The sequence below is a fragment of the Microtus oregoni genome, unplaced genomic scaffold, assembly GCF_018167655.1.
Source record: "Microtus oregoni isolate MIOR12 unplaced genomic scaffold, Mior012 000055F_ref0000237, whole genome shotgun sequence".
Classification (NCBI taxonomy): Eukaryota; Metazoa; Chordata; class Mammalia; order Rodentia; family Cricetidae; genus Microtus; species Microtus oregoni.
The window spans coordinates 882,945-1,024,490 of record NW_024543831.1 but is presented as its reverse complement, the minus strand read 5'-3'; the positions used below and the strand labels follow the sequence as shown (position 1 = coordinate 1,024,490).

Genomic DNA, 141,546 nt, shown 5'->3' with positions numbered 1-141,546 from the left:
GTTCTAAACTCCAGATCATTCCATGTCTTTGCTTGCAGGGCCTTTATCCGTCACCATGGAAACTCAGCAGACAGTGTTCCCCCACCAGGGAGGCATGGACAGCTGTTCAAGAGCATCTCAGCTACTGGTAAAGAAGGGGTGTGGACAGGAGAGGGCCTGGAAGGAGGGGGAGGATGAGAAAGGCCAGAGGATCTATTATTGTCATCTACTGGTGACCCCTCCCTCCCTCCCTGTCTTCTTCCCTCCTGTCGTCTGTGCTTCACTGGGCCTGTGCACATGGGCCATACACAAAGCACTTACAGAGACATCCTCTCCCTACCTTCAGCCAATCTCCGGTCCTGTAGCCAGGTTAAGACTATACAAAGAGAAAGTCAGGAAGCCAGTCAGCCCAGGCTCTGCGTAATTTATTCAGAGGCTCCCTATTTTCTGTCATGAGGCTTCTAAACCTTCCGAGTAATCTATTGGTTAAGGGAGTTCTGTGTGCCCATACGAAAATGGGTTCCTGTATCCCTGAGCTCTGTTTTGACTCCCTAACCTGACCTACAAGCACCCTGGCTTGCCCGAAGAACTAGCATCTTCAGTCGCTTGTTTTGACCCATACCCTTTGCTTTCTCATCCAGAAGCCATCCAAAGGCATCGCCGGAACCTCATGGAGTGGTTTAGCCGGTTGCCCAGAGAGGAGCGTCAGTTTGGACCGACCTTTGCTCTAGATACGGTCCATGTTGACCCTGTGATCCGCGAGAGCACCCCAGACGAGCTGCTTCGCCCATCCGCAGAGCTGGCCACAGGGCATCAACGAACCCAGGCTGGGCAGCCCCCACTGGTCCTGTCTCAGCTCTTTGACCCAGACGCCTGTGGGCGCCGCGTGCAGACAGTGGTGCTGTACGGGACCGTAGGTACCGGCAAGAGCACATTGGTACGCAAGATGGTCCTGGACTGGTGTTATGGAAGGCTGCCTGCCTTTGAGCTGCTCATCCCCTTTTCCTGTGAGGACTTGTCATCCCTGGGCTCCACCCCAGCTTCCTTGTGCCAACTTGTGACCCAGCGTTACACACCCCTGAAGGAGGTACTGCCCCTGATGACCGCTGCCGGATCCCGCCTGCTCTTTGTGCTCCATGGCCTGGAGCGTCTCAACCTTGACTTCCGGCTGGCAGGCACAGGGCTTTGTAATGACCCAGAGCAACCCGGGGCACCAGCTGCCATCATGGTCAACTTGCTCCGCAAATACATGCTTCCTGAGGTGGGTTGCCCTTTGCCACACTCTGCCACTGCTGCCCTTTAACCTGCTCCATAGGGAATTTTATGTTCTTGGTTTGCTGTGCAGGACAGTACTTAGGTTAGTTCACCCTTGGCCCCTCCACTTCCTAACTGTGTGAGCCTGAGCACATCATTTACCTTCCCAAACGTCTGTCCTTTCCTTGTTCTGTATGGGTTACGTGGGATACCATATATTAAGAGCTTAGCCCAGTGCCTGGGGCCATAGTAGATAATCAGTAATTAATATTGATACTTTTTCTGGAAAGGTTCTCATTGTGTAATTCTGGCTGGCCTGGCACTCACTGTCTATACTAGGCTGACCTTTGACTCACAGAGATCCACCTGTCTCTGCCTACTGAGTGCTGGGATGAAAGACATGTCACTGTGTACAGAGCTGTGAGTTATAATGTTGATAATTATGGTCCCCTTCATTATTGGACGGTCCATCTTTAGGGGCTTGAGCTATCAGGAAGTTTCTCTCATAACCTTTAACCCTATCCTTCTCAGGCCAGCATCCTGGTAACCACCCGGCCCTCGGCCATTGGCCGTATCCCTAGCAAGTATGTGGGCCGCTATGGTGAGATCTGTGGCTTCTCCGATACCAACCTGCAGAAGCTCTACTTCCAGCTTCGCCTTAACCAGCCCGATTGTGGATACGGTGCAGGGGGTGCAGGTGTCTCAGCCACACCAGCTCAGCGGGACAACCTGATTCAGATGCTATCCCGAAACCTGGAGGGGCACCACCAGATTGCCGCTGCCTGCTTCCTGCCCTCCTATTGCTGGCTTGTGTGTGCAACCTTGCACTTCCTGCATGCTCCTACACCTGCTGGCCAGACCCTCACAAGCATTTATACCAGCTTCCTGCGTCTGAACTTCAGTGGGGAAACACTGGACAGCACCCACCCCTCCAATTTATCCCTGATGGCCTATGCAGCCCGAACTATGGGAAAGTTGGCCTATGAGGGAGTGTCATGCCGGAAGACCTACTTCTCTGAAGAGGATGTCCGTGGTTGCCTGGAAGCTGGCATCAAGACAGAGGAAGAATTCCAGCTGCTGCAGATCTTCCGACGAGATGCCCTGAGGTTTTTTCTAGCCCCGTGTGTGGAACCAGGACACCTGGGTGCCTTTGTATTCACTGTGCCCGCCATGCAGGAATACCTGGCTGCCCTCTACATTGTACTGGGCTTACGCAAGACGGCCCTGCAGCGAGTGGGCAAAGAAGTGGTTGAGTTTGCGGGCCGTGTTGGGGAGGATGTCAGCCTGGTACTGGGCATCGTGGCCAAGCTGCTGCCCCTGCGGATTCTGCCTCTGCTATTCAACTTGCTCAAGGTAAAGATCCTTGCCCACAAAACACACACCAACACACACACATACACATCAACACAAACCCAACACACATCCAATACCACCCAATACACACCTACCAACACACACACACACACACACACACACACACTCCTTGCTCTTTCCTCCCAGGATTCCAGACTGCCTCATGATCTTCTGTATGTACTTCTTGCTCTTCTCCCAGTGGGGAGGGGCTGCCTCTTGTATACATGGGAATCTTCTGGAAATTTGATTTTTAGTGGAATTGAGGTCTAAGGAATGGGGAGAAAAAAGCCACAGTAAGGCTTGGGGAATAAGAGGGAAATTGAGGTTACAGGGACTTTTGAAACAATCCCATATGGATTCCTAACAAGGGTTTCTTTTCTCTTCCCTTCCTTCCTTCCTTCCTTCCTTCCTTCCTTCCTTTCTTCCTGCGGCTGGGAGGTCATGGCAGTCCAGTTTGCAGGCCCAGAAATGTCTTGTTTTTCTTTTCTTTCAGTGGTGCTGGAGATTGAACCCAGGGCCTTACAAGTGCTAGGCAGCATTTCCACCACTCAGCTACATCCTCAGTAACCCCAGGCCCAGAAACTCAATTGTGTCCCCTCCTTCAGAGGCGATTAAGCCCCAGGAGCAATGACTCATCCTAACTCAATCACGGAGACAGGTTTATAGAGCAGATGCCATTTATTCATCTGTACCAGGAGGATGAATGACATCGGTAATTGGTTTAGGACCGTCCACCCTGGCTGCCGGTTCACTCCAGAAACCAGCCAATAGGCCTGAGAGCGATGCCACAAGCCGGGCGGATATGGGATGTTCCTGGGGGGGATGGTGGGAGCCGGTCTTGCTGACGTCTGCCAGATGCTTCACTGCTTCTTCCTTTGTTTGCAAATCAGCCCTAGAGGTCTGGAGAGGAGACACTGCTCCAATCTCTGTCTATCTTGAAGACACTGGGCTGGAGAGATGGCTCAATGATGAAAATGCTCGCAGTGCGAGCATGAGGATTCAGTTTGGATCTCCAGAACCCATGCAAGTGCTGAATGGTTGTGGTGGACCGCACAGAATTCCACCTCCGAAGGCTGAGATACAGGGATCCCTAGAGCAAGCTGGACAGTGAGCACTCAGTCTGATTGAGAGACCCTGCCCCCCAAAACAAGGTGAAAGGGTGATTGAGGATGATTCCTGGGGTTAGTCTTGGGCTTCTTCATACACACCATGCAGTCTCACGCTCCTCTACACACACACACACACACACACACACACACAGCCTCACACTCCTCTACACACACACACACACACACACACACAGTCTCACCCTCCTCTACACACACACACACACACACAGTCTCACACTCTACACACACACACACACACACACAGTCTCACCCTCCTCTACACACACACACACACACACACACACACACAGAGTCTCACACTCTACACACACACACACACACAGCCTCACACTCCTCTACACACACACACACACACACAGTCTCACACTCTACACACACACACACACACACACAGTCTCACCCTCCTCTACACACACACACACACACAGAGTCTCACACTCTACACACACACACACACACACACACAGTCTCATCCTCCTCTACACACACACACACACACACAGTCTCACACTCTACACACACACACACACACACACACACAGTCTCACCCTCCTCTACACACACACACACAGAGTCTCACACTCTACACACACACACACACACACACACACACAGTCTCATCCTCCTCTACACACACACACACACACACACACACACACACACACACAGAGTTTCACACCCCTCCTCTTCTGAGCTGGGGGTTGGGCCCAGGACTCTCCACACCCCTGGCAATGCTCTATCACTGAACTGCATCCTCAGTCCTCTTCATGATGGTCCTATTGATTCATCTTCACACAATGATATTCTCTGGTCTTGTTCCCGGATCAAGATTGAGTACTGTCACTTCTGTGGCAAGAATCTCACATTTGGAAAATGAACAATAAACTGGGCAGTGGCACCACACACCTTTAATCCCAGCACTTGGGAGGCAGAGGTAGGCGGATCTCTGAGTTTGAGACCAGCATGGTCTATAGAGTGAGTTCCTGGACAGCCAGAGCTACACAGAGAAACCCTGTCTTGAAAAACCCCCACAAAGCAAAAAATAAAAAGAAAGAAAGAAAGAAAAGAAGAAGGAAGGAAGGAGGAAGGAAAATGATGAACAATAGTGGAGACTACCAAACAGCCTCATGTTTCTTTGCCAGCATGGGAGGTGATATAGCAACCCTCCCCACATGTCATTCATTTCTCTCCCAAATATTTCAGTACTTGCTGTGCACTGGGCAATGTGTTAGGTTTGTTGGAGAAATCAATTAATGACTTTGCAGGTTCCTGCCTTTTCTGATTTTTATAGACAAAACACAAAAGTCAACATGCCTACATAATGAAAGATGATAAATGCCTGTAAGAAAAGTTCTGATGGTCTAAGAGAGATTAACGGACCTGGTTTGAGCAGTCAGAAAAACCTTCTGGAAGAGCATTTAAACCGATTTCTGTAGGATTAGTCGAGAGGACAATTGGGGTGGGAGGAACTCTAGCAAGCAGCGTTATGGAGATGCTGAAAAAGGGGGAGCCTCCGCACTGTGGGGAGCCTCGGCACCAGCACCACACCGTGGGAGAGGGAGCAGGAGTGGAGGCTCAGGATGACAGCACTGAGGTTGGCAGGGACGATCACACAGGACCATGAATCAGCAGCAGCCACATCAATCATGGTTGCTGGGATGATCCGGATGATGACAGTGTTGATATATTCATAACACCCAGCCTACTCTCCAACAGCGTGGCTTAACATTCAGCCCCTTGCATCTGCTGTCTGTGTATGCATTCTGTTGCAGATTGCAAGTGTTTGAACGAGATATAGTGGCATGTGTTTGTGATCCTAGAACTTGGGAGGTGGAGGCAGGAGGATCAGTAATTCAAAGGCATCTTCAGCTATATAGAGATTCCAGGTCTAGCCTGGGACACAAGATCCCATCTCAAGAAGACAAGAAGAAGATGGGGAGGAGGAAGAGGAGGAAGAACAGGAGCAGGAGCAAGAAAATATTTGACTATCAGGGCCTAGTAGCACCTGCCTCTACTCCCAGTACCCTGGAAGCTAAATGAGGAGGACCTGGAGGTCAGGGCTAGTGTGGACTCCAACAGTAAGAGCCTGTCTTTGTTTTTTTGTTTGTTTTTTTTTAAATTAAGACTGTATTTCTCTGTGCAACCTTGGCATTGGAACTTGCTCTGTAGACCAGGCTGGCCTTGAATTCAGAGGCCCACCTGCCTTTGTCTTCTGAGTGCTGGGAGTAAAAGTGTGTGCCACCACCACCGGGCAAGAGCATGTCTTAAAAAAAAAAAAAAAGGCAGAAGAAACATTTGAAAAAAGATTGTAGAGCATTGGCGAGATGGCTCAGCCCTGGAGAGGACCTGAGTTCAGTTCCCAGAATCCATATAACTCCAGGTCTGGGAAGGCCAAGCCTCCTCTGGTCTCTTCAGGCATCTGCATTCATGTGCACGTACCTACGTGCATATATATAATTAAAAATAAAATGAATCCTTTAAAAAAATGCAAGGGATGGGTCGAGGCAGATGACTCCCTGGTTAAGAGTACTTGTTCTTGCAGAGGACCTGGGATCCATTTCCAGCTTGCAACCATCCATAATTGCAGTTCCAGAGGATCCAATGTCCTCTTCTGGCCTCCACAGGCAGTAGACATACACGTGGTGCAAAACAGACCTGCAGGCAAAACACTCATGCACATAAAATAAAAAATAAAACAATTTTAAAATGCAGCTGGGGACTGTGGCTCCACAATCAAGCATGTGCTTAACATGTGTGAAGCCCTGGCTCAATCCTCTGCCCGCACAAGAAGTACCTGTATTAAACATATATAGGTCTTTTTCAACACAATATAGTGCTGTTTATTTAGCATAAATAATTACCACATAATCATGCTATATTTAGCGTTTACAATGTGTTAAGTGTTATAAATAATCCAGAGATTATTTGATATAGTTAGGTGTGCATAGACTATATATAAATACTAGTTTTACATAAGGGGCTTGGGTATCCTGACACATCTAATATCCACGAGCTATCCAGAACTGACCCCCTGTGGAGGTACAACTGCAAGTATTCCTTCTTCCCCACCACCTCCTGGACTGGGAATTGAATGGGTGCTTGGGGAAAAGAAGAAGGTCCCTAATTTCTGGAGTGCATGAAACATGTGTTTGAGAGATGTCCCTAGAAAAGTCCATTTGGGGCCACATTATGAAAAGTTTCCTATTCCAGACTAAATGTTTGGAGTTTGCCTCCCAACCAGTAGGGAGCCATAGAGGGTGTCAGAGAAGGAGGAGTAGTGAGTTTGAGGGACGATCCCAAGGTTAGAACAGCTGGAGGGAGCTGATCGGATGTGTGGAATCCGTGGTTAACCCACACCCCCTCCCATGCTTCTTTTCCAGGTGTTTCCACGAGTGTTTGGGCGCATGGTGAGTAAGAGTCGGGAGGCGGTGGCGCAGGCCATGGTGCTGGAGATGTTCCGGGAGGAGGATTACTACAATGATGATGTGCTGGACCAGATGGGTGCCAGCATCCTGGGTGTGGAGGGCCCCCGGCGTCACCCAGACGAGCCCCCTGAGGATGAAGTCTTTGAGCTCTTTCCCATGTTCATGGGGGGACTTCTCTCGGCCCACAATCGGGCGGTGCTGGCTCAGCTTGGCTGCCCCATCAAGAACCTGGATGCCCTGGAGAACGCCCAGGCCATCAAGAAGAAACTGGGGAAGATGGGTAGGCAGGTACTGCCCCCCTCCGAGCTTCTGGACCATCTCTTCTTTCACTATGAGTTCCAGAACCAGCGCTTCTCAGCTGAGGTGCTCGGCTCCCTGCGCCAGCTCAATTTAGCAGGTGTGCGCATGACGCCGCTCAAGTGCACAGTGGTGGCCGCAGTACTGGGAAGTGGAAAGCATCTGCTGGATGAGGTGAACTTGGCTTCCTGCCAGCTCGATCCTGCTGGCCTACAGACTCTCATGCCTGTCTTCCTGCGGGCCAGGAAACTGGGGTGAGGACTAATCCTTAGGTGCATGAAGGGAAGAAGGGGTTGGATAAGTAGCTGGGCAGAGAAGGTGCTAGGGAGCCCAAAGGAATGAAGAAAGGCCAGGGGACGTGTATGAGTTTGCTTTCTGTTGCTATCACAACACCTAAGGCTAGGCCTAATCCCAGCATTTAAAAGACTGAGGCAGGAGGAGTACTGTGAGTTTGAGTTCAGCTTGAGCTACAATGGCTGGAGAGATAGTTCACTGACTGCTCTTCCAGAGGTCCTGAGTTCAATTGCCAGCAACCACATGGTGGCTCACAACCATCTGTAGTGGTATCTGATACCCTCGTCTGGAGAAGAGGTGTACATGCAGATAGAACACTCAGGCATACATAAAATAAATACATAAGTCTTAACAAAAGACTTTGTCTCAAGGAGGAGAGAGGAGTTTATAGTTTTGGAGGCTGAAAGGTTCATCTTCTCATGAAGACCCCCGAGGCTGCGTTTCAACATGGCAGAAGAACAGAGAAGGAAACAGCTGTGTGTGGAGAAGGCCAGGCACACGAAGGAGGCTTGCTGGACAACCACCCACCCTGGGTGGGAACCAGTGCCCTCCAAGTTCAGCCAATCTGCTCCACAAGCAGATCAACTACTTGATCCTCAAACCAGGCTCTGTCTCTCAAGGCCCTACCTTCCTGCAGTACTACCATAAACCTCCACTCATGGCCCTCGACAGAGCTGACTACAGCAGAGTGGGATGGAGAAGGTGTGGGCAGAGCGACAGGAGCAGCGTGAGGGAAGAAAGGTGTTGATGGCAGGAAGCAGGCTGGTGAGGGAGAGGCATGGTCCATAGGAGGACTCTGTGCTGAACGGCTTTTCCTGTCTCTCGCCTCCCCTCTGGCCACCTTCCCTTCCAGGTTGCAGCTCAATGGCCTGGGCCCCGAGGCCTGCAGGGACCTCCGAGACCTGCTGCTTCACAGCCAATGCCAGATCACCACTCTGCGGTGAGTGTCCTAATGGGGGCCTGGTGGGAGGCCTCGGACATGGTGAGCACCCTGCCCTGGCTCTAGAAAAGAGGTTGTCTGGGCCCTGGTTAGCTTCCTGCCCAGGTCCATTACAAGCAACAAAAAGGAGCAAGGTGGTAGCACATGCCTTTAACCCCAGCTCTCGGGAGGCAGAGACAGGCAGATCTCTGAGTTCAAAGCCAGCCTGTTCAACAGAACAAGTTCTTGCAGGGTCTACAGGACAGTCAGGACTCTGTCCCTCAAAAAGAAAGAGTAATATAAAGAAAGGAGCAAGGAAGACACCAGGAGTGGGTGTTGAGAAAGCCTTTCTCCTGGCTAATATTAGCCTCGGGGACAGGAAAGCTGCAGTAATTCCTGGGCCAGTTGCCTGGCAACAGAGTCACTGTTCCCTGCAGACTCACCATCCCGCTGGATACTCTCTAGTTGCTTCCAAGTTGTTGGCTGATTTCCTAGGAGCCCAGATGCCTGGGGGTCCTGGTTCCTGATTAGAATCAGGAGAGGTGGGCAAGGAAGAAGAAAGGCTGGCTGAAGGGGACCCCTGGTGAGCTGGCTCAGAGGGTAGAAGTGGCTGCTGCCAAGCCTGACAAACTGAGTTTAATTCCCAGGACCCACAAGTTGCTTGGAAGGAAAGAACCAGTTCTTGCAAGCTGTTCTCTGGCCTCCATAGCCTCCTCCCTCACTTCACCCTCACACAGGCAAACATGCACCATTAAATGTGGTTTTTAATGGGGGGGGGGGACAGAAAGATGATGGAATTAGATACATGGAAGACCAAAGGCTGGGGAGGCAGTAAAGGAAGGTGTAAGAAGGGCACTAATAAGGAAAGAAGAGGGGAGGAAGTCAGGAAGCAAGAGAAATAGAAAGGAGGGGGAAGGGAAGCCTGCTTCCCCTCACTCCCCCTCCTGGGTAGGGGCCATTCCTCATTTCACCGCCCCTTCTTCAGGGCCCCATTTCTGCGTCTCCAACCCACATGTGCCCCCCTTTGGCCAAAGTCCTAACACCCACCTTGAGTATCTACAATGCTTTACCCCCACCCTTGCCTTGCTTGTGGCCGTAGGCTGTCCAACAACCCACTGACAGCAGCAGGGGTTGCCTTACTGATGGAGGGGCTAGCGGGAAACACCTCGCTGACACACCTGTCCCTGCTACACACGGACCTCAGAGATGAGGGGCTGGAGCTGCTGGCTGCCCAACTGGACCGCAACAGGCAACTGCAGGAACTGAACGTGGCCTACAACGGTGCTGGGGACGCAGCAGCTCTGGCCTTGGCAAAGGCCGCTAGGGAGCACCCATCTCTGGAGCTGCTGCAGTAAGTCTTGGCTGGTCTCCTGCCCCCAGACCCCAACCCCGCTTTCCCTTCTCCTCACTATGTTCTTCCTACCCAGGGAGTGCTCCGAACCCAAGCCTGCCATCTGTGTTACCTTTCTTATCCTGGTTTACCCAGTGCCAAGCCAGTCCTCTGATTCCCTACCACCATTTCTCCCAGGGACTGCTGTCGCTGGTCACACTTAATGTTTCCATCGGTTTCTACCTCTGTCTCTGGCTTACTGAAGATTCTTTTTGTGATGCTAGGGAGTGAACCTAGGGATTTGTGCACACTAAGCACTCTACCACCTAAACTAAGTCCTCAGCTCTTGTTGCAGATGCTTGGCCCCTCCCACTTGCCAGCCTGAAGGGAATTATAAGGCTTCCTGGTTCTGTCTCTATCCACCTTGGGCCTTCTCAAAACCCCGATGAATGACATCCTTCCAACTCTTTCCCACCAGCCTCTACTTCAATGAGCTGAGTTCAGAGGGTCGCCAGGTCCTGCGGGACTTGGGGGGCTCGGGCGAAGGTGGTGCCCGGGTTGTGGCCTCGCTGACAGAAGGAGCGGCGGTGTCTGAGTACTGGTCAGTGATCCTTAGTGAAGTTCAGCGCAACCTCAACAGCTGGGACCCGGCCCGAGTCCAGAGCCATCTCAAGCTATTGCTTCGGGATCTGGAAGACAGTCGGGGCGCCACCCTTAATCCTTGGCGCAAGGCTCAGCTGCTTCGAGTGGAAGGCGAGGTCAAGACCCTTCTGGAGCAGCTGGGAGACTCTGGATGCTGAAACAGTGACAGCTGTGACCTAGCTGTGGGACCACTGGACCCAAACCCTTCCCTCTGTGGCTTCCTGGCATGCACAACTCCTTCCAGAAAGATCTGCAGTTAAAGCAATAGATACAACTGTGCTGCCCCAACTCACAGATCCAGCCAGGACCCCAAGCTAGACTTCCCATGGTCAAAGGTCAAATGTGGTGAACTGATGCTTGGTCTTGGATATCGAGCATGTCACTTTTTTTTTTTTTAACAGAGTTTCTCTGTGTAAAGTCCTGGCTATCCAGAACTGCTTGGTAGACCAGGCTGGCCTCGAACTCACTTAGATCCTCCTGCCTCTGCCTCCCAAGCGCTGGGATTAAAGGTGTGCGCCACCACCGACCAGCGTCACTGCTTCTTTTTTCTAGAAGGACTAAGAAGAATATGACACACGAGTGGCCAAATTGCCCTGTGTCCCCACCATCGATCTTGTCTCTCCTTCCTCTGATTGTGTTACCAAGAGGCACACCTCTCATGTTTGCTATGCTGGGGGATCCCAGCTGTACTAGAAGACTTCCCATTCCTGCCTTATGCTCACTTCTGGACACAAAATGCCCTCACACTGGTGCTTTTTCCAGCCTTGTGTCCCCTGAACAACATAGGTATCGACGGCTCCAAGTCCACTAGGGATAAGTGTGCTCACCTTGCTGCTATTAAAAAACTGTGTGTCTTCCACTCCCTGTGATCCCCTGTTCCTTGCCAAGAAAAGGTTAGTCTGGTTTACCTTCTATTAAGTTCCTGGCCTCTAGACTCAGAGGCAGTAGTATTGATGGAGTTTAAGTACTGATGCCTGGGCTCTGGCAGCCCTAACAAGCTGAGCTCTGCCACTAATCTTCAATAAACTATTTAAAAAGAGAATACTGAGAAAATAGAGAAAGGCCGGAGAGAAGGTTCAGCAGGTTGAGAACTCTTGCTGCCCCTCGAGAGGGCAGGAGTTGCATTCCCAGCCACCACATGGTGGGGGAGCTCACAACCGCTTGTAACTCCAGCTGCAGAGAATCCAACACCCTCTCCTGGCCTCTGGGTGACCCTCTCACTTTCTCTCTCCCTCTCACACCACACACACACACACACACACACACACACACACACACACAAATAATTTTTTTTTTTGAGACAGGGTTTCTTTGTGTATCCCTGGCTGGCTTGGAATTCAACTCCATAGACCAGACTGATCTCAATTAGAGATTTATCTGCCTCTGTCTCCCCAGTGCTGGGATTAAAGGCATGAGCCACTACCTCCTGGCTATAAATACATATATTTAATTTAGAAAAGTGGCCAGGCAGTGGTGGTGCACACCTTTAAACCCAGCACTCAGGAGGCAGAGGCAGGTGGATATCTGTGAGTTCAAGGCTAGCCAGGTCCTCAGAGCTAGTTCCAGCACAGTCACAGCTATTACACAGAGAAACCCTGTCTCAAAAGAACGAAACAAACAAAGAATCTTAGAAAAGTGGAGAAAGGAGATTTCTCTCAGGTGGCCACGTCAGGAAGAGGAACAAATAAAGAGGTCCAAGGGACACCTCCTCCACCCCTTAACTCACCTTTCAGGATCCTGACCTGGAATTTAGGTTCAAATACAGTGAGAATAAGAGGTTTGTGTACAAAACAGTCATGTCAGGCTGTGATCTCCAACCACAATAAACAACTCTACTCCAGTTTGTCCTGCGGGGTGGTTTGACAAATTGTCAGAACTGTGTGATAAGTTCTGGCTGGCATCAGGGAGGGCTTTGTCTTTTTCTCTTTCCTCAGCTTCAGAATCCTGGAGAAATTCCAGTTCTTTGGGATCCACTGTTTGAATAGCCTGATAGCCAAAGGGAGAGGCACCAATACCTTTAGATAATTTTGTTGCTGGAGGGGCTGCGTGTAAGACCCTGGGCCTTAGCATTCCTATCGCCCTTTTTGTTTTTACTGCCCCCAGCTTGGAATTTCAATGACCAGTGAGCTACTATTTTTCTGGGCATAAGAACAGCTGGGTCAGTTAGAGGCTCGGTCGAGAAAGGTAGGGCCCAGGACTGAGGGCAGAAGAAACGTAGACACACACTTTCCAGAGAATAAGTCCCTTTGCTGTTAACCATTACCCCATTGCTTCCTTGCAGTGTCTTCAAGGAGGCGTGACTCAGGAGGGGGCAGGTGGGAGGGTCAGCTGGTTATAATGAACCTTGTCCCTACTCTTAAGTCCTGGGTCACTGATCCAACTATGGAGGCAACTGCAGGTAGGAGGGGAGATACCCTTGAAAGGGGACTCTGGGGCAGCGGCAGAGGGCACAGATTTGGAATCTTTGGGTCTAGGACACACTTGGTATTGGGGTTTGTAGCTCTGAGGCAAACAGACAGAACGAAAGAGGAATGAAGTGAGCGTGTGTGCCTACCTTCCTGGTCCACACCCTGTGCTGATAGGCTTAGATTTATGTGCCAAAGAACTGGGAAGAGAAATAAAGGAGAATCAACAGCCCTGTGTGTGAAGATAGCGGAGCAGAATGAGAGGGTTTGGGGGTTCTCCTAAGCCCTTTCAGGTTCTTGTCATGGAAGTCCCATCCTGGGGAGGAATGTGTCTCTACTCTTACTCCTCTTTGTCCAGCAGATCTTCGAGACACGGCCATGTTAACTCTGTAAGTAGTGTGAGGGTTGAAGAAGAATTGGAGGGGGAGTGTCTCAATTGTCCATCAGCACCTCCAGTAGGACCTGGGACCCCAGTCCAGCTACACACTTCTCTTACGTGCCTCTTCTGCCTCCTTACAGGAAGTTTAAATTTAATCCAAGGCTGGGCATTGACAATCCTGTCCTCTCCCTGGCTGAAGACCAGGCTCAGTCTGGTAACCTCCTCACCCCTGGCAACGATTACCTTTCCCTAGAGACATTACAGTGCCACACAGCCTCCTGTCTCCTTGGTAACCGCTAGCTGACTCCCTCTGATATCAGCAACTGAGCGGAGGTAGAGGGGGCAGCTCTCCCTTGGCTTTAGTCACCTGGCCCATGCAGCGTCCATTCAGCTATAAAGTCCAGGCTTTCCCTGGCTGGAAGCTGCCCAGTCCTGACAGGAGGCAGAGGCTACCAGTCATTTGATGGTCCTGTCCTTGAACTGTGCCCCCCTCCTTTCTGGCTACCTACCCACCTCCTCCTCCAGATCCCTGGAACCTGCAACGGCCTCGCTTCTGTCTGCTGAGCAGAGAGGAGCAGAAGAACTTTGGGTTCCATCTGCTGTACCAACTGGGCAAGACTGACCATGTGGTGTACAGGGTGGATCCAGGCTCCTCTGCCCAGCGCCACGGTCTCCGGGAAGGAGACCGGATCCTAGCGGTGAACAATAACATTGTGGACCATGAGGACTACGCCATGGTGAGGCTGGCCCGGGACTCCTTGTGGAACGAAGGAACATTCCATAGCACTTCTGAGAGGAAGAGGAGTCTGACATTTGCCTGGGCACTCTAATGCATGGGCCAAGCCTCACTCCTAGACCCCATGACTTAGAGGTGCCCAACTAGAAAGATTTGATAAAGGCACCTACAGAGCTGGTTTCTACAGTGAAAATACAAGTTCTAATGGGTCCTGGGATTTCACCAGGGGGCGAACCTCTCTCACTCCCGTGTCCTTTCATAGGTAGTGCGCCACATCCGGGCTAGCGGTCCCCGGGTATTGCTGACAGTCTTGGCACAGCACGTGCATGACGTGGTGCGCGCTCAGCAGGGGAGCGATGCCTTCCTTTGTCCTACCCTAGGATCGGCAGTCAGGCCCCGGTTGTGCCATGTAGTAAAAGATGAAGGTGGCTTTGGCTTCAGCATCACCCATGGTGAGCTTAAAGCCCGAGATGGGACAGTCAGGGATGGGAAACCCAGCCTCTGCATACAGCAGGCTGGAAGTTCCTTTGTCCGCCTTTAGGATGTCGGGGTTCTTTCTGGCTGGTTCTCAGTTCTGGAGGAGCCGCTGAGAGGGCAGGGGTGCCCCCTGGGGCCCGGCTGCTGGAAGTGAATGGGGTCAGTGTGGAGAAGTTCACTTCCAGCCAGCTCAGTAGGAAGGTAGGGCTTCCTGCAATGGCTTTCTATCTGAACCCCACCTCCTGACCTGAGGGTCGGTCTGTCACCCCTCTTTTATTCTCTATAGTTTGTGAGAGGCCCGTCCTCATCCTTGGGTGTGGGAGGGGGTGCTGAGGGGATCTGCCTCTCCATCCCCATGCTGATGGCCAGTGCTTAAACTCTTGCTGGGTCCCCACAGCTTTGGCAGAGTGGCGATCAGGTGACTCTGCTGGTGGCAGCGCCGGAGGTTGAGGAACGGTGTCGTCAACTGGGAATGCCTCTCGCTGCACCCCTGGCAGAGGGCTGGGCACTGCCCGCCAAGCCCCGGTGTCTAAACATAGAGAAAGGGCCTCAAGGCTTTGGCTTTCTGCTGCGTGAGGAGAAGGGCCTGGACGGTTGCCTCGGTGAGTGGCAGCCCCAGGGGTGGGTAGGAACTGGGCCTTAGGATGATCATACATACCCAATTGCACACTTCTCAGTGATCAAGAGAGGTGCCCCAGTCTGAGCCACAGCCCTTGGGCATCCTCTCATGTACTATGGGGTTAGTCCCTGGGAGAGCATGGGGGTGAGTCAGGGAGGAGCAGGGATATGTCCATGTCACATATGTCTAGCATATGTCTATGTCCTAGGGCAGTTCTTATGGGAGGTGGACCCAGGACTGCCAGCTGACAAGGCTGGCATGAAGGCTGGGGACCGCCTGGTGGCTGTGGCTGGGGAAAGCGTGGATGGGCTGTGCCATGAGGAGACAGTGTCCAGGATCCGAGCGCAGGGCTCTCGCATCTCCCTCATTGTCGTCGATCCTGAGGCTGACCGCTTCTTCAACATGGTGCGCAAGTGACAGGGTTAGGGGGCAGGTGGGAATGGAGCAAGGCTCAAGTGCCACAGGTTTGCTCTGTCTGCCCCCCACCCCAGGTACGGCTGTCTCCCCTCCTCTTCTTGGAGAACACAGAGAATGCTGCCTCCCCTCTGGCAGAAACCAAGGACTTCGCAGCTGAAGACACAGTTGAGCCTTCTAGCCCTGTTGGTTCCCGCCAATGCTTCTTGTACCCTGGGCCCGGAGGTGGCTATGGATTTAAGCTCTGCTGTGTGGCCAGTAGGCCTTGTCTCTTCATTTCCCAGGTGACTGATGTCCCATGCGCCTTGGAATCTTTCCATCGTCTATCACCTACCTTCCTCTGCCTGCCTGCATGCCCAGCCTTAGAACACATGACAAATGCTTCCGTGTGTTCCCCCGTACACTGCCAGGTGACCCCAGGAGGCTCAGCTGCCCAAGCAGGGCTGCAAATGGGAGATGCAGTTTTGGAGGTGAATGGATATCCTGTGGGTTCAGACAACGACCCGAATAGGCTTCAGCAACTGACTGAGGCTGAGCCACCCCTCTGCTTGAAGCTGGCAGCTAGGGATCCGCAGGACTTGGAAGCCTGGATCTCCTCAGAGTCCGGAAAGGTGAAATCAAAGAGACAGATGGAACTATGAGAAGGGCAGAGAGGAGGGTTGCTGGGTAGAGCTGAGAGGGGTATGCAAGAGGGAACTGTAGGTCATAGGAGGTGGGACACAAGGATCCTGAAGCAAGTCCCATTCCTGAGCCGTCCGAGCATTTTGGGGTAGGAAAATAAACTCTTCCGGTCCCAGACTGACTCTGTCCTTCCTTTTTGTGTAGGACTGGACCCTGCCTTCAGAGCTGCTATAGGATACCCCTGCTTGGCACAGATTTGCCTAGTGGCTTTCCTACCCTTGCTCTGCACCCTGAGGTGGCAGAAGCCAGGAATGGTCTCTCCAAACAGGAGCTGGAGGATTCAGATACCACGGATCGCAGGACTTCCAGGGTCTTCTTCCATTCTCGTGAGCCTACCTCCAGCGAGGGGTGTAGGCAGAGACCTCAGGCAGGCTCATGAGGGAGCCCAAGTCTCCACAGGATGTTATGGAGAAGTTTTGAGGACCTGTGCTGCAAATATGAATTTCTGCTCAAGAAAGTGATGCTGTGGAGCCTTTTAGCATCAAAGCCACCGAGAACTCAGGCTAGCTATGATTCTAGGGTTATACGGCACGAGGATTTGGAGATCAGCCATATTTTCCTTCTGTGGACACCTTAGAAACTTGGGAGTTGGTTCCTGGCCACTGGAATGTCCTGTTACTGTCTTTCCCAGTGGGCTGGTGAGATGGCTCAGTTGGTAAAGGGGCTTGATGCCAAGCCTGACAACCTGAGTTCGATCCCCAGAACCCCATGGTAGAAGGAGAGAACCATTTCCAGGAAGTTGTCCTCGAGCCTCCAGATGAGCACCTTAGTATGCCACTGTCAAAATAAATAAGTAAATATATATATATGCACACTTATGCAGTCTTTCCATATAAATCTGGCTTTGTGTTTTTGTTGGTGAGGATAAACCAAGGTAGTTTAAAGGAACCAAAAGTGTTCCAAGCCTAAGGGAATGGGATCTAGTTAGTTTCTATAGGAGAGGCTTTAGAACTCTGTCCATTTCTTTTTCTTTCTTTTTTCTTTTGTTCTTTCTTTCTTTCCTTTTTTTTTTTTTTTTGAGACAAGCTTTCTCTGTGAAACAGTCCTGGCTATCCTGGAACTCACTCTGTAGACCAGGCTGGCCTCAAACTCACAGAGACCCACCTGCTTCTTTCTCCCAAGTAGGGATTAAAGGTATGCACCACCACACAGCCTTTTTTTAAAAAAAAATAAAATAAAAGATTTATTTATGTATTTTATGTATATGGATACTTTGTCTGCACGTACATCTGCATACCAGAAGAGGGCATAAGACAGTTGTGAGCTGTTATGTGGGTGCTGGGAATTGAACTCAGGACCTTCAGAAGAGCAGTGAGTGCTCTTAACTACTGAGCCATCTCTTCAGCCTCCTAGAGGATTGTTCATTTTTTATCACTTAGTGTTTAGGGCAGTGGGGCAATGGGTTAACCCAGAACACAGGTGTCCCCACGAGAGTCATTCCTCAATGGTATAGGCCACAATCCAGTTCTGTTGAATTCTACATCAAGTCGCTTTATTTCTAGGCCTCAGAGATTAGAGGCCAATGGCCTCAAAGATCCAGGGGGTTGAGACCAAACTGACGTAGCTGCTCCTTGTGCTTGGTGTGGAGTCTCAGCGCAGCTGCATCCCACTGAGGCTTGACAGCTCTCAGCTTGGCCAAGAGACAGTCCAGGCTGCCCTGTGAACGCCCAGCTTTCATTCCCAGGAAGTGAGGGAAGGGTGAAAGTTGCCTAGCTTGGTAATAGTTCTTTGCCAATGGCTTCCTTTCCCTTCCTCCCTTCCTCCCTTCCTTCCTTTCTTCCTTCTGTAAGATACCCTTGCTTTGTAGACCAGGATGACTTTGAACTCAGAATTATCCTGCCTCAGGTTCCCAAGCACTGGACTGCAAGCATGAACGATCATGCTTAGCTTCCCATTGTTCTCTCTCTCCCACTCTCTCTCTTTTCAACACCCAGGATTGAACCTAAGGCTCAATCCTAGGCAAGTACCCTGTCCACTAAGCTGTCCATCAGTCCCTCTTTTCACTTTTTATTTTGAGATAGAGTCTTACTACACTGCCTAGGCTGACTTTGAACTCAGTACCTAGGTTGGCCTTGAACCTATGATCCTCCTGCCTCAGTCTCCTACACAGTGCCACTCCTTTCCTTCCCTGCTCTTTGTCCCCACTCCTCTTCCTATTTCCCTCCTCCCACCTCTGTGCAGCTATTGAACCCACGGCTGTGCACACCAGTGACCTATACCTGCAGTTCCTGATTATTTTGAGTCTAGGTCTCACTATGTATCAGCAACATAGCACGTTGTAGCTAATGTTGACCTGGAACTCAAAATCTTTCTGTCTTAGCCACCCAAGTACTGGAATTATAAATCACTGGCTCTGTCAATGGTTGTATCTTCTGATTGCCCTTAGAATAGAGCATGGCTCCTTTAGGTTGTGGGTCATCACACTAGTCGGGGCCATAGGATTGGAGGGTTTTGGGATACTGAGAAGATGGCCTCCAGGGAGTGGTACTTACATGCAAAATTTCCTCATACTTGGCCTCCATGTTTGCCACGTGGGCACGAAGCTGAGCCAGGGTTTCACCTTGTTCTCTGAGGGCTTTCTCAGCCTCTTCCCTTGCTGTCTTAGCCTCCCTTTGGCATGTTTCTATGGAGCAGGACAGAAAGATAAAAAAGACAGGATGGTGACACTATACCAAGATCCAAAGGTACCTAAAAGGGTACCTCGACAAAGGTCATTACAGACTTCCGGGATCATCAACCTTCCTGAGGTCACTGTAAGGACTCACTGAGGGAGGGCAGAATGAGTAGAGGTTTTGAGATAGGAGATGGGTCCAAAGTCTGGTGGTTGTCACATATACAGCATGGGACAAGTATCTCTGGGTCTCCATGTCTTAAATGTTTGACTTTGTTTTGTTTAAGACAGACTCTTATGTAGCCCAGGCTGGCCTTAAACTCTCCGTGTAGTCAAGGACAACCTTGAACTCCAGATCTTCTTCCCTCTGTTTCCCAGGGTTGGAATTATAGACTTGTACCAACTAACATGGTTCAGTTTCATTATCTTTATAAATATTTTTATTTATTTTTAATTTTATATTTTGGTTTTAGAAATAATATTATTTTGCCCCCACCCCATGTGTATATGTATGCATGTGCCTGTGGAGGACAGAAGAGGGTATGGGATTGGATCCTCTGAAACTGGAAGTATAATGGTTGTGAGTCACCACGTGGGTTCTGGGAATCAAAGTCAGGCCCTCAGGAAGAGCAGCCAGTGTTCATGACCATTGAGCTCTCTCTCTAGCCCCTTCTTTATCTTTGGAGGGAAAATGATATTTGCTCCTCCTGTTTGCTGTGAACCCTTAAATGTGAAAATGCATGACAAAACACCTAATATAGGAGGTGTTCAATAAATGTTGAATTTTAATTTGAAAAAAAGGCTGGAGTTGGAATTTGTGGCCTGTCTAAGCAGCTCTTGAACATTTACAGTGGCACTGAGATATTTCAGGTGTTATAACTCGCACCTGCAGTCCTTCCTCTCCTGAGACAGAGGCTGGAAGATCACTGTGAGTTCAAGGCCACCTCAGGAGGGGACTGGAACAATGGCTCAACAGTTAAGAGCACTGGCTGCTGCTCTAGCAGAGGTTTCCATTTCCAGCACCCACATGGTGGCTCAGAATCATCTTTAACTCCAGTTCCAGGGGATCTGATGCCCTCTTCTGACCTCTGTTTTCTCATCTGATTGGTAAATTCACTGATTTAACAAGTAGTAATTTAAGGCCTTTTATAAGGTGTTCAGCTTTGAAGACACTGAATTAAATTAAAGCTATTGTTTTCTGTAGTTTGGTTGTAAAAGCCAGCTAAACTATTAAATGCATTTTGCTTAGGACAGAAAAGGCAGTGAAGGGGGGTAGCTGCTGGACCTGGAGAGATTAGACAAAGGGGAGATGGGGTGAGAGTCCTACTTTTCCTTTACCTCTATCTTAGAGAGTTTTTTAAGTTTTTCTCTTTTTTTAGAGTTATTTAATGTGTGTGAGTGCTTTGCCTGCGTGTATACACGTACACCATGAGGGTGCCTGTGAAAGAAAGAAGAGGACATTAGATGCCCTGGGGTTGGGATTACAGATGGTTGTGAGCCCCTGTGAGGGTGCTGGTTCAGGTTCTCTGTAAGAGTGCTCTTAACAGCTGAGTCAACTCTCCTAGAGGCCAAATCCAGCCCCTAACATAGAGGTCTATGTCACCGAACTCTGTTCAGAGGAAAGTTGGGGTGAAGGTGACCCTAGTTAAAATTCAACCAGCAGACTGTAGACCTCCGGAGAAGGACTTTCTAAGTCCACTCTCCCATGCCAGGTCTTGTTAGGGAGCCTAGGAAAGAAAGGGTGAGCGATGTGGACTACCTAGCTGTTTCTGCCGACTTCTCACTTCCTCTTCCAGATGCTTGCTTCGGGTTCTCAACTCCTCTTGCAGGGCCCGACGTTGGCGGTTCATCTCTGAAGAGGAGCCACAGGGATGGAGGTGTGAAGAAGGAAATGAGGTTGCGTATGGAGAAAAGTCTCTGTCAAGGAACAGAACTGAGAAACTTGGGAGACCTTGAAACCAGCTCTCACCCCACACCAGTGTAAGAGGGACCCTGGCTCTTCTTCCCGGTCACTCCCAAAGGTAAAGATAAAGAGCTATGGGCTACATTCTGTTTCACACATTTATCAAGTGTGCGGCATCATTCTAGGGTGTGGTGATCCATGTTCTGCCAGGGACACGTCTTTGGTTCTTAGGACCCTGCCTACACAGGGACTGGAGCTACTAGGTATGGCAGTTAGGATTCCTCTTCATTTCCCTTCCTTAAATTCCCCGACTTTCTTGGTTGTCCTCTTCGATGCCCCTGTTTCCTGCCCCCTGGCCAGTCAAATCATACCTGCATATACAGCCTTCCCTTCGCTTTGGGCCCTTTCCAGTTCAGCTTCCAGCTCTTGCAACCTCTGCTTCAGCCTGTCTTCAGAAGCCTTGGCTCTGCGAGTCTCATCCCTCTGTAGTGCTATGAACAGCAACAGAGCCATGCTCAGGGCTGATTGTGGGTCCCACAGAATCAATCACCATAGCCCCCATGAGCTATGTTTACCTCTGGGAACTTGGTGACAGGTGTTAATTTCTTATTCTCTTTATTAGTTGCATCCCACCAAACCCATAGGGTTTTCATTCCTTAGGAGTCAACATTCCCTCCACGTTCTGGCTACTAAAAGACCATGGCTTCCCTGAGCTGTGGATTAGCTCCATGGTAGAACACTCGCCTATCACGTATGAGGTAGTGGTTCCATTCCCAGTGTGGGGGAAGGGGAGAATAGCTTCTTTCATTGGTCTTCACTGCCTTGCCTTTCCTCACAATCTTTGCCAGCACGTAATGGCTAGCTTGCTTTAGCTCTGCACATAGCTCAAACCGCCAGTTCTCCAAGAACCAAGAAATGCCCCACGTGCCATGTGTTGGGTGGCTAATTTATTGTCAACTTGACATAAGCTAGAGTCATCAAAGAGGGAGCTTCAACTGAGAAAATGCTTCCATTAGATCAGGCTGTAGACAAGCCTTTAGGGCATCTTCTTCTTCTTCTTCTTCTTTCTTTTTTCTTTTTTTTTTTTTTTGATTTTTCGAGACAGGGTTTCTCCATAGCTTTTGGTTCCTGTCCTGGAACTAGCTCTTGTAGACCAGGCTGGCCTCAAACTCACAGAGATCTGCCTGCCTCTGCCTCCCGAGTGCTGGGATTAAAGGCGTGCGCCACCACTGCCCGGTTTAGGGCATCTTCTTAATTAGTGATTAATGGGGGGCTGCCCACTGTGGCTGGTGCCACCCCTAGGCTGGTAGTCCTGGGTTCTATAATTCCTGGGTTCTATACAGCAGGCTGAATAAACCATGTGAAACAAGCTAGTAAGCAGCACCCCTCCATGGTCTCTGCATCACCTCCTGCCTCTAGGATCTTGCCCTGTTTGAGTTCCTATCCTGACTTCCTTCGATATTAAACAGTGGTTTGAAAACTAAGCCAAATAAACTTTTTCCTCCCCAAGTTGGTCTGGTCATGGTGCTTCATCACAGCGATGATAACCCTGACTAGGACATGCTATCTCTGCTGTCTCCTGAGACTTTGAACTTCTTACCTAGGTGATCCTGGAGCAGCTCCTTCTCCAGCAGCACCAGCCTGTGCTTGGCCTCAGCCCCTGCATCTGTCTTGGCAAGATGATAGTCTTAGGTTATCCTGATCCTGGTCCCACCCCATCTTCCTCCCACACCTGAACTTCCTGCGTGATGGAGGAAGGTCGCAGGATGAGGGACGCCCAGTGGCAAAATCTGACAAAGTCACAGCTGACCCTTTGCTCCCGTGTGCATGGCAGGTGCTCAAAACGTGGTGAAGGCAAAGAGCTAGAAGGGGCTTCAGGAGGACTTTGGGAGGAAGGCGTTCTCCAGTTCCTCAGTCCTGTGGAATCTGGACTCGAGGCTCTGAAGAGGAGGGCAAGAAAGCTTCGCCCCAGCCAAGTGAGGTGGCAATGCCTGTAAGCCTGGCATTAAGAACACTGGGCAAAGGATATGTTTGAGGCTGGCCTGGGTCCCATAGTGACCCTGTATCAAAAGGACAACAGACAAAATCAAAACGAAGCCACTTCATCTTGTTGCCCAGAGGACTGGATTCCTCCTGAGGACCTTTGTGTCCTGGACACACACCGTGACTCACCAGGACTTGAGTTTTTTTTCTTCTCCTGTGCCCCAGTTTTTCTTCCCTTTCCTTTGGTTTTAGGCGGCATCATTGCTGTCCTGGGGAAGGGAAGACCTTCTGTGTAGGTCTATATTCAGAGAGGCTCTCCTGACTCCTAGACGGAGGTGGGAGTCTCAGGACAGTCAGAATTCTAGTCTCTCAGCGTATCTTACACTTTCTAGAAGCTTCGGTTCTTGGCCTCCTGGGAACCCCAGGCAGGGCTTGGGAGGGGGAACTGTGGGTGCAGTCAGCTCTTGTAAAGAAGTCTCTCCCCAGCATGCTTACTCTTTCCCTTCCTACCTGCAGGACTGTCTCTTGCTTGTGTGGTGTCTCCATGGGGAATGACACTCCTTGGGGAGGGCAAAGAAAGTCCCTGGGCAGACTGAGCCTAGGGAGGAGCCTGGGTCCTGTGAGCCAATCCAGGGTGAAAAACTTCCCCGAGGGGCAGGACCAAGAACTGGGATGTTGGTTTTCTGGAGACTGCTTGCTGTCTGGGCAACTGGGAAACACTGTGTTCATAGGCAAGTAGGATGGGCTAAATCGGCTCACACAAACACCCTGTACGTAGCTTCTCCTGTTACTCCCAAATCCTAGCCCTAAAAAGAAAAAAGCTTTGGAGCTGAATAGCTATTAGTCATGTCTCACTGCCTGTCATCTGGAGACTTTCCAGTCTAGAATTCGAGAAGCGTCCAGTCTGAGAGGATAGTGCTTTACAGAAGGAGAGAAAAGGCAGGGGGAGGAGCCGTCACAGGAACTGCACATCCCGAGGCCTCATTCAGCCACATGATTTACTTTAGAACTTGAGGTCTACTTCAGAAAGGCTATAGTGTGCGCGAAACACGTGCTAGCACAAGTGGTTGAGAGAGTTTTCCACGTAAGAGAACAGAGAAGAGGTAGAGCCGTGGGCTTCGGGATGCTGTCCCAGAGGAGAGGCCACAGATTAGGCAGTCAGGGGTTGAGCTAGTTAATTTGGCCCAGCCTGAATGCCTTGGTGTATAAGTTTCGTAACTCCTGAAAACCCTAGACTTAGTGGTATGTTTACGAGACTCCTTCCTCTCAGTCAATTATGTCTCACTCTATGAGGTTAATCTGCAGACAGGTGTTTAGAAGCCCCCAATCTTCCCGCAGCACAGAGTTGGTTAGGGCTCCCTCTGGTGGACTCACTTGTCCCGAGTCTTCTAAATTTTGCAGTTTATTATTTCTTGGGCATTATGGGGGGGTGGTCTCTTTGGGGGAATTTCTAAAATCTTGTGTGTGAATAAAAAATTGACTGTGGGCAGAGAGTGTGACTGGTAGCTTGCTATTGCCCCCCTCCAGCCGGGAGGGCTCCATCCTGGAACCGTGCCATCGTTGGGCATCATAATGGCATCATACATAGAATGAAACAGCAAACCTTCCTCCCGGAGGAGTATGGGATCTACAGACTCTTTTTAGGCACCTCTGTCTATCCCAGTCCCTTCAGTTTTGGTCAATTGCATTATTATCAGAAGCGTATCTGCAGAAACAAGTATAAGATGTGGGAGTAAAATGCATATTTATTTAACTTCGTGACACTGTAGAGATCTTAGGAGAGATTTTTAATCTTAATTTTTAGTTATGTTATATGTGTGTGGGTTTGGGCTCGTGAGGCTAGAGGAGCGCAGTGGAGCCCCTGGAGCTGGCGCTACAGGCGGTTGTGAGCAGCCGTCAGTGTGGGGTTGGGAACCAAACTCAGGTGTCTGCATGAGTGGCACTTGCTCTTAACTGCTGATCAGGTCTCCAGCCCTCGCTCTGGACATTTTCCACAGTGAAGACAAGAGTCAGACTGGGCTCTGTGATGCTTACGACTCACGGAACCTGGGGCTGGTGAGCCCTGGGCATATGTCCTGGATGTGGAGAGCATCTCACTTCCCAGCATGTTTTCATCTCTCCTCCCTTTCCTCTGTACCAGGAGCATGTTTGGGGCTGTGTCACAAAGTCCCTGCGCCACTCCTGTGGTCCTTGGGATGCCACATTGAGGAGAGCAGTGAGAGAATCCGAGCCATACCACAGGCCTCGGAGAGCGTTTGTTTTCCAAACAAGCTCTGTCAACGGACTCTCAGGTGCAGAGTCAGGATGTGGTTTGAGGTCAAGGTGGAGGAAAAAAGAGCACCACCTGTCACATGATGAACTGGTCCCAGCGTCACCCACAGCAGGACAGCATTGTGTTCAGTATTTCAACCCCCTTTCTAGAACATAGTCAGAAAACCAAATAAAAATACGTATTTATGAATAAAAGCTGTGAGAAAAAGGTCAGTCCTTTTTCTTTTCATTGACTTCAGTTTAGAATTGATAAGAAGGATCGTTTTAGTAGATCTTTCCCTGATAAAAATTTTTGGGGGGAGCTGAAGAGATAGCTCAGTAGGGCACTTGCTGCTCTTCCAGAAGACCCACCCATGTGCACACACAGAGACAGATTATCAAAATTAATAAACACAAATCTTTAAATTTGTATACATGTAGTGTTTTTTTTTTTTATTTTTGTTTTTGTTTTTCGAGACAGGGTTTCTCTGTGGTTTTGGAGCCTGTCCTGGAACTAGCTCTTGTAGACCAGGCTGGTCTCGAACTCACAGAGATCCGCCTGCCTCTGCCTCCCAAGTGCTGGGATTAAAGGCGTGCGCCACCACCGCCCGGCGACACGTAGTGTTTGTGTGTGTGCACGCGCACGCGCGTGTGCTACAGAGTGCATGTAAAGGTCAGAGGACAGCTTGGGGGAGTTGATTCTCTCCTTCTCCATGCTGATCTTGGGGACTGAACTTGGGTCATGAGCAAGCACCTTTACCCACTACTCAGTCGTCTTGCTGGCTCTCTGTCTGCCTTTGAATAAGATCTACCCAGGAGGGTTTTTGTTTGTTGGATTTTTGAGACACGGTCTTACTGTGTAGCCCTGCTGGTCTGGACTATGTAGATTAGGTTGGCCTCAAACGCCTCTGCTTATGAGGGCTGGGATTAAAGGTGTGCATCTCTACATCCTGATCTAGACAAGAGTTTTGAGGAGATATATAGGACAGAAGGTCACTGTCACTTGCTTTTATTCAAATATGAGATGGGTTATTTATATATTAAAAGAAATATGGCCAATGGCCTTGGCCTAGAGCAGTGGTTCCCAACCTTCCTAATGCTGCAATCCTTTAATACATTTCCTCATGTTGTGGTGACCCCACAACCATAAAATTATTTCGTTGGTACTTCATAACTGTAGTTTTGCTACTGTTATAACTGGTAATACAAATATCTGTGTTTTCTGATGGTCTTAGGAGAGCCTTGTGAAAGGGTTGTTCGGCCCCCAGAAAGGTCTCCAGCACAGGTTGAGAACCACTGGCCTGTAGGAACCATGAGCTGGGCAGAGTGATACACTTGTGTAGTCTCAGCTAATTGGGAGGCCCTTTGACCCTGTATTCAGTGTCAGTCTGGGAAATGAAGCGAGACCTGTCTCCAAAAGGATAAAAAAGGGGTAGGGGAGAAAAAAAAAAGCAATAGTTGCTTAGGATGGAGGGATGATAAACAGTTTCCCCGGTTGCATGTGTCTCTACAGGAAGAATTATCATTAACTAACATGAGAGAAAGTGTTTGGATGTGGCCTATGCATCCTGCAACCATGCATCCACACATTTGACTTTAAGACTGGTGAGGATTAAGCAACTATGTGTGGAACACCAGGCCCTGCTCTGAGGCTTTTTCAATCAGTATGTCTGCAAAGGGCCCTGTCTTCCAGGTGAGTACAGGCAGGCAAAGGCTACTGCAATCCAGGTCAAGGCAGCTAACACCAGGAAGTGGAGAGCCTGCCTATTCTTGAGGCCTGGAAGGGTCCAGAAGGGTGATTGACAAGCCTGAAGATCTTGCTGGCTGATTTGTAGACTAGACCTTTAATCCCAGCACTTGGGAGACAGAGGCAGGTGCATCTCTGTGAATTCCAAGTCAACCTGGTCTACAGTGAGTTTCAGGAGACCCTGTCCCCTCTTAGCCCCTCCCCCCCAACAACAACAACAAAAAGATAAAAGATGATTGATTTGCAAACCAAAGTTGTGAGACTGAATAGCTCTGGAGTTCAGAGACATTTTCCTTTCTTGAAGAAGTACTGGATAAGCTCAAAACCTACCAATCAAGGGCTTGGAGGAAGAGTCAAGAGAGAGATATAGAAAGGAGTTGAGTACTTAACCACAAGTCAGGCTTTGGAGCTAAAAAAAAAAAAAAAAAAAAATTGCCAAATCAAGGCAGGGCACTTCCTTCTTTGGAAAAGAAGTTCCTATTTTCAATGTTCTTCCAACAAAGTCTTAAGATTAGGGAAGTGGAAGCGAATGGGAGCTGAATTTCCCTGTGCAAGAACCCCTCTGGCCAAGGCTCACTGCAGCCTCACAGCTTCTGAGGGCGGGGCTTGGTGCTGGCAGCGCATTCCGCTGAGCAGTGGAATCTTTAAATACATATTCAGTTCCCAGAAACGGAACTACTCTTCAGAAAGAAAAAAGATTAAAAGAAAGTTATGTTTTAAAAAGAGGTTAAAAGGCCTGAAAGAAGAGTTTGAGCCTCGAGTGTCCCAAACCTTAAGCCTTTCTGGGGCTTAATCTGTCTGCAAAAAGCTGCAGCATCCGAATTCCCATTCTCTGCCAGGCGGAGAGTTTTGATTCCAGCACGTGTGAATCTTTGTGAGTTCGAGGCTGCCCTGGTCTACAACGCAAATTCCAGGACAGCCAGAGCTATATGGTAAAACAAGGTGATGGAGTGCTTTGCCCAGGATGTTAGGCGATAGGTTCAATACCAAGCACCACAAAAAAAAAAAAAAAAAAAGAAAGACTAGGGAATGGATAAAGAATTTAGCTTTCTCCATTTTCCCACGATATGAAGCATATAATTTTAAACTCAACCTCCACATTTGTCGGGAGTGGGTAAAGGACTTGATGTTACGGCTCCTTCCATTTCTACCTGTCTTACTCTGAGCAAAGCAATGACTCACTCTTAGAGGCACCAAGCCCAGTCCACAAAGAACATGGACGGCAGGCACGGCTTCTGCCTAGTGCGCAGGTTCTACCTTGGACCCCACCTCTTTCCTTCCACACCGCGCTTATCCAGCAGAGGGCGCAGGCGCGAGTTTCCTCTGGGCCCCGCCCCGGGTGGCCACGCCCCATCCCTGAGGGTCGGGGCGGGAGCTGTGGGCGCGGAAACTTGGTCAAGGCTTTCCGGGAGCGGCCGGGCACGCGGGTGCTCGAGAGCTCGCGCGCGAGTTGGGGGTCGCTGCGGCGTCCGCCGCTTGCGGGTCCGTCTCCGGCGCGCGTCCCCGCGCCGCGCCGCGCCGGCCGCGCTCGCGCTCGCGTAGGGGCGCGCCTCCGGGCGGGCACCTCCCTCTCAGTCCCTGGGCTGCGAGCGCCGGCGGTGGCTGCCGGAGAGGCCCCTCCTTCTCGCCCCGCTCATTTCTCTCGCTCGCGGCCGAGCGGGCTCCCGACCCTCGGCTGGCCATGGCCGGCAACGTGAAGAAGAGCTCGGGCGCCGGCGGCGGCGGCTCGGGGGGCTCAGGCGCGGGCGGCCTGATCGGGCTCATGAAGGACGCCTTCCAGCCTCACCACCACCACCACCACCTCAGCCCGCACCCTCCCGGCACGGTGGACAAGAAGATGGTGGAGAAGTGCTGGAAGCTCATGGACAAGGTGAGCGGCCTGCGGGCGCGCGCCGCGCCGGGTGGGCGTGGGCGGTGGGGAGGGAGGGAGGGCTGCCGTTGGCAGTTGGGAACGTTGAGGTGTGGGGGAGCCAGACAAAGATGGGGTGGGGGCTGGGGGAGGGCCGGTCACCGCGCCACCCGGGCGGAAGTGCGATGGGGGTGCGGAGCTTGGGGATGTGGGTCGCCGAGTGGGCCCTGGGAGGTGGGCCAGAGGGATGTGTGTTGGCTCTGCGAGCTTGGGAGAGGAGTCATCCTGGGTGAGGGACCTGGGGTCAGGGGACCGGACGACCGGACTGACTGCGGTCTGGGTGAGGTTATAGTTTTTTCTCATTAAGATGTAACACGAAGATCAAAGAAAGCGGTGGGTTTAAATGGGGGCAGGAAAGGAACTTACCCCTCACCGCTGAGGATGGCTCAAGTTTTTTGTTGTCTTGCAAAGTGTTGGATGTAATCCATTGCTGGTGCCGAGATAGGCACTGGTTAAACCACAAGTTTTAGTTAGAACCATTATCTTTCGAAAGGTGGACTGACTGAGCGTACTAAATTGCAGTCTGTCTACTTCCTCCCTGCACTCAGTGCTTTAGCTGGGTTGTAGTTGGATTTTTGTAACGGGCCTATCTGCCTATTATTTCGGAACCCGACTTTGAGCTTGTTTCATGAACCCCTTTGATAACCATTTTAAAGTCGGTTGCGGGGTGGGGTTAACACTTAATGTTTAGCTCTTTAAGCCTGTCTGTCATTCGGGAGACTATTACTTCCTTATAGTTGTGTCTGTGTAATATAGTCTTGAAGTTGCCTCAAGTACAAGTGCACACACAATCTTTTAACATTTTGTTCAGATTCAATGCGCTGTTTTTTGATTCTTACCATATTCCTTAATTTTTCAAAATCCCTACTGCAGATAAATGTGTTTAGGAGGATCTGGCGTGTAAGCAAATGGTGTTATTTCCTCCAGGGTAAACTTGGTTTTCTTTGGTTCCTCTCTGGGCCCAGGTTCCTCTTCAGTTAAGTTCTCCATGGGTTGTTTTGGACTAGGAACAGCTAATAAAATTATTATGAAGCACTTGGCAAACGTAACTGCTGTATAAATGCTTAACAAGTCCTGTGTGAGAATTAACACTCTAGCAGTGCATACCAGTGGTTTCAGAGCCACTTTTCCAGAGTTGATTTTCCCTACCTTAAGTAATTTGAATTGTGGGAACTCCCCCAGCCTCTGTCCCAACTGGTGTTGTAATTAATGACATAAGTACTTGTATGGTGATTGTTTTGATGTTGTGAAACTGACTTTATTATTGGAAATTATAAATCTACTATAAAGATGTGCTGACATCCTGTTTGTTTCTTTTTTAAATTTAGTTTTACTATTTTGTGTGTGTGTGTGTGTGGCTGTGCAGCACATGCATGCAGTGCCCTTGAGGCCGGAAAATGTTGGATCCCCTGAACTGGATTTATGGATGGTTGTGAGCCACCATATGGGTGTTGGGGATTGAACCTGGGTCTTCTGTGAACAAGTGCTCTCAACCACTGTACCATCTCTCCAGCCCCAGTAGAACTGTGGCTGTCTGAAGATGCTAGGGAATGAATCTTTATTTGTTTCTCAAGGTAGGGTTTCTCTGTAGCTTTGGAACCTGTCCTGGAACTAGCTCTGTAGACCAGGCTGGCCTCGAACTCACAGAGATCCACCTGCCTCTGGGATTAAAGGCGTGTGCCACCACTGCTTGGTTCCTTGTTTGTTTCTTGAGACAGCTTTCACTATATCTCAGACCAGTCTGGAACCCACAGCAATCCTGCCTCAGCCTGTCAAGTGCTGCCTAGAGCCATGTGTTAACATCTTATAAAAAAAGTATTGAATGTCTTTACAATCTGAAGTTCATAGGTTTACATTTTGGGAGCTTAACTGTTGGGGACTCCTGGTATAGAACAAGTTTTCATTTCTAGTTGGTCTCATATAGAATGTGGGAGTGGATTCATTGTACCAAAGTGATACTGATTATTGACTTCCTTAAAATAGTGAACTTTAAAATGGTGTTTCTGCTAATGAAAGATAGATTATAGCTAGTCATATTCTACATGATAATCCATATAAACCCTCTCTTATTTTATGTCTTATACTTTCATCACTTGAGAGTGTTGATTTCTGAGTTTTTCTAGATACGTTTATTCACTTACGGTCTCAAAGTTTTTTTGTTTTTTGTTTTTTTTTTTTTGGTTTTTCGAGACAGGATTTCTCTGTGGCTTTGGAGCCTGTCCTGGAACTAGCTCTGTAGACCAGGCTGGTCTCGAACTCACAGAGATCCGCCTTCCTCTGCCTCCCGAGTGCTGGGATTAAAAGCCTGCGCCACCATCGCCCGACTGGTCTCAAAGTTTTGAGTGAAACTGCGTTTAGGTTTTGGTAGTTTCAAGTACCGTAGACTTCTAGCTTTTCTGTGTTAGCCTAGGAAGGCAGGATGTTTTATTCTTTACTGATTGTCTCTGGAGATGGTTTCAGCAATTTGCCCATAACACATTACTAATTGTGCTGAAACGAAAGCTCAGTTCTTTCTCATGTTAGGCCTGCAGGCTTGTTCCACTTCTCTGACTTCCAGGTTGTCTTAATACTTCCGTATTATTATTACTTAGTACTTACCTAATACTTGCTGGGTTGCACCATCTCCTTTGCCCTTGGAGTTTTGGGGTTTCTTTTTACTTAATTTTTTAAGGTCTTTGAAAAATATACATTATTTATTTTGTGTGCATATGTGTGGAGGTTAGAGGTCAACTTGTGAGAGTTGGTTCACTCCTTCCATCAAGTGAGTCCCAATGTATCTTTACCATCTTGTCGCCCCCCCCCCAAGTCTTTAAATGGGGCCATTATATCATTTTATGTGTCTGAGTGTTTTCCTTTCATGCATGTATATGTATCCCATGTATGCCTGGTGCCTGTGAGAGGGCCGGAAGAAGGAGTCTGATCCTCTGGAAATGGAATAACAGATTGTTGTGAACGTCCATGCAGGTTTTAGGAATTAAACCCTAGTCTTCAGCAAGAGTAGCAAGTGCTCTTAATCATTGAGCCATCTCTCCAGCTCCTCATTGTATCTTTCTGATATGTGGAATTATGTAGTAAGTTCTGAGTCATCTTTTCATACCTATTTTATTCTTGTAAAAGTTAGGTGTGTGTTATTCCTGCCTGGGACTAGTAAAGTTTACCGAGAGTTAGCCCTGGGTACCAGTGGTCTCCTTCCTTCCCCCCAATATTAGATGTCAGCAACTGGTGTAAATTGTGGGCCTTGCTTAACATAGACCCAGTCAGCTCAGCCATATGGAACTTAAACTTGTTAGAAAAAAATGCTTGTTTTAGAATACCCCTTAAACAAAAATGGACATCATCAACCCCCTGCCCCATCTTACCAGGATATTGTAATATTTGCAGAGTTATTTCTCTGTAAAGAAATTGACTAGTACATTGAAGACTAGGCAGGAAAGAGAGAATGGAAAAAAAGCTCAAATGGCCTTGATGTGTAAATTTTTTTTTGCGGGGCGGGGGAGGGGGAGAGTTGATTGAGACAGGGTTTCTCTGTGTAGCCCTGGCTGTCCTGAAACTCACTCTGTAGACCAGGCTAGCCTCAAATTTAGAGATCCACCTACTTTTGCCTCCCAAGTGCTGAGATTAAAGGTGTGCGCAACCACTGCCCGGCTTCATGTAAATTTTAAATCACCAAGTTATTTAATTTAGTGAGATGTAAAATGCCATTGTAAAGTATAGTAGGGGCAGGCAAGATTTTCTTGTAAAGAGACTGATAGTAAATAAATAGTGTGGTCGGGCTGGGCAGTGTGGTCGGGCTGGGCGGTGGTGGCGCACGCCTCTTTAATCCCAGCACTCAGGAGGCAGAGGCAGATGGATCTCTGTGAGTTCGAGGCCAGCCTGGTCTACAAGAGCTAGTTCCAGGACTGGCACCAAAGCTACAGAGAAACCCTGTCTTGAACCCCCCCTCCCCCAAAAAATAAATAAATAGTGTGGTCTTTCTGGTTACATGCTTAATCCCACATCTTTTGTTGTTGTTCTAACTTTTTAGTTATTTATTTATTTTATTTTATTTTTTTTGGTTTTTCGAGACAGGGATTTGATTTTTCGAGTGCTGGGATTAAAGGCGTGCGCCACCACCGCCCGGCCTTGTTCTAACTTTTTAAAACTGTAAAAATTATTCTTAGCTTTCAGATATTCTGGGGGATATGTAGTCTTTCAGGTCATAGTTTTCTCCTTCTGAAGTGGTAGAGTTGGTAGGATCTTAGGTGTCACTGTAGTTCAGGCTCTATAGAACCTATTGCGTAGCCCCGTTTGGCCTTGAACTAACAACAATCCTCCTGAATCACAAGCAGGCATCACCACATAAGCTTTCAGTTTTTGAGTTTGAAAGAAGTCTTTTCAAGAAAGACTTCTTTGGGGCAGTGAATGGTGTAGCAGGTAAAGATACTTGCTTCCAAGTTAGTCTGATGACCTTAGTTTGAGCCTCAGGACCCATGCAGTAGAAGGAGAGAACCAAGTTCTGCAAGTTGTCCTCTAGACTTGGCACCTGTACAGGCACACGTGTGCACACACACTAAATAAATGAAAAAAGATGTGATATTTCCTTTTTTTAGGTTATCTTTCCTTGGCTGTACCTGTTCCCCACTCCCAAAATAACTTTGGGTAAATAATTGTGTTTTGGAAGTAAAATGTCTCTAGTTGGATTTTAAACTCATATGTTTCATTGGACTTCTTGCCCTTTCCTCCCTTCCTCCTCCCTTCCTTCTTCCCTTTGACTTGTGTGCTGAGTTCCAGGCACATGCTGGGTGTTAAGTTCACACTCTCTAGGATTTGTGATCTGTAATGATAAGTGACTACTGAAGTATGTCCAAAGTGATCTGGGATCTCTTAGGTTTAAACACAAGACATACTTGTTCTGGGTTTATCTTAACCTCTGATGCTTGGGTACCCCCCTTTTTTCTTCTTTAGATGGTATTCATTATGATCTGGAACTTACATAGATCTACCTGTCTCTGTTTGCCAAGTACTGGAATTAAAGATGTACCACCACACCTGGCCTTTTGTTGTTGTTTTTTTTCTCTTGAACCCCACCATGTTTTTTTTGTTTGTTTTTTCGTTTTGTTTGTACACTAGATTGACCTCCAACTTTCTGTGATCCTCCTGCCTCAGCCTCCTGATTGTTGCTGTGTAAGTTACCTGTCTGTTACACTGTTCAGTCAGAGATCTGTACAATAGTAGATAAGTATATAGATGTTTGCTAAATTAAATTGCTTATATGCCCCAAAGGAATTAACTGAAAGGAAAAGTTATGTGGGTGGAAATTAATTAGCTAATTTACTTACTGTTTTTGTTTTGTTGTGGAAGAATTTAATTTAGCCACAATAAATTTGTTTCTTACTGTACTTTTTATTGGTATCATCCTTGTTTTATAGGTGAAAGTAGTTAGGGTCAAAGGTTAAGTAATTTCCTGACTTGGAATTTGGGATTAACCTACTTCTTAAGGCTTCATAAGTTTTTCTTTGTACTTCCTTCTCAGGTGTACAAGAAACTCTCAGTCACAGAAGCTATTTACAGTAGTGTTAAAATGAATATTTGTTAGTCACAGACTACATAGATGATGCTGATCTCATAAGATAATAATGGAGTACTAATTGAACTTCATAGGATAACACACTGCTGTAATATTTGATGGTGCTGGTGTAAACCACTCTGAGGCCAGTCACACAGAATTATGTCTCATGCAATAACTACAGTACTTGGTAATGATGACAAATGACTTACTAGTATATGCATAATGTTTATTAGACTATATTTTTTAATTTTAGTGTATGTGTTTCTTCTAGTGAAAAGTTAACAGTGAAATATGTCATAGTATGAAATATGAATATAGTATGCAGTGTTAAGCTGGAAGCAGCCTTGTAGATGTCATATTTACAGTAACTCTTACTGTAATCAAGAGTGAGCGTCATGACTAGCTATGTCATCCACATTTGTATAAGTACTCTGGTGTTCAAACAGTGATAACAGCCTAAAGATGCATTTCTAAGAGGACCATGATTGTATTTAGAGAGTGGCCTGTGCAGGCTCTCACAGGTGTCTTACCCTCGTTTGTTCGGTGGGATGCCATCATTCTCTCAAGTGGTATTAAGGTAATGTTTAACTAGTACCATTCAATGAAATAAATAATTGTTGGCTACTCCTCCCCAAAACAAGTTCATTCTCTAACTTTGACTGTTATAGAACTCTGGAACTCATTGTAGTTCAGGCTGGCCTTGAACTTTCAATTTTCTTACCTTAGCTTCCCAAGTGTTAGGATTGCAGACATTGTGTTGCCATGTCTGGCATCTAAGTTAGTGGTTCTTCAAATTTTGTATATTGGTTACTTTTTTTTTTACTTAATGGTGTCTATGTTGGCATTTGCCTCTCCCAGGGTAGGAGGAAGAGATGAGACAAGGACTCAATGCTTCCCAGACTGACCCTGAAATCAGAGTGATTTTTTTTTTCCCTCAAACCACCTCCTGCTTGTCTTCAGGCACTAGGATCACAGTACAACCCCACCCAGAACTTTTACCATTTCTACTTTTACTTTTTTGTTGTTGTTATTCATTTTGTTTTTTTGAGACAGAGTTTCTCTGTGTAGCCCTGTCTGTCCTGGAACTTGCTTTCTCTACCAGGGTGGCCTCAAACTCAGAGGTCTGCCTCTGCCTCTTGAGTTCTGGGATTAAAGGTGGGCACCATCACGCCTGAAATAGCACTTTTATTTTTTATTTTTGGCATTTTTGGTTTTTATTGTAGCTCAGATTGGCCTTGAACCTTCTGATCCACTTTTTACCTCCCAAGTACTGGGATTTGGGGTATTTGCCGCCATGTCTGGAAAATGTGTTGTTATGTATCTTTGGACTCCTCCAGAGGATCTAAAATTCGTTATTAACTCTATGTGTGTGAAATTTGAGGCAATCTTTTGTTTGACAGATAGGTAGAAAGGTTAAAAATAGGATTAAGAGCCTAGAGAAATTGTTCAGTTAGACAGGACAAGGGTTGGAATTCCATCACACACATGGCAGCTCATAGCCATCTTTATTTATCTCTAGTTCCAAGGGATCTGATGTCCTCTTCTGGCCATCGTGACACCGAGCATGCACACAGTACACTGGTGAACATGCAGGCAAAACATTTGTACACGCAAAATTAAATATATATTTGGTTTTTCAAGTTAGGGTTTATCTATATAGCCCTGGCTATCCGGGAACTCGATCTGTGTACCAGATTGGCCTTGAATTTAGAACTCAGAGATCCAGCTGCCTCTGCTTCTCAAGTGCTGGGATTAAAGGCAAGTGCCACTACCACCCAGCAATAAAAATATTTTAAAGTAGGATTAAATCAAGGCTAAACTTTTTGATTTCTCTTACTATAGGAAAATTTGTTATGTTAGCTGATAGTATACATATAATAAAATTGATAATCAAATTGGTCCCTGAGTCTTTCCCCTTAGTAGAATTTATGCTGTATTTAAACTTACATGATACTGTGAAAAAGATCATTTCCTTAAGGAACATTCAAAGGAAAGCAGATTAAGTTTTAGTTTGAAAACAGAGCCTAAATTTTAATCGCAGTATCCAAAGAAGTTGTTAATTCGGATGCACATTAGGTTTTATGAGGGGGATTGTGACAAGCAAGTCATTGTGAAGTGTTTTTGTGATTAGCACATTCTGTGCTGGAAGGAAATAGGTGGGAGTAGTCAGCTAGGAGCCCTGGAAGGCAGCCTTGCGCTGTCCCCCACAATGTTCCTTCCTACAACAGCTTCCAAAAGGGGAAAAGGGTCCTAATAATGATACTGGTGACACATGTCCCTGGGGATCCAGCCACTGGTGAGAGAAATGGTGCTACTACCTAGACATAGCCATCAGAAATCAGCAGTGATGGGCTGGGGCTGTAGCGCAGTGGCAGAGTGCTTGCTAGCCTGCAAAAGATTCTGGGGTCCACCAGGGACTGGAGTGGTGGGGTGGGGACAGGACATGACAACACTGATGACACAGGGATTCAGTAGTGACTCTGGATCTTTTTTCTCTGTATCTGGAATGAGTGGTGGGTAAGAAGTGCTTAGTTGAGTCTGCTGCCAGAGTACCTTAACTTACTACTGACTGCTTGCTTGCTACCTTTTCCTCCAGCTTAGATCTGCCATGGAAGCCACGTTAAACAAGGCTAATTCTTTGGTGCTTCATTAGATAGGATGAGGTCCAAATATCTGTAATTTTTTTGTTTTGTTTTGTGGATAGGACCTTTCTATGTAGCCTGTGCTGACGTCACACTTTGAGCAACCCTCCTATTTAGCCTCTCAAATGTTAGGGTCATAGGCATGGATGTACCATTCTCAAGATCCCACCCTTCTTTAGATCTGTTGAACAGCTGTATGGTTCTGTAGCACTTTGTTGAGAAAAAAAAATACAACCGATGAATCATAAAATGTATAGAACAAAATGTCCAAGTCCACATTTACTCTCATACCCTCTTCAGAAGCGTCGAGGGTCCATTCCTCCACCCCATATCCCATTTCCTAAGTGGCTCTAAGATATGTGGTGGAAGCATCATCTTTGAGTCATTGACTGCATTATTGATTAGTGAATTGTTAAGTTTTTAGTATTGGTCTCTTTTCCTTTTCTCCTCCCTCTTCTGGTACTGGAGATGAAACTCGAGGCCTTGAGAATACTGTGTAAATCCTGTCTAGCTGAACATTTGCTCCACACCAACACCAACATCCAAGGATCAGTAAGTAATTAGTCATTTTTTATATCTTAGAGCAGTTTATAATTTCACATCTCTTTATAACTCAAGAAATCTCAAAATACTGTGTTTAATGTTTTAATATACATTAAGAAAATTTTACAAGTTATTCAGCTTCTGTGTGTGCATGTGAGCATGTGCATGCCCTTGCATGTGTGTCATTCCTCTAACAGCTTCCACCTTTTTTTTCTTTCTGGAACTGGCAAGTAGGCTAGGCTAGCTACATTACACACTCCCAACTAGCCCCAGGGATTTGCCTCGTTTTCCCTCCCCAGTGCTGGGATTACACCTATGTGACACCACACCTGTTTTTGTTGTTGGTGATGCTTTTAATGTGATTGGAGGGAGGGGAGGAGTGGGTGTGGGTGGGGAGGGGGTTGCTGAATTCAGGTCTTCATGCTTGCAAGGTGAGCACTTTACCAAGTGAGCTATTTCTCCAACTCCTTCCCCTTTTGTCAAGTTGCTCTTGAACTGGTAGTGAGTTAGTGATCCTCAAAGTTTTCAACATGTTCAGATCACCTGAGAGAAGGCTTGTTAAATGGGAGAAACTGGTAGGTATGGGGTGGGGCCTAGGACTCTACATTCCTGACCATCATCCAGAAGATAGTCCAACTGGTCTAAGGATCACGCTTGATGTAGCAAGGCTCCATACCACAGTTGCTTTTAGTTAGAAGAGCTTAAATTTTCTGTTAAAGAAATGGCTGTGGGGGCTGGAGAGATGGCTCAGTGGTTAAGAGCACTGGCTGCTCTTCCAAAGGTCCTGAGTTCAATTCCCAGCAACCCCATGGTGGCTCACAACCGTCTGTAATGAGATCTGGCGCCCTCCTCTGGCGTGCGGGCATACATGGAGGCAGAATGTTGTATACATAATAAATAAATAAATCTTTAAAAAAAAAGAAATGGCTGTGTGGTATCTAAATTATAAAAGTAATACATGCTTAAAATATACTTTTTTTAAAGTGAGATTTTTTTTTTCTTCCCCAGACAGGGTTTCTCTGTTTAGTCCTACCTGTTTTAGAACTCTCTTCATAGACAGGCTGGCCTCAAACTCACAGAGAACCACCCGCCTCTGTCTCCCAAGTGCTGGGATTAATGCTACCAGTGCCCAGATGAAACGGTGAGAGTTTTAAAGAATTTTAAAAAAATTTGACAGGGCAGTGGTGACACATTCATTTAATCCCAGCACTTGGGAGACAGAGGCAGGTGGATCTCTGTGAGTTTGAGGCCAGCCTGGTCCACAGAGTGAGTTCTAGAACAGCCAGGGCTGCACAGAGAAACCCTGTCTTGAAAAACAAAACAGAAGCAAACAAACAAAAAATTGTTTAATTTCCAAGATTTTCCACGTTAATACTATATAGTTGATGTCCCTATAAAAGGTTTCAAAGGATTGTATACAAGTTTGGTTATTCTCTGCTTCCTGAGTTCTAGGATTAAAGAAGTGTGTCACCACACCTGGCTATTTCTAGGTATTAATATTAGAAACAGTGTTATTGCTGGGTAGTGGTTGCTCATTTTTTAATCCCAGCTGTAGTATGAGGAGGGGGCCGCGTCCCGCCACCCAGCTAGCTTAACCCCCGAAATAACCACACGGAAATTGTATTAAATCACTGCCTGGCCCATTAGCTCTAGCCTCTTATTGGCTAACTCTCACATCTTGATTCAACCCATTTCTAATAATCTGTATGTCACCATAAGACCGTGGCTTACAGGGAAAAATTCAGCATGTCTGGCCTGGCAGCTTCATGGCGGGCAGCTCGCGCGCTCTCTCTCTCTCTCTCTCTCTCTCTCTCTCTCTCTGCCTTCTTTCTCCCAGCATTCTGTTCTGTCTACTCCACCCACCTAAGGGCTGCCCTACCGAAAGACCAAGGCAGTTTCTTTATTCAACCAATGAAATCAGCACAAATGCAGAAGGACCTCCTACACCACCCAGCAACTAGAAGGCAGAGGCAGATGGATCTATTTTTGAGTTCAGGGCCAGCCTGGTCTATAGAGCTATTTCTAGAACAGCTAGGGCCACACAGAGAAACCCTGTGTTTCAAAAAACCAAAACCAAACAAACAAAAAACCCCAGTATTATAGATAGCATACCAAGTTTTTGTTTTGTTTTAACATAGGGTCTCACATTCAGGGATAGCCTTAAAATACTGACTCTTGCTTCCACTTCCAAGGTCCAGTTTCCAAGTGTTTCTTTCTTTTTAACTTTAAAAATTTTTATTTATGCATTAATGTGTGTCAGTGTGAGTACAGGTGTGTGTGCGCGCGTGAGTGCACATGCAGTGCATGCTCTCACACACATACTCATGGGGCCCAGAAGAGAACAATTTGATCTCTTGGAACTGAAGTTATAGATAGTTGTTGGCTGCCTCCCATAGGTGCTGGGAAACATTTTGGGTCTTCTGAAAGAGCAACAAATGTATTAACGGCTAGCATCATGTATCTCTGGCTGGCTTAGAACTCATTATGCAAACCAGGCTGACCTCAAACTCCTACCTCTGCCTCCCAAGAATGGATTAAAAGCACACACCACAATGCCCAGCTTCCAAGTATTTCTTTAGAAATATTCCTAGAAATAAAAATTTTCTGTTAAAGGGATTTTACATTATATCATACAATATAAATTTTGGCTCATGCCTTTCATCCCAGAAGGAAGAGGTGGGCAGATCTCTGTGAGTTTAGAGCCAGTCTGGTCTACATATTGAGTTCCAGGACAGTCAGAGCTGTATAGAAAGACTTAAAAAAAAAAAAAAAACAACAAAAAACCAAAAGCAACAAGGACAATAAAAAAAAAACCGGTAGCAGTGCTGCCCACCTTTAATCCCAGTGCCCAGAGGCCAACCTGGTCTACAGAGGGAGTTCCAGGACAGCCAGGGCTACACAGACCCTGTTTCGAAAAACAAAACAATACATATCTGTGTGTGTGTGCATGTATGTATACATATTCACTGTACGCATATGTGTATATGTATGTAGTGCCACACTGGGGTCCAAAATCTTCACAATCAGTTTTTATTTGAATAACTGTAATAGCCAATTTTTAGTTATTCTAGGTGAAAACTATGTTGACGCCTCTTCACAGTCACAGTTTTAGCAAATAGAAGAAACCACACACCCAAGGCAGGCGCAGAAGGTTGTTCAGTACTCACATTTAACAATCTGAATACTTTGTAAGTATAGAAAGGGCTCTGGGGACTCTCAGAGATTTTGAGCCAGACCACTGCTTAATCCATGAGGAGAACCTGATCAAGCAGGACCTTCATTAATTCCCTAATCTGAAGTTGTATTGGGATGGTATCCAACAGTTTTGCTAATGTTACTTAATCTCTCATTCATGTTAGCATTTGATTTAAAGTTATACTGATTAATTCTGATAGTCATGTTTTTCTCTTTAAGAATAGAGTATGTATGAAAACTTAGCCATAGAGTATGGTTAAGTTGTCAGAAGTGTCATTTTGTATTGAATGTATTTTTTTATTCAGCTGGTATGATAAATGAAAGGAATGAGATTGGTAATGAGTTTTTTTTTTTTACTTTTTAACATTCTTTTTTTTTAAATTATTTATTTATTATGTATACAATATTCTGTCTGCGTGTACACCTGTATGACAGAAGAGGGCACCAGACCTCATTACAGATGGTTGTGAGCCACCATGTGGTTGCTGGGAATTGAACTCAGGACCTCTGGAAGAGCAGGCAATGCTCTTAACCACTGAGCCATCTCTCCAGCCCTGGTAATGAGTTTTAAGTGGCACTGTGTTTGTACTTGCTGTTGGGTAGCATTTGATAAGAATAATGTAATTCAAGAACCTGAATGGAGTTTTGATAAATCAATATTGGAAAATAGTAGTTAGAAGAAAGAGGTTTTTTTTTCCCTTTGGGCCCTAAATTATTTAGTGACAGTAGGTTTCTATGAAAAGTATAGGTTGCAGATTTGTTTCTGGAAAACACTTATCAGTTCTTTTTGTTTAAAAGCTTCCTTATGTCTTTACACTTGTAAAACTGTTAGACCTCTTTGGGTTATGAGATGGTGGAGTTGGGTTTTTGAGACAAGTCCAAAAACACTGTAATCTTCTCTCTACCTCCCTAGTGCTAGGACCACAAGTTGTGCTCCATCATGCCAAACTTGGAGTTTCTATCATTTGAAGTTTCTGTGGGTTTTATTTGTTTTGGTAATAAATATTTATTTTTATTATTTTTAATTACATGTATGTATGTGTGTATGTGAGTAAAGGTGCCCTTGAGAGCTAAAGGTGTGGAATTCCCCTGCAGCTGAAGTTGCAGGTAGTAGTGAGCTACCTGATATGGATGCTGGGGATTGAACTCCTGCCCTACAAGAACAGTAAGCACTCTTCACCACTGAGCCAGCTCCCCAGCCTTTTTTGTTTTGTTTTGTTTTGTTTTGTTTTGTTTTGTTGAGACAGAGTCTCTGGTAGCTTAGGTGTCCTTGAAATCTTTTTTTTTTTCCTGTGCTGGTAAGTCTTTTTTTTTTTAATTTATTTATTTATTAAAGATTTCTGTCTCTTCCCCGCCACCGCTTCCCATTTCCCTCCCCCTCCCCCAATTAAGCCCCCCCCCCCAGCCCGAAAAGCAATCAGGGTTCCCTGTCCAGTGGGAAGTCCAAGGGGATGTTCTACTGGGAACTCACCAAGGCCAGCTGGCCTGGGTCTGGAAAAGCCTGGGATAAAACCGGACTCTCTGAACATAGCGGACAATGAGGACTACTGAGAACTCAAGAACAATGGCAATGGATCAGAAACGCACTGGCTTTGTGGGAGCCTAGGCAGTTTGGATGCTCAACTTAACGTCCTTGAAATCTTGATCTTCTGCTTTTACCTCCCCCAGTGCTGGGATTACAGGCTGAGTGTATGCTACCAAGCCTGGCTAACATTGACATTTTAAGACACTTTAGAAATTGACCTAATGCTTACATTTACAGACAAAAATTAAAGTTCAGAAAGATGAGTAATTGCTCATGCTCATGTATATATAGTTAATGTCCAAATCCACCAGACTAGACGCAGGCCCTGGGACTCTGCTCTTTCCTACTGTGCTCCTGTGCTTGTGAGCAGGATCAGTTGCATCAAACCTGTAGGAAAGTTTTATGTTCTGTTCTAGTTGTAGCTCCACTTTTGTTTGTGCAATGTTTGTTTTTGTAGTATAATAATGTTTCTTTAAAAAGCACGCACGTGTGTGGTTTGAGTGTGTGTGTGTGTGTTTGTGGGTGCAATGCAGGTCATTTTTGGGGGGAGTTGTGTTTGGCTTTCCTCCTTGTTAAGGCAGTCCCTCTCATTTCTGCTGTGCTGTGAACTCCAGAGCAGCTGGCCCTGGAGCCTCAGGCAATTCTCCACCTCCCATTTTGCTATAAGAACACTGGGTTTACAGATGTGCAGCACTAGACCTAGCTTTTCATGTGGGTTCCAGGGATGGAACTCAGGTTGTCAGACCCGGAGGCAAGCTTCTTTCCCAGCTGAGCCATCTTGTTGTCCCCCCAAATGTAGCAGTTTTTAAACATGGTTTTACTTTTCTTCATTGCAAACATAGCAGTTTTCATTCTTGGGTTTTTGTTTTTTGTGTTTTTCTTTTTGTCTATTGACCATTGAGCCTTGGCAGAAGCAAAGGGAGAAGTCAAGCCAGTGGGAAACTATTATGAATGGAACACGTGGCAGCCGTACAAGGACACTGTTGGTTTCCCAGAGCTAAGCACGCGTCTTTTTGACATTGTTCTGAGGGATTATGTAAATATATAGCTAGAAATAAACAAAAGGCAGTCCCTTTTCAAGGATATATAGAATTTGCCAAACTAGAGGATAAGATTAAGTAGAAAAATTTTTTTCCTTTAGGTTTAGTTTTTTTTTTCTTACTATATATCCTTGGTTCACTTAGTACTCACTATGTGTAGCCCAAGCTGGCCTCAAACTTAGCAAAATTCTTCTGCCGCAGCCTCCCCTATTCTGGGTTTACAAGAGTGTGCCATCAACACCAGTGCTTTTGGGAAAAACAATTTTTTTTTATTTCTAAAATTTTTTTTTTTTTTTTTTTTTTGGTTTTTCAAGACAGGGTTTCTCTGTGGCTTTGGAGCCTGTCCTGGAACTAGCTCTTGTAGACCAGGCTGGTCTCGAACTCACAGAGATCTGCCTGCCTCTGCCTCCCGAGTGCTGGGATTAAAGGCGTGCGCCACCACCGCCCGGCTCTAAAAATTTTTTTAATTTATTTTTGAGATAAGGTCTCCCTACGTAGTCCTTACTGTCCTGGAACGCCCTATGTGGACCAGCCTGGCCTCAAACTCACAGAGATCCTCCTGCTTCTGCCTCCTGAGTGCTGGATTAAAGGTGTGGTCCATCACGCTGGACTTGATTTTTTTTTTAAAGCTCAGCAGTATGCATTTGTGCCTGGGAGGTTAACTGGCCACCGTGTAAACTTAGACTGTAAGTCATTATGGCTTTTGACGTGTGCTAATGCTTCACTTGAATTATTCACAGAGGGCCCTTTGGAATGCCTTTTAAAAAGCTACAAATGCTTAAGCCATTTTCTTTCCTTAGGGTATATTAAGAGTACACATACCTCTGTATTTTCTTTATGGGCAATATTAGTGTTCCATAGTCGAGGGCTTGGAGTTCAGTGGGATGGTGCAGTGATTCATCTCAAAAATATTTTAGAAAAAGCATACATTTAATCTGTTTAAACTTTTTTTTTTTTAAAACAAAACAAAACAAAACAAGGTTTCTTTGTGTAGCCCTGCTGCCTGAAACTCTCTTTGTAGACCAGGCTGTCCTTGAACTCACAGAGATCTGCCTGCCTCTGCCTTCTGAGTGCTGAGCTTAAATGTGTGCATCACGTGAGGGCAGATGCCTATGGAGTGTAGAAGAGGGGGTAGAGCCCTTGGAGCTGGAGTTACATGGGGGTTATGAGCCATCTGATGCCAGTACTCTAAACTGAACTCTTGCTATGGAAGAGTGGAAAGTGCTCTTAAGTATTGAGCCATCTCTCTGGTCCTAATGTGAATAATGTGTTGTTAATTTCCAATTCTTTCTTTTTAGGTTCATTCATTTATTCTCTGTATGTGAAGTTTGTGTGTGTATGTGTGTTTTCCTGAATGCATGTATGTGTATCCTGTGCATGCCTGCTGCCTGTAGAGTTTAGAAGAGGGCTTCAGACCCTCTGAGACAGAAGTTATAGATGGGTGTTAACCATAATGTGACTGGGAACTGAACCTGGGTTCTCTCTTGTAAGAGCAGCAATTTCTCTTTACCCCTGAACCATCTTTATCTCTAGTTCTCCTATGTTGCGAATGTTTTATTTAGAAGTTGTACTTGGCTTGGATTTTTTTTTCTTTCTTTTTTCTTTTTGGTTTTTCGAGACAAAGTTTCTCTGTGTAGCCTTGGCTGTTCTGGAACTTGCTGTGTATGTCAGGCTGACCTCAAACTCACAGAGATCTGCCTGCCTCTGGGATTAAAGGCATTACACCAGGCCTGTCTTGGTTCCTGTCTTTGAAGATGTGAATGCTATTGTGGAATTGGTCTTTCTATTCTTGCTTTACCTACTGTGTCTTACCTCTTTCTTGGTTTTTGTAGACTGTGGGACTGGGATGGTTCAGGTGGTAGGAATAATGCTACTGGCTTCTGGGAGTCAGCAAAGGGCAACCGATGTGCCTTTCCTGTTTTTTTATTTTAACGCACAAACTGGTAAACTCCTAAGTACATACAAACTCAGTAATGTGCCCCAAGTCAAGCAGAAGCTAAAAGACAGGTTTTGGTATGCTACTTAAATTGGAATGCAGCAGCATAGAAATGGGTGTGTGTGTGTGTGTGTGTGTGTGTGTGTGTGTGATTTTTGTTGTTGTTTTATTTGAGACAGGATCTAGTTATATAGCCTAAGATGGCCTTGAACGCTTGATCTTAAGTTTAGACATTTCAAGTTGTGTACCACCTCCCCTGACTTGCTGTTGCAGCTTTCTGAGTCACTGGAACTGCATGCAGGTTTATGCCATTGCTCCTAGCTACCATTATGTCTTCCTCTCCATTCTGCTGGTCAAGTCGTATGGAAATGGGAGGAGAATAGATACATTGGTTGCCTCCTTCATTGGCAGTTCAGAGGCCCTTTCACCCACATTTTATGAGATAGATTTTATCTCTTCGTAGGTAAGAAAGAATATTGAAGCTCAGACATTAAGTTTTTTCAAGGTAAATGACTGAGGCTGAATTTGTATGTCTGACTGGTACAGTCTTACAAATATTAAAATATGATTTAATCTTTTAAATGTTAATTGAAAACTTAAGTTTAGTCTTTGTCATAACTCATAAGCAATTTTCTGACTAGCCCATAAATCTCTGAATCACACCTGGTGCCTTGGTGGCTGCACTTCAGTCTAATTGCCCTTCGTATACTTCATAGTCCTCAGGGGATCCCAACTCATTGGACCTTAGGACTGCTGAGGTGGATGCTTTGTTGACCACTCTTCTGCTGATTCTACAAACTGGACTCTTTCTGTGATTCCAGCTCTTAGCATGAGTAACACCTCATAGAAGCTTGTCTGTTGTTTTAAAGCAGTCATCCCGAACTTTGCTATATTACCCTACTTTCTCTGCAGAGACTCATACATACTTCCTTGTTGTTTTCCTCTCTCCCTCCCTCCCCCTCCCTCCCTCCCCCTCTCTTTTTCCTGATAACCCCTGTCAGATTCAGGGACCTTTTCTTTTCACTTCATTTCCCAGCGTATGACATGTATGTTGAGAAAACTAAGCAGGCTTAGTTTAACTACTTCCATATCTACATATTTGTTGCTCTCTAAACCCATCTGATCCCCTTTTTCTCGTTTTAGGAGGTGTCTGTTTAGATGGTGTGATCCTCCTGACCTTCATTTCAGGTTTCATTTCCTATTTTTTTTTTTTTTTTGCCAGGAATTTATTATGGCACTCTTTTTCTCCCTGTTCTCAATGTGAAACATGTTCAGCTCTCTTTGTAATTAAAAACCTGGGCTGGGGAGTGGCTCAGTTAGTAGTACTTGTCTAGTGTGGATCAAGATCCAGGTTCTATCCCCAGCACTACATAAGAAAGTAAACAGAGAATGGTGTTGTAGCGTGAATTCTAATTGGTCGTAATAATAAAAACTTGTGGTCAGATATTAGGAGGTGAAAACTGAAAGATCAGAGAAGCAGAGCAACCAGCCACTAGTTCTTACCTCTACGATATCCTCATTGAATGCCTTGAGAGTCTGTCTCCTCCTGCTTTATAGTCCTCTCTCTACCCAGCCAGATCCCTTCCTGTCTCTCCACCTCCCTAGTGTTGGGATTAAAGACATGTGACTCTCAAGTGCTGGGATTAAAGGTGTGTGCCATCACTGCCTAGCCTCTATGGCTAACTAGTGACTAGCTCTGCCCTCAGATCTTCAGGCAAGCTTTACTTGTTACAGCACAAACAAAATATCACCACATGATGTCACATATCTGTAATAGTGGCCAGCCTGCGATGAGACCTTGTCTTAATAAACAAAAAGTCTTTAATCACAAGGCTTTGTAGTCTTTGTTGAGTCTTTTTCTTGAATTGTCACATTTAAAAAATACATATTTGTAGCATATGCTAAGTTCCTAGTTGCTTAGTGTCAGTCTTCTGTCTACTCAAGATGCACTGTATGCATCTTGCTACCATTTAATAAATTTATTTTTATAAAGTATATTCTGAGTCATAGCATTAAAGTACATTGAGATTTGAATGGGACACAAATTGGGAACTATTTGTTTTACTAATATAAAATTTTATCTATCCAGCTTGAATATAATGGTTTTCTAAAAATAAAATGGTTTTCTTTGTTAAGTTGTTCCTTTCTTAGTACTTCCTAGAATAAGTAGTTTCCTAAAATAATGTTAAATTATGTATGCATAAAGTATTTTTGATGGTATATTTGCTAGACTTACAGAGGGGCTATTTTTTAACAGTGTACCAGAAATGATCTGCTGAGAATAAAAATATAGAGTTTTAAAGCCTATGTATATTGCCTTTTCACTTGAGTCTATAACGATTGTCTATTAAATTGGAATTTTGTAACTTTTTCCTTGTTTGTTTTGCTTTATGGAATCAGAGTCCTCATGTAGCCCTGGCTGGCATGGATATACTTGTTTCTGCCTCTGAATATTGGCATTATATGGGGAGTAGTATAGGTGTGTGCCATCATACTTGGCAGCTGGGATCTAATTTAAGGAAACATGCCTAAGCCTGTGTCTCACCATATGATATTCTTCATGAAGAGACTTGGAAATAATATAATTCAAGTAGGAAGGATAGATAGCCAGGATATATTTGTTGAATGAATAATTTAGACACCACAAAAGAGTTTATAACATGTTTTGGGGACACAGGAAGGTCTATCTGCAAGTGGTCTGCCAGTAATCTTTCATTTTTCTTTTCTTTTTTCTATTTATTTACTTTTAATTTATATGCATTGACATTTTGCCTGCAGGTACATCTATGAGAGAGTGTCAGATCTTGGAGTTGCAGTGTTGAGTTGCATGTGGGAGCTGGGATTTGAACCTGTGTTCTCTGAGGGAAGAGCAGTCAATGCCCATAACCACTGAGCCATCTCTCCACCCAATCTACTAGTAATTTTAAACTATGCCCTTGCCTAGTGCTTTCTTTTCTTCCCTTCTCTTTCATCCCTTATTTCCCCTCTTCCACTTTCCTAGACTGGCCTTGAACTCCTTGAGTTTGAGGTAATCCTGCAACAGACTCCTGAGCTCTGGAATTATGGACGTACTCTACTATATTTATCTTAAGTCTCTGTTTCTAACCAAAGACACTGACAGTTAACAACAAGGTTAGACACAGAGTGTTTATCTAGGCCAGCAGTTCTCAACCAATGGGTCCTGACCCTTTTGGGGTCACACATCAGATATTTACATTATGGTTCATAATAGTAGCAAAATTACAGTTATGAAGTAGCAACAAAATAATTTTATGGTTGGGGGTCACCACAACATGAGTATTAAAGGTTGTCAGCAATAGGGAAGGTTGAGAACCACCGCTCTAGGTAGGCAGTGAGAAATTTTGAGGTCAAGTTCTGAAAGATGAATCAAGCTTTAAGAACTGAGTCTGATGTTTAAGGCAGTTTCAGACTTTAAAATTGCCAGTTTCAGACTTTAGAATTGACAGCCAAGTGTCATTCATAAAAACATAGGAAAGGGGCTCTGGGAAACAGTTGGGTTGGCTCCCACAAGACCTGAGGTTTTGTTTTTTGTTTTTTTTTGTTTTTTCTTTTTGAGATGGGGTTTTACTGTGTAGTTTTGGAGCCTGTCCTGGTACCTGCTCTGTTGACTAGGCTGGCCTTGAACTCACAGAGATCCACCTACTTCTGCCTCCCTAGTGCTGGGATTAAAGGCGTGTGCCACCACTGCCTGGCAAGATCTGAGTTTTAGGCATAAGAATGGAACAGAGATAGGTTGGTTAATAAAGGGAAGGAAGCCCAGCCTTCAATCTGTATTCTGTATTGGATTAAGATGGTCTAGGATTCCTGATGTTGGTAGTCTGGCTATCTGCTAGAAGTAAAAGTAATCCTTTTTGAATAGTGGTATCACAATTAAATTGTTTATAATTTTTATACAGCGACCAACATTTAAAAGAAAACCAAGCCGGGCGGTTGGTGGCGCACGCCTTTAATCCCAGCACTCGGGAGGCAGAGGCAGTCGGATCTCTGTGAGTTCGAGACCAGCCTGGTCTACAAGAGCTAGTTCCAGGACAGGAACCAAAACCACAGAGAAACCCTGTCTCGAAAAACCAAAAAAACAAAACAAAACCCCAAACTAGGTATATTAAAAATGCAACTGAAAGCCAATAGGTGACATGGATTTTAGAAACACAAAGGATATAGAAATTGTCAGTCAAGGACTTAAAATATACCTATTTTTCATCTGTAATGAAAATAAAAACTAAATTGGCAAGTTTTTTGTGTGTATACCTAAACCGTGTACATACTAGACAAATGTTCCACCACTGAACTATGTCCCCAGCACTAAATTGATAATTTTTAAAAAAAAAGCTTAAGATTTATTTATTTATTATATATACAATGTTCTGCCTGCATGTGTCCCTGCAGGCCAGAAGTTGGCACCAAATCTTATTACAGGTGGTTGTGAGTCACCATGTGGTTGCTGGGAATTGAATTCAGGACCATCCCTAGAAGAATAATCAGTGCTCTTAACCGCTGAGCCATCTCTCCAGCCCTAAATTGATAATATTTATAAGAATCGTGAAATGATAAAGAATTCTAGAACTGAAGGAAACTGATTATTAAATGTCACTACTATTACTGGCGACATGGCGCAGTGTAGCTAAAGGCATTGATGTCAAGCCTGATGACTTGAGTTCCAAAGTTTGGATCTCTGAGACCCACATGATGAAAGTTGTCCTCTCGTCTCTGTACACGTGCAGTGACATACATATGCCTCTCAACCACCAATGTGATAAAAAAATTTTAAGACAGCAAGTAGATTTAGGAACATAAATAAGCTAAAGAAATATTTAGTGAGGTAGAATGTAAGAGGAAAATTCCCTACTGAGGTGTTGGGACAAAAAGATGGTCGGTCTGTAGCTGTAAGTATCCATAATTAAATTCTAGAAGAGGTCTGACAAAGAATAATGGCGGAGAAAAGTTTTTAACAAGCTGTTTGAGAAGTCTCCAAACTAATAAAACCCACCAAACTACAAATTAAGGAAACTATCAGCATTAAGCAGAAAAAATACAAAGCCAACACTAGCTACTAAGTTATAATATAACACTGCTGAAAGCTGTTGTGGGATGCTGTTTATTGTTGAGGAAATGTGCACAGACATCTCTTCATCCCAAATAGGGGAATGACAAAAGTCCAACATGGTAAGCCACTGAGTTGGTATGTGTTTAATTTTATGTGTGTGAGTGTTTTGCTCATATGTATGTCTGTGCACCACTTGTGTGTTTAGTGCCCATGGAAGTCAGAAGAGGGCACACACCGGAACTGAAGTTACAATTGTGAGCTGCCATGTGGATGCTAGGAGTCTAAAGGGAGATTCTTTAGAAGAGCAACCAGTGCTCTTAACCATTGAGCCATCTCTCCAGCCCCAAACCAATACATTTTATTGAGGTCATTTATAGGAGTGTGGGTGAAGGATTACTTACAGGAGCAGGAATGACTCAGAAAGTGTCACCAAAGCTCACCCCAGCATGGGTGCTAGCTCACAGAGTCTGGGAACCTGCAGACAGCTCAGCAGATTGGAGAATGTTCTTTCTAAGTGGCTCGATTGGTTGGTCTCCGCTTTATTTGGGCGACTCAATTCATCTGAGTGTCTCTTGACAGTCAGTACAGTTTATATATGATGGGGAGGAGGGACCTAGTATAGCTGGTCAGTTTCAGAGACTTCCTAAAACCTTTGAGTTTATTTCTTGCATTTATTGACTTTTTTGTTGTTCTGGGGTTTTATTGTTTGTTTTTGTTTTTTAGTTAATAACTCAGAAAGGCCTAAATTTGAAATATTCCTGTCTTTGCCATGGGTACTTAGCCTGCCATTCCTTTTAAATGGCAATTAAAATGTTTTAAATTATTATAAAGTACTTAGGAGTTCTGGTTGGGTTTTTACTTATTTATTTACTATTGTTAAAAAAATGAAATAAACACACACACACACAAGGCCTTGTTATGTAATCCTGACTGGCCAAATTTGCCTACGCCTGCAGGGATTAAAGGTGTGCACCACCATGCCTAACCAAGGGTTGCTGTTAATATACCCATCTGTAATCCAGTTTACTGGATTAATATTATTTTTTATATTGTTTATATAGTTTAATACTTTTATTAATTCTTGGAGATTTTTTTTTTCATGGGCAGTTATATATCATCCATAAGATACATTTGCTTTTTCTTTAATTGTTTTTGTTTTCTGTTTTTAGAAATAAGGTTTCTCTATAGCACTGGCTGTCCTGGAACTTGCTCTGTACACCAGGCTGGTCTCAAACTCAGAGATCCACCTGCCTCTGCCTCCTGGGTGCTGGGATTAAAGTGTACTACCATCCCCAGTTCATTGTGTACAAGTTTTTAACCTGACAGTGTCACTGACCTGTTTCCAAGTTGATTGTGTCATTTTAGGTTGTTCTAGGCAGTGTTTGAATGTGCCTTTTGCTCCATTTTCTTGCCATTGGTTGATGTGGTCAATTTGTTATTTGTCTAATTGTGATTGTAGGGTTTTCAGTCTAGAATGAATAATGAGGTTGGGCACCATCTTGTGTCTTTTATTATTGATGCCGTCTTTTGTGAGGATCTGATTAAGTCTTGACAACTTGTGTATTGAATTATCTTTCTTAGTGACTTGTAGGCGTTATTTATGTATCCTGAAAATATTTGTTTGGATATATGCTCTGGATAGATATATGGTACAGGTGTCTCCTGACTCATTAATTTTGCTTTTGACTGTTGTCTTGGTTTTGCTTTTACTTTTTATTTTTTAGATCATGTCTTCCTATGGAGCCCAGACTGCCTTGAGCTCACGAGTCTCCTCCACCAGCTCTAGGTGCTGGATTTACAGACTTGTACTACCATACTCCATCTTTCTATGATACCTTGTTAAAAAGAAGTTATTTCTTGTATCTTTTTCTTTGCCTTGCTCCACTTTTGAAGTAGTAGAATTAAAAAAAAATTACTGTATGGTTTGTGGTTTCCATGGTTCTGTTTAAGGAAAGCCTTTCTTTTTATGAAGTCATGCAGTTAGCGTTTGTGTAATATAAAGCTCTCTAGACGACTTAACCTTCCACATTTAGGTCTGTAATCCACAGAGAATGTATGCATGGGCTCGGTGATGGTTTAGTTCTGATTTTTCTTTTTTATCCCATTATGGATGCTCAGTTATTCTTTTTGTTTGTTTGTTTGTTTTTTGAAACAGGGCTTCTCTGTAGCTTTGGAGCCTGTCCTAAAATTAGCTCTTGTAGACCAGACTGGCTTTGAACTCAGAGAGATCCCTATGTCTCTGCCTTCTGAGTGCTGAGATTAAAGGCTTGTACCACTAGCACCCAGTTTTTGTTTGTTTGTTTTGGAGAAATGCCACTTCCTTGACACAAGGGCAAGATCTGTGTTTGTGTGATCTGTGATCTGTTTCTGGACTTTTTGTCTAGTAGTGTTTTTTCCAGAAACAGGAATTATTGATGTAAATAGCGCAAATTAGACAATAGGAATAAATACAAATTAGTAATTTTTGTAAGAAATAGATGATGAACCATTTAGAAATAAAGATTGTTATATTGGATTCTTGGTCAAGAGTTAAGAGTTGAGTGTGGTGGCACACTCAGATAGATAATCAATTCTGGCATTGATGAAGGTAAGGAGGACAGCCCATAGAAACCTCAAAACAGTGGAAACGGCTGCAGAGATGGCTCAGCCATTAGGGGCAGTTGCTGCTCTGAAGGACCTGGTTCTGAGTCCTAGCACCTGAATATGGACTGTATTCAGTTCCAGTGGATTTGATACCTTCTTCTGGCCTCTGTGAGTACCAGACACACACAGTGTGCACAGATATACACGCAGGCAAAACACCCATGCATATAAAGTAAGGATAAAATGAAAAAACAAAACAAAACAAATCTCACTTAAAATTTTGGTTTTATTTTTTGAGACAGGGTTTCACTGGATAACAGTCCTGGCTGTCCTGGAACTCACTCTGTAGACCAGGCTGGCCTTGAATTCACAGAGAAGCAAGCACTTGTCTCTGCTTCTGTAGTGCTGGGATTAAAGGTGTGTGCCACCACCACCTGGCTGTAATCTCATTTTTAAAAAGGCCTACTTAAAATACAGGAACTCAGGAAATTTGAAAGTAAGAGATGGGGAAAGAACTACCAGCAAGTCCTGAGAATTCTAAATTTACTGATAAAAGATGATAGATGTATGTAAACCAGGGCATTTCCATTTTCTTGGGAAGACGTGGACGTCTCAGTTCACTTTCAAGCATTGCTGGGCACAAGGCCTTTATGCCCTTGTTCTTTAGTGGCTCTTAAAGCTCAAGCCTCTGGGACCAGAGCAGAGATTTGTTTTTCAGGATGGCCTTGTCCTTTCTATCCGCTCCTGGACTCGAGAATTACCTTTTTTCTTGCTTTTTTTTGTTTTTTGAGACAGGGCTTCTCTGTATAACAGCCCCAGGGTGGCCTCAGACTGACAAAGCTCTGCCTCCTCTGCTTCTTCCCAAATCCTGGGATTAAAGGTGTGTGCCACTATGCCTGGCTCTTGCCTTTTTTTTTTTTTTTTTTTTTGTAAAAGACAGTCTTTCATTCTGGACTTGAACTCACAGATATCCATCTGTCTCTGCTTCTCAGTTGCTGGGATTAAAGGCATGTATAACCATGCCCAACTGGAATTTTCTTTGTTGATGGGTCAGTTGTCAGCTATATACATTTGTAAGTTGTTTCCCTCCCTCCCTCCCTCCCTCCCTCCTTTTAAAAAGGGTCTTACTGTGTAGACCAGGCTGGTGTTAAGCTCACAAAGATTTACCTGCCCCTGTCTCCCTAGTGCTGGGATTAAAGTGTATGCCATCATGCCCTGCCTACTATATTTTATTTCATCTGGTATATTTTCAGGCATTTATGGGAGATTCCACCACCATCCCAGGTTGTGTTGTCTGTACTCTCAGTCTTTCAGAGTCTTCTATTGCTCCAGGCTCTGAGGTTGAGTTCACAGTATATGTGTATGGTAGACAGGTGCTCTGCCACTGAGCTATACCCCCCAAGTTGTCTCCCGGCCTTTGAAGAGATGGCTTGGGGCTGGAGAGATGGCTCGAGGTTAAGAGCACATACTGCTCTTGAAGAAGACCTAAGTTTGGTTCCAGCAAGATGACTCACAACTGCCTATTACTCAAGTTCCAGGGGATCTGACTCTTGTGGATTCTGTGGATGCCTGTACTCACATGCATATGCACACTCATACCTGTAACTTAAGTAATTCACAAAAGTGCCCCTCTGTGTAGGAGGGCCACTAGTACAGAATGAGTGCCTATGGTATTGGGTTATGGATAATTTATTATTATCCTCATGTATCTTTCATATTTATGCAAATAGCACATATTTCACAGCTCAAAGCCTAACAAGGAAAGCTGTCCTTAAGGTCCTCTGAGTAATAGCCCTTTTTTTTCCCTTTGCAGGTGGTGCGGTTGTGTCAAAATCCAAAGCTGGCGCTCAAGAACAGCCCACCATATATCTTAGACCTGCTACCTGACACCTACCAGCATCTCCGCACTGTCTTGTCAAGATACGAGGGGAAGATGGAGACACTTGGAGAAAATGAATATTTTAGGGTGTTTATGGAAAATTTGATGAAGAAAACTAAGCAGACTATAAGCCTCTTCAAGGAGGGAAAAGAAAGAATGTATGAGGAGAATTCTCAGCCTAGGTAATGAGGAAATACTACACAAATATTAATTCAGGTCTGTGGCTGTCAGATGGTAATGTTAGAAGTAGTTGAGTTGCTTTGAATTTTATTTCAATGTGATTAGAAAGCTCACATTTGATAGACAGGGTCTTGGTAGGCATTTGGCCATTGTTGGGTCAGATAGATTTATCTATGAAAGAAAGAGTGATCTATATTCATGAAAAAGGTTGCAGGAAGTAGAGCCTTTGGATCCCAGGCGTTTGTGTGTAGATGAGAGTTAAAACAGGGTTGAGGTTAAGGAGAAAAGATGAGATTTTAGTAGAAGCTACAGCAGACTGATATATCACAAGTCAGATAAGAGCAAAGAAGATAGTGCTTGAGATTGCTTTTTGGTTTTTATTTTAATTTTTTTGATATGGGCTGTCTCTGTGTATCGCTGGCTGTCCTGGAACTTACTCTGTAGATCACGAAGGCCTTAAAACTTGGAGATCTGCCTGCCTCTGCCTCCCTAGTACTTGATTAAAGGTGTGCACCTCCATGCCCAGCACTTTTTAACTTTTAAAAATATTTTTTACACAGACATGCGTGTGTGTATGTGTACAGTGTGTAGGTAATGGTTCTTTCTCTCCCTCCACCATGTGGGTTTTGGGTGTTGAACTCAGATCATTTGTTAGCAAGTGCCTTTACTTGCTGAGCCATTCCTTCAACCTGTTTTTTTGTTTCTTGTTTTTTTTTTTTTTTTAAATAAAGCAAATTGAACAGAAATTTTATGTGTAAGAATAATTTTTAACTATAATAAATAGAGGCAAGTGCACACTACCTGCCTTCCTCTGCTGGTGGAGATGGAACCCAGGCCTCATGCAGGCTAGGCAGGTGCCCTAGCACCAAATGCAGTTTAGGCTATGTCACAGGCTAGCTTGGTTGTTATAAATACCTACTGGAAGAAACTAGATCCTGTCAGTTAGAAACAAATATTAACTTATCTGGAGCAGATAATACAAATTCCAGTCATTCTTTTCTGCCCTAAATGCTGAGGGTTGAACCCAGGCCTTGTGAGTACTAGGCAAGTACTGTTCAGCTGAGCTATTTTCCAGCTCTCCACCAGGAGTTTGGTGGTTTGTTTTGTTTTGTTTTTGTTTTTGTTTTATTTGTTTTTTTAATAAAAAGTGACTTTCTCTTCTATCTGCTCTGGTTTTTTTGAGACAGGGTTTTACTGTGTTTCTGAGGCTAGCCTGAAACTCTCCCTTATAGCCTAGGCTGGCCTAGAACTCACTACGATCATTTTGTCTCAGTCCCCTGAGTTACTGGAATTGCAGGTGTCTGCTATCATGCTTTTGCTAGGGTAATTTTTTCTATTTTAAATAGACTCGTAGCCCAGGCTGGCCTATATGTATCCTGAACTGGTTTTGGAAATGTATGCTTTAAAAGAGCATTCCACTGCTGTTCTCCTGGTTCAGTCTCAAGTTCTAGATATAATCACTTCCTCTTGAGGAGTGTCTTAAATTAGGAATATTAATTTTTCACCAGGTTATTGTGCATGATTCCCTTAGTAACCTGTGAATAGTGTCCTTGTAGTTTCCTATTCTTTTGGCTTTGTTGGTTTAGATTTTGGCAATTCCATCTTAGTTAAAAATTTTTGCTTTATCATTTTTGCCTTTACTGTAGCAAATTTTTCAGATATAATATTAGTCGTTTGGTTTTGGAAAGGTTTCTAGTGACTAATTCAGTCTGTAGAAACCTGCCTTACTTTTTGCTTACATACAAATGTGTTTTATTCTACTAAATGTTTAGATTTTTATAGAATTGTTAAAATGAAATCTTAAGGGCCTGGGAGGTTGCCCAGTGAGTAAAAGACTCACTGAAGGTGCTGGAAGGTGATGGATGTAGAGAGAACCCAGGTCTCACAGCCAGTCCAGTTTAAAGTTGGTGAGCTCCAAGTTCAGTGACAGGCCCTGTTTATACACCTGTACACATGCACATTCTCACACACACACACACACACACACACACACACACACACACACGCAGAAGTGAACAGGCCTGAGCACACATGGATATAATGTGTACATATACAAATGAGACTGAGTGGTAGACACTCTCATAGCATGCACAAGGCTTTTATGTTGTTTTTTGTTTGTTTTTCAAGTACTAGGGATTAAAGTACTGCCATGTGCTTTAAAAATCAACTTGTCATTGAACAAAACTTAAAAATGTATTTGTCAGCTATTGTAAACTAGGTTCTGTCTAATTTTAGGAGGTAAAAAGAGATAGTGAAATATGATGTAATGTGTCAAGGATTTAATAGAGATATGTACAGATGGCTATGAGGATGCAGTTTTGCTTATTGGATGGCATCAAAGGTGACACAGGAAATGTTGATCCGAACTAGATTATTAAGGATGAGTAGGAGAATAGTCTAGACCAGTGATTCTCAACCTGTGAGTTGCGACTACGGGTCAAATTACCCCTCACAGCGGTCACATATCAAATATCTTACATATCAGATATTTACTTTATGACTCATAACGGTAGCAAAATTGCAGTTATGGAGTAGTAGTGAGATAGTTTTATGGTTGGAGGTCACCACTGTATTAAAGGTCGCAGCATTAGGAAGGTTAAGATTCACTGTTTTAGGTAGAGAAGTCAGCCTTTAACACAGGAGCAGAAACCTGCAGACTATGTGTTTAAGGATGTGGGAAGTCTGGTTTGGCTGGAATTACTGGAGTTAGATGAGTGGAAGTCCAGATTGGAGTCAGGTCGTAAGGATTGGTTTTGACTCTAGAATGTCTCTTATAGATAATCAGTTGTCTAGAGTAGTTTTTTCTTTTTCATTAAAAAAATATTTTATTATATATATATATAGTGTTCTGCCTGTATGTCTGCCAACAGGCAAGAAGAGAGTACCAGATCTCATTACGGATGGATGTGAGCCACTATATGGTTGCTGGGAATTGAACTCAGGACCCCTGGAAGATTAGCCAGTGTTCTTAACTGCTGAGCCATCTATCTCTTCAGCCCCCTAAAACAGTTTCTTTTTTAAAAGAGCATTAAAGTTTTTTCATATATATATTTGGGCGCTGGTATTGCTTCTGAGGTGGGCTCTTGGTATATTGTTCAATCTGCTCTAAATTCTGGGGTTCAAGTGGTTCTTCTGCTTCCCCTCCCCAAGAAACAGAAAATAGAAGCATGCTATGATACCCACTTAAGTACATTTAGAAATTTTGAAAATTTATTTTTATTTGTGTGTGCAGGTGCACATGCAAGCACACATGGTGGAGACAGACAGTCAGTGTGGGGTATGCATGTGTGTAGATTGGAGAACATTTTGCTGGAGTTGGCTATTTCCTTCCACCATGTGGGTCCCAGGAATTGAACTCAGGTTGTCAGGCAAGACAGCAAGCCATGAAGTTCCCAGGCAAGCGTCTTTTCCCCACTGAGCAGTTTTAGTAGCCCTAAGAACATTTTTGTAGTTAAATGAAAACTGTATTTCCTATCTTCTTAGAGCATTCTGAACAGTATTTAGTGTGCTTCTTTCTTTTAATGACTGAAGGTTTATCACTGAGAACCATTATAGTACCCTGGCTAAGTAGATAAACTCTGAAGCCAACTTGCAGGTTTTAATCTTTTCTTAGCCATTTTTTTTTAAGCTGTGTGATTTCGGTCTTCTCATCCAGAAAATAATGCTTTCATCCTGAGTAGTTGGAAGTTCTGTTTTTGTTTTACATTTTGGAAAAGAGTCTTATATGTCCCAGGCAGGTTTGAACTCACCACATGTTGGAGAATGGCCTCGAAATTCTCTGATGTAGGCAGAGTTTTCCTGTCTTCACCGCCTTTTCCCAAATAAACACACGGAGGCTTATATTAATTATAAATGTTCAACCAATAGCTCAGACTTACTTCTAACTAGCTTTTACAATTTAACCCATTTCTTTTAATCTCTGTGCTGCCCCGAGGCTTGTGACTTTTACCTCTATCCCATTTTGTGTGTCTAGATTGTTCTGAGTCTGTCTGTTGACTCCTGACTCCACCCTTCCTCATCCTGTCATTCTCAGTTTGGCTTTCCCACCTAACTTTATCCTGTTCAACTTTAACCCTGTCTCGAAAAAAACCAAGGCCAAATTGGACTGCTTGGTGAATTCTTGGATAGCCTGGGCTACAGATTGAGACTCTGTTTCCCTCCTTTTCCTCCAGGTCATCTAATTCAAGACCATAAAGATAATGGCTATGGGGGGGGGGGGCGAATAATGGCTGTGGTTTTTTTTGTTTGGTTGGTTTTTATTTGTGTTTTAATTCGTGTATTTAGTTCTTTGTTTGATTATGAGTTCATTTATTTATTGTAGGTTTTCCACTTTGAAATAAAGGTCCAGATTCATTCCTTGGCATATACATATCCCCCGTCAAAATACCATTTGTTTTTTTTTAAAAAAAAACAAAACAAAAAACAAAAAACTGTCCTTTATTTGTTCTTGTCAAAAGAAAATTAACCACAATGTAAGCGTTTATGTGTAGACTTTGAATTCTGTTATTAACCCGCATTACCTGTCCTGATGCTGGTGTTACCGTAGCTTATATTATTGTGCCTTTGTAGAAGTTTGAAATCCTCAAATGTGAGTTGTGGCTGGAAAGATTACTCAGCATCAGATCCACATTGCAGCCCATATTGCTCTTCCAGAGGACCAGAGTTAGGTTCCCAGCACCTATGTTGGGTCATTCACAATTACCCATCCAGATTCAGGGTATCTGACACCCTTTCTGGACTCTGGACACTGTACTCACATGTGTAAACATATGCATATACACATAGTTAAAAATTTATAAACCATTCATTTGAAATGTAAATACCCATTAATAGAATAGATAGGGAGAGAAAAAGGAAGACTATTCAATCAAGGAACATGGACTTCATGTATAATCTAGGGTGAGGCTGTCGGTTTTTTTTTTTTTTTTTTTGGTTTTTCGAGACAGGGTTTCTCTGTGGTTTTGGAGCCTGTCCTGGAACTAGCTCTTGTAGACCAGGCTGGCCTCGAACTCACAGAGATCCGCCTGCCTCTGCCTCCCGAGTGCTAGGATTAAAGGCGTGCGCCACCACCGCCCGGCTGTCGATTTCTTTCTTTCTTTCTTTCTTTCTTTCTTTCTTTCTTTCTTTTTTTTTTTTTTGGCTGCTTGGTCAATAAGTTTATTATCTTTATGAAAAACTCTTCCTAGAAAATTGCTTTAGCTATCAGCAGCCCGCTCCTGAACTCTGAGGAAGCTTGCCTTCTTTTGAGCAACCGGATCTTTCTTCTGGGCAAGAGACATTTTGGTACGGTTCCACCTCTTCTTCTTCACTTCTCTCTTGGGCTTCTTTTCATAGACTGGATTCTCTCATATAGCAGCATGGGCTTTCTTATACATCTCCTCCATCATGTCTGGAGTAATGTTCTTTATGTACTGAGAGAACTGTTTGTTGTAAGCATCTTCATCTTCCTCCATTAGGTAGCACATGTAGTCTGCAACATTCTGACCCATGATGTGCTTACGATGTACCTCTGCGTTGAACTCCTTGCTTTCAGAATCATAACCAGGGAATTGTTTGGTACTATGAGGAACAGACAAGCCTCCATCCACAGCTCCCTTCAGGGCCCCGAAAACTTTATTGCCAGTTGTAGTTCGAGCAAGACCAGCATCCAAATAGCAAGTGAAAGCCCCAGGCTGACCATCGATGCTTTCCACATTGTATTCATCTCTAGTCACCTCCACTTGGCCTTCATAGATCTTGTCCATACCAAACCTACTGAGAAGCCTGTGGGCCAGCAGCAGGCCGGTACAATAGGCGGCAGCATAGTTTGTCAGGCCAACTTTCACTCCGTATTTCGGCAGCTCGTGTGCGCAGCGGCGCGGACTATCATGTCCCCCTCTATACGAGCATAGGCAATCTGGCAGATGATGTCTCTGTTAGTTACACGAACTATCATCCTGTATTTGGGCGTGTTGTACTTATTTTTGTCTTGGATCACTAATCGTTTCTGAGCATAGTAGTCGGTTTTACCCTCTCGCCGCCTTCTAAATCTCACTTGGTATCTCTTGAAGTAGGCCTTGTTCTTGACAACTTTCACAAACCCCATGGTGCGGAGCAGAAACCCGCAATCACGGCTCCATGCAGACGGTTTCTTAATGAAAAGAATATGTAGACATCTGATAGGTGTTACGTTTAATGTGTAGCTCAATTTGTGGGTACTGTACCTTTTTAAATTCTTGTAATTTGTCAACATGAGCCTTCTTTTCCTTTGCATACATTTCTTTCCTTTCTCCATTGATGTTTTATAGTTTTCATAGTTCACATCATATATATATATGATGTATATATATATGATTATATATGATATATATATGGTTCAATTCATGGATGACTCCAGTTTTAGAGTGTTCATTGCTCATTCGTAGAAGTGAAATTAATGTTTATACGTGTTGTGCTCTGCAACTTTGGAGAGCTATCAGTTGTTCAGTGGGTTTTTGGGGCTTTCTTAGAAAAAGAGATCATGCCATGTACAAGCAAATAGTTTTATACTTTTTTTCTTTCTACTGGCAGGATTTGTGCCAGCTGGAGCCTGTGTTGAGTAGAAGTGGCAAGAGTAGATATCCTTGTTCCTGCTGTTCTGAGGCAACTTTGTAATGACACTGGATTCTCGGAGTTGCTTTTTATTGGGTTGGGGAAGTTTTCCTCTGCTTCTGGTTTGTCGAGGTTTTTGTTTGTTTGTTTTTGTGTTGTTTTAACTCTTAAGGGTTTTACAGATTTATATGCCATCCTTCCTTGATTTTCTTTGAGGAATAGGAGAATTCTAGTTAAGTGAAATGCTGTTAAAATTTTTTGATCAAAAAGCTTGTTGATCTTAGGCTCGACCCTCGTTCTCTCTCTCTCTCTCTCTCTCTCTCTCTCTCTCTCACACACACACACACACACACACACACACACACACACACAGGTTTCATTATGTAGCCTGTAGCTGACCTGGAACTCACAGAATTCTGCCTTTTTCCTCCTCTCAAGTATTGGGGTTAAAGGAGTGCACCACCCACACCTGGCTCAAAAGAATATTTCTTATTCCACTCTTGATGTTTTCCTCCAGGGGAACTGTGGTATTTCACAAACTGGACAGTGTTTGTACACCTATTGTCTTTTCCTAGCACCCTTCAGAACAGCGCTAAATGCTGTTGATAGATAATGAACTACAGCTGTCTCTGTGTTTGAGTTTGACCTTGGAGACAATTTCTAGTTAGTGGGGAATGTTTTTCTTGCATTTTGGAAAGGGGGTAGGAACTTGTGCCTGTATCTTTTTACCTTTAGAGAGAGATGATGAAGCCCAGCTTTTAGTGGAAGAGAGTTCAATGCAAAGGTAGCCTACCAGGACTGGTGGACTGGATAGGGTTCTAAGTTAGACAAGTTGATAGGACAGTGGGAAGCCATTGAAAGGTTTTAACCAGGAACAAGACACACGTGACCTGGTTGGTATTTTACAATGATGGTATCAGTTGCTGTCTGTAAAAGAGATAAGGGTTTGTGGTAGTGGCAATAATGGAAGTAGACAGGGGAGGAGGAAGTTGAAAGAAAAATAGGTAAAAAGTGGATTAGAGCTAGGATTAGTAAAGCTTGTTGACACATTAAACAAGTAGAGTATAGAAAAAGATGACAGAGAATTGAAAATGGCTCTAGATTCATTAACTCTGCTAATGCTGTCACATTTATTATAGCAGAGAATTTAGGATATAAATATGGGAAGAAGCAAGAGTTTCATTTGGGATGTGTAAGTTTGATGTTTGTTTTTGAGATAGGGTCACTGTATAGCACTGGCTGGTCTGGAATTCTCAGAGATCCACTTCCCTATGTCTCCCAAAAGCTGGGATTAAAGACATACACTATTACACCTGACCAAATTTGGAATTTTATGAGCCATTTAAAGAGAGGTTAAATAATCAGCTGGCAATCTGATTAGGATTTGGGATTAGGAGGGGGAGACTTAGAATAAGGGAAAAAATGGGTTCAGGAGGGTCTTTAAAGCCCTGGGAATCTGGGACTGGAGAGGTTACTTGGTGGTTAAAAGCACCGATTTGTTTTTCTGATATTCAGATTGAACCCCAGTATCTGTCGCTGGGTTTTTATTATTCATGCTACATTTGTGGCGTCCAACGTTTGGAGTATGAATTCATGAAAAAGCTATTTGCCTGAGGTTTTTAGCCACCAACGCAGGCCAGGGCTCCAGCCCCACCGAGCTAGGCTTCCCCCCCCCCCCAATATTAAAGTATTTATATGAATCTATTTTCAAAGATAATATACACTTGGCCAGTAAGCTCTTGAAAAGATAGATGTTTGTTATAATCAACCATTAGGGAAATGTAAATCAAAACTACAATGAAGTTCCACTTCACATCCATTAGGATATGTATCATCAGAAAAGGAAAGTAGTAAATATTGGTGAGGATGTAGCTAATGGAATCATGCTTTACTAATGGGTGTGGAAAAACTGTAACCATATAGAAAAGTTTGGCATTTCTTGCACAAGTTGAGACGTACACTTCTAAGAACTGAAAGCAGGAACTTGGTCAGGTATTTGCACATTTATGTTCATTGTAGCAGTCTTCATAGCAAGCAAAGGTGGGACACAGTCCAACATTTTATTCATAGATAAATGAACAGATGAAATGCTGTTGTACAGGTTACAGTATTCCTTGGTGTTTGACCAAAGACTTGTGAGGTTTGTCATGTCACAGAGATTCTTGAGCTTAGTGTTCAGTGCAGCATTGTCACAGTAGCAAAGTTATGGAATCAGCCTAGGTGTCCAGCAACAGGGAGTACAGAAAATGTGCCATTTGCATGTGAAACTTTTTCAGCTATAAAGAATGAAATTATGTCATTTCTAGACATGGATGCAACTAGAGACAATCTTAATAAGTGAGTTAAGCTAATCTTAGAAAGCTAGATGTCATTGTTTTCTCTCATCTGTAGTTACTACATTTTCTGTAGTCACACAGTCATGTACATAGACATTAAATTAAAGAAGTGAGGGGCTGGAGAGATGGCTCAGAGGTTAAGAGCATTGCCTGCTCTTCCAAAGGTCCTGAGTTCAATTCCCAGCAACCACATGGTGGCTCACAACCATCTATAATGGGGTCTGGTGCCTTCTTCTGGCCTGCAGGCATACACACAGAATATTGTATACATAATAAATAAATATTTAAAAAAAAATTAAAGAAGTGAGACTATCTAGGGGTGGAGACTAGGAAGTGGGAGGACTGAAAAAAGGAGGGGAGAGAGATATGCTTAACATATTGTATAGAACTGTAAGAAAATTTAAATTTGTTTTACTCTGTGTGTGTGCATACATACACGCACAACTCAGAAGTTGGTTCTTTCCCGTCACCTTGTGGGATCCAGAGATCTGAGATCAAACTCAGGTCTTCTGCACAGGCACCTCTGTCCAAGCCATCTCACTGGCTCAGAAAATTTAAATATTTACCCATAGAAAGGAGTGGAATTCAAATACAAGCTACACACAGGTTAACCATGAAGACATTTTGCTGATGGAAATAAGCCAGATGCAAAAGGATATTTTATGATTTTACTTAAGAGATATTTAGAACATACAAATTTATAGAAACAGGTATAAGCAGTTAAGAGCTCTTCCTGCTCTTCCAAAAGTCCTGATTTTAATTCCCAGCAACCACATGGTGGCTAATAACCACCTGTAATGAGATCTGATGTCCTCTTGAGGAAGAGACCTGGTCAGTCGTCCTCATCAATTTAGACCATGAAACCACCATATACGAGCTGCCCGTGCATACCTAAGCATTGTCAGGGCATAGATTTTATTTCAAATTTCATAATAGAGTTATTGGAAACTAAAAGGAGGGAAAGTAGGTAGTTACTGCTTATTGGTTAAAGAGCTAGGATAGATGAAAAGTTCCGGGATTGGGGGTAGGGCATGGAGGCACATTCCTGAAATTCTAGCACTTAGTGTACTGAAGCAGGAGTATTATTGCAAGTTCAAAGCCAGTGTGTAATGTGAGGCTAATTACAAACAGAATATTATCAGCATGGTAGTACCCACCTGTAGTCTCAACACTCAGGAGATAGAGGCAAGAGGACCAGAGAAATTGAAGGTTATTCTCTGCTAGATAGCAAGTTTTAGGCCAGCCTGGGATACATAATTACATAATGTTCTGTCTCTAAAAAATAAAAAGGATAAAGAGGCCAAATAATATATACATGTATAAAATTATCAAATAATAGGTACTATAAAAGAGGGAGGAAGGGAAAAAATAAATCTGGAAATGGGTAGTGGTGATGGTTATATAAGATTATTGATGTACTGTGCTTCTGTATTGTACACTAGAAGTGGCTTAAATGGTTTTAAGGAAAAAGTGGCTTACGAAAAAAATCTTACATTAATGTTTCCATTGCATAAGTTCTTTTCCTAATGTCAACTATGTTGCAACAAAAGTACTTTCTGTTCTTATTTTGTTACATAGATTTCTTTTTTTTTTCTTTTTTTATTGAGAAAAGGAGAAAAAAAAAAACCAAGTTTCCGCCTCCTCCCAGCCTCCCATTTCCCTCCCCCTAAACCCCCCTACGCCCCCTCCTCCCACCCTTCTCCCCCTCCCCCCACTCCTTTCCCCCTCCCTCTCCAGTCCAAAGAGCAGTCAGGGTTTTCTGCCCTGTGGTAAGACCTAGGACCTCCCACCTCCGTCCATATCTAGGAAGGTGAACATCCAAACTGGCTGGGCTCCCACAAAGCCATCACATTACGTAGGATCAAACCCCCGTGCCATTGTCCTTTGCGTCTCATCAGCCCTCATTGTTCGCCATGTTCAGAGAGTCCAGTTTTATCCCATGCTTTTTCAGTCACAGTCCAGCTGGTCATGGTGAGCTCTCAATAGATCAGCTCCACTGTCTCAGTGGGTGGGTGTATCCCTCGTGGTCCCGACTTCTTTGCTCATGTTCTCCCTCCTTCTGCTCCTCATTGGGACTTTGGGAGCTCAGTCCAGTGCTCCAGTGTGGGTCTCTGTCTCTATCTCCATCCATCACCAGATGAAGGTTCTATGATGATATGCAAGATATTCGTCAGTATTGCTCAAGGATAGGGTCATTTCAGGTTCCCTATTCTCAACTGCCCAAGGAACTAACTGGGGACCTCAGCTTGGGCACCTGGGAGCCCCTCTAGGGTCAGGTCTCTTGCCAACCCTAAAGTGGTTCCCTTAACTAAGAATTGTGGTTCCGTGCTCCCCTGTCCAACCTTCCTTTATCCCAATCCTCCTGCTTTCCCAAGGCCCGACCACCTTCCCTTCTAACTTTTCTCTCCCCATCTCCCCTTACCCCCAACCCACCCCACCCCAAGATCCCAATTTTCTCCCCGGCAATTTTGTCTACTTCCCTTAGCCAAGAGGATAACTATATGTTTTTCCTTGGGTTCCCCTTCTTACTTAGCTTCTTTAGATTCACCTATTGTAGACTCCGTGACCCTTATTTATGGCTAGAAACCAATTATGAGTAAGTACATCCCATGCTCATCTTTTTGGGTCTGGGATACCTCATTCAGGATAGTGTTTTCTATTTCCATCCATTTGCATGCAAAATTCGAGAAGTCATTGTTTTTTACCGCTGAGTAGTACTCTAATGTGTAGATATTCCATACTTTCTTCATCCATTCTTCCATTGAAGGGGATCTAGGTTGTTTCCAGGTTCTGGCTATTACAAATAATACTGCTATGAACATAGTTGAACAAATGCTTTTGTCATATGATAGGGCATCTCTTGGGTATATTCCCAAGAGTGGTATTGCTGGGTCCAGGGGTAGTTTGATCCCGAATTTCCTAAGAAACCGAAACACTGACTTCCATAGTGGTTGCACAAGATTGCATTCCCATTTCTTTTTAAAGTTCTTCACTGTAGATTAATAATAGTGATTATAAGGACTTCAATTTCACTAAGGAAATTTTTAAAAAATTATGTGTGTATATGTGTCAGTGTATTGTGTGTTTTTAATGTGTACATTTGGGTACATATGCTGTGGCTCATGTACCTTTATGTGAGCTCTAGGGTTTGAACTCAGGTTAAAGTTTGAGACAAGTGCTTTTAACCACTGAGCCATTTTGCTATTAAGGGAATTCTTAGTGCAAGCAAGCAATATTTGGTTTAATTGTAAGTCATGGTAAAGAACACAGTTGCTGCCTGCACGTATAGTTTGGTGGTTTTGTCTTGATTCAGTCTCTGGAACTAGCAGTCTTAGTCACTGTTTTCTGGGTGCCATGAATGCGCTATCACTACAGTAGAAAAGGTGAGTCATGTGATGTGTAACTATTATGGAGATAATTTTAATATTTCAGATTGTCTGAAAGGTTATTAAAGTATTATATTCATATACTTCTAAAAGTTAAATTTATTTATTGTATGTATGCACATGCATGTCATGGCACACATATAGGTGAGAGGGGCAGCTTGAAGGAGTCAGTTTTGTCCTTGTAGCATGGGAGTCGGAGGGATCAAACTCAGTTGGATAGGCTTGGTGGCAAGTACTATTGCCCACTGATCTATCTCCTTAGCCCATGAGCATAGATTTTTAATAATGTTGATATTTTGTGGTAGTTGCGTAAAGTGCTGTTGAGATTTCAGATCTTACCACATTTGGGAAAGCTGTTATCTCACTATTTTCTCCAAGTTTTTCTGCCTCTCATTTTTCATTCAGAAAACTGCTTGCCTGTTCTATGTTCTAGAGCCACTGGTACTATGTTTATCCTCTCCCTAGTATTTTATTTTGGATAAATTCTGTTTCCCTCTTCATCTTATTGTTGCTTTTCTTCTGAAGAGGCAGTTCTCAGCCTGTGGGTTTCAACCCTTTCACAAGTTCGCATTTCAGATATTTACATTATGATTCATGACAGCAAAATTACTGTTATGAATAATTTTATGTTTGGGGGTCACCACAACATGAGAAACTGTATTAAAAGGTCTCAGTATTAGGAAGGTTGAGAACTCCTTCTCTAAAGCATCCACTGTTAATCCTGCCCTTTGAAATTTTAATTTCTGGGCTGGAGAGAAGCCTTAGTGATTTAAGAGCACTGGCTGCTCTTAGAGAGGATCTGGATTTGGTTCCCACACATGGTGGCTCATAACTCTCTGTTAACTCTAATTCTGGGGAACCTAATGTATTCTTCTGGCCTCTGAGGGCACGAAGTGTGCATATGGTGCACAGACATACATGCAGTCAAGACATCCACACACATAAAATAATAAATGAATAAAAAGGTTCAGTGGTTAAGAGTACTGGCTGCTTTTCCAGACCACCTGGTTCCAGGTTCAATTCCCAGCACCCATATAGGATCTTACAACTGTTTGTAACTCCAGTCTCAGGATCTGGCACCTTCTGACCTCGGTGGGCATCAGGTATATTATTCGTGGTTCATGTAAGGACATGGAGGCAAAGTACCAATACACATAAAAGTGAATAGTAAATTTTAATGTCTTCTCGTGAAAAATAATAAAAAATTTCAACTCTTGAAGTTGAATTTAGATTTTTTTTTAGGTTTTTATTTATTATTACTGCGCGTGCACAGTATGAAGGGCTTGCTTTGACACTTGTGAGAGGTTAGAGGACAACTTTGTGGAGTCGTTTTTTTCCTTCTGCCTTTACATGAGATTAAATCCAGGTTGCCAGGCTTTCACGGCAAGTTTCTTTACCTGCTGAGCCATTCCTCCAGGCCCTGGATTTAAATCTTTATTTTATGTGCATTTCTGTTTTGCCTGCATGCATGTCTGTGTAAAGTCAGATCCCTTGGAACTGGAGGTAAACAGTTGTGAACTGCTATGTGGGTGCTGGGAATTGGACCTGGATCTTCTGGAAGAGCAGACAGTGCCTTTAACAACTGAACCATCTCTTCAGCCCCATTTTTGTTGTTTATGGTCTTTGATCTTTATTTTTTGAGACAGGGTTTCTCTGAGTAGCCCTGGTTGTCCTGAATCTCACTCTCTAGACCAGGCCAGCTAACTCAGAGATCTGCCTCCCAAGAGCTGGGACTAAAGGTGTGCACCACCACAATCCAGCTTTTTTATTTCACTTTTGACACAGGGTCTTTCTACATAGCCTTGACTATCCTGGAACTTGCTATGTAGACCAGGTTGTCCTGGAACTCACAAGAATCCACTTGTCTCTGCCTTGGAAGAGCCAGGATTAAAGGCGTGCCCACCACACGCCCTGTTTAAAAGTCTTGCCCTGTTTAAAAGGAATATAGTTAGAGTGACTATTTTGATATCTTCATCTGATAATTCTGTCTTCTGTGTCACTTGTGGAATTAAATCTATCTATTTATTTTTATCCTGAATAAGAGTTACATTTTCCTGCTTCATTGTATGCTTGGTAACTTTTTTTGGCGGGGGATAGGGTGACTTTCAAGACACCGTTTCTCTGTGTAACAGCCCTAGCTGCCCTGGAACTCCTGTGTAGACCAGACTGGCCTCGAACTCATGGAAATCAACCTGCCTCTGCCTTCCAAGTGCTGGGCTTAAAGGTGTATGCCTGATAACTTTTGGATGCCAGGTTATTAATTTTGCCTTGTGGGAGGATAGGTACTTGTATATTCTTACATTCTTCATAGTGCTGTTACTTGAGTACTTCGATTCATTTAACCTTTTTTAGGCAGGACCAAAACAACCCTTTAATTTAGGACAGTTCCGCCATGCCTACTGAATTAACAAGATAGCTGGGGGCTGGTATATTCTTTTCAAGTGTGATCCTTCTTCAGCCTCTGGTACTTTCTGTGTCTATCAGTGTGTTTAATCTCCTCTGTAGCTCTCTTACCTGGCTCTATGGTGCAATGGATAATGCATTTGACCTGTATAGAGCTCTGGCCTCTCTGATATTCTACCTTATGAATAACATTCATTTCCTTTGCTCCCTTAGACTCTCGGTTTTTTCCCCCTGTGTCTACAGAGTCTGAGGTTGCCTAGGCTCACCTTCCAGGGCTCAGATCTCGAGCTCTCTGAGCTATTAGAGCATTCATAGACTTCATTCACTTGTCTCTCTTCAGCAGTCTCTTCCTCTGCTTTCCCATGTCAAAAAATTACTGTTCCATATATTTTGTCCATTTCCTAAGTTCTTTATTGAGTGGAGGATAAGTCAAGTCCCTACAGTTACTATGAAAGCAGAAGTTAAATTAAAACTTAATTTGAGACATTTTCAAGTTCAGATGTAATGAATGTTTAGCTTATGCTTGCTTAATGCATGTATCCAGCACACACTCTGATCTCCAGTCTTGGTGCAGCAGTGTCAGACTTTGTCTGGAGCAGCACACTGCGTTCGCTTTACCTGTATGTGATGAAGACAGTTCTTTTCAGATGTAGAAGCTAAGCCAGTTACCCAAGTCTGTAGCTAATTTACGTCAGAACCACTGTATGTTTATTTGGATATCAGGTATTGGTTACTTTATTTAATTCACCTTTCCTTTTTTTTTCCTCTCTCATTTTTTTTGGTGACAGGGTTTCTCTGTATAGCCTGGAACTTGCTATATAGACCAGACCAAACTGCTTTCAGACTCAGAGTTCTGCCTTCCTCTGTCCCATGAGTGCTGGGATGAAAGGCACCTGCCACCTCAGCAAGGCCACATCTTTGAAGCATCTGATTACATACTAAACTAGCCAAACTGAGAAGTTAAAACATGCTTTAATAGACTTTTTAGGCATGTCTATTGAGCATAGGCATATTCAGCAGTGTGATTTACCACAGGAATGTGCAGTCACATAATAGTTCAGTTAATTAGAATATAGGCTTGATAATGCAGGTACAAAGACAGACTGTGAAGACACGATGTTCTGCTTTCCCAAGCACCAATGCTACTTTATAAAACCAGAGTGTTGTAGAGAGAAGCAAGCGGTGAATGTCAGGCCAAATGTGCAAAGACTTCTCTAATCACTCTGCTCTAATAACGCCAGCTAAGAGTTGCTCCAAAACCATAATGCCTGTGAGGTCTACAACCACACTTAAATGTGAGTCTTAAAGAACCAGCTTAGAAACTGGCCACAGAATGCCCTTGCCATCTAGGAGGTATACAGAGCCAGTGAGTGCCAGGGGTGCCTAATAATTGTAGAGAAGTTAGCAACATTGCCTCCTACCTTTTCACTTCTATGTGCTGTGTGCCGAATTTGAAATTTCTTCAGAAAGTTGAAGTCCAATGTATTGAATTGTTAAAGAAATTAAATAAGAGTCAGGTGGCCTTTCAACCCAGCACTCCCAAGGCAGACAGAGGTGGGTGAGTTCAAGGCCAGCCTGGTCTACAAGAGCTAGACTAAAAAGACAGATCTCCTGAGTAAATTGAGAGCACGGGGACCTTGGGGGAGGGGAGAGGTAGGGAGGGGAGCAAAGAAAAATGTAGAGCTCAATAAAAAACAAAAAAAAAACAAAACAAAACAAAAAAAAAGAGCTAGTTCCAGGACAGGCTCCAATGCTACAGAGTAAGTAACCCTGTCTTGAAAAACAAAACAAACAAAAAAGAAATTAGAGAAAAAGCTTTATTGGTATTTTTATTCCTCTTCCTGTAAACTTTGCCCCATTCCTTTTAAATCATCCAGATACATCCTGACAAAATGTATCTGGGTGGTTGAAATTTAAGTATTTAGATTTTATGTTCCTTAACTTGTATCATTGTTATTTTTAATGATATTTTTCTCTATTAGTTGGACAAATAATAATGATGTCATTCTTCTACTCTAAACTTCAGTGAGTGTGACTGAACAGCCCCTTAGGAAAGACAGCTTCCATTGTGGTTTCTGTTAACAAGACCTCAGTTTTCTTGTCATTAACCTTTGGTCTAGATAAGGCCGAGTAATAACTGTTTAATTTTTAGTCACTTCATCAAGAGTTTGTAGATGTAGCTTCTTGGCAGGCCCTATTTCATACACAGTTTCAGTACTTTTTCTCAGTGACACAAGTGACAGGTTACAAATAGGTGAAGGCAGTGTAACATAAGATCAGGGAAGCTAGATGATGGTGGGCTATACCAGGCTAATAATGGACTGACATGAAGACATGGCTGGCACCAAAAGATGATTATAGTTTTCCTGCTGTAGTGTGTTATTACAGCTACAGTGTCCAGCAGGGCTGGGTTATAACTTAGTGGTTGAAATGCTTGTGTAGCATACATAAAGTCCTAGGTTTGATTTGTTGGTTGAAAACAAAAACAAACAAGTATGGAAAGGTACATACCTGATCAGAAGTTCAAGATCATCCTTGGCTACAGAGGGAGTTCCAGGCCACCTTGATCTAGAGATAAATGAAAAACAAACAAATAAGCCAGGCAGTGGTGGCACATACCAGGAGGCAGAAGCAAATGGATCTCTGTGAGTTCGAGGCCAGCCTGGTCTACAGGGCTAGTTCCTGGACAGGCTCCAAAGCTATACAGAGAAACCTTGTCTCGAAAAAACAAAACAAAAAACAAACAAATGAAAAAATATTCTTGCATAAACCCTAGTTTATACATTTAATGTTGATGTGTGTGTATGTGATACACATGTGTGCATTCATACATACTAGAGGGATAGTCAGTAGAGTGCTTGCTATATAAGCAGTGAGGATCAGAGTTTGATTTAGCCACATAAAAAGCCAGGTGTGGTGGATACCAGCCTAGCCAAAATTGACAAGCGTAAGGTCAGTTAAAGACCTTGTCTCAAACACAAGGTGAACAGCTCCTAAAGAACAACACCTGTGATTGATCTCTGGCCTCTATACAAGCACAGTCACACATAAATATTTTACTACTTTACTAGGCCACCACTGCCCAGCATAGATTTGCTAGGGTTTTAGGCAATGTTAGGAATCTAACGTAAGGCCTCACACATGATAGACAACTGCTCTACTTCCAAGCTACCTTCACAGTGCCTATAATCATTTAGAAACTTTTAAAAGTTGTATTTATAGATGAAAATAACATTTTAAAAATGTATTTTATTACCTTTCAAGGAATTGGTTTTCCTTATGCTGTTTAAATATTTTTATGTATATGAGTATCTTTTTTGCATGTATATAAGTGCAACATGTACATACAGTCTCTACAGAGGACAGAGGAGGGATTTGGATCTCCTGGAACTGGAATTACAGACAGTTACGAACCACCATGTAGATACTGGGAATTGAACCCAGGTCCTCTGCAAGAGTAGCTAGTGCTATTAAAAGCCTCTGGAAATAATGTTTTTATTTCATGTACTTTGATTATTCAGGTAATAAAATGAATTATTTTTTATTGGTGAATAAGCTATACAAGATAAAAATAAGCTTGTGGGGACTGGAGAGATGGCTCAACAATTAAGAACGCTGACTGCTCTTCCAGTGGACCTGGTGGTGAACGCCTTTAAACCCAGCACTTGAGAGGCAGAGGGGAATCTCTGAGTTTGAGGCCAACCTAGTCTACAGAGTTCCAAGATAGCCGGAACTATACAGAGAAACCCCGTCTCAAAACAAACAAACAAAAACAGAAACAAAGCAAACAAAATGTCAGTAGTGATGTTTGTGTTTACACACACCACATGTGTGTATAGCTGTGTATGAAGGATGGTAAATGGGTTTTAGTAACTTTATTTAATGATCATTGACTTATTCAGGGTCTTAGAGGCCTTTTACAAGGATGCTAGGGTCCTAAACTCAAGTCTTCATGCTTGCATATCAAGCACTTTATCAACTGAGCCATCCTCCCCAACCCCATACTATCCTTTTCATATATTCTTATCCCAATCCCACCTACTCTGGCATTCCCTCGAGAGGGAGAAACCCCATTTCAGTTTGTCTTGTGCAAGAGAATTAACAGATGGGCTGACCAGACTATTCCTAGCAGTAACAACAATCTTGTACACATCCACAGATTGGTTCTTTCCCTGGTGCCTGATTCCAAGTTTGCATGTGGATTATCGCATGTTAACATCTTTTGAGGTCTTTCACAGTCAGCACTTTTGGATGAAGGGTCTCCTCTGTTTGCACACTAATTCCTATAGGCCTACAATTCCTTCCTTAATTGTGTTAGTGTAATGTGGTGGTAACGATCATAAGCTGTTGAAATTGACTCTTGCCTTGAACGTCTCTCATTTTTTTAAAATCTATGATATGGCAATAAAAATCCAGTATCATTCTCTGGTAACTAATAAGCCCTTAAAACGTATTAGGTTTTAATGCTTCCAGCCCTTCCAGAGGACCTGCGTTCTGTCCCCAGCTCCCTTGTCTGGCTGTTCACAATTACTTTTAACTCCATCTCCAAGAGAAATCCTATTCTGGTCTCTGTGGGTACCTGAACACACGTGTCCTATACTCTCACACACATACACTTAAGTTAAAAGTGAATCTTAGAGGGGCTGGAGAGATGGCTCAGTGGTTAAGAGCGTTGCCTGCTCTTCCAAAGGTCCTGAGTTCAATTCCCAGCAACCACATGGTGGCTCACAGCCATCTGAAATGAGGTATGGTGCCCTCTTCTGGCCTTCAGGCATACACGCAGAAAGAATATTGTATACATAATAAATAAATAAATATTTAAAAAAAATGAATCTTAGAAAAATGAACTTTTGTCTGGGGAGGTAGTTTAGTGGTAGTGTACTTATCTAGCATGCCAAGAGGCTGTGTCTGTGTGCCCTGATGGAAACATGGAGTATTTCTAATTGTTGTTAGGAGTGCCCTCTTTTCAGTTGCACACAGGCTCAATTTTAGCTCCTATCTTGATTTCTGCAGTGTCTTATTTTATAGCTCCCGTTTCTTTTATGATTCAGGATGCCATACCTTTCTTTGTCAGTACTCTTCCAACTCATCTCTCTGCTTTTGTGATCTCTTTATCTTGCATATGGCTGTCATTTACAGCCTTGAAGTGGATCTTACTTCCCAGTTCCACACTGTTAATGATGCCCTACTGCATTTGTAAAATCCCTTACTCTTTTGGTTTTATTATACTGCCATGATTATGCTACACAGCTCTGTCTCTTCTGAAATGTAGCATTTTCTTCATTTCCTATATTGTTTGTAAAAATGCCATCCATTCTTTGAAGTCTAGAAAACTTACCAAGTTATACTAAATTATAAAGTATATGTATGGTCCATTTCTCTAAACTGACGAGATGGCTTTGATGATGAAAATTCTCTGGCTTTGATTCATTTTACCATATTTAGACTGATCTAAAAAAAAATTATATTATTTCCCAGTCTTTGAGGACAGCAAAACTTGGTAACTATAGTTATTATGTGTTGATTCAGAGAAGTCCATGTGTTTAAATATAAATTGATGCTTAATGTGTTGTGTACTCTGGAGTTAAATAATTAATCATAACCGGATAGGCTTTACATATTTGATTAGATTCTATTAGAACTGTCTCCTGTTCAGTGTAATTTGTTTTGTTTGTATATTTTTCATTTTATTTTTAAGTGCTTGCCATTAGTTAGCCTTAAAGGATGCTTCCTTGAACAAAGTTATGGGGATTGCTTAACTGTGTTGCTGCTAGTTTATAGAAATAGTCTTTGGAAGCTGGTACAGAAAAGATATTGTGGGCTAGGCTCTCAGCTCCAGACAAGTTCTGGACTCTAAGACAATCACAATACATGGGCTAATGCCAATTAGTGGCTCACTCACCATGATTCTTGAGCTATTTTGTGTTTTCTAATTATACTAAAAAAAAAAACCCACAAAGTTACTAACCTCCAAAACGATCTCGATTTTCAAGATAGGATCTTGCTATAGAGCCCAGGCTACTAGCCTTGAATTAATGATCATCTCAACTTCCTGAATATTGGGATTGCAGGTGTATACTACCTCATCTGACCCATACTTTAATTCAAATGTGTCATACTGTTTTAAAGTTTAAGTGCATTTGTCTGGTGCAAAGGAATTAGGAAAAAAATACCCATGAAAAACAACCTTTTCTGGTAATAACGTTATAGTTATTACTGTAATTAAGTGATCAAAGTACTGTCAGTGAGATATTGTAACATGTGATAAAAGGCACCTATTTCTGCTTTTTTCATGAATTCATAATTTCAGTGAAATATAAATATGTAAGTCAGATATGCTGAAGACATTGTAGAAGAAACAAACAAACCAGTATTTTGAAAAACAGTCATCATGAAAAACAATTAAAGATAAAAAACTACCATAGCAGGTAAAAAGAACAAGTAGATTATGGTGTCCAGGGTTGGGTGTGGGAAAGTAAGACCTGGAAAAAAATCTAGGGCTTCATTAAGAATATTTTTCTGGGCAATGGTGACATGCACTTTTATTCCTAGCACTCAGGAGGCAGATCTCTGTGAGTTCAAAGCCAGCCTAGTCTATAGAGCGAGTTCCAGGACATCTAGGCTTACACAGAGAAACTCTGATTACTGTTTTCATGCTGATTTCTTGAGTTGATTGGTTAATTTTGGACACTTGTGGGGATAGAACCAGGTCCTTTCCCCTAAGCAGTGCTCCCTGTTCTGTTTAGTGTCATCTAGCCTAATTTAAGATGGTAGAGTGCTAGAGGAAGCAGAAAGTGGGTGAGAGGAGGTCTGTGGAAACTGCTATCTTTATAACTTCTCAGAAAAATTGCTTCAAAATTAACAGATCACTTACAAATGAGTAAGACCTAACTACAGTACATAAAGAATTTGACATTCTTTCTGCTCTGCCCCTAAGGAATTGTCATACAGATGATGGAAGGAAGATAGTAACTGCTGAACAGGGCATAGCAGAGCCTGTGAAAAGTCTGAACAAGATGTCACAGTTTGTTCAGAAGCCTAGAACAGACATTAAATGTAGGTGTGTGGCTTTTCTCTTCCCCTTCCCAAAGAGGTAGGATTTGAGAATGCTGAAGACTAGATAAGATTTCCATAACTATAGTCATTGGAAGGGAAAATAGGTGTCATGTAGAGATCCCCAGATCTGACACTAACAAGCTTACAATGTTAACACTGAGGACTGGGGTGTGGCTCAGTGGTGGAGTCTTTACATGCACAAGGTGGTAGGTTAGATCTCTAGCAATAAAAAGAAAGAAGTTGATCATGAGGAGATGCACGTACTGTTCATGATCTACCACCATAAAAAGCATGGGGCCTGAAAAATACAGAATATTTTGGGAGGACGTTGAGCATTGTTTAGAAAGATGAATTGGAATGAGAACATGAGTACTTTCTGATGGCTCTTGGCCAGAGCTGTGTGTGGAAGGAACAAAGAGGTTGAATTAAGGTTCTTTTGAGAGTTGAAGAGATGGCTCAGTGGTTAAGAACCCTTGGTGCTCTTGGAAGGACCTAAATTCAGTGGCTGACAACCATCTGTGTAACTCCAGTTCCAAGGGATCCTGCTCCTCCTCTTGGCTTACTCAGGCACTGCATGAGAATACTGCACATACATACAGGCAAAACATCATATACATAAGATAAAAATAAATAATTCTGCTGAGAGGTTAGCTCACTTGTGAAGGACTTGCCTAGCATACACACACACATGACTGATTCTTAAGTTCATAAAGTATAAATTATGGAGGGTTTGTTGAAGACTCATATGGGCTTCTGCCTTCTTGCTTTGGTGAATTAGTGTTTCCTTTAACTACTTACTATTACCAAGTAGTGTGGGTGGGAATGTGTCATAAATTGGATGGACCGTGAGTATGGTATTACATATAAATATATATTTTCTTTGTGTTTTATTTTTTATTTTTCCTTTTGGTTTTTCAAGACAGAGTTTCTCTATGTATCCCTGCTTGTCCTGGAACTCACAATATAGACCAGGCTGATCTCAAACTCAGATATCTGCCTGTTTCCGAGTGCTGGGATTAAAGGCATGTGCCACCATGCCTGGCTGATACTATATATACTTAATGGGGGGAAAAAAAACCTTGATATTTTTAGATATATTGATTGAGAATTCCTTTTGTAGTTTATATTCATGTGTTTCTCTGTATGTGTTTGGGATATGTTTTTGCTATATAACTCATGCTGGTCTTACTGCTTTTGAAGTAGAGATCCCCCTTTCTTAGCAAGTGCTGAGGGATAACAAATGTGTGCTATAACTCCAGGCTCTGTCTTTTAAAAGAACAACTTCAGTAGATAAGAGTTAAGCAGTACTTCTTTGACTTCCTGTTGAAAGAAGTTCCGTGATGTCTATTTTTAAAGTTGGTTACTCTGTGCTGAGTGGAGGATGCTGCTGTTGAGTTCTGACTGTCTTCTCAGCATGTTTCCCTGTTGAGTTCCGACTGTCTTTTCAGCATGTTTCCCACTGAGCGTTCTTAGATGATACTGGTGTTGGATAGCAAGGTTTTGGAATTTGACCAGTGAAGAGCTACAGTTGTCACTTGAAATAGTACTAGTATATAAAATACTCACAGGCATCGGTCACTTCACGTTTAAATACAACTACCTGTGTGGGTCTCCAGCCCATATTGTTAAGGTGGCTTTTTATCTAAATTTATGTTTAAAATATTTCAGGCTTCCCATAATATTTTGTTAATGAAACCTTCTAATTATAAGGCTTTTAAAATTTTACATTTATTTATTTATTTATTTTTGTGTTAGGGGACATATGCCTATCACAACCTGCCATGTGGGGGGTTTAAGGACAACTTTTGAAAGTCAGGTTTCTCCGCTGTGTGACCCAGGGCATTAGGTTTGGCAGCAAGTACCTTTATATGCTGAGCCGTCTTTCTGTCCCAATGACACAGATTTTTGGTTTTTATTAGAGGACACATTTCTTCTATCTTTAAAGAAAGGATTTATTTATTTTTATTTTATGTTTATGAATATTTTATAAGCATTATGTAAGTGTACCACATGTATCTGGTCCCCATGGGAACCAGAAGAGGTTGTTGCATCCCCTGGAGATGGGGTTATAGATGATTGATAATTACCTTATGGGTGCTGTGAGCTGCAAGAGCAGCAAGTATTCTTAACTACTAAGCCCTCTCTTCAACCCCTTGGGGTTTTTTTTGTTTCTTTTTGAGGGTCTTGCTATGTAACTCCTCCTAACCTCAGTTATGGGTTAAAGCCACCACACCTGCTACTTACATACATTTTGAAAGAGTTTTACAGCTACTATACCATGAGCTACAATTAACTAAATTGCTGTATTTATTTGTTTGGTTTTATTTATTTACTTCTAGGTAGAGTCTCACTGTGTAGCTCTGGCTAACCTGGGACTCTATTGTGGACCAGGCTGTCCTTGAACTCACAGAGATTTACCTGTCATTTAAAAGCATGTTCTACCACAACTGGCTAAATTACTGCTTTTTAAATTTAATTTTTTAAAACTACATTTTACTCTATATGTATCTGTATGTGGTTGCTAGTGTCGTGATGTTGAGTGTAGGTCAGGAGACAATGTTCTGGAGTTGATTCTCTCCCTCTGCTATGTGGGACCCAGGGGTGGAACTGAGGTTATCAATCTTGGAGGGAAGTAAATTCCTTTACCTGCTGAGCTAACTTACCAGGCAAACAACTGCTTTTAAAAATAAAATACTTTCGTTTCTTTAAAAATATTAGACCTTGCTGGGTGGTGGTGGTGCACGTCTTTAATCCAGCACTCAGGAGGTAGAGGCAGGTGGATCTCTGTGAGTTTGAGGCCAGCCTGCTCCATAAGAGCTAGTTCCAGGACAGCCAGGGCTATTATATAGAGAAACCTTGCCTCGAAAAACAAAAAACAAAGAAAACAAAACAAAATTAAACCTTTTTAAATTTTTGAACCATTTTGGGATGAGTTTTGTTTGAAATGACTAAGGTGATTTTTTTATTATTATTATTTAATGTGTCTGTTATTTCTTTAGAAAGTGTAAAATTCTTTAGGCATGCTACTTCCTCGGTTCTTGGATTTAGCAAGTCCCTAGTACAGATAACAGTACTTTAACAAGTTAGATTCATTTTTCTGGCCTTGGGTAGGCTCCATGTAAGTAGTTACTTATGTAAATAACATAAGACATTAGTTAATTTGTATTGTTGACAGGCAAAAAGGAAATATACTTTACAAATAATAAATTGTGTGTGTGTGTGTGTGTGTGTGTGTGTGTGTGTGTAGAATATGTATATGTATGTGCCATTCCCTAGGCATGAAGGTCTGGCCTTACTTTCTACTTGAGACAGGGTCTCTGTTGCTGCCACTGCTGGCCTAGAGCCTCTAGGAATTTTCCTGTCTCCATCATCCCCCCACCCTCCATCTTGTGTAGGAGCACTGAGATTACAAATAAGTACGACTGTGCTCAGCTTTTTGTGGGTTCTGGGGTTTTAACCTCAGGTCCTTACTCTTAAACAGAAAATGCTTTATTTGCTGCTTGTCTGAACCCCATGGCATAATTTCTTTTTTTTTTTAATATTTATTTATTATGTACACAGTGTTCAGCCTCCATGCCTGCAGGCCAGAACAGGGCACCAGATCTCATTACAGATGGTTGTGAGCCACCATGTGGTTGCTGGGAATTGAACTCAGGACCTCCGGTAGAGCAGTCAGTGCTCTTAACCTCTGAGCCATCTCTCCAGCCCCGAGCCTTCTCTCCAGCCCCATAATTTCTTGATGTAGCTTCTAGTCCTCAGACTTAGGAAGATAAGCACTGGTGATCTTTTGTGTTTCCTCTTCAGTCTTAGGAATCTAAATTAAATGGTCAAGTTCAGATTTCTTTCCCACTTTGAATATAAATGGAATGGCATAAATCCATAGCTTTTTTTTTTTTTTTGGTTTTTCGAGACAGGGTTTCTCTGCGGCTTTGGAGCCTGTCCTGGAACTAGCTCTTGCAGACCAGGCTGGTCTCGAACTCACAGAGATCCGCCTGCCTCTGCCTCCCGAGTGCTGGGATTAAAGGCGTGCGCCACCACCGCCCGGCAATCCATAGCTTTTTATTGATGGGGCTATTTGTGCTTCCTCTGAACACATCTGATATTGTAGAGGCCCACAGGGGTTAAAAAACTGCCCAAGTCCACTACATTAACAGGACAGGAAATACACTTCGATCCTGGTCTTCTTGAGTGTTACTATAAATGAGATCTTGTCAGTTGGAAATTTATCACTACCAAAGGAGTTTCACAGAACTGTAACCTCGACTATGTGACTGTCTTGCTTTCACTGCCTAGACATCATCACATTGCTTCCTGTGGAGAGTCTCCATCTTTAATGCTTACCTCTCAGCTACCTTTTACTTTTTGAACATCATAGCATTTCAGAGAGATGAGGCATTCTCACTAACACAAGAAAGAGTTACTACTCATCTTTTGGGGGAAGGGATGTCACCCTGGCAGATCTTAAACTCACAGATCCGCCTGCTTCTGCCCATTCACTATTTATGTATTTGTTTGCTTATTTATTTATTTTCATATTTTTACTTTTTTGGTTTTTCAGGACTGAGTTTCTTTGTAGCCTTGGCTGTCCTGGAACTCTCTGTAGACCTAGCTGTCCTCAACTCAGGGATCCACCTGCCTCGGTCTCCTGACTGCTGGGATCAAAGGCATGTGCCACTATTGCAGCCCAACACACTCTCAGCACTCTCCACCCTGTTCCCTTGAGACATTTCTCACTGAGCATGGAGCGAGACTGATGGCCAGCAAACTTCCGGTCTCTGCTCTTCTCACAGTGCTAGTGTTAGAGCTATGTACTATCATGTCCAATTTCAAATGGGATCTGAGGATTTGAGTTCAGGTCCTCAAGCTTATAAGACAAGCGCTCTTAACCTGCTGAACAATCTCTCCAGCCTTTTTTTCACTTTTAAAGATAAAACAGGAGCTATAATTACCTATCTAATCTTTTAAATGTACTTTTATATTATTAGCAATGTACAAATCTTAGTTCATTATTAGATGAAATTATATACAGTACAGTTGTTACTTCATACCTAAAGTAGGCTGAATAGAAATAATCAAATAATCATGGTATTTTTTCATTGTTGTTATTCATTTGTTTGTTTTTTAATTTTGTTTTTGAGATAGGGTGTTAGTTTATAGCCTTGGCTGGCCTGGAACTCAGAGGTCTGTGCAGAACCTGTCTCTGCCTCCCTAGTGCTGAGACAGATTAATATTGACTTTTTAAAGAAGACTGAAGCTGGCATTGTAGGTCTGTAATCACAGCATTTGGGAGGCTGAGGCATGAGGGTTGCTGTGCATTTAAGACCTGCCTGAGTGGTGGTGCCTGTTACCATTAATCAGAGGCAGGTGGATCTCTAGATCAAGGACAGCCTGGTGTGCATAGTGAGGTCCAGGATAGCCAGGGCTGTGTAGAGAAACCCTGACTCAAAACACAAAACAAACAAACAAAAGGACCAGCTTGTATCACATAGTAAATACCTAGCCAGCTAGGCAAGACCTTGTCTCACAACCAGCACCCTCCAAAAAAGTATTGATGCTGGATTGTGGTCATGTAGCTCAGCAGCAGACTGCTTCCCCTTGAGAAACAAGGCCATGGGTTTGATCCCTGGCACCGAAAAAACAAAACTGATTTTGCACATAGAATCAGCAGTTAATCATGGGGAAATTGAGAGAGGGGAAGGGGAAGTTGAAGGCCATAAAGTCAGTTTGCAGTTCCTTAGATGTGGGTGGTTAGAGCCAAAAGAAATACAGAATGACCTTTCTCTGCTGTTACAGAAAGGCCTGTGCTTCTTGCAGCTATTGGGAGTTTGTAACAAAAAGTTCCGTCTTCAGCATATTGCAAAAGATGCAGTGGTTGTGTTATTCATTGGTCTTTGGAGAATGATAGAGTGTGGGAACTGATAACTCTGACAGGACTTTAACAAGTACTGCCTACTTAGCCATACACCCAAATAAGTGTCTGTTAATCCCAGCACTCAGGAAGCAGAGGCAGGCAGATCTCTTGAGTTCGAGGCCAGCCTGGTCTACAAGAGCTAGTTCCAGGACAGCTAGGACTGTTAACCAAAAAAAAAGATAGATTCTGCTAATAACACTGTAGACACTGAATCCTAAGCCCAATGCCTTGAAGTCTTACTGGGCAAAATTGCAACTCAGATCTCTTAGAAAACTCCAACCCATGAGTTTTTAGAGACTTATTTGCTCTTGAGAAGTATGATTGTGGTGTACGTCTGGTGGTTTTAAGAAATGTCTGCTGGCTTGGGGAAGAGGAGCTCTTTCTTTGAATAGGAAAATGTGTTAAATTGATTTTCAGTAACTATTTCAGTCAGCACTTTCAACTCATCTTAGGTAGCTGGTACCATTACTTCCTTACCATCAATAGCTTTTCCTTTTTTGTGGCTTACTCCATAGATTTATAAAAGCTTTCTGTCCATTATTATTTTGGCATGCATTTTTGTTTCTTATTCCACACAACATTATATCTGGTAGATTTTTAGTGGAAAAATATTTGGAGAGCAGAAGATACCAACATGATAAGAGTCTTTATCTTATCTTTTCTCAGGTTCAACTTAAAGGTAACCATTTAGAGAGCCCTTTGAGAACACCTTTGTTGAAGAGCCTACTAGACATAATTTTTTAAAAAAAAAATAAGAATGAAGCTTGGCATTGTAGCACATGCCTTTTATCCTAGCATTCTGAAGTCAGAGGCAGGTGGATCTCTGAGGTCAACATGATCTACAAAGCAAGTTTCAGGGTAGCCAGGGCTATACAGAGAAACCCTGTCTTGAAACACACACACACACACACACACACACACAATGTTTACATTAAATAAAAATGAAATTTTATAGAAAGGTAAGATTGACCCTGCATAGAACTAAATCAGTAAGGAATTTGTATTAGAAAAATAGTACAATTCAAAGGGGAATTGAAAACACACTGTCTTCAAACTTGACAAATCAAATATGAGAATAAGGGAAATGGAAGAAGCCAAAAATTTTGTTTATGGGAAATAAGAGACACCATCATTAAATACAAAATAGGATTATGAAGAAAGAGCAGATTTGAGAACGAACATTGATTCTGATGGTATCATTTTCAAGTGCTCCTGTTGATGGATAAATAAAGTGAGCAGTTAGAAAGCTATGGAAATCTAAGATAGGGAGTTTCTATGGTGTGTGTGTGTGTGTGTGTGTGTGTGTGTGTGTGTGTGTGTATATATGTATGTACACGACTAACAGTGCCTGTGGAGGCTAGAGGCATTGGATTTGCTAGAGGGTTTCCTTGAAGGGGAATTACAGGTAATTACAGGTTAGCTACCTGATGTGGGTGTTGGTATTGAAGCTCCTGTTTTCTGCAAGAGCAGTATATGCTCTTAACTCTGGCCTCTCCCTAGCTCTGCTCAGAGTGGTTTTTGAAGTTTTGGTATTACAAAGGAAGAGAAAAGAAACTGTAGAGAATGGAAAACAGCAAAGAGCTTGGGAAATATCTCCAAGGGTTTGGAACAAAAGCTGAAGAACAGAAACAAGTAGACCCAAGAGAGGACAACATGGGAATCAAGCTTTATTTTCAGATAAAAAGTGAGATGTAAACCCTTTTTTTTTGGTTTGGGTTTTTTTGTTTTTGTTTTTGTTTTTTTGAGACAGGGTTTCTCTGTGCCTTTGGAGCCTGTCCTGGAACTAGCTCTGTAGACCAGGCTGGCCTCGAACTCACAGAGATCTGCCTGCCTCTGCCTCCCAAGTGCTGGGATTAAAGGCGTGCACCACCACTGCCCAGTGACGTCATTGTTTTTTACCACTGAGTAATACTTTATTGTATAAATCTACTATATTTTCTTTATCCATTCTTCCATCGAGGGGCATCTCTAGGCTGTTTCCAGATTCTGACTATTATGAATAATGCTGCTATGAACATAGTTGTGCAAATGTCCTTGTGATGTGAGTGTGTATCCTTTGGGCATATGCCCAAAAGTGGTATTTCTGGGTCTTGAGGTAGATTGATTCCCAATTTTCAGAGAAACCACCATATTGATTTCCAAAGCAACTGTACAAGTTTGCACTCCCACCAGCAATGGAGGAGTGTTCCCCTTACTCCACATCCTCTAGCATAAGCTGTCATCCTATATATTTTTTAAAACACAATTTTAAAGCTTTATCTCTTTTTTTTTTTTTTAATGTGTATGTAAGTGTTTTGCCTGCATGTGTAAGTATATTCTATATGTGTGCCTGGTACCCATGGAAGCCAGAAAAGGATATAGCATCCCCTGAAACTGGAGTTAGGCAATTTATTTAGCTGTCGTGTTTGGGTGCTGGGAACTGAACCTGAGTTTTCTTCTCTCTTACAATGTATTTCAACCACAGTTTCCCTTCCCTCCACTCTTCCAAGTCCTCCCCGCCACTTCCCATCTCCCACAGATCAACCGTTCTCTGTTTCCCTTCAGAAACAATCAGACCTCCTGGGATTATCAACCGAACACAGCATAACAAGATGCAATAAACCTTCATCAAGACTGATTGAGACAACCCAGTAGGAGGAAAAGGAGTCCCACAAGAATTCCAAGCTAAACAACCTTAACATATCTGCAGAGGACCTAGCGCAGACCCATGCAGGCTCTGTGATTGCTGCACCAGTCTCTGGGAGCTCCTATGAGCTCTGCTTAGTTGACTCTGTGGACTTTGTTCTCATGGTGTCCTCGACCCTACTGGCTCCCCTCTTCCGTGGGATTCCCTGAGTTCTGTCTAATGTTTGGCTCTAGGTCTCTGCATTTGTTCCCACTAGCTGCCATAAGAAGCCTCTTCTCTTTCCTCTGGTGACTATTGGGCTAGGTACCAATCTATGAGTATAGTAGAATTTCATTCACTTTTTTTGGGGGGGGGCAGTTGTGTTTGGTTCTACTCTAGGTCTCTGGGCTATTCAGGCAGTGTAGGATATAGGCTTTCTCTTGTGCTGTGGGCATCAATTAGATAAGTGGGCAGTGGTGGCACATGCCTTTAATTCCAGCTGTTGGGAGGCAGAGGCAAGTGGATCTCCAGATCTCCGTGAGTTCAAGGCTAGCCTGGTTTACAAAGTGAATTCCAGTATAGCCACGGTGGTTACACAGAGAAATCCTGTCTTGGGAAACTTTAAAAACAAAAAAACAAAGAAAGAAAAAAAGGTACAGAGGAGTGGTAGGCCTGGGACACAAGCCCAGCCACAAAACCTTCGGCCTACAATCTATCCAGTCTGCCAGATGTGCTGGGGCAGGGCAATGGTGACTCAGAACTTGTAGGAGTGGCTGTAGACAGAAACTGTGCTTTTGATTCCCTGGCTGCCCAAACCTGAATAATCACACAAAAATTATATTAATTAAACACTGTTTGGCCAGTGTTTTAGGCACATTCCTAGATAACTCTTACTTCTTAAATCAACCCATTTCTATTAATCTATATATTGCCATGAGGCTGTGGCTTATCAGTCAGTAATGGCATCTTTTTTCCTTTGGCAGCTATATAGTGTCTCTTTGACTCCACCTACTCTTCTCTATATATCTCTGTTTTAGATTTCCTGCCTGGCTTTATTCTGCTAAGCCATTCACCGAAACAGCTTTATTCATCAACCAATAAAAAGCAACACATAAGCCGGGCGGTGGTGGCGCACGCCTTTAATCCCAGCACTCGGGAGGCAGAGGCAGGCGGATCTCTGTGAGTTTGAGACCAGCCTGGTCTACAAGAGCTAGTTCCAGGACAGGCTCCAAAACCACAGAGAAACCCTGTCTCGAAAAAACAAAACAAAAACAAACAAACAAACAAAAAAAAGCAACACATATACAAAAGGACATCCTACATCAAGTGTCGAACCAATGACTACTCTATCTTGAAGCCAGTGATTTTAATTGCTAAGTCATCTCTAGAATCTCTTGCCTCTGTTTTTGACTATTTTTTTTGTTTAAATTTCTTTATTATATTTATTGTCACTGCACAAATATGGAGGTCACAGGACAACTTTCAGGAGTTATTCGGTCCTTCCCTCACATAAGATATGACACTCAGGTTATCAGGCTTGGCAGCAAGTGTCTTTACCCAATGAGCCATCTTGTTGCTGGCCCTGTAGCAGTGTCCTTTACACATACGTTTTCAGTAGTTTGGGATATATTGTTAATCATAGGCTCTCCCTGTCTTCACAAGCTAACATTTAGCATAGTGTTCTATATTACTTGGTTCAGGTTCCCATTAGGCACTTTAGTGTTCTGCTAAGTTCTGTTTCATATATTACTTAGGATATAATCTCCTTCCTAACACTGAATTGATCCCACGGTATCTATCTAGTTGAGGCAGTCCTGTACCAGCCCTATTTTAATGATGATGATGATAATTTTACAACTTGACCATAGTTTCCTCTCCCTCCTTTCCTCCCAGTCCCTCCCTGCAACCTCTCTTCTGCTCTCTTCCTACTCCTCCTCCATTTCTGTTTAGAAAAAGATGAGTCTTCCATGAATATCAACCAAACATGGCTTATCAAGTTGCAGTAAGACTAAGCACCTCAAAAAAAGGTGTTGTGGGGGGGAAACTGAAGAGATGGCTCAGAGGTCCTGGGTTTAATTCCCAGCACCCACACATGGCAGCTCCCAGCTGTCTATAACTTCAGTCCAGGGATCATACCAATGTACATAAAAAAAGGCATTAAAAAAAAGCCCCCCCCCCCCATTAAGGTTGACAAGGCATCCCAGTATGAGGAATAGCCAACAAGAGAGTCAGAGTCAGAGCCGGGCCTTGTGATGGTGCACATTTCTAATCCCATCACTCAGGAGGCAGAGGCAGGCGAATCTCTGTGAGTTCCACGACAGATAGTGAAACCCTTCCTTGAAACACCAAAAAAAAAAAGGAAAAAAGGTCAGAGACAGTCCCTTGCCTGCTCCCACTGTTAGGTATCCCACAAGTAGATCAAGCTACATAACTATAACATATGCAGAGTGTCTAGGTCAGTCCTATGCAGGCTCCCTGGTGGACGGTTCAGTCTCTGTGAGCCTGCCCCTATGAGCCCAAGTTAGTTGATGCTGTAGGTTTTCTTGTGGTATCCTTTACTGCTCTGGCTCCTACAATTCTTACTCCCCCCTCTTCCACAGCTCCACCTAATGTTTGGCTGTGGGTCTCTGCATCTGTTTCCATCAGTTGCTGGATGAAGCCTCTCTGATGACAATTGGGCTAGGCACTGATCTATGAGTATAGCAGAATCTCATTAGGCATCATTAGATTGACCTGTTTTGTTTTGTTTTGTTTTTGCCAGTCGTGTTTAGTCTCTGGGCTATTTGGTTCTATCCTAGGTCTCTGGGCTATCTAGCCTCTGGGTCCTCTGGGTCCTGGCGTTTCAGGTAGTCAGGGATGGGCTCCTTCTTGTGGCATGGGATTCAGGCTGGGCCAGTCATTGGTTGGCCACTCTCACAACGTCTGCGCAGCCTTTATTCCAGCACATCTTGTAGGCACAACAAATTGTAGGTCAAAGGTTATGTGGCTAAGTATGTTGAGTTCTTGATCTTAAGTTTAGATTCTACTTTGGTCAATAGCAGAAGACTAGTGCAAGGAAGAACACACACATCAGGGTAAACAGAAACTGGTATGTTAAAGCTGAATAGAAATGTCCCAGCAGCAGTTTGCAAAGTCAGAGTTGATTCATGCTGCATTTATTTTACCTTGAAAAGACAAAAAGCACCTGATGGTGATGCTGTAGCATAACAGATGAAAATGTCTTTTTTTATTAATTAAATTATTTATTTTTGGTTTTTCGAGACAGGGTTTCTCTGTAGCTTTGGAACCTGCCCTGGAACTAGATCTTATAGATCAGGCTGGCCTCAAACTCAGAGTTCCACCTGCCTCTGCCTCCTGAGTGCTGGGATTAAAGGCGTGTGCCACCACTGCCCGCCTGAAAATGTCTTTTAAAGATGCTTTTTGTAGAACATCAATAATTAATCATGGTTTGAGATTTTGTCCAGTTATATAATAAGAATATAGAGTTTTGAGCACATAAATAGAAAATTATTAAGACAATGGAAATATGTCAAATTGGTAGTTGATTTGGTATTTAATTATCTAAAACATCTAAGTCCTGTTCTGTGTGGTGCTGACATTAGAGATAATGAGGACAATCTGATAAAATTAGAGGTATCACCTGTGTTAAATTGGTACCATATAGGGTCTTTATAGTCACGTCCATTAAGTAGAGATTACTAGGACAAAGTTAATTGATTGTTAAGAACAATGGTAGTATATGTACATATTTGCTTTGGATGTTAACGTTTCATTTTTTGGTAAAAAGAAGTAGTTTAGTAAAATTTGGAAATTTTAGTAGTTTTCACCAAGTGTGATTTAGTGAAAATATTTGTCAAGTCTGGACATTTAAATAGTTATTATTGACAATGCTTTCATCTTGGATGTATTAACCAACATTTGGACACTGCATTTCTTTTGTGTGTGTGGTCACGGATGTGCGAAGTTGTCATGTTTGTTTGAAGCAATCTCTTATCTGTAAGCCTAAAGCAAATTTGTTACTGTTAGCTTAAGCACAAATATTTGATTTCAGGAATTTTTCTTATTTACTGTATGACATTTATTTGAATGGGGAGAGAGATGGGATACATTAGATTGCCATCTTTCAATAATACACTTTTTCCTCTCACTTATTTTCATGTTCATGTTAAGCTACTTTGTATAATGAATTCAGTGCACTTAAAATATCAGTAATTTGCTGTCAGTGGTGGCTCACACCTTTAATCCCAGATCTCAGGAGATAGAGGCAGAAGGATCTCTGAGTTTGAGGCCAGCCAGGTCTACAGGGGGAGTTCCAGGACAGCCAGAGAGCTACATAGAGAAACCCTCAAAAAAACAAAACAAAACAAAATTTAAAAGAAATCAATAATTTATGTATTAATTATTGTACTTTGATCATTTGTAGGCGAAACCTAACCAAATTATCCCTGATCTTCAGCCACATGCTGGCAGAACTGAAAGGCATCTTTCCAAGTGGACTCTTCCAAGGAGACACTTTTCGGATTACTAAAGCAGATGCTGCAGAATTTTGGAGAAAAGCTTTTGGGGAAAAGTAAGTCTCTAGATGATAAACCTAACTATGAAAAGCTAAAGCTTATGTTAAGAGATATTTGTTTAGAATTTGAAATTATAAAATATTTAAAACACAGTGGGTCAGCAAGATGGCTCAGTGGGTAAAGTGCTTGCTATACAGACCTGACAAGTTAGCATTTGCCCTCTGCGCTCACACATTAGCACACACTACCATCAACAATAACAATTTAAAAAGTTAAATTATTTTTTAAATTTTGTTTTGCTATTGTTATTATTGTTGTTGTGGTTATTATTATTATTTTGGTTTTTCAAGATAGGGTTTCTCTGTGTGACAGCTTTGGCTGTCCTGGAACTCACAGATTCACTTGCCTCTGCCTGCTAAATGCTGGGATTAAAGGCATGTACCACCACACCCAGCTTTTTTTTTTTTTCTTTTTAAACCAGGAATGGTGGTTCGTGGCTATAATCCCAGCACTAGGGAAATGAAAGCAGGAAGATAAGAACTAACTACCCTGAGCAACATGAGATCCTCTCAAAAAACAAAATAAATAAAAATATCCAAAATATGAAAAAGCTGTCAGGGATAGTGTACACTTATAATCCCAGCACTCTGGAGGCAGAAGCAGGTGGATCTCTTGAGTTTGAGGCCAGTCTGGTCTACAGAGCAAGCACCAGGACTGGCTACACAGCTACCGAGAAACCCTATCTAGAGAAAAAAAAAAAACAAAACCAAAAAACAAACAAAAAAAAGGACAAGCTTTGGGGCAAATCCATGTGCTTACTTCCCAGCTTTTTGGAACATTTTTTTTTCTCCCAGCTTTTTGAGACAGAGCTTCTCTTTGTGACCCTGGCTGTCCTGGAACACACTGTGTCACCAAACTGTCCTCCAACTCAAGAGATCTGCCTGCCTCTGCCTCCCAAGTGCTGGGATTAAAGGTGTATGCCACTATGTCCAATTTTTCCCAATTTTTTTTTTCTTTTGGTTTTTCAAGACAGGGTTTCTCTGTAGCTTTGGAACCTGTCCTGGAACTAGCTCTTGTAGACCAGGCTGGCCTCTAACTCACAGAGATCTGCCTGCCAAGTGCTGGGATTAAAGGCATGTGCCACCACCGCCCGGCTTTCCAGCTTTTCCCAATCTTTAAAGAAATAAAACTGCAATTGAGATGAAGTCTGTATTCTTTGATTGAATGAATATTCTTCCTTTTCTCTCCCTGTCTATTCTGTTAATGGACATTTACGTTACAAATTATTGGTTTAAATTTTTTAAACTGTGTATATGTGTGTATTTATACACGTGAGTTTAGTATAGAGGCCAAAAGAGGGTGGCAGATCTCCTGGAGCTGAAGTTATAGGGTGTTGTGAGCTGTTGGATGTGGTGCTATAAACTGAACCTGGGTCTTGTGGAAGAATGATACCTGACATTAACACTGAGCCACCTCTCAGCCCCACATTTCAAATTATTGCTGTTTCAAACTTAAATGAGTGGTGTCATGGTTGTTTTCATAGGCTAGGAATTCTCCTTAGTTACATAGCTAAGAATGTTACTGGTAAGTCATGGGGTTTCACTTTTTCCCCTTCTACTAAATATTGCCTAATTGCTTTCAAAAATGGTTTGTATGAGTTGCTTTCTCTTTCTCATTTGTTTTGTTTTGTTTGTTTGTTTGGTTTTTGGTATTTGGGGGGTGGGGGCAGGATTTCTCTGAGTAACCCTGACTGTCCTGGGAATGCTCTTGTGTTAGACTAGGCTGATCTTGAACTCGGAGATCTGCCTACTTCTATCTCCTGAGTGCTGGTAAGAGTTACAGGATTTGAGTTATGTTGCAGTACAGCACAGCACTTGCCTAGAGTGATTCAGGTCCTGTTTTCAAACCTTAGCAGTGAAGAAAGTGTACTAATTAAAAAGAAAATGCTAATGCGTAGCTAGGCGTGGTAGTGCACACTATAATTCCAGCTCTTGGGAAGCAGAGGCAGGAATTTGAGGCCAGGCAGCAATGCAAAAGTTCCTGGGCCACTCCCCCCACCTTTTTTTCTTTTTTCTTCAAAAAATAGGCAAACAGCTGGTGGTGCAGACCTTTAATCCCAGCGCTCAGGAGTCAGGGGCAGGCGCATCTTTGTGAGTTTGAAGCCAGTCTGGTCTACAGAATGAGTTTCAGGTCAGGCTCTAAAGCTACAGAGAAACCCTGTCTCAACCCCCCCTCCCAAAATAAATCTCTCACAGAAGTCAAATTATATTTAAACTAAGAACAGAAAGAAGAAAATAAGGGATATGTTTGTTAACTTCCTAATGAGTAACAGATGATTTTCTACAATTCTCTGGCCAAAAATGTCACATATTAATCACCTTCTCATCCTTCTACAGGCAATTTGTTCTAACCTAGAAGCATAGAAGAAAGATGATGAGGTTATGTTTTTTTTAAAATAGGGTTTTACCATGCAGACTCTGGTTAGCCTTGAACTTTCCATCCCCTTCCTCAGCTTCACCATGCTGAAATGAGAGGTTCAGACCTCTACACCAAGTTTTTCTTTGGAAATGGCATCTCACTAGGCCTAGCTGGCCTGGAACTCATAGAGACCCACTTGTCTCTGCTGGAACTAAAGGCTTAAGCCATCACACCTGGTTTTGAACTAAACTGTGACAATCACAGTCAGGCAGGGTAGTGGTGCCGCGTCTTTAATCCCAGCACTCAGATCTCTGCTGAGGCAGTCAGATCTCTGTGAGTTTGAAGCCAGTCTGAGTTAAAGGACAGCCAGAGCTCTTAAACAGAGAAACCCTGTCTTAAAAAAAATAAAACAAAATAAAAACAAACAGAAAAAAGAAAATCACAGTCAGTCCATATCTGCAGTTGCCTATTATCTCATTGTGCCTTCTCTCACCCTACTCCACCTCAGGACAATAGTTCCTTGGAAGAGCTTTCGACAGGCCCTTCATGAAGTGCATCCCATCAGTTCTGGGCTGGAGGCCATGGCTTTGAAGTCCACTATTGATCTGACCTGCAATGATTATATTTCTGTTTTTGAATTTGATATCTTTACACGACTATTTCAGGTAGGATACTAAAGTCATTGACTAACCTGGTACTATTTTTATGAAGAGAAAGCTCTTTTTTTTAAAAAAAAAAAAAAAAGATAAAAACTGAGTGTGGTGGCTTGTAATTATAATCCTACCATTTAGGGTTTTGAGGCAAGATGATTGCTGAGTTCAAGGCCAGCCTGGGCTAAAGAGTGAGTTAGAAGCAAGCATGGCCTATAGGATAATGCCCCGTCTCAACTAGGAAAAAAAAGTAACGTTAAGGATTTTGTCTATCTTAAAAGCATTTCAGTTCAGTACTGGAGAGATGGCTCAACAGTTAACAGCACTTGATGCTCTTGCAGAGGACTCTGGTTCAATTTTCGTGGTGACTTGCAACTACCCATAACCCTAGTTCTAGGTGATCTAACGTCCTGTCCTGACCTGTGGACATCACACATGCGTGTAGTTTGCCTGCATACTTGCAAGCAAAACACTCCTACATATTAAAAAAAAAAAAACACGATCTAAAAGTGTTTGAATTCATTTTAGAAACTTGTAAACAAAAGAAAGATTAAAATTTAAACTTGTATTATTAATTTTAGAATTGTGAGAGTGGGGAAAATAGAGACAGTTTATTAAGAAAGACAGAGAAAGGCATTCCCAAGATTGGAAGTGGGTCTGAGAGTTGAGAAAGGTCCTAAGTATTAGTCCTTCAATGTGTGTATGTGCCAACTTGAGTAAGCATTCATTAAGAGCTTAATAATTGTACATATAGGCCCTATTCTGTTTTTCTGGGGCTTGTTTGTCACTGTTTGACTTTAATACTGGTAAGAGCTGCTGAGCAATTTTGTGTGTATAGTTGTCTCCTTATACAAGACAGTTTGTATTCTGAACTCTCAAAGTGTCTATTCTCCCAAATATATTTGTCATTCCCAAAGAATGACAATAGAGAATTTGTGACAAATTTGTATTTGAGAGGTGAAGTCTTTTTCTTTTGTTCTTCATTGTTCTGAAGGTGTATGTCTGAGCCAGATGGTTTATGATTGATCTTTTATTTCTTTAGCCCTGGTCCTCTTTGCTTAGAAATTGGAACAGCCTTGCTGTAACTCACCCTGGTTACATGGCTTTCCTGACATATGATGAAGTGAAAGCAAGGCTCCAGAAGTTCATTCACAAACCTGGCAGGTCAGTACCTTGAAGTTGATTCACAAACCTGGCAGACTGAAGGAAAGAGGTTTGTTCTCCTGAATTTCATTCTCTCATGATTTTTGTTAGAGTTAAAGGAACATCATTTTTTACTGGTTCCCCAGTAGCCCAGTTTTGGGGATAGGATTGATTTAATCAACTCATGTGATCTAGTAAATGTTTTTAAGCCAATATAGAATGGAATTTATGCTGGGTGCTTAGAGTCCAAGTACACAAGAGCTTAGAAAGCTAAAGCAGGAGAATGGTTCGAGACCAACCTGAAAAATATATCAAAATCCTGTCTCCAGTAAATAGAACAGTGAGGTATTTTGCTTCTGTTATGGAATCATTAGAGGAGTTGATTTTTTTTTTATGTTGGAGAGAGTGAACTGAGGCCTGCAGACATACTACAGCATTCATTTTCCCCCTAAGCTATGCCCCAGTCCCTTGAAAAAGTTACTTTAAATTCTTTTCAAGTTTGCACAAGAAAAGAGTTTTATTATTTATGTTTTCATATATACTTTGTTGTTATTCATATTCATCCTTTTCCCCTGAAGAAGATATTCTTAATGGTCTTTTTTTTAAATCCTGTCTCTATCTTGCTTTATGTCTGATAGCATATATATTGAAACTTTGCTAATCTCTGTCCTCAGTTACATCTTCCGGCTGAGCTGTACTCGTCTGGGTCAGTGGGCTATTGGGTACGTTACTGCTGATGGGAACATTCTGCAGACAATCCCACACAATAAACCACTCTTCCAAGCACTGATTGATGGCTTCAGGGAAGGCTTGTGAGTATCACTGCTTTCTGTCGTCTCTTAACATCTAGGAACTGGGGACACCAGTGCTTCTTCATTAGTGGCTTCTATTGCATGTTTTTTTTTTCTGCAGACTAAAATTTGAGGAATGTGTCAACATGCCACCTTACCCTGCCTTGAGGTTGAAGCAGCTTTGTTCTTTTGGGGGGCTCCCTAAGTGAGACTGGCTATCTTTGTTGTTTTAGTTAGTGCCACGAATAAACTTTATCACTTTTTCCAAATAACTTAGTTTTAAAGCAAAATTAGGATAAAAAGCTATGCAAGGATCAGGACATTCTGCTGCTTCTTTAACTAGTCAGTGAGAGGGTGATTAGATGTTCCAGTGACAGCAGACCTCAGTTGCCTTCAGCCTAGTTTTAGTCTGATTCAGTTGTTTTTTTTTCTTCAGGCCTTGGGCTAATATTTATGGCTAAGTTCTTACTCCTGAATTTCTTACTTTAGGAATTTAAATTTATTTTCAGTCAGTAAACACTGAAAATACTGTTGGGTGGGTATCAGAACAGCAACTGTGTTCTAAAGTTACTAGGAAAAGACATTTTCCATTATGTATCATCTCAGCATTAGCATTGAGGCAAGGAGAGGTGCTGCTCCTAACATCTGAGCAGTCTGGTGCTGAGATCACTGTAGATGATCTCAGTGGCTTCATTTGCTTCCGGTTCTACCACTTGTAAATTGGGGTCTCTAGTCAGTAGCAAACGTAGCGCAGGGCATGATGGCATGCACCCATAATCCCAGCACTCCAGGAACTGGACTACATAACAAGGCCCTCTCTCAGCAATCAAAAATAAAAGAAAAAAATATTATGCCTCATGGCCATTGAAAATAGAGGCTGACAAACTATGACCCATCAGCTAGGTGTTTGATACAGCCTGCATATCAAGGTGATAGTTGCTTGGGGATTTTGTTTTGATTGTTGAGACAGGGTCTCACCAGGTAACACTGGCTAGCTTAAAACTTACTTCTTACTTTGTAAGCCAGGCTGACCTCCAATTCACAGAGACCTGCCTGGTTCTGCTTCCCAAGTGCTGGGATTAAAATTGTGCGCCAGCACCCATGGTTTAATCACTTATTTTTACACGTGGGAGCATTTTGCCTGCCTGCCTGCCTGCCTGCCTGCCTGCCTGCCTCTATAGGCACCACTTGCAAGCCTGATACATGAGGAGACCAGAATTTTGGAACTTGAGTTAAAGTTGTGAGCCTCCAAGTGGTTGCTAGTAATCAAACTTAGATCCTCTTGGCTGTGGTGGTACAGACCTTTAATCCCAACAATGTGGAGGCAGAAGAAGGTGGGTCTCTAAATTTGAGGACAGCTTGATCTACATAGTGAGACCCTGTCTCAAAATAAAAACAAACAAAACCCCAGATCCTCTGGAAGAATAGCCATCTCTCCAGCCCCTTGTTGTTTCAAAGATGTGGTAGCTGGGCAATGATGGCACATGTGTTTAATACTCGGAAGGCAGAGACAGGCGGATCTCTGTGAATTCAAGCCATCCTAGCCTACAGAGCAAGTTCCAGGACAGTCCCTAAAGCTACAGAGAAACCCTGTCTTGAACAAACAAAAAAGTGGTAGATTTCATTTGTCTGTTTTACTTTGCACTGATAATTTGACCTGATTGAAACGCAAGGATTATTAATCTCTTTCTAGCTATTTATTTCCTGATGGGCGAAGTCAAAATCCTGACCTGACAGGTTTATGTGAACCAACACCGCAAGATCATATCAAAGTAACCCAGGTGAGTTTTGTTTTATAATTATATTCATTGGAGCTGAACTTTTGGGTGTATTCTCAGAACTCAGTAATAGTCTAAGTATTACAACAATTAGATTTTAAACTATTGATTAGATTAGTGAGTGTGTATGTGCATGTATGGTGTGGTGTTGCATGTGTATGAGGAGGCCTGACCGAGGTCAACAATGAGCATTTTTTAGTCATTCTCCATCCCGATTTTTTAAAAATAGAGTCTCTTATTGAACCTGGACCTGACTGATCGGCTTGGATGGCTGGGCATCGAGCCCCTGGGATCTCTCTGTCTCTGTCCCCCAGCCTTAGGGTTACAGATATGTGTGCCTTTCAGGTGGTCCTGGGGATCTTAACTCAGGTTCTCATTCTTGTACAGTAATCAGTTTTTCTACTGATGGAGCCATCTCCTCGGCACCTAATGTGACATTGCTATTTGAGTAAACTTTTTATGTGCATGGGTACCTGTACCTCTGGATGAATGCGTGTACGCCACATACATGTATATCTGTGAAGATAAGAAAAAGGCATCAGAACTGGAGTTCCTATGTGGGTGCTGGGAAGAACAGCCAGTGCTCTTAATCACTGAGCCATCTCTCCAGCACCACTCTTTGAGTAAATTTGACAGTCTTTTGGTTTTCATGTTGTTAACATTTAGTATCACTCATTCAACACATTTTCTCTCAATTTTTTCATCAAAGGAACAATATGAATTATACTGTGAGATGGGCTCCACATTTCAACTATGTAAAATATGTGCGGAAAATGATAAGGATGTGAAGATTGAACCCTGTGGACACCTCATGTGCACATCCTGCCTTACATCGTGGCAGGTATGGATATCCAAACTCTGTTTTCTCTGTGTGGTTACTCTGAGAGTAAGGTATTATACATACTTTATAGATAGGAAGGGTGGGGTAAGTTCAATTTTTTTAAGTCCCTTTCTCTTGCTTGCCCCCCCCCCCCCATTTGGATGTTTAAGGTAAGGCCTCATTTAACCACTGCTGGCTACCGTATCAATTTTGGAAGATGACTTCAAACTCCTGTGCCTTCTGCTTTGACCTCCCAAATGCTGGCATTACAAGGGTGGGCCACAGTACCTAACTCTTCTCCTATTCTCTCTCTTCTTCTGGGCACTGAGGAATAATTCCAAGGCCTGCTAAGCACACACTACCTCTGAATTATATTCTTCATTAAGTCTCTTTTATCTGTAGGAGCTGTACTTACTAGGAGATGAGTGTGTTACATTCTTTCAGAATATCTGTTACTCTCATTTGTTCTTCTGCAGGAGTCAGAAGGTCAGGGCTGTCCATTCTGCCGATGTGAAATCAAAGGTACTGAGCCCATCGTGGTGGATCCATTTGACCCCAGAGGCAGTGGCAGTCTATTAAGACAAGGAGCTGAAGGAGCTCCTTCCCCAAATTATGATGATGATGATGATGAACGAGCTGATGATTCTATCTTCATGATGAAGGAGTTGGCAGGTGCCAAGGTAAGACTGGAATTCGGGGGCATTGGTGTTAGAGAAATGTCTTGGTCAGCATTTCTGTTATTATGATAAAACAATGATAAAACACTGACCAAAAGCAACTTGGGGAGGAAAGGGTTTATAGCTTGTAGTTCATCATCAGGGAAGTCAGGGCTACACTGGGAGGCTTTCTTCCTTTGTTAGAACTGAGAATTAAGGGAGGGAGATGCTTGAGAATTTTATAAAAATACTAGTATTCATTTCTTCACTGAATGGCACATGAATAGTGTTTTCTTATTCTATTCTTTGTAGTTTTCAGTTTGTTATATATTAACTTTTAGACGATATTAAAATTTGACTCTCTTTCCCTCCTTAAATTCTTACCATATAAGTGTATGAAAACATGGCGCTGCCCGGTTCTTCACACCCAGCAGCTGTCATTTGTTGTTGTATGTTTTGTTTCTTTTTCTGCGCTGTACCTTGGACTTGAGCTCTAGGCACGTAACTGCTACCACTGAGCCACATCATTGATCTGAGGGGTGTGTGTATTTGTTGTATAAAGTTAAAGGTTTGGGGGTTTTTTGTTGTTTTTTTTATAACCTAACTTCCTGTTTTTCCTGAAATAATTATATTTCTAGTTTTCAGTTTGCATCTGTCACTAATAAGAAGACCATGTTTTAAAGCATCTTCTCAAGTGGCTGCATTAAGAAATAAATGCTAAACCCAGCAGTGATGGTGGTGCACACACCTTTAATCCTGGCACTTGGGAGGCAGAGGCAGGAGGATCTCTGTGAGTTTGAGGTCAGCCTGGTCTACAGAGCAAGTTTCAGGACAGCCAGGGCTACACAGAGAAACCCTGTCTCTCAAAACTGAAAAGAAAAAGAAAGAAAGGACTGCGATCAGCAAACTGTACAGTGCAGTAGGTAGCATATAATACAGTGCTGTGATCCTCGGCAGTCATCTGTGTACCTTCCATCTGCTCTGCTCTCTCTCTAAGTGGACTGCTTCCCTGCCATCCTTTCCTCTCATGGACCTGATTGCCTCTCCTCTGCAAAGACTTATTTCTTGCATCCCATGTTTTCTTTTTCCCTTTTTGAGGGAACTATGCCCTTGAAATATCTTTCTGGGAGCCTGGAGAGATTGCTCAATGGTTAAGAGCATATGGTACTCTTCTAGAGGACCCAAATTGGATTCCCTGTATCCATGTGCGACACCTCACAGTTACCTGTAACTCCAGTTCCTGAAGGATCCAAATTTGTAATCTTGTAGTCAGCTGCACCCATATACAAATGACTACACACAGACACTTATACATAATTAAAAATAGTAAAAATAAATCTTTAAAAATATCTCTGGCCGGGCAGTGGTGGTGCATGCTTTTAATCCCAGAACTTGGGAGACAGAGACAGGTGGATCTCTGTGAGTTCGAGGCCAGCCTGGTCTACAGAGTGAGTTCCAGGACAGGCTCCAAAGCTATACAGAGAAATCCTGTCTCAAAAACAGACAAACAAACAAAACATAATCACTGTGAAAAGGTGAAAGAGTAACTTTCTGGGGTCTTTGAACAAAGGGGACACTATATATAGATTGGAGGTCTTTAGGGGAAGTCAGCAAGTGCTAGACTAGATACTGATGGAGTGAGAGTTAGCTTGGTGAATAACTTAACATTTTTAGTTCTAATATTAAGCTGAATTTTCACCTGAGGTAGAGCCTGGTTTTTTGAGGCTTCAACTAGTCTGTCATTGTCTCTTCAATGTCCTGTATATTTTGGTTGTTTTTAGAAATTTTACTTAATTGGGTGGTGGTGGCACACGCCTTTAATCCCAGCACTCGGGAGGCAGAGGCAGGCGGATCTCTTTGAGTTCGAGACCAGCCTGGTCTACAAGAGCTAGTTCCAGGACAGGCTCCAAAAACCACAGAGAAACCCTGTCTCGAAAAACCAAAAAAAAAAAAAAAAAAAAAAGAAAAAGAAAAAGAAAGGAAAAAGAAATTTTACTTAAGATAATATAAATATTTTGTCTTTAAATTTTTTTATTTACTATTATTTGTGTGTGTGTGTGTTTGTGCGTGATTATCTGTAAGGGGACGGGGGTGCCATGGCCTTCCTATGGAGGTCAGAAGACAATTTTGTGGTCTTATTTGTTTGTTTGCTTTTAAGATTTATTTTATGTTTATGAGTGCTTTATCTGCACTCACGCCTTTATGCCAGAAGAGAACATCAGATATCAGTAGAGATGGTTGCAAGCCACCTTGTGGTTGTTGGGAATTGAACTCAGGACCTCTGGAAGAGCAGCCAGTGTTTTCAACTGCTGAGCCCTCTCTCTAGCCCCTAGAAGACAACTTTGTAGGGTCAGTTCTCTCCTTCCACCTTTATGTGCATTCCAAGGGTTGAACTCAGGTTGCCAGACTTGCACAGCAAGCACATTTACCTAGTTTAAATCTTGATAATAGTCTTTTTTTTTTCCTCCAAAGATAAAGAGATAGAGTATTGTAGTAGTTTTTAAAATTGTGAGGGAATCTCTTTCGTACTGAGAGTGTCTGTCTGATTGAGAGTGCCCTCTTTCAGTGATATAAACATAGTCCAGGATTTCAAAAATATCTGCGATTTTATAGGTTTGTGTGACCCAGCACCTATGATCACATAGTATTTGCTGTCTCCAGCATTAAGATTGAAAGATGCTGTTCCCTAAACAAGAGTAACTCTTTCAATCTCATCGGTTCTAGGTGGAAAGGCCTTCTTCTCCGTTCTCCATGGCCCCACAAGCTTCCCTTCCTCCAGTGCCACCAAGACTTGACCTTCTACAACAGCGAGTATCTGCTCCTCCCAGCACTTCAGTTCTGGGGACTACTTCTAAGGCAAAGCATTATCCATTTCTGCACTTTGATGGGCCTTTCTTATATAAAAGTGGTTTTGATTGATTTGTTCCCATCTTGTTTCCATAGGCTGCTTCTGGCTCCCTTCATAAAGACAAACCATTGCCAATACCTCCCACACTTCGAGATCTTCCACCACCACCCCCTCCAGACCGGCCTTACTCTGTTGGAGCAGAAACACGACCTCAGAGACGCCCCCTGCCTTGTACACCAGGCGATTGTCCATCTAGAGACAAACTGCCCCCCGTCCCCTCTAGCCGCCCAGGGGACTCATGGTTGCCTCGGCCAATCCCTAAAGTACCAGTAGCTACCCCAAGCCCTAGTGATCCTTGGAGTGGAAGAGAACTGACCAATCGGCACTCACTTCCCTTTTCATTGCCCTCACAAGTGGAATCCAGAGCAGATGTTCCTAGGCTGGGAAGCACATTTAGTCTGGACACTTCCATGGTAAGTCCTGAATTTTAGACCATTTTGCTTAGGAGTATCTGTAGGTGGCATTTTATGGTCAGAAGTGTTTTCATTGGACTGGGTGTGGTGGTAAATACTTTTAATCCCTCTGAAGGCAGAGGCACTCAGACTTCAGAGTTCAAGGCCAACCTGGTCTACAGAGGAGTTCCTGGAGGGAGACAGCTAGGGCTGTTACAGGAGAAACCCTGCCTCAATAAATAAATAAATAAATAAATAAATGTGTGTCTATGTAGTGTAGTGTAGAGTATCTGGTGCCAGTGACCACGTGGGAGTGTTTTACCAGAAGTTAGGTTAAATGGATCCTTTAGAGTGCATGAAAGGAATTCACAAAGGCTTTGAAGCAGTCAGTACGTGGAAAGACATAAGATGTGAACTCTCTCCTAAACTGGCTAACAGACTTCAAATTTGGAATGAACTTAGATGGGTAAATTGAAAAGGAGGTTGGAAGCTAATGAAGAGATAGAATGGGAAAAATACAGTTTAGCACTGTAATGACACTTAGATGACTCTTGGTTTCACAGAAAAAAAATGGTAACATTTGAATGGCTCCAAATGGTGGCATTCTGGAATAGCATCAATGAGAACATCTGTTGAGCTTAGATGTAGACTTACTTATGCTAGAAGTAATATTTCTATAGACAACTAATTTTATTTCATCTGTTTTTAGAATTAGAATGAATAAGGTATTTCCTAGCTTTCTTCTGACTCTTCCACTTGAAATTCCTTCAGAATTAGTATCTATAAGCAATTCTTTCTTTTCTTTTTTTTTGAGACAGGGTTTCTCAGTAGCTATGGAGTCAGTCAGTCCTGGAACTCACTCTGTAGACCAGGCTAGCCTCAAACTCAGAGAGCCACCTGTCTCTGCCTCCTGAGTGCTGGGATTAAAGGCATGTGCCTCCACTGCCTGGCTATAAGCAGTTCTTTTATCAAATGTTATGACTCTTGGATTTGGGAGGTCTGTTAATATTTTTGTGAGTTTTTTCCACCAGTAGGTTCAGTAAGAGGAGATACTTAGCTACTTAACTGTAGTTGGGAAAGGTTTTTTTTTTTTTTTTTAATATCTTTTCTTAATTTGCAGAATATGAATAGCAACCCAACAGCGGGTCCAGAGAGTGAGCACCCAAAAATCAAGCCTTCCTCATCTGCTAATGCCATTTACTCTCTGGCTGCCAGGTAAGCATATTAGAGTTGTATTTATTTCGTGCAGTGGGTATTTCTTTTTTTTATGAGATAGGGTCTCCCTAGGTAGATAGTGATGTCTTCAAACTCAGAATCCTAAACTGGATGTTGTTGGTGCATGCCTGTATCCTGTGCTTGAGATACTAAGGCAGTAAGTAGTATTGCTACAAGTTTACAAGCTAGCAAAACTCCTTCTCAAAACAAACAAGTGGCTGTGGCTCAGTTGTTTGGATACTTGGTATTCTTCCAGAGAACCTGAGTTAGATTCCCAGCACCCACATGGAGGCTTACAACCATCTGTAACTTCAGCTCCAGGGGATCCAATGCCCCTGGCCTCCTTGGGCACCTGCACTCATTTGCACATACCCATTTGTAGACACGCCTATGTGTCTCATGTTTTATTATAACTAGAAGTAATAAGAAATGATCTTAAACAAAAAGTTACATCACAAGTCTACTATTCTGGCCCCCTGAATGCTGTGAGTTTTATATTTTGAAATATTTTCTTCTCATGTTTTTCCTTTGTGCTGAGTCTTTTGTTTTTATTAATCTTCTTAAGGATTTGGTTTTGTTATGTTGCTGTGACATGATTTTTAACTGGTGCCTGTTTCCAGGCATGTGGCACATGCCCTTAATCCCAGCACTCTTGAGGCAGAGGTCTCAGAGTTTGAGGCCAGTCTGGTGTACAGAGTGAGTTCTAGGACAATCAGGGCTAGAGGGGGGGGAGGGGACCTTTGTCTCAACAAACAAACCAACATCCAGGTGGTGGTGGTGCACACCTTTAATCCCAGCTTTTACTCAGTGGGGTAGAGACAGGTAGGTCTCTGAGTTCAAGGCCAGTGGGGTCTACAGAGCTAGTTCCAGGACAAACTCCAAAGCTACACAGAGAAATCCTGTCTTAGAAAACAACAAACAAGCAAAAATGTGTACTACTTTTATAATCAGGAAAATATTATGTAAATGAGGGAAGGCAAATAAATGCAAGTATTTCTTGTTGATGTGCAAAAAAAGTGAAAAGGGAAAGAGATACTCAGAATTATTCCAAGAAGCATGAGGTGAGGTCATGTTTCTTATGAAGTTGTTATTTTGTCTTAGTCTCCTTTCATAAGGTGAGACAGCGGAAGTTTTTGTTTCTTTTTTTTAATTATTTTATGTGGTACCTGAATATATATGCCTGTATGCTATGTGCAGGCAATGCTCATGCAGATATACCAAAAGAGGGAATCAGGTCCCCTGGAACTGGAGTTACAGATGGTTGTGAGTTGCTGCGTGGGTGCTTTGAATAGAGCCCTGATCCTCTCTGGAAGAGCAGTCAGTGCTCTTCACCACTGAGCTATTTCTCCAGCTCCTGAGACGTTTTATTGAAGAAAGCTGAATGAGAATTACATACTTTGTGCTACAGTAGCAAAATCTCTGAAGTAGAGGCGCAGAGATACAGTCAATCTAGCACATGCAAGGTTCTATGTTTGATCCCTTCACTACCAAAAAAAAAAAAAGAGGAAGAAAAAAATGAATGATTAAGAGTCAAACATGTAGGACCTAATCTACTTTTTTACTCTTTATTCAGGTTACTTTTTTATCTCTTTATTTTAGATTTTTCTGATAGGAAATAGTGAAGAGAAGAAGTGATCATACTTTAGAGAAATGCTTTTGACAAGCTATATAATCTTGCTACCATAGATGTTTTTTTTTTTTTTTTTTTTTTTTTGGTTTTTCGAGACAGGGTTTCTCTGTGGTTTTGGAGCCTGTCCTGGAACTAGCTCTTATAGACCAGGCTGATCTCGAACTCACAGAGATCCGCTTGCCTCTGCCTTCCGAGTGCTGGGATTAAAGGCGTGCGCCACCACCGCCTGGCCCATAGATGGGTTTTTGTATTGTGATTTGCTATGCATTTCTAGCATTCTGTTAGAAAGCCACCTGCTATTCCATGTTTTATGCCTTGGGGGAAAAACAATGCTAACGGGGAGCACTGTAACAAAACTTACTTGTGAGTTGCGGGTAACTGGGACCAACTGCCTATCCCAGCTTCACATTTGGATCAGCTCAAAGCAAACTTTGTAGTTGATGCATATTTTCCTAAATATTTGCCATGGTCAGTGGAAGTGATAGTACCCTAGGTACTATTTATTTATATATTTATTTTAATTCTTTCAGGCCTCTTCCTGTGCCAAAATTGCCATCTGGGGAGCAGGGAGAAAGTGAAGAGGACACGGAGTATATGACTCCCACATCTAGGCCTGTAGGAATTCAGAAGCCAGAGCCCAAACGGCCTTTAGAGGCAACCCAGAGTTCACGGTATGCTCCCAGCAGCCCCAATTGGAGCTAAGTGTGTTTACTTGGATAATTCACCTGTCTTTCACCTGCTTTTTTTCTTATTGCACAGACCGTTACCTAGTCAGAAGTAACGCAGAAAGAGAAATCTAGACCCTAATGTTTACATCCCTAATAGCGATAAGCAGTTGCATTGTTTTCCACTGTGTCACAGTGACCTCCGGAACGTGGACACCATTAGCTTGTCATGAGTCAGTCTCACAGTATTTATAAATGGTATAGGTACAAAGAGAATATGTTGTTCTGAAAGAATCAGGATCTAGGACAGTTAGAAACAGGTTAGTCTTCTTGAGTTTGCAATTAACAGAATTCTGTTTGTGAAGATCATTGTACCTCTTTGTGGTTCAGAGCGTGTGACTGTGACCAGCAGATTGACACCTGCACGTATGAAGCAATGTATAACATTCAGTCCCAAGCACTCTCTGTAACGGAAAACAGTACCTTTGGTGAGTAGCCTGTCTTCTACTAAAATTGATATGCCTTGTGTGGCAGCACCTGTCTGTAATTTTAATGCTTGGGAGTCTGAGGCAAAAGAATTTCAAGTTTGAGGCCAGCCTAGCCTACATAGCTAAGACTCAGTCTCAAGACTAAGAAGAAAAAACCCTAGGGGTGCTCTGTAGCATTCGGCTAAGACAGCTTATCCAAAGAGAAAATTATTCTCAGTGCTCTTTGGCAAAAAGTCTTTGACTCATGTACAGAATGGGCCCCACTTTCCTTTTTAGGTACTATTTCCTACCTTTTCCTCCTCCCGGGGCCTGGAAACATCTGTGTTATATGGCCTGGACCTCAGGACTAGCGGCTTTCTTTTATTCCCATTACATTGATGAAATTCTTTTGTGTGTGGGTAGTTCCCATGGTAAATAGTTTATCAAGATGAAAGTTCAAGAAGCCTGCACACACAAGCCTTTGGCTGATCTTCTCAGTTAAAATATGGGTAGGAGGCTGTAAAATAGCACTTGAGTCTTGGCATCAGTAGCTGTTGACCTTAATAAGAGTGACTGTTGACATGTTCAGCAAGAGCAGGTGGAGTTTTTATTTTATCCATCTACAGGCCTCAAATGGTATTTGACCCACAGTAGACATTTGAGTACCTTTTGAATAGAATAAATGGTTGTGTACATGGGCGAATGAGTGGATCCCTCTGAGCTGAAGTGTGTTAGCAAATGAAGTATGTCAGCAGAGAATGATAGCTTATACCAACTTTATTCCAGGGGAAGGGAATTTGGCTACAGCCCACACCAGCACTGGCCCTGAGGAATCAGAAAATGAGGATGATGGGTATGATGTGCCTAAGCCACCTGTGCCGGCTGTTCTAGCTCGTCGGACTCTGTCTGACATCTCTAATGCCAGCTCCTCCTTTGGCTGGTTGTCTCTGGATGGTGATGCTACAACAAGTGAGTCTGCCTTACTTGTCCTGGATTAATGCTATCTGGATTAATGCTATCTGGATTAATGTTCTCTGGCCTCCGATTTATAACTAAAGTCATGATCTTCTGGTGGATGTAGCAGGCTGTGCACTGTATCTAAATGTTGGAGAGCAGGTCCTAGGTCCCACATTAGGAAGTGAAACTCTGCAGGTGGTGCTTAAACCACAGCTCCTCCTGTAGGAGAGGGCAGGGCTTCTAACTTTTCTGAGTAGATAGAGGCGATGTTGTTGTCCCTGGCCCCTTCTCGTGTCATGTGTCCCCCCCCCCCCCCCCCAGCTAAGCCCTATCCTACTGGGAAGGATTGTACTGTCCTCAAATACTAGCCCTGCTTCCCCCCCGCCCCCCCCCCCCAACACACACACATTAGTCTCTGGTGTCCACGACTACTCTTGCACCTGTGGCTGCCTGGTAGGGAAGCAGCCAGAGTAGCTGTCACTTTGTTCTCAAAGTTATCTTCAATTTCCAATGACAGCTGATGAAAAAGATGTAGCATCTGGTTTCCCATCTAGGTAGGATTCCCACCCAGACTAGCTTACTGCTTCTTCTTTGCAATTTTGGCTGTGCTATCTCCTTATTTGTAGAAGAAATGGTTTGGTTTAGTTTAGTTTAGTAATGTGTAAACTTATTAAGTATAACACACAATGTAGGTGTGATAATGCTTTCAAAGTTGCAGTTACAGTTACAAGAATGGGCGTATGACATATCTAGTAGGTTCTTCACTCTGTAATAAGAGTCTAGATCAAAACCCAACTTGTAGACTGATGACCTAGCTCAGCAGCAGAATACTTTACCAACCTGGGTTCACACCTAGCACTGAAGATAGATAAAAACCCAGACTTGTGCCAGGCATGGTAGCTCACAGCTGTAATCTCAGCACTTGAGAGACGGAAGCCCGAGTACAGGTGTGAGTTCGATTCCAGTCTTGGCTATAGAGTGAGCTCCTGTTTTAAAACAAACAAAAAATATAATTCTAGCCTTGTAACAGAGGAATACATTAGCATATTGTTATTGTTGCTGCCATTAAATTGGAGCTTCCAGGATTTGCAAATATTTTTTTCTTTCTCTTTTAGACTTCAATGAGAGTTCCCAAGTTCCTGAGCGCCCCCCTAAACCATTCCCCCGGAGAATCAACTCTGAACGAAAAGCAAGTAGCTATCAGCATGGTGGAGGTGCCACTGCTAATCCTGCTGCCATCGCTCCCTCCCCACAGCTCTCAAGTGAGATTGAGCGCCTCATGAGTCAGGGCTACTCCTACCAGGACATTCAGAAAGCTTTGGTCATTGCCCACAACAACATTGAGATGGCTAAAAACATCCTCCGGGAATTTGTTTCTATTTCTTCTCCTGCCCACGTAGCTACCTAGCACATCTCTCCTTGCCATGGATTCGGAGGACCCATGAGCCGGGCTCTTACTCAAGGAGCACCTAGGAAAGCAGTGACTTCTTTTGGAACATCACAGTGAGGTCCTGCCTTTTCTGTGGGTATCGACACCCATGGTTCCAAGATTTCAAAGCAGTGGAATGAAAATGGAGCAGCTGGTGTGTTTCACTCTTACATTGGTCTGAAGAGTGTGTTTGTAGTCCTTCAGTTCCCAGTAGGAGAGCGTGAGTTTTTATTAAATGGTAGCCCATCCCTGCAACTGTACAGAAAGCAGTAGAAATGCTGTTCTGTAGCCCTAGTTAAAGATTTAAGACTTTCCTGTTAAGGGTGTGTATGTGGTCTGTCTGTGTGTCCTCTGATTATAAGATTATCCTGCTGTGTGTGAATCCAGGCAGGGAGTTAGCACAAGAGCTTCAGGAAAGAATCTGAAGACTCCCATCTACTGTGGTATTGCACCTGGCCCTGCTGGATGTTACAACCTCAACACTCCCCTTTGGCTTAGATTATCATGTGCTTAGCTAAGTCTTACCATGTTAGAATACCCTCTGTCCTTTACCCTTGAGATTCCTTACCCTATCCTTTCCTCATTGGTGTTCTCTGGCTTGCTGTGACCTGAAGCCAAGCAGCTTACAGGATGTTTTTTCTGACGTCTGATGGTATTGGTTTGTTTGGTAGAATAAGTGGGAAGGAAAGTACTGTTCTGTGGTTACAATTATGACTGATGCTAACAGCTAACACTGGTCACTCCAAAGTGCTGTTTCTATAGGAACGTTGAATTTGTTAAAATAAGATGTTTGAATTCTCCTAATTACCTAATGACTGGTTTGAAATAGAGGCCTTCATATACATTCCATGTGTTCCCCGGGAAATAGTCTGTGGGAGTCTGTTGCCTTGGTGCCAGGTTTCCGATGTAGGTCCTGAGTCTTTCTACCTAACAGGAACAGAAGAACATTTGTTTCCAGGGTGGCTTTCCAGCCCAAATACCATGGAGCTTTTAGGAAGCTTCAGTCACATACTATTTAGATTTACAAAATAAATCAGTAAGGACTTGCCTATTCAGTCTTTCTTGCCAGTGGTTAATTTCAGCTGAGGAATTTCTCCCTTGAATAGAAGTGAGGTTAGCCTTTCAGAAATGATTTCTTTCCTCACCCTCTAAGGGGTAGGGATAACCCTAATTACCTTACGGCATTTGCTAATGACTAGCGCCTTTCCTGCATTGCTTCCACCCAGTGACTTGGTTGTTCATGTGCCTAGGGCTTTGGGAATGATTTCTCTTTCTCCTTCCTTGCCCTTATATTGGGTCCTACATATAATCACTGTATCATCCACAGTGTTCACATCATTCATTGAAATCTTTCAGTCAAAGACAGTTTGGGACATTATAGTAGTTTCTGTATTTACAAGTTTATCTAGATTTGGAGTCAGTTTGGAGACATTTTTCCCAGTTACTGTTACAACCCCTTGGGTTTAGTTAGTTCTCTGCCTGGAGTCTTGCTGACTTCCCTGGCAACATTGTCCTTTCTCCTGTCACATGCAAATTGTTTTTTGCATGAATCCACTCTATCCTTTATGTTCAGACAGAATTGGCCCACTAAGATTACACTTTCTTTCTAGTCTTAACATCTTTGCAACTAAAACCTTTTGAACTCTCTTGGTTTCTGGATGCTTCAAGGTCTTAAGGTTTTATCCACTTGCCTCAGAGCTACTTGTGTTCCCAGGGCAGACTGCTATTCCAGTACTTTATGTGAATTTGCCATGGTTACCCAGGGTCTCCTCTACATAGCGGTAAATAGGAAACAATAGCTTATAGCTTATCATCCACCTCAAAAAAAGCTCCAATTTTGTGTTCCTTTGAACATTGAAAGCCTAAGCCAGGCTTGGTCACATGTGCCTCTACTCTCAGTACTAGGGAGATGGTGGCAAGATGATGAGAAGTTCAGGACCAGCTCAAAGCTGCTCGAACCACTGTTTCAAAACAAACAACGGGGCTTGAATAGATGGCTCATGGGTTAAGAGTAGCTGTTCTTGTAAAGGACGCAGATTTGGTTCCCAGCACCATGCGGCAGCTCAAAACCATTTGTAACTCCAGATCTAGAGGGATCTGGTGCCTTCTTCTGACCTCTGTGGGCTCCAGGCACATACATGGTGTGCATACATACATGCAGATAAAACATAAACATAAAATTAAAGAAATATTTTTTAAAAAGTATAAAAAACAAAAATTTGAAGGCCTCAACAGAGAACTTGGAAAAGGTTGCAGGCCTAGTCTCTCTGTATTGTAGTATTTCTTTCCTTGCAGATATTGCCCACTATGTGAAGATCTATCAAGAAAATAAATCATTGGCTATGTACCTTCTGCCTTTTCTGTGTATCCAAGTCTTCTGTGGAGCACTAAGGATATAGCTCAGTTGGTAGAGTTGTCTAGCATTCACAAAGCCATGGTTCAGCCCCACACTGCACAGAACAAATGGTGCTGAGGTACACCTCCAGTCCCTAGCACTCAGGAGCTGAAGACAGAGCATTAGAAGTTCAGGGCCACTCTTGCCTACATAGCAAGTTTGAAGCTAGCTTGGGCTGCATGAAACCCTGCCTCCAAAAGAAAACAAAAACCAGATCTGTGGCAATTACTGTCCCTACTACCTAGGGAAATGACAGTTTTGTCCTGCTCTCTGTTGAGTGCCCGTTTGAGCTCTGAAAGGGGTGTTGAGTGGGGGTGAGTGGCCGTTTGGTCCCTATGGTGGACAGGCATATGTTTGATTAGCTTGGGTGTTGGTTTATTAGATGTATATCTGTAGGCATCAAGGATTGAGACCATCATATGTAGGCCTTTCCTTTGGCCCCAGGACATGCTGGGGCCTGTGCCTGATATTACTAGGTAGCCTTAGGGAGGTTTCATGCCACTCATTTTGAAAATAGTCTCCAAAATTGAATTTCTTTTTCTTTTGAAGGCACCAATAACCCATTCTTCTTTTTCCATTTGGATAGTAAGTTTTAATTCCTTGGCTCTTCCTCTAAGTTTACCTAAAATTGCTCTTTCATAAATAATCTAGTTTAGGTTTTGCTATTTTTGGCAAGCCCATCCTCTTTTTCTGCTCTATGTTACAATTACGAAAAAAGCTTTAACGTTTTCCTATTCCTCAACCTCATTAGGCTATTTTATTCAACAGAGACCATTGCTTTCTCTGTGTCTTTCTAAATTGCTTTGCATGCCACTTTATTGATGGATCACTGTCTCGCCAGGACTCAAGGGAAGACTTTTCTAGTTCAGCCCCAGGACTAGACTCCTCTAACTGCCCTCCCACTGTTCTTCTAAAGTGAAAAGTTCTTACAATGTTTTTAAAATCCTGTGGGTTCTGAAATATACCTCCTAGTTAGCAGACTGGGCAGCTCTTGACCTCAGCCTTTGTATGTTAGTATTTATTTAAGCAGTAAATTGACCCTGGCTGACCATTCTCTTTCACTTCTTCCCCTCTTCCTCCTCCAGCCCCTCCCTGCATACTCTGCCATTTTGTCTTTCTCTTTCAATTCTCAGACATCCCTTCACTGGACAACGTAGTACTGTCATAGTAGTGCTGGCATCCTTTGGCTGTTCTGTGGGGTATGGGATGGATAAGAGTCACTGTTCTTCATATTTAAAATATTTATTTCCTCTGTGGGAAAGAAAATGTGTTTTATGGTTCAAGTAGCAATCTTACAAGTTAATTTTTATATATAACTTGCTTGCAGACCAAACCAGGAATCAGCTGTGTATTCATTTTATGGCACCATTAACAGGATTTAGTCTTTTTGTGATGATCAGCCATGGTGTTAATGCTGAATGTTCTACCTCACATCATGAGAATCAGAAGGCTGCAGGCCTTCTCAGACTTTCCTTCTTTCCATTGGCCTTTCTGACTCTAGAATAATCACTCTACTGAATAGATTATTCTAACCACTGTCCTGGCTATAACCATTTTATAATTTCTACAAATATTGGAGTGATTACTATGTGTCAGAAATGTCAGCTGTCTGTTCTTCCCTGCCACCTCATGGTGGTTTACTGGTGTTGGGAAGTTAAGCATGGGCTGTCCTTAACTCTTTTTGCATTTGACTATACATGTGTTTATTCACAACTCTTTTGTATAGAGTTATTTGTCCTTAATAGCGCTGTCTTGCTTAAAATTAGCCCAAGACTTTCCCATTAACCCCTGTTGTCTTTCTGTAGCCTTGATAATATTTGGGAGATTCTGTTGTGTATACCTCATGGATTATCCTTTTTTGCTACAAATTTCATAATCTCTTGAGTGGGTTGAGGGTCCACTGACTGAGAGTTGCACAGTAGAGCACTAATGCTTAAGCAAAGCTCGCTGCAGTCTGCTTTCCAATCCAGTGCCTTTATCTTTTCACTGAGCTGCTTTTGTCCCGGGTCCTTCTTGTTGGAAAGGTTTTTGTTTTTACCCTTCTGGGACCTGTCACTATCTCCCGTACAATTTGGGATTTCTTTTCTACTCTTTAGCAATCTGTGTCATAATTCTGTCTTAGGATAGGTGGAAGGGTTGGGAAAGGGTGAGGCCCTTATTCTCAGGAGCTGGTCAGGAACTGAGCCTGGATTCTGTCCTCACAAACCTTTCCAGTGCGGGCAGCTTATTAAAGGTACCAGAGCCTTACTGCTGACCTTATCATCTGGCACTTGAAGCTTCAAAATTCAACAGAAGTACTCTAGCACTACACAGAGCATCTGGAGTCAACTGTGATCTCAGTCACACACGGGCAGTCCTTCTGTAGGAATACACACAGCCATTTGATGCATGGGAGACTTGGTTCTTGTATATTACTGGCTGGAAAACTTAGACTTAATCCCTACGTATACTTCACAGCATATTAGTATATACCCCAAAATAGGTACCCTTGACTTTAGTTTACTTGATCTTCTTACAATGAATGTGGTTCTTTAGAAACATTCAATAATTCTTGCAAAGAACAAGAGAAAATTAAACCTAATGATTCCATGGGTCAGAACAGGCACCCTGAGGAGTCTGTGCTGAGCTGTATCTCCTGAGGGTATCTGTTCACCAAGCTGGAATTCTTGGAGCGAGCCTGTCTTTGGAAGTAGCATTAGGGATTTTAGACCAGCCTCAGATACATTGCAAGGTGACGATGAGACTGGACTCTTGAGTGTCTTGCCTGTTCATGAAGAATATTTTCTCCTCTTCATTTCCAGCAACAGGGAAAGCAGCGACACCATCTGGTGCATGAGTGGAGGTACTCTCCTCAAGTTCGAGTTCCTAATGGAATAGCTTCCCTGCCAGTGACTCTTCTGGTTCTCCCGCTGTAGTTTCCTTTATGTCTGGTAGTTTGAAGGTGCAGTCTTTCATTTTGGGAAGGTCATGGAGGCAGGAACATGAGGTAGCTGCAAGCAGAAGGACAGTAATACTTAAGTTATGTTCTTAAGAAAGAATACACTCAGTGAGATTCATACCCGCACTGGGCCTTACAGGAAGAACAGAGAGATTGTGGCAGATTGAGAGCCTCCAAGAAGAGATCTGCAAAGGGACTTCCATGCTGGAAGCACAGTTTCTGTTCTGCTGTTCATCTGGAAAGGTGAAGTTGAAGAAATCACCCCCTTACCCCTCCCCCTTTTCCGGCCTTTTGAGGATAGGGTTTCTCTGTGTAGCCCTATGCGCCCTGGAACTTGGCTCTGGAGATCAGGCTGGCCTTAAACTCAGAGATCTGCCTCTGGAGTGCTGGGATTAAAGGCGTGTACCACCGCCCAGCTGGAAATACCTATTTTTAACTTACCCAGAGTCACTATCATCTTTGCTTCTTCATTTCTTCCTTTTTTTCTCCTTAGAGTCTTGGCACCCAAGATTGTTTTCCCCCACTCATGAGGCTGTTCTAGTCTGTTCTTGGGTAGCATTTCTTAGCCTCCGCTCAACCTCGGATCTTCTTCGATGTTACTTAGAGTGCAGATCCCGCTTCCACTGTAGCCACTTTAGGCTTGGCTCTCTTCTGGTTTTAGTGCTGAATACCTGTTCATTCTGTGGGCTTTTGACCAGTCTCTTGCATTTCCATCCTCCTTGTTTCTCTTTCTGTGAGGGAGCCTGCAGTGATGTACTTAACTCTGCTTTCCTAGGAACCTTCGGATATTTGCCAGGATATAGATATTTTCAATGTCAAATAGAGCTTATTCTGTGAGCTCCTTAGACAAGCTACCTGTATCTTCCCTGTCTGGTTGCTTTTTCTCTAGTCCTGTAATAAGTGTGTGGTGGGTTTTGTTTGCTTGGGGTATTTTTCTCTTTCTTTTTTTCTTTTAAGATCAACATCAGAATGAGGGATATTTTTCTTTTAGGGGTGGGGTGCGGGGAGTAAAGCTATGCTTCTGCTTACCTGGATCCTTGGACTCCCATCTTAGAGCCTGCCCTGCATTTTAAGGCATATCACACATACTACCCTGCTTTTAACTTCTAAATATTCAAGTCATTTGATATACACAGAAGTAACCTACTAATCCAAAGATAGACATTGAGGCTCATGGAAAGGGCGAGAGAGCAGAGTGCTCATTTGATGTCTAGGCTCCTGAATGAAGGAGGAGAGGGATAGTAGTGCCGTGTGCCTTCAGCGTCCCAGGAGATCTGGGATGCTTGCAAGGGAAAGTACCAGTATTTCTTGGTTCTAGTAAGGAGCACAAGACTTAAGAAATAGAGATACAAGGAAAGGGAGAGCCTACACATTGTTCTGTGCCTGATGAAGAGCACCATGGGAAGGGCCAGCTGCTAGCCAACAGCTGCTTAGGGATCGTACAGCGTCTTCCCTGTTTTAGTGCTTGAGAAAAATGTGGCTGACCACTCCTTGTGTTGTACAGAACCTAGGCTGAGCGCCAGCCTCAGATCTACTAATCTGGCAGCTGAACAAATCAACCAAGAGTTGCGAGCACCTGGTTCTGCAGTCCTGATTCAGTCCCACAACTGAATGTGAGAGGCAAACCTCCACATTGCCTCCAAGTTTTCTTCCCTCTAAAACAGAATGGAAGCCAGAGAAGAGGATTGCACAATGAATGCTGTGTACAGCTCCTTAGGCTCACACTGCCTCCCGACATAGGCCCAGAAGTGGGGTGTGTGGTTGCTGTTGCTCCTTCCCCACAACCTCTCACCCAGTAGTGGAGAGGGTGACCATGTTTTGGCTGTCTTGAAGTGGTAAGAGGATTGCAGGCCCTGAATGCTTTCTTGGCCTCTCCCCTGGTGTCTGGGTTAGTGAGCCCGCCCTGCAGTGCAGAGAGAGGAGCCGCCTCCTGACCTAGTCAGCACCCTTAAGTGGGAAGTCTGACCTCTGCTGAGAGGTGCTGGGCATGGCAGCTGTGAGGTACCTCCTCCATCTGCTTTCTGGCTGTGCTGACTTGGGATTTTTAACCTTATATATCTTTTTCCTTTATTCAAAACAAAACAATTTTTAGCACACTGAAAAAAAAAAAGCCAAATGTTTTGTGCCTTTCTAAGGCAGCGCTGTATCCCAGGCTGCATTTTAGGACTTAATATGGAAATACCAGAGTCTGAGCTCCTCTACCTGGAATCTCGTTAGCCCTAGAGTCTTGGGGACAAGGATATCTGGCTGGAGAGGTGGCACATAGGTGCCTATAGTCTCCTTTCTCTGCCATGAGGCTTCTTTGGGAAAGAGCAGCACTTTATCTGGCATCGCTTGGTTGGTTCCAGGCAGCAGTTAGCGCTCCACTGCTCCTGATGTCCTGCTCCCGCAGCCTCCTGGAAGAGTTTCCTGCCACGTGGAGCTGAGGGCTACCCTCCTGGAAGGGGAGATGGTTTATTTGTTGTTTTTCGTTTTGCTGGATCTTGAGCCAGCTTCAACCTCCTGCCTCTCCTCAGACTTGGCTTTCCCTTCATTTGAAGACTTCATCCTTAAAGCATTAAGTGGCTGGTGCCCTTCAGGGTCTGATTGCCCCCAGGGAGAGGCCATGGAACCCAGAAGCCTGTCATCCATACTGTCAGAGGTTTCAACCACAGTTTTCTTACCCTCCTTTTTCCCATTTCTCCCCTGCCTGTAGCTAACAAAGAGTGGGGGATAGAAACAGTTCTTTTTAAGGTCCTCCTCAGTCAAGATTTTAAAATTCTTGACTTGGGTGGGGCAAGAGAGAACTTAATATTTTCCCCAGAATAGAGTCCCAATTTGTATATCAGTGTTATGAAACAAAACACACTTAGGTGAGATTCTCGTGGACTATTTTTTAAATGTCATTAATATAAAAAGATTTCTATTAGCAGTATTTAATCATTCTCTAAAGAGCAGACAGAGGTAAATACTCCTGCAGAGTAGCGGAGCTTTAAGACTCGTTCTCTCAAGTCCATGTTGTTTTGCCAGTGTACTGATGTGTAGAGGTCTGTTATACTAATTAGAGGTCTGTTATACTAATGTTATTTATTAATTTTTTTCATTTCCATACAGTTAACTAAAGAGCTTTTTCAAACACCCATGTCTGTAAAAAATATTTTTAAATAAAATTTCTTTTGTTGTAGCACACTTGAGTTCTGTCGCATCTGGGGCTGGGGTTAATACACGGGGCAGCTTTGAGACCAATGGCAGTGAAAAAGGTGATGGGGTACACAACAGGGGCATAGCTGTCAGTTAGCACTGAGCAGCATGCGGTTCAGCTCTGGATGCTTTAGAGGTAAAGGGACAGTCTTCTGAGAGCCTGTCACTCCTGTGATGACACCTGTGATTCTGGAAGAATCCATGATGAATGGGAAGCGCATCAAGCTTTTGGGACGATAACACTTTATTTTTCTAACACACATAATATATAAAAGGAAACAATTTGCAAATTTACAGACAAAACCATATATATATATATTTGTATGTATGTATGTACACACACACACACACACACTTACAGATGCACACATACTCCAATAGCTCTTGCCAGGCCAGGTTTTCATCTCTAAGTACCATTCTCCCACTTAGACTCTCCTGGGATCTGGGCCCATAAACTCGCATGTAGAAATTTGGTACTAACCTACCTATGAGCTTAATCCCCATACCAGTAGACCTCCTCTGTCCCATCGCTTCTCTTTCAGTCTCCCATTCTCCACTGAGGAAGCAGGAAGCTCAGGCTCAGTAAATAGCCTTCACTCAAAGGAACAACAGTGCTGAGCTTCCTAACTCACCGACTAAAGGATTACCACCAAGCCCTGACTTCTGCCCAAAGGAAAAATATCCCCAAAATCCCTGAAAGAGCAGCAGGCAGGCAGGCAGGCACAGAAGCAGTGCTGCAGCTGCCTCTGGACTGTGGGCCTCTCTCGAGGAGCAATGTGAACAGTGTATGTGACCACATGTCTAGGTCCTACATCATGTGATACAGCCTGTGAGGGGAGAACACCTGCTCAGAGGGGCAGGCCCACGCAGCTGATGGCAGAAGATGGATATGCAGCCTTTGGCTGTGTACAGAAAAAATCCATTTGGGAAAAGGGGATGAGGGGACAAAACCCTTCCCATTTCTGGGAGACTGAGGCTCCCAGTCACTTGGGATAAACATTACTCAGTGGACACAAAGGAGGACTTGGTCTCTAAAGCCAGGCCTCCATGGCCAAATGAGATCCTCCAAATGGCGCTTGTCCCAGTTCTTGGCCCTCTGGACCTGAGTGGGAGTCTTCCCTGCTGTCCCTTTAGCTTGGGGTGAAGACTGAGCAGGGAGCCGGAAACATTGATGAGTCAGCTAATGCCTCAGATCGATGTATTTCTCTCCCTGAAAGGGGAAGAGAAACAACCAGAACATGAAGAACCATGGGGTTCACAGCATGAACACCAAAATGAGAGATAATGAAGCAAAAGCTGATGAATTTGCAACAGCCTTGAGGCAAGCAGCAGAAATGGGAAGGGGACAAGAAAAGATAGATGTCCCCCAACTATCTGCAGTGGGGAAAGAGGCTATGCTTTTAGCAGAAAATAGGGTGGGGCTTCGCTGTCTTTCTCCAGGGTCCCTCCACCATGGGCCTTGTCCTGCCATTGTCAGTAATGTAAGGCAGGATGGGCCTGCTCCCCATCTCCAACCAAGGAGGAAGGATAGAAAGAGTTACTGTTCAGGAACAAGTACCATCAGCCCACTACCCCGATTCCTGGCCTCAGGAGCTGCCTCCTACCTGGTCTCCTGGAGCCCTCTTGTCACCGGTGCTGCCCTGTAGGAGAGCCATCTCTTCTGGGAGCTTATCTGACTTAACTTCAACTACAAATTCACTCTTACGAGTCGGGGGTAGCGTGCTGGGAGGAGGGAGGTGAGAGGTTGGCAACTCGGGGGACAAGGGAAGGGAGAGCCTTTAGGGATGAATACTCTACGGTGCTGGGGCCAGCTCAGGAAGGGAGAACCCGAGGAGGTGTGGCGGATGGTCCTTGGGCAATGGGCGGTACGAAAGGTCCAGTTTCTGCTCTCAAGGGTAAGTGGACACTAGGTAGAGGAGGTTCCTTATGAGGTAGCAAGCTGGACAGCCAAAAATGGGGAGGGATTGAGGGCCATGAGCCTGGCTTACATCTCTTGTTTTCCTGAGCGTCCACACGGCAGTTTGCCCTTCTTGTAGAAGAAATAGAGGGTAGCACCCAGTACAGCAAGGACCAAGATACACACGATCACAGCCACAATGACCACACCTTTGCTCTCTGGCTGTGGCAGCTTTTTCTCTGTCAGACAAAGACACTTGTAGTCACTCCCTGCCCCAGGCTGCCACATCGCTGTTGCTGCCCCACCCTAGCCAGCCCAGGGTGACAGATGGGCTATTACTATTTCTTCACAGGGCAGAGTGGGAACCCTGGCAAAGGCCTGGCTTACCTGTGGAGGTGCTGTTGGCTCTGGTATGAGGACCGACTGTGGAGGTGCCGAGGCCAGTAGTCTGGCGGAAGTCGGGTGTGAGGGTGGTTAAAGTGACTAGGAGGCAGAGGAAGGGCTTGTTAGTAGAAGCGCACGTTAATGCCCTGGCCTGGGCATGCCCATCATTCTCGGCAGGGAGGCAGCTCTTACCCAGCTTGAGGATGATGGTGGTGGTATTTGAGCCCTTGGAGTTGGAGGCTGTACATTCTGCACCTGTCTCCAGCAGCTCTGGGGTCACAAGGACATTGAGGGTGCTCACAGCTGTCTGTGGATCTGGGTTCCATTCCGTTGCCTAGAAGGAAAGGGACAGCTCAGAGGGGGAGGATCTCCGGCCATGGCCTCAAAGCCTCGGCAGGGATTAAGGCAGGGATTAAGAGGACGTCTCACCGAGGCGTTAACATTCCAGGAGATGGTGGGCCGAGGATGTCCTGAAGCCTCACAAGACAGGTTCAGCACTGCATTCTCCTGCACCCACACCTTCCTCTCCTTTAACGCCATCCATGGGGACCCTTGAGGGAGGGAAGGGTTAGACCCCCAAATCGCCTTCTTCTACTTTCCCACCACAGCTCTCAGGGTGCCAGCTGACTTTTTTGACCTCCGACATCTCAAAGCCATCCAATTTGGGTTGATCGCTGTACAAAGGGCCTCACCAAAAATGCCCACGCTGACCAGCTGTGTGCGATTCAAGCCAGGAACACGAGGAACAGATGCCATGCAGAGATATTGTCCCCCTGCTCCCCGTTTCACGTTGTTTAGCTGGAGGACAGGCCCCTTGCCCAGCAGCTGGCCTGTCTAGGGGTGAGAGGTAGGTCAGGGGGGTCAGAAGGAGCAAGCTCGCACCCACAGTCTCAAGGCCATCTGTACCTTGTCTCTCAGCCACTCGAACTCAAGGTCCTGGTTACTCTCTGCCTCACAGGTCAGTGTGAGGCTGTCGCCTTCCTGGGCTTCAGGGGTAGCTGGATTCACTCGAACATCAGACACATCTGGAGGCATAGCAAAGTGTCAGCCTGAGCAGGCCCCTCAGATCCCCCTCATCTCAGGCTGAACCTCCATCCTTGTGCCTCACAGTTCACTAGCAGCTCCTGGGAGTCACTTGACAGGGTGATCATAGTTTCCAAGTCCAGGCTCTGACACTGGTAGAGCCCACTGTGTTGCCTCTGCGCAGGTTCCAAGACCAGGATACCGTTTTCATCGGTGGTCTCCTCCTCCATCTCCCCAGTGTTGGGGTTCTGGGAGAGGACAAGAGGGTGAGCTGATACCCCTCCAGCTGCTGTGTCTGCCTCTTTGCCTGTGCCCTTGCACACCCTCCATGCACCCACCGTGGAGCCCTCCGAACCTGCTTGTTGATAGTGAAGTCGGGCTGAGGGTTGCCGTCCGTCAGACACCTGATTTTCACATGGTCCCCTTCCTTCAGCAGTCCCTCAGGCTCTACTTCCACCCACACTTTTTCTGCAGGGTCTGTGTGGGCAAAAGCGAAGGCTCTCAGCCCAAGGCTTGGCCCCGAAATTTATGCAGAGGGACCAGCAAAAGTTCCTACCAGGCCCATCCCCCAAAACTAGAGGAGCAAGTCAAGACTTACAGAAAACAGGAACAGTGACCTCCTTAGATTCCTTCATGTGATTCCCACTGGGCAGCCGGTAGTTGAGTTCACAGTAAAATTGGGCATCTTTGTCCTCCTTAACTAGCTGTGCCTTCAGAACACTCTGCAAGGTGTACAAGCCACTGGACTCCACAATCTGTGACGACTGAATTTGGACACCTGGGCAGGAGGAGGGACGCAAGACTTGGCCTCAGCACCCCTCAGCCCCCAACTTCTCCCGGGGATTAGCAGGGAGATCTCTAAGGCAGAGGCCCATAGCCAAATACAAACTGGTGCCCCTTCAACTCAGCACTTTTATTGTTTGTTATCTGCCCTAAAAAGACATTTACACCTTAGTACATATATGAGGACATGTGCCAGGATCAACCCAGAGACAAAGGAAAATGGAGTCAGGCAAAAGGCTTAGTGGTAGCGCATGTTCTTAGCATGTGTAAGACCTTAGGTTCAAGCCTCAGAATCCAAAACAAAAGTCCAAAGTGACGAAAAATTGAGACATTACGTGCTAACAGGAGAATGGTAATAACCACATCATATTCAGTACGACAGCAGGAGGCAAAACGGGTCTATCTGACCAGACTGACCTGGACACATTACAAAAAGGGATGTGTGGCCACATCACCATGAAGGGCAGGGCTCCTCGGGCTCAGCACTATTGATGTTGTGGATCAGAATTAATTCTTTGTGGTGGGGCCACCTTGTGCGTTGTAGGATGCTGAGCTCTATTTTTGACCTCTACCTACCAGATGCCAATAGCAGCCTCTGAGTTTGTGCCCCCAGACACTGCCAAGTCTCCCTCAGATAGGTATGTATGCAAAATCACCCCTGGTGGAGACAGTAAAAAACACAAGCCTTGCTGGGCAGTGGTGGCGCACACCTTTAATCCCAGCACTCAGGAGGCAGAAGTTTCCTAAAGATCACTGTGAGTTCAAGGCTAGCCTGGTCTACAAAGGAGTTGCAGAACAGCCAGGACTACACAGAGAAACCATGTCTTGAAAAACCAACCCAAGCCGGGCGGTGGTGGCGCACGCCTTTAATCCCAGCACTCGGGAGGCAGAGGCAGGCGGATCTCCTTGAGTCGAGACCAGCCTGGTCTACAGAGCTAGTTCCAGGACAGGCTCCAAAACCACAGAGAAACCCTGTCTCGAAAAACAAAACAAAACAAAATAAAACAAAAAAAAAAAAAAAGAAAAAAGAAAAACCAACCCAAATCAATACAAAAGGTAAGCCTTGAGCCAGGGGTGGTGGTACATACATAGTATCCTAGCCCTTGAGTGACAGCAGTCAAAAGCCAGCCCGAGCTGTCTGAGTTCCTGTCTCCAAACACCACACAAAGCTCTACGCTGCAGCAAACATTGTGGAGGACAGAGAAATAAGAACAAAAGAAAATAACAGTTGACAGCAGAAGTCATCTCTGGGAGGAGTCAGCCAGAAAGGAATCCTAGCTTTTTATAGCTTAAAGTTTTCCCCCCAAAAAATTTTTTGTGGCTTGGTGGTACTGGTGCACGCCTTTAATCCAAGTACTTGGGAGGCCAAGGCAGGCAAATCTCTGTGAGTTTGCAGCCAGCCTGCTCTACAGAGCTAGTTCCAGGTCAGGCTCCAAAGCTACACAGAGAAACCCTTTCTCGAAAAGCAAACAAACAAAAAACAAAACAATGGAGAGAGAGAGAGAGAGAGAGAGAAAGAAATTGTGGGGCCTGAAGAGATGGCTCAGAGGCTCCAAAGCTACACAGAGAAACCCTTTCTAGAAAAGGAAACAAACAAAACACCAGGAAGAAAGAGAGAGAGAGAGAGAGAGAGAGAGAGAGAGAGAAATTGGGGGCCTGAAGAGATGGCTCAGGGGTTAAGAGCACTGGTTGTACTTCTAGAGGTTCTGAGTTCAAGTCCTAGCAACCACATGGTGGTTCACAACCATCTATAAGATCTGATGCCCTCTCTGGCATGCAGGTAGTATACATTTAGTTAGAGGCACTCATACATAAAATATAAGTAAATACATAAAAGGTAAATTTTTATGATGATTTTTTATGCATATGAATATTTTGCCTGAATGTGTATATGTGTACCACTTGCATGCCTTTTGCCCTGGAGGTCAAAAGAAGGCATCAGATCCTCTGGAACTGGAATTGTGGGTGGCTGTGAGCTGTCATGTGGATGCTCGGAACTGACCCGAGTCCTCTGCAAGAGCAACCAGTGCTCTTAACTGAGCCAACTCTCAGCTAAAGTCTGAATTGTTCAATAGCACATTACCTGTATGGGTTTTTTGATTCGGTGAAATTTCTAAGAGAACGCGCTAGGTGGTCCTCCAGAGCCTAGGCAGTAAGGGAGTACTCACGGTTCTCCTCCTCCTGCAGGGGCCGACCATTCTTGTACCAGATGACTTGAGGAATGGGGTACCCATTCCTCCCCACACAGGTAGCAACCTAAAGAGGACAGGATGGGAATCTCCTTGCTTCTGACAACCACCTCTGCCCCAGCTTAGCCCGTTCACCATCACTTGGCTTACTGTATCTCACCTCCCCAAGCTCTTGTCTGTCCACGTGGATGCCCACGGCATTGGCCTGGATGGTTGGCTCTTCTGGAGCTTCTACAACAGAAGGGAAACGAACCGAGAAATGGAAACCCATCTTTATATGGTCCACACTATCCGGAAGGCAGGAATGGGGGGACACTCACTGTAGACTTGGAGCTCAATGTAGTGATCCTGGAGCCGTGGCCGCTTGCTCTTGCAGAGGAATACACGCTCATCATGGGGAGTGACTTGACTCAGGGACAGAGCATCTCCTGGACCCTCCAGGCTAAGGCGGTGCTCGTATTCCCCAGGTTCATTCTGGCCCCGGCCCTGGCGCACACGGAAAATGGGTATCTGCCTCTCCTTGTGAATCTAAGGGCAAGGAGCAGAGAGACGAGTTACCTACCTGAGGGACAGTGTTTCCCACCTACCACGGCCCTCTGAAGCCCAGGCACTCACCAAAAACCAGTCCACGTGGCTGAAGTTGACTGAGGAATGCTGCGGTGGGCCACACTTCAGGTAGGCTGTGTGGCCCACTTCCACCTCCACCACGTCTGGTGTAGGTATAGGCTGTTTGTCCTCTCCTGGCACACCTGGGGAAGGGAGGCCCATGCCCAGGCAGCTTCGTCAGCCAGCTGCTCTGTCCTGTCCTGTCCCCTCTCCTCTCCTGGCTCACTGCAGCTGTTCCACTCCAAGGGTCTGGAGAGGGCCCTGACCTCTCTTTACCCTTAACTTCACAATGCCCACAACCCAACCTGGATCAGACCTCTCCCAGTGGAATATGGCCTGGAACATAGACAGAGTGACTGGGTGTCTCTTAAGAGAAACTGGCAGAGACACAGATAAGAAGAACATGGGCTCTGGGCCAAGAGGAAGGCCCCTTTGCTCCTGGGCCCCTTCCTAGTCCTGGTGAGCTCAGACTATGAGAATGCAAGGCATGTGCCAGGCTTGGGCACAACAGGCCCCTTTGTATCCCCACCTCCCCAGGGAAGACGTCACTATTCTACCCTCTGCCCCCCAAATCCTCTAGAAGACACGGTGGGCCAACTCTGGCCAGAGGCCACAATTCATACTCCAGAAGCAGCATGTCAAGGAATATTGCAATACAATCTGAAGACCCCATCCAAGTAAAGAGGGGTCAGAATCCCCTACAGGAGTTAGGTCAAGGACCAAAGAGTGGGCAGGAGTGACGCCAGTGGTACCAGCCCTTTGGGAAGGTGATGTCACTGGACACAATCTGGCTCGACACTGGGATGCCTGGATTATGTGGCTTCCAGGCTGGAGGTCAGGCAGGTGGGGTCGTTTTTACCCAAGAGGAACCTTGGATATCTGATTCTTTTCCGAGAGCCAGAAAAGCAGGGCAGAGTGAGGCTCTGTTTGCTGCGCTGCAACTGCCTAGCTGGCTTAGACCTTTCCCCAGAACTAAGGTCAGCCCGGGAGGCACTAGACTGGAGTACCCCAGGGACGAGGCTGGCACTGGGCAAGAGGCCAGCGAAGTGGGTAATGTCCAGTCCTCCCCTTTCCCAGCCCGACTAGTGGCTGGGACGGGATAAGAAGCCAAGAATAACACGCGACACCGCTGCGGGACGTGCAAAAGAAGCACGGACCCAGAAGCGTCTGTCTACGAGATGGCTCAAATAAAAGCTCCGAGGTGCCCCCGATGCTCTCTATCGGACTCTAGTCCCTAACATAAACTGTTTCTGTTGTAGAACTTCTCCATTCGTCGTCTGTCCCCTGTGATTCCGTCAAACCGGTAGGCGCGAGGCGAACCACAACACCCGCTGCTGCCCTTGCCAACGCCCAGCCCGAGCAGAAGCCACCTCCTCCCTCGCTCACCTCCAAGCTGGCCTGAGGCCCAGGCGGAGGGGGGGTGTCGGCGCCCCCTCCAACAAGGGAAACAGCTTTTTCCAGCAACAGGCGGGTGCAGAATGCACGGGTTGAGAATGCGCCCCAGCCGCGCCTCTGTCCCGGCTCCAGTCGCGGGCACCCAGAGCAAGCACCTGCGAGAGGCCGGCCCTAGAGTCCTGCAGAGGCTCGGCCCCACCCCTTCCCGCTTGCCGCTGCAGCCTCCTGGCTGGGTCCGTTACCAGAATTCTCTAAAACCTAGGCTGCAAATCCGCTGCAAAGAACTTGCACGCACGCGGAGCGCCTGGGAATTGGGGACTCTGACTAGAAGCGTCCGCCGGAGTACAGAGCCCTGGCCTCTGCCTGGCTGCTAGCTCTGATTTCCGGCACACTCCGGCTCCGTCGAAGACATCTCCCAACTCCCAACGCCTGGGTCCTGTGGGATGCGGGTCGGTTTCTCCCCCAACACACATGCACACACAAAGAACTCACCCGTGATGCGGCGACAGCAGCAGCAGGCTGCAAGCAAGAAGGCGCAGACCAGCCTGGGCAGCCCCATGCTTCCACGACGGAGGGAGAGAGCCAAGTGAGGAGCTCGCGGCTGTCGGGGGCTGACGTCAGGGGGGCGGGGGAGGGGACCCCGGGCGCCTCCCGGCCCCGCCCCACGCAGCCCCCCGCCCCCTCCCCGCGCCCTAGGGGGCGGGCCCGGGCGCTCCGGCTGGGAGCTGCGCCCCGTTCAAGGCTTGGAAGCCAACTCCCGCTTCCCAACCTCCTGGCTCGGAAAGGTTGAGGGGGGAATGACAGGTGTCCTGAGGCTCAAATGACTGGCCGAGGCGACAGAAGAAGCTGACCGGGTGGCCTTAGAGCCGTCCTGGACACAGTAGCAGCGCTCACTCGGGTTTAGCCACTACCAGCGGGTGTAGCCCCTGGGACCCTCAGGCAGAGAAACAGGAGGGCGGTGTCCCTGATGGGGGCCTCCCAGTCAGGCTCCTCTCTCTTCTGCCCTGCTTTGGAGGCATGGAGCTGGCCCTAGTCGCCTTCTGGAACTGCCGCTTCACTGCGGCGGCTGCCGGCTTGGCACTACTCCAGAGTCTTCGCTATCCTGGCAGCCTGGGAGGAAGAACTGTGCCAGGTCCCACAGACCTAGAGGTGCCATCAAGGGGGCAGGGGAGTTGGAAACGGTGCCTTTTACTTACACTGTCCTTTCATATTCAAGTTCCTCCGAGTCCCTCTTATGCTAGAGAAGGGAGGAGGGGGCTAAATTCACAAGCCCATGGTCCACATCCAGGCCTAGATAATTCTACTCCAACCCTCTTCATGCCTTCCTGGTCTCCGGCTCAGTTTCCCCTCACCTGAATGAGGAAAGGTTAGTACTAATGGATGTGCAAATCCCTAACTTGATCTCCCAGAAACCTATTGCTCCTCCTAATGCTTGCTCGTGGCTCAGTGGCTGGAGGAGTCAGATCCATTAAAGAGATACCTGCAAACAGTCTCCCACCCAGCAAGAGGCCGGGAGCCCTATTCTCCCCTTTCCAAACCCCAACTTCTCCCTGAGTCTTCTGAACTCTAGAACTAAGGCTCAAAAAGACCTCAGCACCATCGCTTCAGGAAGGGTTTCACGCCTGCTGAGACTCTCAGGGAGGGAGGGGGGTGTCAGAGGGGTTTGTACTTAGGGTAGTGGTCTGTCACCCTGCAGGCAGCAGCATTTCTGCTGCTGCCCCAGAGAAAGGGGTGAGGCAGCAAACACCAGAGATGGCCAGGTGACTTGAGAGAATGCTCTGGGTTGCGTTCTGATGACTCAGAGATGACTGGCAAACCACATCAACCTCATCTCTCAGAGTCTCATTGACCCCTCCTCCCTGTCCATTAGTCTCCAGCCAGAGCCATGCCAAGCCTGCAGGGCGACTGGCGTAGGCCCTCCAGGGGAGAGAATAAGAGGGTCCCGCCTCCTCTACCCTCCAGAGTGAGGTGACGGGCACTGGCCCCTGGCCCAGAGCGAAATAGGAAGGTTGGCCTGTTTCTCTGCAGAAACGGCTAAAGGATGCTGTCTGAACAGGCAGGCCAAGTGCTGCACCCCCATCCCCACCCACCCCGTGTCTTCATTTAACACCCTTAACTTATCACTCTCATCTCTGGCAGCCTGGAAGCAACGCCAGCTAACCACCAAGGACAGTCGATTCTGAATTCTTCCTCTTCGATTGGTGCCAGGTGGGGGTTGAAGGAGTCATTTCTGCAGTGAAAGGGAAATAAGATTAGAGGCCAGGGTGACATCCCGTCCCTCCCAGGTGCATATGACCAAAGCAAACAAATACACTGTACTTTAGGAAGCCTGGCCCCTGTGGCCAGACTATGTAGTAACAGTTTGGAGAGATTAGCAGTCCAGAACTCTCATCATTGTTTCTGTCTCATTTCCGACTAGGGGCTTGAAGACACCCACTGGTGTCTTAACATTGGCAAAGAAGAGCTACGGAGCCCACACAGGGACAGGCATCCCTTCACCTCTAATCTGAACTAATCTGAGGACAAGAAGCCTACGGTCGAATCTCCCCTAAGTTATAGGATGGCGGCAATGCCTAGGGTGGGCCTACACTTGCTTCTTCACTCTGTGGCAAGTGCACAAAGCCCTCTCTTCTGCTTGCTGTGGACTTCAGGGCCACAAAGGATGACCTCTATCCGAAGTTGGGCAGATCCTGAGAACTGTGGTCTTTCCGGTGACAGATGCCAGCAGCTGTCAGTTTATTAGGGAAAACAAAAAGAACAAACCCCCAAGACCGGCACATTTATGCTCCAGGTAGGCAGCATTCGCGGGCTGTGGTCACCTGAGCTGTAGTCGCTACCCCCAGACTCAGAGCCTGAGTTCGAGTGGCTTGGACAGAGCACTGGGAGAGTGCACCCCACAAGACATTAACTTAACACTCATCTTGCCTTACCAGTACCTGGTTTTATCAAAAAGAGCTCAGTAAGGTGTATTTTTAAGATTAAAAAAGAAGAAAAAAGAGTAGTTATTTTTAAGATAAAAGAAGGAGGAGGAGAAGCAGCAGCAGCTACCAGTAGCCTCAGGCTGGTAGGGAAAGGTCAGGGGACACCCAGCTTAGTGATGGTTTTTATGAAGGGGCCATATACTAACCACAGTGAGGCCAGCAGGCTGGATGGGGAGTGGTCCCCATCTTATGTCCCGCCAGCTACAATCTCTGGTGCATGGGGTTGGGGCTTTCCATTCCTTATTGAAGTGGGGAAGAGCATTAAAGTGGAGGTAAAAAGAGGAGGATGCCCCACCTCCTTGCTGGGAAGGGTGGGCTGGGCGGAGGAAGGAAATGGATGAAGACTTGCTCGCAGCTGTGATGAGGAGATTGGGGGTGGGTGGGCAGCAATCTTGGCGTCTATAGAGGCTGGGGAACCCCCTCTCTGGCCTGGCCAGAAGACAGGATCCAGGAGGGGTGGCAGGAGTCTTTGCAGAGTAGGGGGATCCACTCGGGGAGGACACAGCAGAGGGAAAACCAGGGTGGGTGGAGGGTGGGGGTCAACTGCTGTTGAGGACATCATCAAGCCAGGAAACCGGATGCTAGGGGGTGGGTGGAAGATACGGAGGAAGAAACTGAATGGAGGGAAGCAGACGCGAAGTCTCACTCATGTCCTTCGCACCTGACCCGGGGCAGGAGGAAGGAGGTGTGGGCTGTTTTGGGGTGCACACCAGCAGCAACATGGGAGAGGGGAGGGTGGCTTTCAGGGGGGAGGATGGGAGGATCTATTTTTAAACTTGGAAAAACCGTGAGTTCATCTCCACCCTGGAGGCGGCAAAGACTCTATTGTGCAGGGGTCGGAGAAGGGGGAGCCAGGGAGTGGGGGTGAGTGACACAAAGAGGAGGATTATGTTGGAGCAGGGTGGGGGAAGGGCATCGGCGTCACAGCTGGCCTACTGAACCTTAGGGTTGCCCCAGACTTAGGCTAGGGTGGGGACTTCCACAGGCACAAACCCGGCTTTTGGGGAGCTGGGGTCTGCAGCATCCGGTGGTTTATCCTGGGGAGGGGGCTAGATGGTGGGATTCCCACCGCCTGGCTTTCCCATGGACTTCTGGGTCTGTTCCCATGATCCCAACATTCCAAGACTCCCCTGGGAGCTTCGGGCTTCTTCTCTTGGCCCCTTCCTTGCGGTAGTGTTGGGGAGGCGGGGTGGTGGTGGTGGTGGTGAATGTGAACGAATCAGATACTTCCTAGAAACTAGGAACCCTTAAAACCAACAAGACGGTGGTGGATGGGTTTGTTTGACAGAGGTCATGGCCCTTCTATCCTTGCTCCCAGCCCTTGTGAATACTTAAGACCTTAGACCGGCCCTCTTGTTCCCTCTGACCCTAGGGGTCTGTCCTCGTGAACAGTTCACCTGCCCGCTTCGCAGCACCTAGAGTCTCATTTTCACAGAAGCAGCCGAGGCGGGAAGGCCGTGCAGTAGCCCGGGGCTCTAAGGTCCAGCCCAGGGGATGCCGAGGGGGAGGCGGGGCATCCGGCCGTGCTCACCAACCCAAACATTACCAAAAATGCTCAGGCGGCTCGGTCGAGTTGGGAGGGAGGACCGTAGGACTCTCCGGAAACCCCGAATCCGGTCTCAGAGTCTTTCCCTCGGCAATGATTCAGTCGGTCCGGTCACCCCCTCTGCGAAGGGCGGGGGCAGATCCCGGGGGAGAACCGAGGTGCGGTGCGACTGGACGGGACCCCGCGGGCGGGGCGGGTCCCGGCTATCTGCAGCTCCGTGCGGAGCAAGTCCGGTCAGCAGCCGTGGAGTCTTAGGTCCGCGGCCTCTGGGCGCACACCCTCATCCCACTTCCCTATCCCCATCATAGATCTGGGGGGTGGGCGGGGAAGAATTCTGGGGCCTAGGCCGGATGCTGGGAGTTTACACCTACCCCCTCTGGGAGTTTCACATCCGCTTTCCCAAATACCACCACCCAGGGGGAGGAATGTCCCCAGAGGGCTGCTCAAGTTTGACTTTGCGATGTCCCTAAGGCAAAGACCAGCTGGTCCACTGTTGGAGAGCATATGGGAAATCGGGACGCGCCACGTTCTGGGTCTACTGGTCACTGTTCTCGGAAGGACGCGGGTACACCCTCCTTAAGGCTTTCCAGAAAGGGACAGGACGAGGCTGGGATCTTAAGATAGTGGAGAGAAGAAAGGAGATAATTAAGTCGACCTGCGGCCTTTCCAGACTACATACCCTGATGGCTTGGGCGGTCAAGGAAACTCCAAAAGTAGAGATCACGGGATTTGGATCCAAACTAACTCAAAAGCTGCCACTTTCTTGCGTGTGCCTCCCCACTGGAAGTGGTGAGGTCTCAAACACTGAAGGGACTGATGGCCTTGAGACCAGCTTCCACCTACAGCTGCTAACCTCAAGCAAGGAGAGCAGACAGGGCTCTGAGGGAGAGAAGCTGTGCTACCTCTATTTACACGGGACTTTACAGCTTAGGACTTCCACTTAAGGGCCACTGTGGTGACCCATGTTTATAGTGATCTTTACAACAGAACGTGACCACAGAAAGGTGGATGCCGCTGGAGCTTGCTTGACTAGGACTGTAGTCCCAGCGTTTAGTAAGTGGAGATAGTAGGATCCTGTGTTTGAGGCCAGCCTGGACTTATATAGTGAGACCTTAGCTTCAAACGAACAAACAAACAAAAACCAAAACACTTTTAACCAGGCAGTGGTGGGGCACACCTTTAGTCTGGCACTTGGTAGGCAGAGACGGGCAGATCTCTGAGTTCCAGGCCATCCTAGTCTACAGATCGAATTTCAGAACAGCAAAGACTACACTTGGGGGGAAGGGGGAGGGGGTTCAGCATTCAGAGGAAACTATGCGCTGGATAGCATATCTTTCCTGGTACTTGGGAGGCTGAGGTGAAGAGTTGAAGCTAGCCTAGGCAAGATTTCAAGATCTTGTCTCAAACAACAAGAGTTACATGACCTAAAGTAACATAGGATCGGTTTTTCAAATTGTGTTAAAGTGCATGTAATGAAAACTCCTATGTGTAATCCCAGAACCTAGAAGGTAGTCAGACACAAGAGGGGCAGAAAGTTCAAGGTCATCCTCAGTTGACAAGGTGCATTTGGAGTAAGCCTGGGATACCGAGACCCTGTCTCAAAATAAAAATACACAATATAAAATTATTTAACCATTTCAAAGTGACTATTTCAATGGTGCTAAATATATTACTAGAGTTTTCTGGCAAAAACCCCATTCTGGGGCTACCAACAGAGTGAACACATTATTAACTCTTTGAATATACGGACTAAACTGCTGAGTGCCGCTGGGTGTGGTGGTATGTGTCTAATCCCCATCCTTGGGAGGCTGAGGCAGGAGGATGACTTCTCATTGGGGATTAGTCTGGGCTGCACAGTGAGACCTGTGTCAACCTCCCACTCTCACAGAAAGAAAGAAAGAGAGAAAGAAGGAAGGAGAGAGAAAGAAAGAAAGAAAGAGAGAGAGAAGGAAGGAGAAAGAAAGAAAGAAAGAAAGAAAAAGAAAATGGTGAAAGACAGAGAGAAAAGAGGTTTTAGTCAAGGTGGCCACATCTGAAAGCAGTACATGTCTCAAAGATCTGACAGGGACTTTGATTTTCCCGGAAAAGGAAATAATAACCCGGGGTAGATTATTAGGCCAGTGGCTTGGTAGGTTGTGATCTGAGTAGCTGCTTCAGCATGAGAGGATGGGGAGTCTGGAGAAGGAAGCAGTTTGGGTCCCATGAGATGGTCACCTGTGCTTGGGGTATAGTCTTCCCTGGGAAGCCCACCTCCGCTTGGAGCGGTTTTGTTCCCTTGTCATAAAGATATTTAGCAATCGGCCCTGTCATCCAGGAGGAAAAGGCATGGATCCAAAGTTGAGTGAGAGAAGACGTGGAGGACAGGGACAACCCTTCAACTACAGTCTTGACATTTCTGTTCTCTCAGAACTTCTAACTTAGCCTAAGAAACTTAAAAAAAAATAGTTTTGTCTGTTTGTTTGGGGTTTTTGTTTTGTTTTGTAGGCAGGGTTTCTCTGTGTAGTCCTGACTGTCCTGGAACTCACCTTGTAGACCAGGCTGCCCTCAGATTCACAGAAATCTCCCTGCCTCTGTCTCTGGAGTGCTGGGATTAAAGACCTGAGCCTCCCAGGTTGTCTTTTTTGGGACGGGGTGTTGTAGTAAGAGCGGCGGGGCTGTGTCCCGCCACCCAGCTAGCTTTACCCGAAATAATTACATGGAAACTGTATTCTTTTAAACACTGCTTGGCCCATTAGTTATTGGCTAGCTCTTACATATTGATCTAACCCATTTCTAATAATCTGTGTAGCCCACGAGGTGGCTTACCAGGGAAGATCTTAACCTGCCTGTCTGGAGTGGGAGAATCATGGCAACAGCCTGACTCAGCTTCTTTTTCCCAGCATTCTGTTCTGTTTACTCCACCCACCTAAGGGTTGGCCTATCAAATGGGCCTAGGCAGTTTCTTTATTAATAAGAAATCACTCCCACATCAACGGGGTCTGGTTGTATTTTAGGCTGGCCTTGAACTCCCTGTGTAGCCGAGGATGACTTTGAGCTTCTGGCCTTCCAGCCCTGATACCCTGGTTTTATAGGCAGATGCCACCTTGCCTGTCTGATGCAATTCTGTGTCTCCAAGTCAGGGTTCCGTGCACGCTGGGTGAGCATTCTGTCAGTGAGCTACAGTCCCAGCAAGCAGTGTTGAAGGAAGGAGGAGGAGAGCTGGACCAAAGGCTGAGCTCCGTGGAACTGAGAGGAGTTGGAACAAGGGAGCAGGGAGTGTCAGAGCCTTGTCCACAGGCCTCCGCCAGCCAGAAAAGTCTTTCTGGAAACCCCGGAGGTGTCAGTGAAAGGGTGGGTGCAGAAGGTCAGTGGGGTGGTGTCCACCTGTAGTCCGGTGCTTGAGAAACAGAAATGGGAGGATCGCTGTGTTGCTGCAAGACACAAGACGGATGTCAGCCTAGTCTACATAACAAGATCCTGTCTCAAAAAAAAAAAAAAAAAAAAAAAAAAAAAAAAGCAAGGGCTGGCCATTCCAGGCAGGGGAAATGGCAGGGGAAATGGCACCAACAAAGAGAGGCAAGGGGGGGGGGAAGGAAGCCAGGCAGGATCATATATACTTGCAATCTCTCAGCACGTGGGAGGCAGAGGCAGGAAGATCATGGGCTACATGAGAACCTGTCTCAATGTAACACCCGATTCTGTGTTACCCTCTCGGTACAGTTCGTCACTGTACCGTACGCAAGTCGGGCAAGAGCCTGGAGATTGAAAGAACACACAAGAGACCTGGGTCATTCGAATGCCGTTTATTCAACTTTGGAGAAATCCTTAAATACCTCGCTGCTGCAAAAGGAGTTCCCCCCATGCATGTGGGAAATTGCCATACCCAAGATGGAGTAAACAATGCCCTACAGCTAATCACCAGGCTGGGGCAGAGGGAGAAAAAAAAAAACAGAATGTTTTAGCTGGCAGACCAGAAACTGTCCTCAAGTAACCCCAGGAGCAGGGGTAGACCCGGGCCCTACACCTCAAAAACAAAATGGCCTGGCACGGTGTGCATGCCTCTCCTTAATCCATGAAGAACTTGGGAGGCAGAAGCAGGTGGATCTCTGTGAGTTGGAGGTCTGTCAAAGAACGCAATGAGACCCTTGTCTTAAAAACAAACAAACAAAAATCCAAAGAGAGAGCAAGGCAATTCAGTGCCAGCTTCTGTTCTGTGTAGGAAGTTTGTGGTGGGTCATCCCCAGAGAAGACTGATCAGACCAGGGTTTGTGGTGGGTCGTCTCCAGAGAAGACTGATCAGACCAGGGTTTAAGTCAAAGTCTTCATTAGCCAGCTGGTGGCTACACTGGATGTTCAGGATCCAAGCCTTTTTCTTTCTTTCTTTTTTTTTTTTAAATATTTATTTATTTATTATGTATAAAATATTCTGTCTGTGTGTATGTCTGTAGGCCAGAAGAGGGCACCAGACCTCATTCCAGATGGTTGTGAGCCACCATGTGGTTGCCAGGAATTGAACTCAGGACCTTTGGAAGAGCAGGCAATGCTCTTAACCACTGAGCCATCTCTCCAGCCCGATCCAAGCCTTTTTCAAGGTGAACTTTTTAGCACAAAAACCATGTCCTAGACTGACAAGTTTTAGTTCACTAGAACGGTTAGCCAGAAGCAGAACCATAGGGACCAAAAAACAAGATTAGTGTATTTAGAGACTTTCCCACAACCACGGACTTTGATGAAATAGGTCTTTGTTCTTATCTTGGGGAGGTGGTGCTGTCTACAAGCTGAGTTTTACAGCCTGAATTGCACTTCCATCATGGAGTCAGTTGTGTTAAGGTCTGGGATCCTGTTCCAAAGTTTTCAGGCAGCTATCTGGCTAGAAGGCAGATGAGGAGGCTTGGTGACCTGTCTTGTGGTTGTATTGTCACAACAACCTTATATTTGTTCCCACTATTTGTTTACTTCACCAGAAATTGTGGGCTATACTACCCAAGCCTTGATGAACAGGCAGTGTTCCATGAAGAATGTGTTACATGGCTAACTAGAAATTCACCAGTATAGAGGATCCATTCAGATGAGTCAGGATTAGGTTATGGGGAAACATCTTGGATTTCAAGATAAGTTAGGCAATGGGAAGCCACCACAAGTTTTTTTTTTTTTTTGAGCAATGGCAGAATCTTATGTGACAAAACGGGAATTTGACCTTACACACTAGTTTCTCGATAGCTTCTTGGCCCAAGCGCGCCCCCTGGTGTCTTTCATTTGTATTGCTCCCTCGTTTAACCGAGTAGATGGGAGGATTCAGGCCCGGAATTGCAGGGTTTCAGAGTTCTGGAAACGCAGGCTTCCTGTATCTGATTTCATTTTATCCTGAGTGATGACAAAGCACTGTGGCAAAACAGGGTGGTAGAGAAGGTGCCAGGTAAGGAGAGGGCGTGGCAGCGTCCTCCTTTCTCTCTGTTTTCTGACACCTGGCGCCTTTGGAATGGACTCCATTAGGGACACTGAAGACAAAGTCCCTGCGTTTGAGAAGCATGGATTCGTAATGAGGTGGGCAGGAACACGAGCAGTTATAGTAAAGTGTGCCAAGCACTGGGGAACAAACACGTGCGCCAAACAGCTGCTGATGACAGCCGGGTGGGTCAAGAGCCGCTTTCTGGAAGAGCGCCACCTAGCCTCATTCTGAGGCCCAGCTGTAGGGTGCCCAGGATGCGGACCTGCTGTCTAGAGGGTGGCAGCAAGGGGTCCTTGGCCCTCTGCATCCTGCATCCTGCGAGGGAGGAGGGAGACCGCTGAGGACCAAGCTGGATTACAGACGATTTGTAAATTGTGATAAATTATTAACCGCAGCAGGGTGTACACCATGGTTTTAAGGAAGAGAGCAATCCCGAAGCTACTTTAAATCCATTAAATAAGGTCAGGCCCCAGAGGGCCAGAACCGAAGAAGGCCTTGCTTTCCAAGATTCCATTTCCCGCCAAAGTCCCTTCTCTCCCTTAGATGGTGGAGATTGGAAATACCTATTTTTTTTCCTAGGGAGGCAGTCTCCAACAACATATAGGGTGTGGCCTTGTTTTAGCCATTTGTCCCCTACATGGGACTGAGTTTTTCTTGGCAGCCTCTCCTGCTTCCCCTGGGCCGAGGCCTTGGAGAATAATGCGTTGATGGCAGGGAAGAGAGTAGTAGCAGTCAAAAGAGCACTGTGCTCTGTAGTCGCTGACAGAATGTAGTTTTCTCTCCCCCAACTTTTTATTTTCCTTTCTTCTCCCCTCCCTTCTTCCTTCCTCACCTTCTTTTCTCTCTGTGTGTGTTTTGAGAATGGCTCTTCCTCTGTTGTCTGTGTTGGCCTGGAACTTGCTGTGTCGTCCATGGAGATGCTCTGACCTGGCCCAAGCTACAAGCTTGAGCCACCATGACAAGCTGGCTGTGGGGGTGAGGAGATTGGAGGTTAGGGGAACTTGCCGCCAAGCCTGACGACCTAAATTCAGTTTCTGGGGTCAACATGGTGAAAGAACCAAATTGTGTTCTGAGCACCACACGTAAGGAGACAAAGGCCCTTGGCAGACAACTCACTGGGTGGTGGGGCAGACTGTGTGCCAGCCCAGTGTTAGGACCAATCACAGCCATGTTTGGACCGTTCACAGCCTGACCTCTTAGCATGATGGGATCCTTCTGCTAAATCACCTGGGGAAGTCTTTCTCCCAGACTAAGGTGGACATAGTGACAGAGTCACCTACAGCTCATCAAGGCTTGGTGTAATGAAAGTTCGCATACCTTCAGACTCTGTGGCAATCAGCTGCAGTCTTTGCGTAGTTAACTCAGTGTCCATGGAGCATTCTAGACTGCCGATGTGGGCACGGGAGAGTCTGATCAGCCGTGAGACCGGCAGTCCTGCTCAGGGAAGTCGGGGAGCCACTGAGCTGCTCATGACAGAAACTGTCACAAGCCTGATATCTTATAGGAAAATGATCACTAGTGGGAGTGTTCACTATATAAACCGAATTTATTAACACTAATAGTGATTTTTAACAGATTTAGAGCTCACCGCCTGCCCGCTGCCCCTGTGTGTGTCAGAGATAAATTTCAATATGAATTCAAGACCTAGAATGTATGATACAATGGGACTGGGTGAATGGCTATATTCCAGTGTAAGCCATGGGCCTCGGTTAATAGTTATGGGCTTCTTTGTGTTGCCCTGGCTGTCCTGGAAGTTGCTCTGTAGCCTCAAACAAGATTTTTTGTTGTTGTTTTTATTTTGAGGGCTAGTAAGATGGCTTAGTGGGTAGAGGTGCCAACACCCTATCAGAAATAATTACTTGGAAGGCTAAGGCAGGAGGATTGCCTTTTTTGAAGCCAGTCTGGGTTATAGAGTGAGACCCTGTCACAGGGACAAAATAAAGTAAAACATAAGTACTCAAAAAATCAGTAGTGTTTTCAACAATGTCTGAGGAACAGTTTGTAACATCAACACATACTTCTCTTAAAACTTGCAGATAGTGTTAGGCCCAGTAAGAGATCAGTAATCCCAACACTCAGGAGTCCAGGCCAGCCAGGGCTACATAAGGAGACCCTCTTTCAAAAGGAAAATACAATTAAAAATTTGAAGTACATTTTAAAAAGGGAAAAAAATACACATCTTTATTTTGTGTATGTACATGCATGTGTGATTAACCCAGGCTGGAACCAAAATTCCTGCCTCAGGCTCCAGATGCGTACCTCTGAGATGAGGAGGATTTATGGGGGCGCGTTCATGTTCTTTGCGGGCACATTTATGCTTCCCATTGTAGAAAGGTATCTGCAGGTTCGCTTTGCAAATGGCCCAACAGGGCCAGCACCAGTGATTGGCCTGCTAAGCCCTGAGCTATCCCCAGACCAGGTGACGGTGTAGCAGAGGAACGTAAGCCTCAGCCCCTTGAGTGTGTGCAAACCCAGGTGCACAGAGAGACGTAGGAGGAGGAGACGCGTCAACACTCCAGCCTCAGAGACAAGGCTGGCCCCTGGCTGGATGGGGAAGACTAAACCGTGGGATGACTGACTTCCCTCTAACATTTCTGGCTGAAGATGAGAGAGGGCAAATCTTCAGGTTTTTTTTTCTTTTATTTAAATAGCATTTTTTCCACTTATTTTCCACCCCCCATCTCACCCCTCCCCGCAGATGTATGTATGTATGTATGTATGTATGTATGTATTTATTTGAGACAGGTTCTTACTATTTAGCTCAGCTGGCCCGAAATTGCTATGTAGACGAGGTTGGCCTCCAGTTCGCAGCCATCTGCTTGCCACTGTCTCCCAGGTACTGAGATGAAGGGCACGTTCCGATGCATCTGGCTTGCTCTCTGGGATGCTAGTCCTTTCTTCTCATATTGCTGGCTCTCTGCAAACGCACGGCTTAGAGTCACTTCCTATCTGGGCTTTACTGTCATTTGCGGTGGCGGGAAATGGCTTGTTGTACTTCTGGGACCGCAAAGAGCAAGAGCAGGAACATCCAAGTGCTTTGCTTCCCTCCACAACCACAGACCTCGTGGCTTTTGTACACGGTGACTTCATGTTCCAAGGACGTGTTCGGAGACATGCCACCAGGTAGCAGAATCGAGGACACGAGCTAATGTGGCGTTCAACTAATGCTCATACAGGCCAGGGGAATCTGAAGCCAGCCACAGGCTGCCTGGCCTGAAGGAAAACAGTTCAGCTTCCTCCTGAAAGACTTCGACATGATGCATCATAAACAGAACTCTCGGGCTGGAGAGATGGCTCAGTGGTTAAGAGCACTGGCTGCTCTTCCAGAGGATACAGGTTCAATTCCCAGCACCCACGTGGGAGCTCACAGCTGTCTATAACACCTATTCCAGGTGATCTGATTCCCGCATGCAGACATACTTGCAGGCAAAACACCAATGTCTATAAAATAAAAATAAATAAATCATTAAAAAAACCCTGTCACCTTCCTAGTCTTCTTTCCTTTACTCTGCCAAAGTCTATCTGCTTTTCACCGAAAGGCCAGCCTTGTTTACAGTGTGAGTTCCAGAACAGCCAGGGCTGCAGAGAGAAGCCGTCTCAAAGAACCGAACACCAAAAACAAAAGAAAACAAAACAAACAAGACAAACACCAAAAAATAAAAATAAAAAAGAGACATAGATAACCCTCACAACCTCTTTTTTTTTTTTTTCCTAGCAAGCTCTTTTATGCCTACAACACCAGGCCTATCTTTTAAAAAGACACACACAGGGGCAAAACTGTCAAGCATGGATTGACACACATGATACTTTAAAACTCCCAAGGCTCTTTCTTGCAGTTTTGAAAATGAGAGTTTTGAGATAGTTTACATCGTTTTCCTTAGATTGGCACAAAGACCATCTCCTCAATCTAGCATGCCAATCTAAATTGGGAGACTGAGGCAGGTGGATTGCCTTGAGTTCAAGGGTAATCCCTTGGCCTCTACTTCCCACGCGCTTATATTAGGGGTGTGTAGCACCACTCCCAACTTTAACCCTGGTTTTCAGGAGATAAAAAGGAAGTAAAGGGGCAGATGAGATGGTGCAGCTGTTAAGAGCGCTTGCTCCTCTTTCAGAGGACCCAAAGTTCAATGCCCTGCACCTACAGAGCTGCTCACAGCCAACTGTTAACTCCAGTAACAGGAATAAGCCTCTGGACCAGGACCCTGTTATTTCCAGAATGAATGTCAGGGTTAATGGTTCTGCCTGATTGACAGAGGAATTAACATGTATTCAAACAATTTTTTGTTTTGGTATTACAAAAAGTTATTTATCAAGAAAATATCAGGAGTCTGGAGAGATGGCTCAGTGTTTAAGCATTTGCTGTCTTTTCAAAAGATCTGGGTTCAGTTCCCAGCACCTACATGGCAGCCGTGATGTAGCTCACAACTGTCTGTAACTCCAGTTCCAGGGGATCTAATCCACCTCTCCTGGCTTCCCTGGGTGCCAGGCATGTACATGGTGCACATACATACATTCAGGCGAAGGACCTAAACACATAAATAAAAATAAACAAATCTTAAAAAACTCACTTGAAAATATAGGTGACCTGATTTAAAACAAATTTTAAAGGATTTATTTATTATGTGTGTAGTGTTCTGCCTCCATGTCTGCCTGAGGGCCAGAAGAGGGCACCAGATCTCATTATAGATGGTTGGAGCCACCGTGTGGTGGCTGGGAACTGAACTCAGGACCTCTGGAAGAACAGCCAGTGCTGAGCCATTTCTCCAGTCCTTAAGACAACTTTTAGTTGATTATTTTATATGTATGAGTGTTTTGCCTTCATGTATGTCTGGGCACTATGTGTGTGCTGTATTCTCGGAATGCAGGATCCCTGGAACTGGAGTTACCCAGTGGCTGAGCTAGCAGGTGGAGGCTGGGAATAGAAGCCGGCCTTCCAGTAGAGCAGCTGGCGCTGTCCATCACTGACCATCTCTCCAGCCCTACACGACCCAGCTTTAGGGCAGGGAAGCAGGTCCTGTGTGAGCTATTGACTTCATTCCAAGCCTTCTGTTTCCTCAGTGTTCTTCTGTTGCCCAGCATTGACCCTCACCCATCACAGATGACACAAAGGGATGGAGGCTGGTATTATTCCATGGACATGTTGGCCATCGCTTGACGTCAACCGTAGTGTCCTTTTTAAAACAACTTTTTCATTTTATCGGTATTTTTGCTTGCATGTGTGAGAGTGTCAGATCTCCTGGGACTGGAGTCACAGACAATTGCGAGCTGCTATGTGGGTGTTGGGAATTGTACCTGGGTCTTCTGAAAGGGCCGCCAGTATTCTTAACCGCTGAGCCATCTCTCCAGCTTCCAACCATAACTTCTTGTGCATAAATTCAGCTAGGAAGGGTGGGCCTTGTCATGACAGCTTCTCAGTGGGGCGAGTGCCACTGTGAAGGAGTAGGTGGCCTCATTCTCTCCTCTCTGGATTCTTCTATATTTTAATATGTGTGGCCTCTGAACCTTGCATGCTACTGGAAGGGGGAGCTGAGTGGAAAGGACAGGGGTGAAGAGCCAGCCTCAGTGAGGGCACCTTTTTCTTTATTTTTCTATATTTGAGACACCAGGCTAGCTTCAATCCATATTGATTTTTCTGCCTCGGCTTCATGAGTGCTGGGATTGTAGGTATGAGCCAAAAAGCTTGGTTTAGAATCTGCCTTCTCATAGGTCTTTCCCCCATGCAGTGTAGATGATTGAATTGAATCGGGGCCTTCTACATGCCAGACAAGTGCTCTGCCCCTGAGCTATTCCCAGACCCATTATAATAATTTCCTTGTGTTTCAGAGAAAGTATGCATGCACGTGTTTGCGTGTGCGCGCACACACACACACACACAGACAGACACACACACACACACACACACACACACACTGCTAGAGATGAAACCTAAGAATTTACCCATGCCAGGCAAATGCTCTACCACTGAGTACACTCTAACCTTAATTTGCATAATTTAAAAATAAGATTAAACCAGACAGTAGTGGTGCACACCTTTAATCCCAGCACTCGAGAGGCAGAAACAGGTGGATCTCTGTAAGTTTGAGGCCAGCCTGGTCTACAAAGTGAGTTTCAGGACAGGCTCCAAGGCAACACAGAGAAATCCTGTCTCGAAAAAAAAAAAATTAATTAAAAAGAAAACCTTCAACTCTAAAAATCTTGCCAAGCAACCTTTATCTTTTTTTTTGTTGTTGTTGTTGTTCTGTTTTGTTTTGTCTTTCAAGACAGGGTTTCTATGTCTAGCTTTGACTGTCCTGGAGCTAGATCTGTAGACCAAGCCTCTGAAGTGCTGAGATTAAAGGTGTGCGTCACCACCACCACCACAGATCAACCTATATCTTACTGAACGTTTGTGGAGGAGATAAAGAAATACACAGGATAGCCTTCTGAGTTGGACACCCTCTCTTGGTCTCATTGGGTCCCTTAACCCCCACCAATATACACCCTGTAACCTCTATGAAAGTCCTGGGCTTGTCCAGCTGGGATTTCTCTTATGAACCAGAAGACAAGCCTGGCTTCCACCAGCGAAGACAGCCCTGGCTGCTAGAGTAGCCACTGGGAGCTCCAGTTCTTGCCGTGGCATTTTCTCTGCTCAGTTCTGCAAGGACAGCGCTCTAGACGTGTGGGTTTTTCAGAGCTGGTTTACCTGCTCTCCTCCAGAATGGCGAGCAACTTAAATCTCCTCCACCAAGTTAGCCAAGTCTTTGACCTTGTCCGTAGCTGGGATTCTTGGTTCAAGGGCTGTGGCTCATTAAAGTGGCTTTGGGCTGGGCGGTGGTGGCGCACGCCTTTAATGCCAGCACTCGGGAGGCAGAGGCAGGAGGATCTCTATGAGTTTAAGGCCAGCCTGGTCTAAAGAGGCAGTTCCAGGACAGCCAGGGCTGTTACACAGAGAAACTTGTCTTGAAAACAAACAAACAAACAAAAACAAGCAAGCAATCAAACAAACAAAAACAACAACAACAAAGTGGTTCAGGCAAGGGAAGGGTCTGTTTCCAGGCGAGCAGGAATTGCCTTCAGGGACTCTGCTAACTCTGAGAAGGTTTTTCTGACTGTGGAAAGCTGGTTGCTTTGTTTTCTTCTTCTTTATTTATTTTAACTTTTTGAGACAGGGTTTCTCTGTAGCTTTGGAGTCTGTCCTGGAACTAGCTCTTACAGACCAGACTGGCCCTGAACTCACAGAGATCCGCCT

At 44.5% G+C, this 141,546-nt stretch overlaps 5 protein-coding genes and 1 pseudogene across 8 annotated transcripts in view; 3 read left to right on the top strand and 3 right to left on the bottom strand.

Moving 5' to 3' along the window:
• Window positions 1–11,845, top strand: part of Nlrx1 (NLR family member X1) — a 15,134-nt gene extending 3,289 nt beyond the window's left edge. The window contains exons 4-10 of the mRNA XM_041638700.1: window positions 39–127; window positions 621–1,240; window positions 1,765–2,586; window positions 7,097–7,692; window positions 8,586–8,672; window positions 9,751–10,002; window positions 10,460–11,845. Coding sequence (XP_041494634.1) covers window positions 39–127; window positions 621–1,240; window positions 1,765–2,586; window positions 7,097–7,692; window positions 8,586–8,672; window positions 9,751–10,002; window positions 10,460–10,781 — 2,788 coding nt within the window. The 3' untranslated portion in view covers window positions 10,782–11,845. The remainder of the gene's footprint in view (window positions 1–38; window positions 128–620; window positions 1,241–1,764; window positions 2,587–7,096; window positions 7,693–8,585; window positions 8,673–9,750; window positions 10,003–10,459) is intronic.
• A 1,160-nt stretch (window positions 11,846–13,005) lies between these two features.
• Window positions 13,006–17,346, top strand: Pdzd3 (PDZ domain containing 3). The gene is made up of 11 exons (XM_041638637.1): window positions 13,006–13,021; window positions 13,390–13,417; window positions 13,548–13,621; window positions 13,933–14,144; window positions 14,406–14,595; window positions 14,685–14,821; window positions 15,018–15,222; window positions 15,448–15,644; window positions 15,731–15,937; window positions 16,064–16,264; window positions 16,479–17,346. The coding sequence occupies exons 1-11, from the start codon at window positions 13,006–13,008 to the stop codon at window positions 16,506–16,508; spliced, it is 1,497 nt and encodes a 498-aa protein (XP_041494571.1). The 3' UTR covers window positions 16,509–17,346.
• A 516-nt stretch (window positions 17,347–17,862) lies between these two features.
• Window positions 17,863–23,090, bottom strand: Ccdc153 (coiled-coil domain containing 153). The gene is made up of 6 exons (XM_041638329.1): window positions 23,021–23,090; window positions 22,449–22,514; window positions 21,220–21,339; window positions 20,705–20,797; window positions 18,827–18,957; window positions 17,863–17,991 (listed from the first exon to the last, which is right to left on the bottom strand). The coding sequence occupies exons 1-6, from the start codon at window positions 23,088–23,090 to the stop codon at window positions 17,863–17,865; spliced, it is 609 nt and encodes a 202-aa protein (XP_041494263.1).
• A 5,146-nt stretch (window positions 23,091–28,236) lies between these two features.
• On the top strand, window positions 28,237–116,072 carry Cbl (Cbl proto-oncogene). 2 transcript variants are annotated; one of them, XM_041638742.1, is made up of 16 exons: window positions 28,237–28,698; window positions 54,628–54,875; window positions 89,597–89,710; window positions 92,581–92,737; window positions 93,765–93,886; window positions 94,540–94,677; window positions 96,350–96,437; window positions 97,144–97,275; window positions 97,731–97,934; window positions 100,635–100,766; window positions 100,854–101,231; window positions 102,331–102,425; window positions 104,586–104,726; window positions 105,111–105,208; window positions 105,974–106,156; window positions 107,260–116,072. In XM_041638742.1, exons 1-16 carry the CDS (start codon window positions 28,510–28,512, stop codon window positions 107,550–107,552), a joined length of 2,712 nt encoding a protein of 903 aa, XP_041494676.1. In that variant the 5' UTR covers window positions 28,237–28,509; the 3' UTR covers window positions 107,553–116,072. The 2 variants fall into 2 exon arrangements, with proteins under 2 accessions (XP_041494676.1, XP_041494675.1); XM_041638741.1 differs by having other exon boundaries at window positions 89,564–89,710.
• On the bottom strand, window positions 60,012–60,982 carry LOC121438408 (annotated as a pseudogene).
• A 229-nt stretch (window positions 116,073–116,301) lies between the features above and the next one.
• Window positions 116,302–124,978, bottom strand: Mcam (melanoma cell adhesion molecule). 3 transcript variants are annotated; one of them, XM_041638544.1, is made up of 16 exons: window positions 124,856–124,978; window positions 122,978–123,111; window positions 122,683–122,890; window positions 122,523–122,593; window positions 122,342–122,429; window positions 119,989–120,168; window positions 119,746–119,867; window positions 119,476–119,638; window positions 119,274–119,392; window positions 119,060–119,201; window positions 118,797–118,918; window positions 118,560–118,701; window positions 118,371–118,466; window positions 118,075–118,222; window positions 117,691–117,808; window positions 116,302–117,296 (listed from the first exon to the last, which is right to left on the bottom strand). In XM_041638544.1, the coding sequence occupies exons 1-16, from the start codon at window positions 124,920–124,922 to the stop codon at window positions 117,267–117,269; spliced, it is 1,950 nt and encodes a 649-aa protein (XP_041494478.1). In that variant the 5' UTR covers window positions 124,923–124,978; the 3' UTR covers window positions 116,302–117,266. The 3 variants fall into 3 exon arrangements, with proteins under 3 accessions (XP_041494478.1, XP_041494480.1, XP_041494479.1); XM_041638546.1 differs by lacking the exon at window positions 117,691–117,808; XM_041638545.1 differs by lacking the exon at window positions 118,371–118,466.
• Between the last annotated feature and the right edge of the window lie 16,568 nt (window positions 124,979–141,546).

Excerpts from the sequence above, each read along its gene's own strand:
- Pdzd3 (XM_041638637.1), top strand. Across the intron at positions 15,223-15,447 it reads GGGCCTGGACGGTTGCCTCG|GGCAGTTCTTATGGGAGGTG; the intron begins GTGAGTGGCAGC and ends TCTATGTCCTAG. Across the intron at positions 15,938-16,063 it reads CTTGTCTCTTCATTTCCCAG|GTGACCCCAGGAGGCTCAGC; the intron begins GTGACTGATGTC and ends GTACACTGCCAG.
- Ccdc153 (XM_041638329.1), bottom strand. The coding sequence starts at position 23,090 with ATGCCGCCTAAAACCAAAGGAAAGGGAAGAAAAACTGGGGCACAGGAG. Across the intron at positions 22,515-23,020 it reads GAAAAAAAACTCAAGTCCTG|ATGCAGGGGCTGAGGCCAAG; the intron begins GTGAGTCACGGT and ends TTGCCAAGACAG. Across the intron at positions 21,340-22,448 it reads GCTGCTCCAGGATCACCTAG|CACTACAGAGGGATGAGACT; the intron begins GTAAGAAGTTCA and ends TGCTGTTCATAG.
- Cbl (XM_041638741.1), top strand. The coding sequence starts at position 28,510 with ATGGCCGGCAACGTGAAGAAGAGCTCGGGCGCCGGCGGCGGCGGCTCG. Across the intron at positions 96,438-97,143 it reads ATCATATCAAAGTAACCCAG|GAACAATATGAATTATACTG; the intron begins GTGAGTTTTGTT and ends TTTTCATCAAAG. Across the intron at positions 101,232-102,330 it reads TTAGTCTGGACACTTCCATG|AATATGAATAGCAACCCAAC; the intron begins GTAAGTCCTGAA and ends CTTAATTTGCAG.
- Mcam (XM_041638544.1), bottom strand. The coding sequence starts at position 124,922 with ATGGGGCTGCCCAGGCTGGTCTGCGCCTTCTTGCTTGCAGCCTGCTGC. Across the intron at positions 122,891-122,977 it reads GCCACGTGGACTGGTTTTTG|ATTCACAAGGAGAGGCAGAT; the intron begins GTGAGTGCCTGG and ends CCTTGCCCTTAG. Across the intron at positions 122,430-122,522 it reads ACAGACAAGAGCTTGGGGAG|GTTGCTACCTGTGTGGGGAG; the intron begins GTGAGATACAGT and ends TGTCCTCTTTAG.